The sequence below is a fragment of the Dipodomys merriami genome, unplaced genomic scaffold (genome assembly GCF_024711535.1).
Source record: "Dipodomys merriami isolate MVZ:Mamm:240054 unplaced genomic scaffold, mDipMer1.0.p SCAF_6, whole genome shotgun sequence".
NCBI lineage: Eukaryota > Metazoa > Chordata > Mammalia > Rodentia > Heteromyidae > Dipodomys > Dipodomys merriami.
This window is the reverse complement of record NW_027206179.1, coordinates 34,653,279-34,797,457: the sequence shown is the minus strand read 5'-3', so window position 1 is coordinate 34,797,457 and position 144,179 is coordinate 34,653,279. Positions and strand designations below refer to the sequence as shown.

The window sequence follows — 144,179 nt, the reverse complement described above, 5'->3', positions numbered from 1 at the left end:
TCCCCCTCTCCCCCCCCCCAAGTTGTAAAGTTCATTTCCAGTATACTGCCTTGTGGGTATCATTGTTGCAATGGGTCATCCTGTGTTCTGTTTCAGCATTTTGTTATTCCCCTTTCCCTCCCCAGATTAAACAAATATATATACAAGATGCAGGGCACCAAAATCAAGTACAGTGACAACAGGGGATGATATACTATAGGGGGAAGAACATACAAAGGAAGCACAAAAATCACTCTTTTATGATGCAATTTTTGAGGTCTGTTCTTCAAACTTTTACAAGTCTGCTGCAAAATGAATGGTTTCAAGTGCATAGAAATAGCTGCAATTATTTCAAGAATGAAGATAGAGACGCTCAGAGGCTAATTCTTAAAGAGCAGCAAAATTTGGATATTGAGTAGAAGAGGAAAAGCCAGAGTCTGTGGAGTAAGAAAGTCATCTCAGGGGCTGGGAAGGTGGCTCAGTGGTAGAGTGCTTGCCTTGCATGCATGAGGCCCTGGGTTCGATTCCTCAGCACCACATAAACAAACAGAAAAAAAGCCGTAAGTGGTGCTGTGGCTCAAGGGGTAGAGCGCTAGCCATGAGCTGAAATGCTGAGGGATAGTGCCCAGGCCCAGAATTCAGGCCCCATGAATGGACACCCCCCCCCAAAAAAAAAAAGAAAAAAGAAAAGAAAGTCATCTCAGCAAGTGGGAATTTAGTGTGTGGTGTTAGAAAAACCAGGAGAAGAAGTTGGGGGCATGAGCGGTCAAGAAATTGAAGGCTGCAAAAAGGTCAGAGTGAAGGGTCTGAATGAACTCCTAATTTATTTATTTCTTTATTTTATTTTGTTTGTTGTGGGAGCCTGAACTCTGGGCCTGGGCACTGTCCCTCAGCTCTTCAGTTCAAGGCAAGCACTCTACCACTTGAGCCACAGCGCCACTTCTGGCTTTTTCTGCTTATGTGGTGCTGAGGAATCAAACCCAGGGCCTCATGCATGCGAGGCAAGCACTCTACCACAAAGCCACCTTTCTAGCCTGAACTTCTAATTTTTGATAGGGAAGTTGTCATGGGTTTAGCAGGTGCAGTCTGTAGTAACTGGAAGCCCTTCAAAATGAAATAACAGGAGCATGTTTTTGGACCTTTGAAAAGAAGGGAAGTAAACAGAGAAAGATGAGACAAAATTATTTAAAAGACAGAAGTGTTGAGCAGACATCTCAATACTGATGGGATGATGAACTCATCTTGTGCTCATAAGGAGATGGCTGAAGCTTTCTGGATGAGAAGGAATCCACAGACTCAAGGCTACTACTTATCTTAAATCAAAGTGAAAGGAGCACCCTACACTGTAATCCATTTTAATCCCTGCAACTGCACTGGATGATAAGGAACACAGTGATGACACAGTGCTACATTCCAAAGGGTTTAGGAAGCCCAGCAAGAATAGCCCTAGGCCATCCTTTGGTACATTCACCTGAATGTTCCAAAATAGAAAAAAAAAAAAAAAAAAAAAAAAAAGGTTGGATGGGATGCAGATGGTTCCAAAATAGAAAAAAAAAAAAAAAAAGGTTGGATGGGATGCAGATATTTCAGTTCTACTGTCCTTCTCGCTACTACCAAGTTTCTTCTCAGTAGGGACTCAAAAGAAATCCCTCCTGCCTTGGGTCTCCTTCTCTTCTCATTTCCCCCCTCAGCTTCTCCCGTCAGCCCTCAGTCTTGGTCTCATGGTTCCAGACCTCCTTTTATTTGACTATGGGATTGCCCTGTCTGTGGGAAATATCCCACAAGCCCAATAAAGCATTGCCATTTCTCATAGCATACCTTGGATTTATTTGTTCTCTTCATTCAATTAAGTGATTAGTATGTGCTAGTGATAACCAAACAGAGCAGATTCGGATGCTCATAGGACTTACGTAATATGAGTGTAGGTACAGGAGAGGAGATGTTGACGGTGAACCAATACATTTCTTTTTGAAAGAAGGATAATACAAATGAAGGAAACCATGCAGCCTATGTTCCTTTGGGTCTGGTTTACTTAGCTTAATGTTTTCCAAGTCTCTCCATTTCCTAACAAATGGGGCAATGTCATTCTTTCTGATGGAAGCATAGAATTCCATTGTGTATATATACCACATTTTCTTGATCCATTCATCTACTGAGGCCATTTTGGGTTGATTCTATATCTTAGCTATAGTAAATAATGCTGCAAGAACATGGTTGTGCTGGTAGCTTTAGTGTGGCCTTGTTTGTGGTCATTTGGATAAATTACGCCCAGGAGTGGGATTAGCAGAGAATCACAGTGGCTATGTGCATATGACTATATAAAATGATGCTTATCAAAATAAACTCCAAGAAATAAAAACAAGAGGTTTTTATTTTATTGTACTGTTTGCAGTTATTTCTTTTTTTCTTTTTTCCCCTGGTTTATTCTCTATTGTAACTATTTTTGATTTCTGTACATTTTATCTTGTATATAAGTTTATCTGATTTGGGGAAGGAAAGGGGAATCATAGAAATGGTGGGACAAAGGGTGAACCAATTCAACAATGTTATCACTCATAGACACTGAGTTGGAAATGAACTTTACAACGTGGGGGAGAAGGGTTTGTGGAGGGGAAGTGGGAGAAAATGAGGAAGGGGATAACACTGTTCAAAAAGAAATGTACCCATTACCTTACTTATTTAACAGTAACCCTCTGTGTATCATCTTCACAATAAACTCTGTATATCATCTTCACAATAAAATTTAAAATTAAAAAAATAAATAAAAGAAGGATAATACAGGTAATGAGGAAAGCAGAAAAGAAACCAGGGAGAATTAGAGAATTAATATGAATAGGGAATTAATATTTCCTTTAGATTGGGAGAGCAGGAAGGATCTCACTATTATGTTAGAAGACTCCTCTTAGAAGACTCACTCAGGGTAGAAATAATGAGAATGTGTGTTGGCTGAATAGGTAGGATGAGTCCAAGAGGTAAAGGAGAAGGGAACCTTGTCTAACTATCTTCTAATTACAGATAAGGACCAAAAGTCAGAGCCACCAAGTCTGCTCAGGGTCTCATGACTCAAAAAGATAAAACTATCCTTTGAGCAAAACCCCCAGCTCCTAGCCTCCTTTAGTCTCTGAGAAGCCTTGGACAACGTGGTTTACCTGGGTGAATGAGGCCTGAAGCAAACTCAGTATCTCAGGGTTAAATGACACAGGCGCAAAGGAGCTGGGGATCTTTTGGAGACTGTGGGCAATGTCAAATCAAAATTTTTCACAGCCATCCCATCCCATCATTGTGAAACATTGTTTTCATAGCCAATTAGGTCCAAAAATTCTGCCAAAGGCCACTTAGTCTTTCCCTGCTCTGCTAGGAAGGAATGTGCCCCAACTTTCCCAGAAAAATGGGAGTTCCTTTCAGAGAAATTGATTGCTCAATCTTGCTTGGTGGCAGCCAATTCCAGAGAATTGCAAAAAGTGAGGCTAAGATTTATTTTAATTTATTTTCAAAGCTGAACGAAAGTACTGGATAGAAACCTGAGGGAGTCCATGATGGCTGATGTTTACAATGATCCAAAAGTTGCTTGGCTGGTGTGCCAGTCTCCTTAAGACTCTGACAAGATACCTCAGGGGGACCCTGGGGCCCGAGCAAGGCAACAGGGTCTGGAGAAAACTGTGGAAGTGTGGAAGTACTTCCCTAATCAGTTTGTTTGCTTGGGTCTAGTTTAACAGACTTTACTTCAAATTATTTATGCAAAAAATTCAGGAAATAATCTAGCTTTTTTTTTTTTTGGTCGGTCGTGCGGCTTGAACTCTGGGCCTGGGCCCTGTCCCTGAACTCTTCAGCTCAAGGCTAGAGCTGTACCACTTGAGCCACAGTGCCACTTCCGGCCTTTTATGTTTCTGTGGTTCTGAGGAATCGAACCCAGGGCCTCATTCATGAGAGACAAGCACTCTACCACGGAGCTACCTTCCCAGGCCCTCTAGCTATTTTTAAATAGAGCTCAGGAAACAAAAGATAAAAGGTAGGACTTGCGAAGAAGTGAAAGGAAGATGAGAAAAGATAAATAGAAGACTGCAGGGTCAGATTCAAGATAGGTGTGTTCCTATTTTCTTCACATCCCTGGGGAGGACCTCAAGATCTCTGTGGGGTTCCTTAAGGGATTTCGGCTAGCCCTGCTTCCTGCCCTCCTTCTCACCTTCATCTTCTCATGTTCCGCCTCCATTTCCTCATGCATACCTGGCTTCCCTCTACCCATCTTATTAGCTGTCTGATAAGGCTGTGTCCTTTCCTGGATTTCTCTCACTGACTCCTTCCTATCAGGAAGACCTTCCTTGTTGATTTCTGACACATGGTTTGTGTGTACTAAGGATATTGAACAGAATATCCACAGTTCACCATGTCTTGGGCTCCATGGATAACAGGCGGGGAAAAACGCACGTCCCCATGTCCCTATCCATTTGCAGAAGCTTGGTTTCAAAGATCTTCAAAGAGCTCTGGTTTTGTGTCGAGCTTCAAGCCAAAATTAGTTGGGAATGAAAGTTAACTTACCTTTCTAGAAAAATTTAGGTACATTCCTTCCTATGAAAGAAAGGAAAGTCTGTGTGGCCTTTGAAAGAATTTAAAGAAATTTAACACAGAACTTTGACATTTCAAAGTTTAAAATTTGAATCCCCTGGGCTGAGAAGTGGTAAAGTGCTTGCCTTGCATGCATGAGGCCCGGGTTCGATTCCTCAGCACCACATAAGCAAAAAGAAAAAAGCCGGAAGTGGTGCTGTGGCTCACGTGGTAGAGTGCTAGCCTTGAGCTCAAGAGCTGAGGGACAGCACCCAGGCCCAGAGTTGAGGCACCACGACCAACAACAACAAAAAAATTGAGTTCCCAAATCCCAATAGACGTTTATGATTTATGCAAGCACTCTAGATGGCTGGCTATGAGGACAAAGCAACTTTCTTCCACACTGTGATTTACATGCTAGAAAGTTCTCTTGATCTTTAGAATGAGGTTAGGGCAAAGGGAAAGGTGAGATGAAGTATTGTAGCTGAGAGGGTATGGATGCCTTTCAATCACATTTCATTCCCGGCACTCTGTCACCAGTCTGGATCCAACTGGAAAGACAGGAAAATGATTGGTGAACAGGTCAATCATGTCTGGCACAGATATCAGGAGTGAACCTCCTTCCATCCCTCCTCCCCCCACTCTGTTTTATTAATCAAATGATCCTAACTAAGACATGAATGTGGAGGCTTTAAAGAGCCTATTTGGTGTCTTCAATGATCTTACATGGGAAAGCATGACGTTTTGCTCTACTGAGTTTTGTGAATGAACTTACATATATAAGAGTATATTGAAGTTTAAAATATACACTGGCAATATGCCAGAATTATGACTCAGTATTTTTAATAGCAAAGCAGTCGAAAATATTATAGTGTAAAAAAATATTATAGTGTATACTAAACACAGTCCCACTACACTTTTGCTGTTATTTTTGTAGAATTTTTTGCCTCTTCCTGTTTCCCTTCTTATTTCTTCAAAAGAAGAAACACTTCTTTGTTCTGTTTATACAGAGTCATGAGAAAAACTGAATAAATGAAAGAAAGAGGAGTAGTAAGGAGGAGTAAAGGAGAAAGGAAGGGAAGGAGGAAGGAAAAGAGGGAGAAAGGGAAAACTTTGGAGGGAGTAAGTAGAAACAGAGCTAAAACTTGCTGGTAAATCAAAGAATCCAGTATTTTTTTTTTTTTTTTTTTTAAGGGGAGTTGGTACTAAGGTTTGAACTCAGGGTCTTGCATTTGCTAGACAGATTGGTTCTTGCTTTTACCTTAGCTGGCCTAAACGTCATCCTGCTGTGTAGCTGTAATGACAAGCATATGACACTATACCCAGGTTTTCTTGTTCAGGATACTGATCTTGTGAACTTTCTGTCTGGGCTAGCCTCAAACTGTAATTCTCCTGATCTCAGCTCAGCTGATTATAGAATCAGCTGAATCAGCTCAGTGGATTACAGAATCCACTTTATAGAGTCTGCTACAGTGGAGCCCACTCTTTTTTTTTTTTTTTTTTGCCAGTCCTGGGACTTGAACTGAGGGCCTGGGCACTGTCCCTGAGCTTCTTTTGGTCAAGGCTAGTACTCTACCACTTGAGCCACTGCTCTATTTTCTGTTTATGTGGAAACCAACCCAGAGCTTCATGCATGCTAGGCAAGCACTCTACCATTAAGCCACATTCCCAGCCTTGGAATCTCACTTCTTCTTCTCCTTCTTCTCCTTCTTCTCCTTCTTCTTCTTCCTTCTTCTTCCTCTTCCTTCTTCTTCTTCCTCCTCCTCCTCCTCCTCCTCCTCCTCCTCCTCCTTCTTCTTTTTGTCAGTCTTGGGGCTTGAACTCTGGGCATGGGCACTGTCCCTCAGCTCTTCAGCTCACTGTTGTACTGCTTGAGCCACAGTGCCACTTTCAGTTTTCTGATGGTTTATTGGAGATATGAGTCTCACGGACTTTCCTGCCTGGACTGTCTTTGAACCGCGATCCTCAGATCTCAGCCTCCTGAGGAGCTAGGATGACAAGCGTGAGACTCCCACTTCTTAAAGCATTTATCTTTAAGGAAATCTTCCTCCTGAAGCTATGCAGCCCACAGAAATAGCATTGTAGATGGGGAAGACAAAAAAGACAGGAAGGGCTCAGAATAGAACAAACCTGCTTGTTTCTGAAATTTACATAACAAATAATGGCAGCTGACGAATTTGAAGATCTTGTCAATAGTCATGAAACTAAGGTGAATGTTTCTCCTTCCTTTCTTGGCCCACCTCCCACGCTAGAGGCGCCCTGGCAGGTATGACCCAGTCCATAATTCTGTTCGCATTGCCCTGTCCTATCCAAGAGCCTAACAACTGGCACAGCTGGTGGGGATAGCCTGCTCTAGGCAGCAAAGTGGAGAGGCTAGCCAGGAGCTCTGCCTCTGGATGATGGGTGGAGGACTGAGTTGCACTGGAAGCTATGTGTGCTCAGGGAAGCGTGCTGAGTGAGTTCCCATCTCTTGCTTCATTTCTATCTTGCAGTCTCCTTCAGTCAAATGAACCGTAAGGTCCTAGGCTATGGAACACTGTGTGAGATGGGAATCTCCAGAATCCACTTCACCGTGTAATGCAGCCTCAGCACATCTCGCACTTGCAGGCACTGTTGGAGCTGAGCCCTTACCCTTGCGTGTGACTAACTTATTTTACAATGGGTCCTGAAATTTACTGGGACAATCTAGCTTCTTCCTTTGTGTGTGCTGGAACCAGGTAAAACCCTTGGGCATCCAGAGCCATGGTAGTGTAGGAAGGCCTTGGGGAATTTTACTAATTCATTCTGTCTCTGTCACTGTCTCTGTCTGTCTCTTCCTTGGCCCCCTTTCTTTGAGCCAGTCCTTGGGCTTGAGCTAAGAGTCCTCCTCTTCTTGCTTGGCTTTTTTGCTCAAGGCTGGCACTTCACCACTTAACCTCTACCACCATTTCTGGCTTTTTCTTGGTTTACTAGAGATGAGAGTCTCATATACTTTCCTGCTCCAGTTTCAGATCTTAGCCTCCTGAGTAGCTGCTACACGCATGAGCCACTAGTACCCAGCTAGTAGTTGCCTGTTATATTAAGTGGGTTGATCATAGTGAATCCACATGACCAAATATTTTAAGTTTGTCTGATTGTACTGATCCTGTGTGACAGACACACATATACATACATACACACATATCTGTACATATACGTATGCACACATACACACACATAATAGAAGGAAAGGAAAAGCCAATCCAAGGGCTGATAGAATCTTCTTTGTTAGAGAAGAAGCTTGAATAAAATGCCTCAGGAAATTCCATATAGGTTGTCTTACATTTGATCACGCAACCACTTCTCTATGTGCTCGTATGAAAAATGTGTACTTACTGACAGAAATATATGAAATACTTGTGGCTATGATTCAGACGTGGTTGGGGAATTGTCCCTTCACATCACTCTTATTCTTGTTTATTGCCAACAAGTAAGGCCAGTCAAGTTTACCAAGAACCAGGGCACAGGTATTTTTCAAAGCATAAGACACTTTTTCTCCAAGGAGGCAGGATGCCATATATCTGCTTCAGGAATCAAAATGTGCTGTCCCGACATCTGTCTTTATTCTTTTCTGGTATGTCTAGCTCTCCTAAGGTTCTTTGGTGCCTGTTAACATTGGCAAACTATATCTATTGTCGCATTTCTGTGATCAAGTCAGCAGCTGCTGATTGGAAGAACCTTTTTTTGATATATTATCTTACTGATCTTACTGCCTTCAAATGGCTAAGAGCCAATTCTAGACTGGAACTCCCTGACAAGTCAGCTGTAAGCGCTGGTATTCTTCCTACCTCATGTTTAGGATTAATTCTCCATGGTGCTCACCCCGCCCATAGCCTGGCTCTCTGTAGGGAATGATTTTTGAAAGCATCAGTGCTCAGTGCCTGGATGTCTGTCACCATTTTATCTACATTTTCACCCGCATCTTAGCATCCTGTGAGTCATTTCTCCCTCACCTCCCACAAAAAGCGTGGGTCACACAGAGCTGTAGGGACTTTTTTTTTTAAGTAATAATGTGGACTTCACAATTTAATAAGAAATCACACACACACACACACACACACACACACACACACACACACACACACACACACACACACACACACACACACACACACACAGCCCCAGCAACCTACCAATGCAGCTTCCTTAGAATGTTCTAGAAGGCATAGGACAGTGACTTGTGTTTTGTCGTGGTGCACTTGTTCTAGGCAGGGTTAAATCACAGAACGGATGGGGGGGAGGGGTTAACTGACCTCAGTGTCACGTGCTCCCAGTCCAGGGGAATGTGTGCCAAGGCAAACCCGCATGGACTTGGTAGAAATGGTTTTTATTCATGTTTCTCATTGATATTGCATGAATATGATTAGGAAAATATCTTACCTCCCCCACCCCCCCATGCCTTTTCTTACATGATAAACAATCAAATGCTTCAAAAAAATAAAACAAAACCCCTGCAGACCAGTTTTCATTTTAAGGTTCTGATCTCAGCTCTTGCCTTGCGCTGACAGGCTCAATGTCACTGCTGCCCTCTAGGGACCACTTTCAATCACTTCAGCCTTCAAAAAGATTTTATCTTTGTTTCTTTATCATGTTGTGCCTCCAATGAAAACCTGGGTGTCTACGAGTCATCTTTGAAAAAAAAAAAAGTGATGCTTTGGGCTGTGGCAAAGAACAAGAGAAGGATGGATTTTTAATCTCTGTTCTGCTTTGTTTTATGTCAGTTTGAGGCCCCCAAACCTTCAAGAGTTAAGTGAAATAACCCACTTCTGTTCGGACTACATGCACATATGCAATAGCTGAGAAATACTTAATTCTTTGGCCATCAGACTGCTTTTGTCTGCATTACTCAATTCGAAGGGAAAGCACTTCTGGAATCCTATCCAACCTTTTGGTGTTCTGCATGATTTCCCCACCACTCTAATTATCAGCCGGGAGACTTATTTGTAATCACTAGCTTTCAATAATTTAAATAGGGGGGTGGTTCTGTCAACCATTTTTATTCAAAATACACACAAAGCTCAAATTACATGTTGAATTTTATCCAGATGCTGTCCTTTTTTAGGACAGACCAGCTGATCCTCTAGTTCAATTTCCTATAACATGTCAGAAGCATGTTTCCACTTCATGAATCTAACTGACAATCTATAATGAAGCCTACAATTTCTGTATCAATTCAGTCCTTTTCCAGAGCCCAGCAGACAGGACATTTGAAGAATTAATCCTCTGTGTGTATATTAACACACAAGCACACATATACCATGCCCAAACACGTGAGTTATTCCTCAGAGATTTGGAGATAAGCTTTCTATTGTCTATTGGAATTCAAACAAAGACTGTTTTAGTGGTTACACTTTTTAAACCAGTAATAAAGCAAATTCATCGATATGAATATTACTGATTAATACTCTTGTAATTCTCTTTGTGTGTGGAGTTGATTAACATCTTTATCTCAAAAATTAAAAAAATCCATAAAAAATTCTAGATTCCATGAAGAACAAATTGTTATTGTGTCAAGTTTTTTTTTTTTTGTCCAATAATTACTGAGGTCTCAACCAGGAAGCCGAGCTCACTCTGAACAGCCCCAAAGCTGTAAAATTACAAAACTGAAAAGCTAGGTGAAAGGCTTTTCTGTCCTGTGAAATTGGCTTGAATTCACAAGTCCCTGATTTGGTACTGGAAAGTACCAAAGGTTTGCCTTCCCCTTTGTCTGGGTCTTTCTGTAAAAATTGTCTATGGAGTGGTGGTTAATTGCTATTAGCAAATGCAAATAGAAACAGTTGCCTCAGTGTGGATAAATGGTTCTTTCCCCAGTTCCCAGTGGCTGTTCTCTTGCTTCTCCTTGGGGCATTTCCAAGTCTTCCCTCATCTCTGTAAATCCTCCCCAAACTCCTTACACTCCCTGTCAGCTGATGACCTTGGTCTCCTATTACCGGGGAGACAGAATCTACCTGCAGAAGTCTTTCACGTCCCTCCTGCTCACTAAATGTGCTTGCCTTTGCAATCTCACCCTTATGTTTCTTCTCAGAGGAGCCTAAGGTGATTCCTCTTATTTTCAAGACCAATGCCTCCCCCTACATCCATTTCCCTAGTGTCCTAGCTCCATTGTCTCTTCCCTCTCACATATCTTCAGGTTTTCCCTGGTCATTGTCTCAGTGTATAAGCCAAGGACAGCATAAACATGTGATATAAAAACTCCCAAACAAACCCTAGCTCCTTGCAGAATACCCAGGCCACAAATGGCTCAGCATGTAAGAGCTGCCATCTGAAGCATGGCCTTATCTCCCTTTGCCTCAGTAGATAAGGGCATACATAGCCAACGGCAGCAGATGTAAAGGCCATAGTCAAAAGGAGGTCAGATGTCAGGCCAAAGTTCTGTGGTACCCAAGCTCTGCCTAATTTAACTTTGTTGAGAAATTTGCTGGATAGCTGTCTGTGACACATGTGTCTACAGAAGCCTGGATCCAATTCCCTAGATGGGAGGAGCATGGGCCGAAGCATATAGCAAAGGTTCTACCCTTTGCTACATGAGCAACATGTTTGGCTTACTGCTTCTTCTATTGCTTTTTAGATGGTGTGTGTGTGTGTGTGTGTGTGTGTGTGTGTGTGTGTGTGTGTGTGTGTGTGTGTGTGTGTGTGTGTGTGTGTGTGTGAGATCTGCTTTGGTTGCCTATATTTGTCTGACTGTTCAAAGCTTAGTGACTTGTTTGTTCCACAATCAGACTAGATATAAGATAAGGCATTGGCATATTGGGTAGGGTGTGGAAGGTGAACATCATTATCTCATTAGAATACAGCAGGACATTCTCAAAGAGATTGGTGTGTCAGTTAGAGGTAGAACTGCTCACATTTACAAATAGTATCTACAGATGGCTACACATTGCACAGTGAGATGTTCTCCTGGAGAGGATGCATGTGAGACACCCAGAAAAAAGAGGACAAAGTACTAGGGAAAAAAACCCAAACATGTGTTAGACACCAAGAGCTGATGGCAGGTAGAAAAGGAGTGGAGTCAAAGCAGAGGGACAGATAAGCTCCCCTCTGAGAAGCAGTGAGGCCCGAGGCCTCCGTGTCCTAGGAGTGGAGTGGGTTGGACACTGGGACTACCTCAGTTCTGGATGAATGGTCAGTGTTTGGCAGCAGATGATTATTGTGGCCCTAGAGTACAAAGTCCAGTATCATTTGCCGTGTGACCTTGTGCATGTGGTTTACCTTCTATGTGTCTCCTCTTCTGTGTCAAATTTTGTCTATATCTTATGCTTGATAGGATAGTGAAACTTAGAAAAGTTCCTGGCGTATTAAGCGATGGCTGTTCTTATTGCTACGGTTACTGGTTTCCCAAGATTTTACAAATCCTGTTCCATTCTTGAATGGAGATTCTTGAATCTTCTTGGTAAAATCCTCACTCTTTTTTTCTTTAGAGATCTGGTTCCACAGTTACCACATTTACAGATCCATCTGTGAAACTCCCTTCTTCCTTGGAATAACTTGTGACAGTTCAAATCGAGATGTTTGAGTGACTACTGCATGCAAGGTACAATATTTTCTTAGTTGTGGAAATTTCAGAGACTTAGGTTCCTCAGACACCTATAATCGACCTGCAGTTACAAACCAAGGCAGAGACACCCAATTTTAATCCCTTCTGGAATGGGAACAGACAGAGTAACACCTTGTTCTGTTCTTCTCCCACCTGAATTGTGCCTGTTCCCCAGTAGCTCTGCCTTCGTCATTCCATTGTTTGCATACCACTTCTCCTAAGTTAAAAAATATGACAATCTTTTTACCCTTAGGACATATGAGACAGTACACATCTTTCTGGGACAAAATATTATTTCATTATATTTCCATTCAAAAAGCTAATAATTAATTTTTAGGAATGTTATTTCTGGGGCTTGAACTCAAGGCCTGAGTTTAGCGTTCTACTGCGTAAGCTACAACTCCACTTCTGGCTTTTTGGTAGTTTATTGGAAATAATGTTTATTTGGTAGTTTACTTATTCAACATATTGGAGATAAGTTACTTATGAAATGTATTGGAAATACATTTATTGGGTAGTTTATTGGAATTTCACAAACTTTCCTGTCCCTGCTGGCTTGGAACTGTGATCCTCAGATCTCAGCCTCCTGAGAAGTTAGGATTATAAGCCTGGGCCTCTAGCGAGTGGTCATTCTTCATGGTTATTATTATATAAAAGGAAACATTTTTATTCTGAAATCCACAAATTATTTCCTTACCCCAAATTAAGACTGAGTCACTCATCAATGTTGTCATCCCCCAATCTGGTTAAACTTGGAACAAAGGCAGGGAGATGGGGTTGGGGAGTATAGGCCAAAGATGTTGCTGTGAGGTCCCAAGGGAGTCCAACTCATCCAAGATAGAGAACAATGTTTGGGGAAGGCCAACCCATGAAGGTTGAAAATAGGACTAGAGAGAACAGAGACAGACATGGAATTGGACAGGCCTCTGAGGGGCGGGCATAGTCCAACATGGAGGAAAAGAGGGAAAAGAGGACGCTTGGAGCACCTCCATGTGTGTGTGGGGGGGGGGAAAGAGGCATCATGGCTAGCAAAACAAATGAGAACAGAGGTGACCTAGGCGATAGGGGCGGATGGAAATGAGGGATGGATTTCACTTATTGATTTATTTGAAGGTCAGTGAAACCTTGACACGTATAACAAATGCTTAAGGATTCTTAAAAGAACTGCCTCATTGTAGGGAGGATGTATGCAAGGGTTAGATTAGTCCATTGGACAAGCCAGGCCTACTAGGTTGAAATAGACCCTCCAGCTTCAGGCAGACTAGGGTGAATGGAACATGGAGGGTACCAGGGTTTAAGAAATAAGCTCTAATCCAGAATCCAACCCGGATTTTATATAATCTCCTACCTGAAGGTTATGTTATATAACCCTTCATCGAAAATACATGTGACTCACATAATATAGTTATTCACTTGTTTCTACTTTGGTCCTGGTTGATAGATTTTGACATTGTCAGTCTCCTTATGTCTCTGTCTCTTCTTTCATCGTTCACGATTAAGGTTTGTCTTGATTGATGGCCAGACATAGTCTGAAAACATAATACTGCATTATGTAAATGCTGAGTAACAAGATTATTTTTTGCTTACATGACTCAGAACTGGCAGCTTTTCAATTTTTATTTTATCTCCTTTGGCCAGTTCTTTTGATCAGTGGAGCTAAATGGAAATAGAACTCATTTTGCAGGGGGGTGGGTAGGGAACTTGGGCAAGGGGCCTTGTATGGAAGGGTCAGACTGAGTGATATAGAATTTACAGTTGTTCAGAGCTGGAAAGCTTTAGGTCCTATTTCTTCATTGTGCAAAATTCCAAGCTGAATTTAGATAAGGATTTTACAGAGTAATAGTGGGAGGAAAAATGTTCTCCTTTCATCTATGGGTAGAATCTTTAATATTTTATAAAGATAATAGGAAACCTACTTCTCTCTAGCACAGTAAGAGGGAAAAGAAATCGCTAATCATTTAAGTTTTGCTTACCTGTTCTCCATGTAAAAATCTCTGTTTCCCTAGATTTAGGATCTATTTTGAGAATAAGCAAGAAATTTGAGGGACAGAGTAAAAGGATATGATTTATACTTTAGGAAGTCGATCTAAGAAACTAGACATTAATGAGAGCATGTTACCACTACTTCTGATTCTGCTAGATTCTAAATCACTGTTTCTTCAAGGTATAATAGAAATCATGAAGTCTCAGTTTACCTCTTACCAGTCCATCTCTTTCATGATATTTTTGCCTATTTGACCCCATCATCTCCCAAAATGTCCACCTCCTAATACTGTCACATTTTGGATTATCTTCTCTTTTGTTTTTTCTTATCTATCTATCTATCTATCTATCTATCTATCTATCTATCTATCTATCCATCCATCTGTTTATCTGTCATCTATCTACCTACCTATCTCCTTTTTCTTTCTTGTTTTATGGTATGAGGAATTGAATCTAGGGTCTCATGTTTACTAGGCAAGCTCTCTGCTTTTCTACTGCTGAGCTATATCCTTAGCTGGAGGGTATAAGGTTTCAAGATACTAATCTCAAACCTTCAGTCTGCATCAGCAGTCATTCTTGAAGGCTGGAATGAAACCTGCTCCAACATTGCAGTGGGACATACCGGTCTTCACATGTCCTTTGATTCACTGCTATGGAATGGAACATGGCACTCTCTCATTTGGTGTATCTGTCCATCACAACATGCTCAGGTAGCCGTGGGAACTGGACTCTGTTGCAGTACCCAGGAGCACTGTTGCCTTTGGGAGATGGTTGCCGCCTCTACTCCCAAATGTCCAAATATCCCGGAGGCTCCTGCTTCTCTGTGTCCTAGTTCCTTGTGTGTACTTGTTGAGCATGTTGGTCAGCAGAACTGAGCCCCAGGGCCTAATGGTAAGGACCTGGAAAAGCGAGCTGGAAAAGGTAAGCCATGAGCACAGGAAGTAGGTTCTGATGCTTGGATACCAAGAAAGAAAACAAAATAAAACTGAGCTATCTCATTCTGCAGGTTAATGAGGAATAGCCAGTGCCAAGTATGCAGACAGACTGAAGGTCTGATTATTGTACATCTTTCACTTCCTATTTCACTTTGAGCCGTTTTCCCCTCAGAATTCATCCCCCCTCCCCTTAGAAGCAAGAATGAATGTGAGACCTCTTCTGCAGGAATTAGAAAGTAAATTGTGTGGGCCTGATGGTCCACTGCTGAAAGCTATTACTTGAAAAATTTGTCAAAATATATTATTATTTTGTGAGGTGTTCTCTTAGCAAGAATCTCTTTCAGCCACAGTGTGGAGACAGTTATAATCGGGATCAAAGATTTGCTCTGCAGGTCATATCCTTACATCAGTTTATGAACTTCCCTAGTCTCTTAGGTAAAAGTTTGAACTCTTTCTAACATCTTCTATTAGGAAGTTTCCAATAGCCACATATTGATGGCTCATACCTGTAATCCTAACTATGAAGGAGACTAATATCTGAGGATCACAGTTTAACGCCTGTCTGGGAAGATAAATGTGAGATATTCCTAACTTCAATTAACCAGCAAAAATCCAGAAGTGGAAGTATGGATCAAATGATAGAGTGTCACCCTTGAGCAAAAAAGCTAAGTGCCAGTGCTCAGGCTTTGAGTTCAAGCCCTAGTAGTGGCTTAAAAAGAAGTTCTCAACACAGTATATGAATGCAGGGGTGAATTTGGGTTGATCAGTGTTTAAACCTTCAAATATGAATATACCCTCTTACCCATTTAAAAATGCCCTCAAGTCAGTTACAAAGTCAACCTCAAAGACTCACAAGTTTTTGTTTTGTTTTGTTTTGTAACCTAAAGTTACAAAAATCTGGCTGATATGTGTGATAATGAATACTGAGGATGTTGGTTAAACAGGGAGAAATGTGATGAGATCAAGCGTAATATGTGAATATGCATTCCTCCACCTATTCACCATTCTAAATTCAATGTGAGGGGATTTAGTTACTCCTGCAGTCCACTGTTGAAACCTGGACTCAACATTGGCCTACCTGTTTTTGTTATGTGAGACGTGAAAAGATTTAAAGATGTAAGGATATGGGCATGCGTTTTCTACATGCGATCCATTCCCTGAACTCCCCAAGACCAAGACCCTGTGATATCTGCATGGAGGAATTCCTTTGTGTAGAGTGCTAGGACTAAAACAATAACAACAAAAATCACAATGGAGGCTGTACTTTGTGGAGTTACAGTACTGTATTGAGAGGAGACACCATTGAAATGAGTGGTGCGATTTCACCAGAGCATTAGATTCCTCATTAGAGTGGCAGAAGCTGTGAGCAGCACTCACATAGGAGGCAACTGGGAGTTGGGTGGGTGATTTTCAGGGGTAGGTTGAGTTTTTGCAGTAATCAAAGGGTCCAATCCTCAAAGATGTTTGATATTGATTGAGTCATGGCATTCGTGTCAGTCCGCTTTCCATTTTTGTAACAGCACCTGAGATAAAACAACTTATAAAGTAAAGAGGATTTGTTCTGGCAAATGGTTTCATGGGTTTTAGTTCGTGATTGGTTGGCCCTGTTGTTTTGGGGCCTGTGCTAAGGTTATGTCATGATGGGGAGCACTTGAAAGATGAAATTGTGAATTGATGGTGGACATGAAGCAAGTGAGCAAGTGAGAGAGTGAGAGAAAGAAAGAGACAGAGACAGAGACAGGAAGAGGTTTGTTTATAAAACAGTATCAACACTCACTATAACCCCCAAACTTTAAGCCATTAGAGGCCTAACTTGAACCTCCACATAAGAAAGTATTGAACTTCCAAACTTAACTTCCTTATTAGAGTGAAAATTTTAGAGGAAAAAGACACCTTGGTTAGCAGAGAGCATGATAAATCAGGTAAGATGGGTGGGGTATGGTGATCCTCATAGATCCAACTGGGATTAAAATTGAGGGAATTGAACTGATACGGGCGATCTCGTGACGATCTATAAATATGAACAAACCTTGAGGGGAGAAGGGAGTATAAAACAACAAATGCTCAAGCTAATAAATGGTATTTCAGCTGCTTCATTCACAATGGCTCTTCATGTACAGAGTGGCTGAAATGGACATGTATCTGTGTCTAGATCAGTGTCTAGATAATCAGCTGTTTGCCATTCAATTGTTTACCATTCATTTAATAAAACATAGTTGAGTGAAGACATTAACATTCTCAAATAAGGCTGTTTGCTTCCACCATTGTTTCCTCAAGACATCTTTTTTAGTCACCAGAATTTCTTACATAGATATAACACAGACATTGAAAAATCTTGGTAACTTCTAATAAATAATTGTGTTAAATAAATGGACTGAATGTGGATTCAGGTGTGATTTCTTCCTCTCGGATCTCCACTTAATTTGCCCACGTTGCAAGAGGCAGTTGAGGCAGATGGGCATTAGAGAAAGATATTTGTGCTTCTATATTAGGATCAAAGTGAAGTACATATCAGAGAAACTCAGTCTCTGGATGTGGGTGATCAGAAAATACCATATTGCATCTTTGAGTTCTTGCGTGATGTACTATGAATTTTTGCACATAGTTCTTTCCATATTACTTTTAAAAGTGTTTTGCTGCTCAGCAGATTTCCATGAAGTGATACTACAGAGTCAAGTACTAAAGCATATTTGAATATTATCCACCCCAACCTTGACTGAGAGTTGAATTGTTTGTTTCACGAATGGCTTTTCTTTTCCTGCTCAGTTGTTATCACCATAAATCAATGGGGGTTGCCGGGTGGGTGTGGGTGTCTAAACTGAAATTCAGATCTGTTGGTTTGAGATGGTCTTGATGGATCAATAGAGCAAGAGGAATGATTCATACAGCAGTTTATCTTTTAGCACATTTGTTTCAGAACCCACTCAGTTGCACACAGTGTATTAGCTTTTGTCCTGCCCTGGATGATTTTGAAGCTGATCCAGAACATTAATATACAAAGACATTTCCTCCTATTTAATGTAGCTCCTTGTTAACAACAGTTCTCTTTCCTGGAAAATAGAGCTTGAATTATCCACAATAGTTTTAAAAAATTGTAACAAATAACCTTTTCTCCTGTTAAAAAAATAAACATGTTTAATTATGTGTTGAGAAAAATGGCCAGGAAATGTATTCATTTTATCAATGCATGACAATACACCAAAGAGTTCGGAGCTTAAAATCATGGAACTAGGCACTGATGGCTCACACCTGTAATTCAAGCTACTCAGGAGTCTGAGATCTGAAGATCACAGTTTAGAGCCAGCCCAGGCAGAAAAGTCTGTGAGCTTTATCTCCAATTAACCACCAAAAAGCTGAAGTGGTAGAATGCTAGGCTTGAGCTAAAAGGTCTAAAGACAGTGCCTAGGCCCTGAGTTCAAGCCCCAGAACTGGTACAAGAAAATATTAAATTTATCATTGTTTTAAGAATTAGCCAAAAGATGTCAGATTTTAAGAAAATCATAGAAATTCATCATTTTGCCTTGGGTTTTTGTAGAATTGTACAATATATAACTTTATTTAAATTTTCTTCTCTATAGTTTTTCCCTTTCTGTACATTTTAGTTGCTGGTACATGTGTGCATGTACACACATATGTGCATACACAAGTACACACATGCCTGCATGTATGTACAAATACATTCTATTATTCAACACTCCTCATTTACCCGGATTCAAGCAGTCTGTAAGCAAACATTTCCCACTTTCCATCCTTTCTATATCTCAATTCATGCTTTCTTTCTTCAGGAAGTTTTCATGATCTGGGCCATTTTTCAGCTCATTTACTGAAACAATCTATATAATAACCTCATTGCATTCTTTTTTTTTTTTAAATCTGTTGTGGAGCCTAAACTCTGGGTCTGGGCTCTGTCCCTCAGCTCTTCAGCTCAAGGCTAGTGCTCTACCACTTGAGCCACAGTACCACTTCTGGCTTTTTCTGCTTATGTGGTGCTGAGGAATCGAACCCAGAGACCTCATGCATGCAAGGCAAGCACTCTACCACTGAGCCACCTTCCCAACCCCTCATGGTATTCTTGAAATTATAACTATTTCTCGTATATGGACATCTGTCTACCTTATCTGTGCTATCAGATCATAAACCCAGCAAGATGTTTTCAGTGCTATCACTTTAGCCTCATTGGGTATTATATATAAAATATTCCGTTACAAAATATTGAAAGGAAACATTTGATTTTGGGATCTCCCATCTGCAAGGAGGAGATGCTTAAATAATTAAGAAAGCCTTAAATACTCAAGCTGCCCTAGGCAAGGAAGTAGTGAAGGATTTCAAGTAGCTACAGGATAGCAGGGAACTGGAGGTGTACTGTCTGTCTGTTTGTCCTCTGGCAAACCACTTTTAAATAAACAAGAGCCACATAGGATAAATCACAGAAAGGACTCCACTCTTGGTACCATTCTCTGAATTTGTCACTTTTTCCCATTGCTCTGACAAACAACAATGATAGAACAAGTTAGAGGAGGAAAGTTTTATTTTTGGCTCATGGTTCCAGAAATTTCAGTCCACAGTCCTTGGCTCCACTGATTCTGGGCCCTTTAGTATCATGGGAGTGGGAGCCTTTGGAGGAGACTCTGCACCTGCAGACAGACTGGAATGGAATGCAAGGGAGTGCTTAGCATCAGGTGTAATCTTCAGAGAAAAGTCCCCAGGACCTATTTCCTCTGACCAGGCCCTACCTCCTGAAGTTTCTAGGACCTCTAAGCTAAATAGCACCACCTGATGGAGAATAAACATTTAACATGTGAGCCTGTGGAGGATTTCATAGGCAAACAGTAACACTAAGTTATTTATTTTCCATTTTCAGTCCATTTATTTAACGCAACTATTTATTTTTAACTATGAAATAGGAGTTACCAAAGTTTTTCAATTTCTGTGTTATATCTATGTAAGAAATTTTGGTGACTGAAAAATATGTCTCAAGAGGGCTGGGAAGTAGTAGAGCGCTTGGCTTGCATGCATGAGGCCCTGGGTTCGATTCCTTAACACCCCATAAGCAGAAAAAGCCAGAAGTGGTGCTGTGGCTCAAGTGGTAGAGTGCTAGCCTTGAGCTGAAGAATTAAGGGACAGTGCCCAGGCCCAGAGTTCAGGCCCCATGACCGACGGAAAAAAAAAAAAGTTTCAAGGAAACAATGATGGAAGCAAACAAGCTTTATTAGAGAAAGTTGATGTCTTCACTCAGCTCTGTTTACTTACATGAATGGTGAGCAGTTGATTATTGGACACTGATCTCCTGCAGATTCATGTCCACTTCAGCCACTCTGTACATCAAGGGTCATTGTGAATACTTAGTCAATGAAGCCGCTGAAGAGCCATTAGTTTTCTTTTACAAACGTGAATTACTTTGAATTGAGTATGGTTGTCACCATCAATCAATATAAAATGATAGCAATTTAACCAAGGAAGAGCTCAGCTATAGCTCCCATTAGAACCCAAATTTGAGTATTTCATCTCCCTCCAATGACAAGAAGACCTGATTAATGAGGTACGCAAGGACTGAGACATTTTTCTGGGTGCTGCTTCGTTCAAGCTCTCTGCTTCCTTCATTGTACTTCAAGATTCCCTTCCAGACCCCGAGAAGAGAAGTATTAGTACTAATTGTACTAAGCACCTCGTTGTTAAATTCTCCATAGTGGATTCCTTCCAGGACCAGATGAATGCTTGAGTGGAGGATTGATTCCTTCCTGAGGCTCAGTATGGTGACAATTGTGGATTTCCTTCTCAGACCCTTTACTTAATTTTAAGTATTTATTTATTTATTGTTAAAGACCCCCGGCACTGCCTGGAGCTTCCTGAAATCTGTGTCCCACTAAGATGTCTTTATCCTCTGGGTTTCTATTGTCCTATTCCAGCACATTCCAGAAAGCCTCAAATGATATGTCTACATGTTTGTAATGCTTAATCATCCAGAGGAAACAAGAGAGGTGTGGTGACATATTCTAAGTCCTAGATGTAAAAGACAATAAAAATAACCTCATTGTTGTGGAGACAATGTTCAAGGTGGAGGAGTGGCAGGGGCATGGGACTGCATTTTAACTACAAGCTAAAGTGTGCGCGGATGGAAGCACAGAGTAAACCGCTTCCCACAGGAGTGTTCATGTACATGGTCAATTTAAATTATAGTCAGAAATATCTTCATTAATGGTGATCCAGACAAGGAAGGGTAGCAATACTTTCCATAGCAAGCCACAGTATCTCAGACACAGGTTCCTTAAACTTGCTTTTTGTAAATATTCAAATAAAACTTTAAATTTATTTCCTGTCCAAGAAGAAGAAGAAGAAGGAAGAGGAGGAGGAGGAGGAGGAGGAGGAGAAGGACGAGGAAGAGGAGGAGGAGGAGGAGGAGGAGGAGGAGGAGGAGGAGGAGGTAGAGAAGATGAAGAATAAGACAAAGAAGAATAAGACGACAATGAAGAAGAATAAGACGACAACGAAGAATAAGAATAAGAAGAAGAAGAAGAAGAAGAAGAAGAAGAAGAAGAAGAAGAAGAAGAGGAGGAGGAGGAGGAGGAGGAGGAGGAGGAGGAGGAGGAGGAGGAGGAGGAGGAGGAGGAGGAGGAGGAGGAGGAGGAGGAGGAGGAGGAGGAGGAGGAGGAGGAGGAGGAGGAAGCAGCAGCAGCTGCTCAGGAAGTCCTCAAAGAACCCTGGTTTATCAGCTGTCACATCTTAAATCTCAGTTTTCTTTCTTTAAAATAGTATTTATCTCATAGGACTGTTGGAGGAATTAAAGGAACAATTTATGCACATGCTGCATACTCACAGTAAATACCAGCTTAAAACCATATGGAAGATAAAATGTAACTACAACTTCACTGCTCTCTTTAAAATTAAGCAGGTACAGACTCACATATGAGGTTAAATATATGTATAGCATGCTCTTCCTCCACAGTACCCAACATGAAATAGAAAACCAGTAATTCTCCACATTTTCTACCATAGACTGTAATAAATTCCATTACTCTAGTGTTTATGTTTTAGTTTTGTGAGTGGCAAGAAGTTGAGGCAATATGCTAGGCTCACTAAAGAAATCAAAAGGGAGGTGTTGGAATGTTTACATAATTACAACTCCACCTAACCACCAAATCTAATCTCGAAAATCTCTCTGTAAGCCTGCTGTGATAAATTTGATTTCTAATACAACTGGCTATTACCAAGCTGGTGTAACCTGAAAATGCTGGGTGTCAAATCAGAAGAGATCCATCTCTTACCCGAGATTTCACACAAGCACCCAGCAAAGCTTTGCCACTTACAGATGGCTGTATAGGTCAGTTTGCTTGAAATGCAGAAAAAAATGGTCTCCCCTTCTTTCTAAGTGACTCAGACTTTGTTTTGTAACAAGAGAAGCATTGAAATGAAAAACATTTGACATTATTTGCATTTTAGAAATGGTTGTGTCCTGGTGATGTTCCCTTCTATTGTGAATTTTGCTGCTGGCTTTGCAGTTGTCAGTTTCAGTTATTAAAGCTCAGGTCTTATGCCACACCTTGGCTTAAATGCTGTTGTACTAGAAGACTTGTTATGATTATAAGCTTGGGTTCATTGAGACAGGGGTCCATTTCCATCTCTTCCAGGTACTTCTGTGAGAATTAGAGCAAATAAGCTTTCTCATTCATCGTGTGAGAAAACTAATGGTGTTTTCTTTCTTAATACTTCAATAGCCCCCCACAACCTTTGGGTTTTCATATCTGTCCTTGGTAGTCAGTCCATTTTCTTCTTTTAGGGTCTTATCAACAAAACAACAAAACACATTTTCTTTTTGGTGAATAGCAATGAAATGTATGCATGGAATCACAATACTTGCTCCATATCTGGGAGTGACCACCTCATTGCTATACCCCCCCCCCCAAAAAAAAAAAAGAAGAAGAAGGTTCGGTCACATTCTGTGCTTAATACCATTGAAAATTGTATGCTTACATGTATTTGGGAAAAAGCAATTTCCTAAACAGAATTTAAATAAGCCTTGAATGACAGGCTTGTGTAACCCGAGCCTTTCTGCAACCTGAATGACTGCTTTACTGTTTTTTCTGACTCCACCACAGATAATGGATCACCTGAGGTTCCAGTTGGAAATTTGTTTCTGAAAAGTGAGCTTGAAGTGTTGTGAAATCAAGTGCAAGCCTGTATACTTTGAAACTAAGCTACCATTTAAACACTACTCATTTCCCAACAAGATAACAAAAGAACACACTTGAATGAACAGCATTTTATTAACAGCTTAATATCCAGTAACCATCTCACTTTGTTTCCCTCTAGTGTCCTAAACTAAAAAGTGCATGGATATTTTACATGAGGACATGTCCAACTCAATGAATTTGTTCATTAAAAGAAGTTGCAAAAGCTGGTGAGCTGGTGGCTCATACCTATAATCCTAGCTAACCAGGAGGCTGAGATCTAAGGATTTCTATTCAAAGCCAGCCTGGGCTGGAAGATCTGTAAGACACTTATCTGCAAATAACCACCTGAGAACTTGAAGTGGAGCTGTGGCTCAGTTGGGAGAACATTAGCCTTGAGCAAAAAAAAGCTCAGGGACAGTGCCCAGTCCCTGAGTTCAAGCCCCATTACTGAGAAAAAAAAAGTTCTGCCCCTTTCAGAATACAAATGCCCTTCTACCTTCCTTCCTACCACCAACTCTGGACTCTTTATGAAAATATTTGGATTTCCAGGGATGAAGCCCATAATCACATGTGTTGTCAGATCTTATGTCTGGTCCTATGTTTTTATTTTTCTGAATTTGATGACCCTACAAATCACAGGGATGTGCAGGTATTATGCTCAAATTGGACCTATTTTTAAATGGTTTCATAGAATCAATTTCAGTTTATTATATAATAGCATAGTAATTTTTGAAATGAGAAAATGGATGGATATTTGTATCTAGGGGATTAAGCACTTCATTTTTGTCCTGAAGGCAGCATCCTTGTCATATTTCTGGTTACTCTTGGGTATCTGCCCTTCTCTTAGTCTTGAAACAGAGAATAGTCAGGGCTTGTACCACTGAAGAATTATTACGGGGGATTTCTACCTGGCTCATATTCTAAATGAGACTTAATATGCATTGTGGTCACTGTGAACTACCACTGTGGAACCACCAGTGATTCAGAACCACTAAGGTTTCTTTTGGCAGGAGGCGGGGTATATATTACCAAAGAATCTTTTTTAATGAAGTTTCTATGGTTTGATGGGCTTACATTTCAGGCTGGACAGCTTCCCACAGGACTGCTTTATTAACCAGAGAATGTTGGTGTGATAACCAGGAAGGAAGGCTTTCTTTCTCTTTTCAAAGAAAGTGTGGGGTAAGCCAGCAAGGGAGCACAGGGATGCTGTGAGCTTGTACCACCTCAGAGACTCTGGTTTCAAATATATGGCCACAGAGCCCCTGTGTCCTCTCTGCTCATTCTCTATCAGGTAATACTCAGACGATACATCAAACAAGATCACGTTGATTTCAGTCAGGTGGATCCCTAATAGGGTTCTTTTTTTGGGTGTAGGGGGGTGGTTGTGGGGCCTTGGGGCTGTCCCTGAGCTCTTTGTGCTTAAGGCTAGCACTCTACCACTTTGAGCCACAACACCACTTCCATTTGGGGAAAGGGAGTTAATTGTAGATAAGAGTGTCACAGACTTTCCTACCCCTTCTGGCTTTGAACTATGATCCTTAGATCTCAGCCTCCTGGGTAACTATATAGGCATGAGCCATCACCTCCCACCCTCCACATATACCATTCCTAATAGTTTTTTTTTACACTCAAGGTAGAACTGGTGGGTTGTGACTAATATCCTAGGTATTTAGAATTAGAATAAGGAAGGCTGAGATGAAGTAAACCTACCAGATGCTGTCTTTGGCATAATTTTAAAGACACTTGGAAATAATCTTTGAAGAAGGGTGTGTATTTATCTTTCTTGGCATGACTTTTGTTTTACTCATCCTGGAGCCCCACCTTTTATTTTGGGTAGTATTTTCTTCAATATGCCAGGCAGCTCTGCTGAAACTTTCCACAAACTTTCTAATACAGTTAAGGAAAATAAGGGAATTTTATTTTATTTTTTGCTATCTAGTAGAAAAATAATATCCAAGTTATTGCTTTGCAGTAGAGGATTGCTTGTTTACAAACAATGAATGATCTGAGCACTCCAAAATTGTGATAAGCCATTTCTATAGAATTCAGTGAGGTGAGCCTGTAAAAATAGAATATCAATCAACATTTTGTGTTATCAAAAAAATTTCACTTTCACTCGCCACAATCAGCCACTTCACTTTTTAATAGTCCTCACAAGGAGACATATGGCATCTGTTTAAATCCTTCAGCTATCATTTTCTGGTTGTAGACCCGAATGTGAAGATGGACATGTTTGAGAATGGATAATTACTAATGTCAAATACAATTGTCAAGTGTGTGGTTGGAGGCAGACAACCTTGAGGCTGTCTAGCCGGGAGAGCTCTGAGAATAGACTCATTAAGGTTCTTTCCTTTGTTTCATGCTCTTCTTCCTCTAACAACTAGAAAACTCCACTACAGAAATGTTATTATTCAATTAATTAATTAATTATTATTTGGGGGCCAGTCCTGGGACTAGAACTCAGGAACGTTTTTTTTGGTGCAAGTCTAGTGCTCTACCACTTGAGCTACAGATCTACTTCCAGCTTTTGATGGTTAATTAGGAATAAGAGTCTCATGGATTTTTCTGCCTGGGCTGGCTTTCAACTACAAATCTCAGATCCCAGCCTCCTGAGTAGCTAGGATTACAGGCCTGGGCCTGTAATCATCTTTGACCCCCTTGACTAATACTTTTGTATAGAGTAACCAATGCAGACCCAGGGTGCTAAGGCTCTTTCTCAATACTGTCTCAGCCATGTCTCACATTCAAATTTGTCACCATCCACTCTACCAGATCCTCTGCATTTCACCTCCCTCTATATCTTTTCAAATCATTTCTTACTCTTCATCTTCTCTGACATCACTTCCCTTCAGGCCAATATCATCTGTTGCCTAAAATCATACGCTGCCTAGTTACAGCTCTGGCCAAACGCAGGCTTCTGTAACTAGGTTAGTCCTTGGGGAGGAAAAAATTTACTTTGATGGAGGTAAAACGTGAATGAAATGGTCAGATTGCAACTGTACAGCTCAGTCAAATTTTAAATGGATATACTCTGCTACAGACTATTTATCTCATAGATCGTAGAGAAAACTTCCAAGAACCAGGTATCTCCTGTGTGGTCCTGTTGCAATAACCTGCCTCCAGCCAATGGGAAGAGAAAGTGCGTGGTAACACAGGCAGCATTGTCTCCTTCTGTGGGAGGGAAGTTAATTACACAGGCACACCTAGCTAAAAGGGCCTGGGAAATGTAGTTCTAGCTGGAGATCCATGTGTCCAATCATAACTCTATTACCTTAGAAGAAAGGGAAAAAAGATGGTAATGAACAGCTAGCAGTCTATGCTACAATATATTATAATACTGATTTCTCCTCAATTCACAAAATAGTTTGCCTCTTACCTCTTACCATATAGTTATCAGTTATTCATTTGATCCCAATATAATTGGATAATTTTCCCCATGGAATTCTTGCACATCTTCTGTTAGATTTTTCTCTTGGTATTTGGTATGTTTAATGCATTCATATTTAAAGTATTACTTCTGCCTCCTTTTATGTCATTTGTTTTTGTACATTTCTGTTATGCATTTAAAAAAATTGTTATTATAAAGGTGATGTAAGAGAGGGGTTATAGTTACACAAGTCAGGTAAAGAGTACATTTATTTTTGGACAATGCTACCCCTTCCCTGGCTGTCTCCCAGTTTTTCTCTTCTGTCCCTACCCACAAGTTGTATAGTTCATTTTCAACATAATGTCTAGTGAGTACCAATGCTACATGCCACTCTTTATCCCTCCATTTCTTTTTTTTTTTTTTTGTCCCTCCATTTCTATGCCTCTCCTGTGCCTTTTTTTTTTTTTTTTTGTCAGTTGTGGGGCTTGAACTCTGGGTGCTGTCCCTGAGCTCTTCAGCTCAAAGCTAGCACTCTCCCACTTTGAGCCACAGGGACACTTCCGGCTTTCTGGTCATTTATTGGCGATAAGAGTCTCATGGACTTTCCTGCCCAGGATTGGCTTTGAACTTTGACCTCAGATCTCAACCTCCTGAGTAGCTAGGATTACAGGTTTGAGCCACTGGTTTAGCAACCTTGGATGGCTGCTGGATCCAAATAGTCATGTGATCGATTTGGTGTGTTAGGTGCGCTAGTGCAGCAACCTCTCTTTTCACTAACTTTCAGCCCTTTAGCCTCGTCTTCCAACATCAAGTTACCTCCTCCTACTATGACAGTGAGGAAGACTTTATTCAAGGAGCAGGGAAAGGAAAACAGAGGCAGCAGACAGAGAGAGACAGAGACAGAGATAGAAAGAGATCAGGTTTAACGACCAATAAATTAAGGAAAAGTGAGAATTTGTAGCCAAAATAAGGTGGAAGAGGTCAGTGGATAGAGAGTGATTAAGATGAAATTGTGTGGTGAAGTTGACTGTGAGTGATTACATATCCCCTGGGGGAGGGTGAAGGGTAAGAATTTTCTTAAAAATTATCTTATTGTTGTTTTGGAGGTGATAGACAACTGGGTTACTTTGACATACATCAGGTAATAAGTACATTTCCTTTCTTTTGCCCATGAGTTACCCCAGAAGGGCAAGAATTTTGACCAGATATTGAAAATAGATGGTTCTGGCAAGTTAACCTACTAGTATTTGTGCTGTGATTGAACAATGCAGGGTTGATTACAGACAGCTAGAAGTCTAGCTGAGAGGAGAGTTCAGGGGCGCTGTAATAGAGCTTGATCAAGGAATCTGACCAAAACCTAACTAGAGTTTGTTTGTTCATGGATTGTGTAAGTCTACTACAAAAATCCCTCACATGATTAATTTTAAAACAGGAAAGATTTATGTGATAGTTAAGGGTGGTATTTAAGGATGGAGGACCTTTTTCCTGCCAAGGGCCATTTGGATATTTATAACATCATTAGAGGGCTATACAAAATTATCAATACAGGAAGACAACTGTGGTCAGCTGATGAGAAGCATATGTTGTCTATCTTGTCATGTACTAAGTAATTGCTCAGGCCTTATATGGCCAACAGACGATTCATTGCCCAGCCCTGAATGGATGGAGAAGAGATATATTTTTACTTGTGGTTTCAGAGTTTTCAGTCTATGGTTGCTTAATCCTGTTGCTTGGTGCCTTTGGCATCACTTCCAAAGCTGGAAGATGCTGGTTGACTTTAGGTTGGCGGGGTAGCAAAGGAACTCGGGAAGGCCTTAAGGTTCCATTCTTTCCTTCCAGGGCAACCACTAAGACCCACCTATGAAAACTGCCAAAAATGCCAGAGGCTGGGATGCCAAGTCTTCCACACATGAACTTTTAGTGGGACATTTCAGATCTGAGCCATAACAAAGGGAAAAATCTTTGTCATTAAGAGATGCACCTTCTATTTTAATCTACATGTGTGTGAGATGTCCTTTTAAAATATCTTATAGCTATTTAAATATTAAAATTAAGTTTAGTGGAGTATCTTTCCAGTTATATGCCAAATCATTTTTTACAATTATAAAATAGTATGTTTTTGAGACAAGTTTTTATACTATTTAAAAGGTGATTAAACTGTCCTGTCTCAGTTGTATTTTCCACATTTCTATGACATATATTATGCTTTGTGTCAATAAGCCATGGGCCAAGGAAGCAGCAAGGCTGGAGGAATACAGAGGTGATGATAGCTTTAGGAAATAGAACGTTTCAAGAATTACAGGAAATAGTTGACCATGATCCAGCTGCATGCTCACCACTGAGGTAAAATAATTCATGAGAGGATGTGAAGTAGCTTCAGAAAACACTGTAATCTATTGCCTGCCAAAACATACTATTTGCCCACGAGTGTCTGAAGAACAGTAGTGTCTGCTTCTCTCCTTCTTTCCTGGCAGATTATAACACAAGCCCCACTGTCAGGCCTTCTGAGACATGTATGTAGTTGCTAATCTGTTACCTGTTGTAACTCAAAGATCTTGGAAGGCAGATGTTGCTCAGAACATTTATGCAATAGAAAACACACAACAATACGGATCTTGATTGTCAAATTAAGCAAATAGACCTGCCTAGAAGTGCTCAGAATATTTTTGTGTTGGTAGAAATTTACAATAAAAAAGTTGGGGTAGTGCTTCTGCGTGTGTGTGTGTGTGTGTGTGTGTGTGTGTGTGTGTGTGTGTGTGTGTGTGTGTGTGTGTGTGTGTGCGTGCGTGCGTGCGCTTCTGTCTGTCTGGGATTAATTGGAGATAAGTATCTCACGGACTTTCCTGCATAGGCTGGCTTTGAACTGCGATCTTCAGGTCTAAGCCTCCTGAGTAGCTAGGATAACAAGTGCGAGCCACTGGCAGTCAGCCTGCGTAGTAATTCTTCAGTGTCCAGCAATGCGGGGGAGACTTTTACTATATGCCATAATCCTTCTCCCTGCCATCATGCCAGGCTTCCTTTTGCACTATTCAATAGAATTTTCAGACACACCAACTTCCTCCTCCCCACATCTTTGTCAATAAGTACATTCTTGAATATTGGGCTGGTAAAGAGACCACGAGGGGTGAACTGAAAGGTTCCAGTGCACGTCAGTGGGCGGGGGAGAGGGAAAGGCTGCAAGCCACATTCGCTAATAACTTGTGGTCTAGCACACAATAAGTGAAGTAAGCCAGGCCCAAAGAAGCATAGGTCCCATGGTTTCCCTTATTTGCAATATCTAGTATAGGTATGAGTCAAGCGGAAAAGGTCAGATAATGTGATGTTAGGAAAATGAACCCTTAAATATGTATTTTAATGTTTTCGTTTCTTTCATGCATGTGTTTCTAACGCATTTATAAGATTATTTCTTTGTTGCTTTGTATGTCCCTCCCCCACAGTGTAACCCCCGCGTTCACTATATTTGATGTCAGTATAACATGTGGAGGAGATGGGGACAAAAAGTCGTTTAAGGATTCAGGTGGACCTGTTGCAACAATGAGAAGTACAAAATGTCATGTCAAAACCAGCTTTACAATGTCGGTGTGTGGGGGGGAGGGGGGTATAATTGGGTGGGGGGAGGGGGGTAAAATTGGGTGGGGGGAGGGGGGAGGCGGGGAAGGGAAGTGAAGGGTAAACAAAGGAGGAGGCTGCAATGCTTGGTAAGAAATGTATGCATTATCCTGCCCATGTAATTGTAGCCCCCCTGTACAGTATGTTCTCAAATAAAATAAAATACAATTAAAAAAAAAAAAAAAAAAAAGAAATGTTCATGGACAGTGAAAGGTTTTGTCAATGAGGTTACTATAATGTAGTTTCAGAGTCTCACACGTATTTTGTATCACTTCTCTCTTCAGCACCCTTCTTATTTTTTGAAGCTGGTCTTTTGGCCCTCAGGAGCTGGCCTATTATTTCATTTGCCTCTTTCCATGGACAACTCAGTCTTCCTCATTAAAAAAATTAACAATAACCAAAAAATACCCTTCAATGTTCTACATACTCCATTCTGGCTTTCAGATGGGTCATGCCTGGTTCACAAGTGATTCACAGGGCCACGACAGCTGACATCCTTTGAGGTGCCCAACACTCAGCCTTCAGCCCAGGGTGACAGCACAGCTCACTTCTGCAGGCTCCAGGTCTTACTCACCCCACAGGACACACCTTATTTCCAGTAGTGAGGGCATCAGAGGAATGGTACCTTCAGCATCCAATACCATGTTTGGTACAAAGTAAGCAGACCATATGTCAAATACAGGATGGAGTAACCTGAGCTTTTGTCTAGTAAGAATTCTAGTGGTTAAAAAAAAAAAGATGAGTCAGGAAGCAAATTCCTCTGACATATTCTTGAACTTTTGCTGTATAGCGGTGGAGGGTCAATAGCATCTCTGCATACCCTACCCTGTAGGACTGAAAAAGAATCCTATCTAGTCCTGTCATCCCTCCAGGCATGTGATGGATACTTGAATAGCTCCTGCCATTCACAGTCCAGGAAGAACTCAAGTATCTCTTGATGAAGTCCTAAGTTAGTTCCATCCTGTCCTTGGCTTGGTACAGGAAGCATTTGCAAAGATCTTTCTTTTATACTTTTCTCTTTTTTTTCCTCACCTTCCTCTACTCCCCCTCACCTTCTCTCTTCTAAGTTTCCTTTCCCTTCTCTTCTCTTCTTCCATTTTCCCTTTCATTTAAACAGTTTTTATTTAAATAATTATTACCTTTACATAGTTGCACAAAGGAGTTGCCATCTAACAAAGCAGTTAATAAATACTATGTATATCTGGATCAATGCCACCCCTTTCAACATTCTCATCCCTTTCTCTCCTCTCTACTCCTTCCCTTACTGTTTTTAATTTTGAAGAATATACATTAGGTTCTAGCCAGCATTTCCCCCCTCTTCTCCTCTTCAGCCTCAAAGATATCAGTCCCTGGAAGTCTGCAGGCATTTTAATGTACAAGGGGACTTCTGGGTAAATACAATTTAATAATTATTTCTTTCTAGAGATTCTAATAATCCTGTGCCCCTGGCTGAGGAACTTGGTTTTGGCCACACCTCATGGGGAAGGCACAGCTGCCAATTTCCCTCCCACAAATCCTCAAAGAATGTCTTCCCCTTTCAGTGTGTTTGCTGGGCCTGGTCAGATTTGGCTGTGGAAGGTGGGTCAGCCTGCTGGGCGGGCTGCATTCCTTTCTGGGGAGACCCAGGAAGCTGCTGGTAAAGCTAAGGCAGGGATGTTTAGGTGGATGGAAAACATTTTTCTGTGTTTAAGAATTTGCCTAGAGGAATTGGAACAACTTTACTTGTTTTGCACATGATTTTACAAATGATCTTTCAGTGGTTATACAAAGGGGTTTCAAGTCAACAAATCAATTAGTAAGTGCATTGCATCTTGGTCAACGTTACCCCTTTTATCAGTCTCCCCCATTAGTTGTTATTTTTAAATAAATTCTTTTACTTTCAAAAATGAATTCTTTGGCACCCCCGCATCCAATCTTCGTATTTTTATGGATTTTTTTTACTGTGTTATCTTTTATTTTTTTAATCAATGTAGGCATAATTAACATATAAAGCATACATATAAGTACTCGTATTTATGAGGTATAGGGTACTATTTCAACCCATGTAACAATGTGTAATAATGAAGTAATTGGCATTTCTATCACTTGAAATGTGTATCACTTTTTATGCTGGGACTCTAAAGTCTTCTCAACTAACTGTTTTGAAAAACAGAATTAACAGATAAATACTATCAACAAGAGTTGTCCTATAGTGCTATGGAACATGGGAAGTTGTTTCTACTACGTAACTCAGCCTCAGAGCAATTAGCCCTCTTCTGTCGCCCTGATCCTTCCCAGTCTGGTACCCACTCTTCTACTATTTCTATGATAACTTTTCAGGCAATATCACCTTTTCAGTGACAATGTGTCATAGTAGCTTTCTGAGCCTGACTTCTTTCATTTATCACAATTGCCCATCGTTTGGCATTGCTTGGTTTGCTTCTGCCATCTTTCAGGTCAGAGTTCTGGGAACAATATTGCACTCTTACCTTCTAATCTGCACAGCTAACTCTGGTGGCTCTGGAAGTCATCTACCTTTCTTACTGCTGTTATCTCCACCAAGGGAATCATGGGAAAGGAGCCTCCTGAGTAGCTAGAATTACAAGCACCAGCCATCAGCACCTGCTCAGAGTTTTTTCTTTTACTGTTGAAGAAAAGATTTGAAAGGAAGAGCAAGGATAATAGGCCTCATAAAATAGCTTAATTACAACCTACTGAGGATGAATCTTGTTACAAGACAATTCTCTGTCATTTGACTTTTTCAATTGAATGAATTTTAACATGGAAAATGTGATTTGGTGGTAAAGAATAATTGGTAGGGGGTGATATATGCTGCTGGTTGCTAGCAATCTGTGGCTAACACATATTAAGATGGTGACTAGCGTGTATAGGTTACATGTCTTCTTTTTTTTAAACAATAGAAAAATATTGTTCATTGGTTTATTTCTCCAAATGAAACAGAAATACCTTCATGTCTCCTTAAATAAGTATACAAGTAATCGAACAAGTGGCTTGTATTAATGGCACAGTATTTGAGTCAGTCACACAAATGCATCACATATCAATTTCTTTTTTATTTATTATGTTTATTTTTTGGCAGATTAAACTCAGGGTCTCATGCTTGGCAGTCTGAGTCAAGCCTCTAGCCTGTCTTGCTTTTAGTTTATTTTCTCAGCTGGACCTAGTACTAACTGCTTGGTCTAGCCTTCCACTGCAATACTATCTTTACCTCCCTAATAGCTGGGATCACAGTAGTATGCCACCATGCTCAACCCTAAAAAATTTTATTTTAAAGTTAAAGCTGAGGGTTTGCCATTTAGCCTGTAATGGCTTTTTCATTTTATTGGTGGAGGATTTAGGTATGACGCTTGCCAAAGCGCATGAAGAAATACATTTATTTACTGGAAAAAGTGCCACTGAATATCTCTTTATTTCTTTCTCCATGTCTGTGTACCTATTTGTTGGACAGGACTGGATAGGAAACAGTGAATGGACTGGGCAGATGGGCATCTAGTACAATATTGGGATGTCAATGAAAGTTTGCTCTTCATACATTTTGGCTCTGAAATCAAAAGTTTTTCTGGGGATCTGGTGTTTCCTTAGTGTCTGTAGGCCTTGGAAGGAGCAATTGAGCTGCTCCCAGAGTGTCCCAGTAGATGATGGAGTATGCAGTTAACTGTCCTTCCTCGTTCCCCAAGGACCAGAGTGTCTTGGGATTTCTGTGGTTGCTTAGCAACATCAAACACATACCTTCCCAGCCTTTCTAGGTGGGGTATGAAGTCAAGTCCACTCCCTGTTTCTGTGTTACAGAAGTATCACTAGACTGGATGGGCAAGTCAGGCAGTGTGGCTACATCTGAGGAAGAAGGTTCGAAGTGGTGGTGGGAGCCCAGGCTGGGCTTCCAAGCACAGACAGTAGGCATGGCGCATGAGAAAGGCTGGGGTCATGGCATGCAAGGGGAAGTGGTATGGTGGAGGGACTAGAGCAGGAGAAGCAGGGGGTAAAGTGCTGCCTCTTCCCTACATGCTTTGAGTGCTGTGAAACTCTGGCTGAATTGCTTAATCTCTCTGAATCTGTTTCTTCTTCTGAAATGAAGATGATGATCAGATTTTAGCAAGTTGTTGTAAGGTGGCAGAAACTCGACCTTGGGAGGCTAAGGCAAGAAGATTGAATGCTTGAGGCCAGCTCATCTACATAGTGAGAGTCAATCCGTGTGTGTGTGTGTGTGTGTGTGTGTGTGTGTGTGTGTGTGTGTGTGTGTTTAATTCTAGCGGGGTTTGACCTCAAGGCCTTGTGCTTGCTAGACAAGCACTTTAGCACTGAAGCCATGATTCCAGCTCATTTTGCTTTAGGTTGTTTTTTAGATAGGTCTCACACAGTTTTGCCTAAGCTGGCCTTATGGTCACAATCCTTCTACATGTTCCTCCTTAATGTCTGGGAACCATACAGACATACCACCTTACTCAGCCTTACCCGGCTTATTTGTTGAGATGGCATCTCATTATCTTTGTACCTGGGCTAACCTTGAACCAAGATCCTCTTGATATTCTCCTAAGCAGTTGGAATTACAGGTGTAAGTCACCATGCCCAGTCACAAAGCTCTGTCTTTAAAACAAAACAATAGGAAATAAAACACGAAAGCAAACTACCAAAGAGACATGATCATGTATACTTATAATCCAAGCCCTTTGGTGGTTGAGGCAGAAGGATTAAAATTTCAGTCATCCTGGGCAATTTAGGAAGATGCTGTCTCAGAATAAAATATAGGGATATAGTTCCATGTTAAAGTACGTCCTTAGCATTTATAAGGTCCTGAGTTTAACATCTATCATTGGAAAGGGAGAGACAGACAGAGACAGAGAAAGACAGAGAGAGACAGAGAGAGAAGGAGGAGGAGGTGAGGGAGGGAGAGTGAGAGGGAGTAGGCTTGAGGATGAAATCAGATAAGGTGAATCGCTTAGAGGTCAAGAAGAATCCCATAATTTTGAACAGATTCTAATCTTCCAACTAAGCTACTGAAGCTTTTCCAAGTGATTTGGGCCACAAGGAACTGGAAGATGAATTTCTGGCTATGAATTTTCGATGCTCTTTTACTTACTGAGCTTCTCCTGTACAAGAAGGATGAGAAGGAGAAGAGATGTGTTCGTCCATGAACACTCAAGGTCGCATAGAACAGAGCCTGGCCAGCCCTCTCAGCTACTCTAAGCCACCTGCCTCTGTCTACTCCCTTGGCCATATTGTTCACGGATGGTTTCGGCTACTGTGGCAGAGTTGAGTGTTTTGCAGATGACTGATCTAACCTCAAATAAAATATTTACTGTCTAGTTCTTTAAGGAAATGAGAATCGACTCTGGGCAACAGACCAAGGGATTGATGCTGGGTTATATCAGTTCCATTGAGAGAGACAGCTGTCATAACAGTTTTCCCGTTGGATACTTTCCTAGCAACCTTTGTCTGCATATGTGTTCAAAGTGAAGAGGTGACGTATTTTATTTGCTAATGTTGATTTCAGGGTGACTTGGGAATTTCTCTGGATTGGGAGGAAGTCATCTATATAAAGGTATACTTCTTCTACAAGATGTAGCTGTCATGTGTCAAGTAGATAATGGCTTTGGAATTACAGGTTGTTTTTGTGCCTCTTTAGCCTATAAATAAATTCAATTAAGGCTTTACATATTTCAAATCTGTTCTTGGGAGTTTGAGCTATCAGTTTAAATTTTCTTCACCTTGTCTATATTATTTACCCCTAGTAAAACTTGTAAAAGTCAGATGTTTTTTTGTTTGTTTGTTTTGAGGTGAGGTCTCATGCTATAGCCTACACTGACCTTGTCCTGAACATGTAGCCCAGGCCCATCTCAAACTTACACTTCCTCTGTGTCAGCTTCCCAGTGCTGGGATTACAGATGTGCACTGTCATGCTAAGTGAATCAAAATTAGTGTTTTTTTTTTTTTTTTAAATATCAGACATACGAGCTCTACGTTGTCTTTTGAAGGATTTTTTCCTTTGATTATATAATGACTTAGAAGATGGTCTGAAGATGAACTGGATGAGTTGTGAGGAGAAGCATGAGAAGGGGAGGAAGAGCAGGTATGACAAGTAGGAGGGATTAAATTCTGAGTGTGGCAAGGAAGCAGAGTGGTAGTCTGGGAACTCTTAGGTAGTTTGAGACTCAGCGTGTAAAAAGTAAAGAACCAAGCAACAGAAACATAAAGTGAAGAGGATGGACAGAGAGCCACATTTCTCTAGTATATGTCTAGAGACACTAAGAAAGAGAGGAGAGGGGATGGGAGGGTGGTTCAGTGGTAGAGCGCTTGCCTTGCATGCATGAGGCCCTGGGTTTGATTCCTCAGCACCACATAAGCAGAAAAAGCTGGAAGTGGTGCACTGTGGCTCAAGTGGTAGAGCACTAGCCTTGAGCTGAAGAGCTCAGAGACAGCGCCCAGGCCCAGACTTCAGGCCCCCACAACCCACAAAAAAAAAAGAAAGGAAGAAAGAAAAGAAAAGAAAAAGAAAAGAAAGAAAGAAAGAAAGAAAGAAAGAAAGAAAGGAAGAAAGAAAGAAAGAGAAAGAAAGAAAGGAGAAAGACTAGTGATTTCCTATCGCTATCTGTGGGCTTCTAATTGTCCCATGCCATGTGGTAATACAAGAGCATTTCTTTGGGAAACAATCTCTGGCAACTTGAGCTCACTTCTCAGAAAATTCAAGGCTTATTTTAAACCCTGTGGTGCTATTTCTGATTGAGTCATGGTAGGTCACTAATCTAAACTGTTCTTCCTTGCTAACCCGAGGCCCACTCTACTCTCAGGAATCCAGTATGCAATGACGGCTGAACAACCTAAACTGATCTTCCTTGGAAGAATTAAACTGAGATAGATTGATAGCATGACAAAGAAGAGAAGATCCAGTGAGAGAATTGCGTTGTGAACATGGATCTCCAAAGTTATGTTGGACAATTAATCTTGTTTTTACAAAGCAGCTGACTGAGTTTATATATTCCCTAGTACTGGGGCTTGAATTCAGGACCTGGTTGCTGTTCCTTAGCATTTTTACTCAAGGCTAACACTCTACCACTTAAGCCACAGCTCCCTTTCCAGCTTTTAAGTGGTTAATTGGAGATAAGAGTCTCATGGACTTTCCTGCCTGGACTGGCTTCAAATCACAATCCTAGATTTCGGCCTCCTGAGTAGCTAGGATTACAGGCGTGAGCCACTGGCATCTGGCTGGAAATATTCTTAGCATCTAAGAAAAGCTACTAAGACTGTATCCTTCTTTTTGTTCTTGTCTCTCAAATCTTCATATTTAACCCTGTGCTAAGAAAGTTAATTCCAACAGATCTGGAGTTAGCTTCAGTTGTACTAACCGAAGAAAGGAGCTTTTCCAGTATGTTCTGAAACACACTGATTGACAGCATTATTTTGTAACCAAGTGCTCTACAAGTTTTGTGATGCTTTGCACCAGCTAGTCAGCATTGTTTATTGATAACAGGGAGATTGATTATTCGTGTCTGGTGAAACCTGTGCCAACGTGACCAGCAGACATGAAACTCCAGCGGAGGCTCCTGAGGGGTGTGTTCTGCTGGTAGACTAGTGCTTCTTGACCTGAGAGAGAAAGTGGATCCTGAGAAGAACCTTAGAGAAGGAGGATAATTGGAGCTTGCATATGGCCTCTCTGACCTTTTATAACGATACAGCTTTTGGTGGTAATGCTTGCTTATCTATACTGCAATGGGATTTCTACCTTGCCTCTTAACTGTAGATTTAAAACTGCAGGTTTCTTTTCTTTCTTTCGTTTTTTTTTTTTTTTTTTTGGTTGGTCGTGGGGCTTCAACTCTGGGCCTGGGCGCTGTCCCTCAGCTCTTCAGATCAAGATGAACAGTCTACCACTTGAGCCACAGTGCCACTTCTGGTTTTCTTGTGGTTTATTGGAGATAAGAGTCTCATGGACTTTCCTGTTGGGGCTGGCTTTGAACCGTGATCCTCAGATCTCAGCCTCCTTAGCAGCGAGGATTACAGGTGTGAGTCACTGGTGCCCGGCAAAACTGCAGGTTTCTAAGTGTCATCATTTTAGGTTCTGTGGGTCTTCTCTGCAAGACTGCTACTGTGAGTGTGTTCCCATGATCCACTGAGCTTTGCAGAGCCTTAAAACCTGAAAGCATCTGTGAAGATCAACTAGACTTTTAGTGAACAATGACTGCCCCTTGTATATAAACACGCATTTTTCATAATTATCATTCTTCTATTCAGCCAACAAACTAAGTGCTTTCATGATTCAAGAATCACAAGTATGACAAACACGAAGGCCTCTCATCTCAAGGGGCGTATTATGGAATACTCAGATAGTTGGTAGTGGAGAGACTGGTGTAAAGTGGAAGAATTGACAGTGGGTTGATGAGAATCAGAAGTGAAGACAATGAAGTTCCAAGGTGATAATCTTGTAAGATTTTTAACTGTAAACACATTAATTTGCCATTCTAAGTTTTTCAGTGGGATCAAGACCAATTCTTCCAATCCATATGGAACTATTTGTTTCATCAGGAAGCCTGAAGGGTGCATTTGCCAACCAGCTCATGATTGCCGACAGAAGTTCAGGAGACCAGGAAACCAGGGCCATGAACACACTGAAGAATTGGGATTTTGGGGACTGCACATTGCTGTTTTGGGTGGACATAAGAAAGGCGTAAAGAGTAAAGTGGCAAAGCTTTCAAGCAGCATCTCTCTACTTCAGTACCGTTGGAGACACATATGTCTTGCTCACCCAATTGTATCTCTGCTCCTCCTTCTCTCATTAACTAGACCAGTTTTGCCTTGTCTTATCTGATTTCCAAAACCAGGATGCAGAAATCTATTATTGGTTTGGAGCCAGAAGAAAAGTCAGAAAGAACTGAGTTCTCATTCCTCCTGGTGATTTCTACAGCATCAGTTTGATGTCTTGATCTAAGAAACTCTGATATTATCATTTTGACCTGTCTAAGTGGTAAGAGACAGTTATCACCAATCTTACCACGAAGGACATGGCATAGGGTTGAGTGATTTGCAATGAGTCTTCACAGCAGGCTGCTACAGGGTCTGTGATGTGTTCTGCACCACTCAGCATCATTCTAGTATTAAGCTATGTACCAGCTTCTGTAGATTTGCAGTCATTCATTAATTGTGGTATCTAGCTACATTCGAACAAGGATAAATTGGCTCTGAAATTATTATTCTAATGAGATGTCTTTTATTTTAAGAGGTACATAATATTTATTTCTCGGATCTGGGAGAAAAATGGTGGGGGGCACTGTTTTGTTTTGTTTTTTCAAATTCCCTAAGGTTCAGGAATAATACTGGAGAACATTTCCAAGATGCTAATTTGTTTTTTATTATTTGCACTTTTAATATCAGTTTTGATATTCTTCTTGGATAAGGAGGTAATAGTCATTTAATAGCAATTATTCATAAAGACATGAAAATGAAGGCATGAAAATTTCCTACATCCATGCTGGCCACATTAAAAGAGTAATGAGTATTTTCTTTTATATACAGAATAGATGTTCATTTTGACTAGTTGTTCCATTGGATACAAGACATAGACAGAGCAATGTGGCATCACAGTGTCTGTCTTATTTGTTGAGTCAGGGTCAGGAAACATTTCCTAATTTGAGATTTATGATGGACATGGCCAAGGAAACATGACATAGGTAAGTTCAAACTTAACCTATGACTCAATCCTATGTCTCTATGAAGCAATCAATTGCCAGAAAACTATTTGCCCTGCCAGTTTCTGTTCTGACATTCTAAAGAGACCTCAAGAACTGTGGTGGTCACAGTGAAATGAATGTTATAAAAACATGTTTCTGCACATGCTCCAAGCTTCTCAGTTTAAAGCCAGAATGAAACCAAGGCCACACCCATTTGGCCACCTCCATATTCATTGTGTGTTTGAGATGTGGTGTTTTCTTTGTTTTTAATTTTCAGGATTTTCATTAGAAATTTGTTACCAATTTTATTGACCTGCCATAACTGCAGAGGAAACATTAGTAATTGTTGACACATACATATTAGATCGCATTGCAACAGTTGAATTAATACAAAACCAAACCAGAAACCTCATAGTCTGAAAATTGTGAGCATATCTGTTCTACAGGATAGGAAGCCATGTGTACAGCTCTATAACACGGGCTTCAAATAATACCTTAAGTAGAATTTCCTTTGTCTTTTCTTAAACTACACAGTAGTTTGAGCACTAGGATGATAATAAGTTCATAACAACAAAAACACATTTTCCATCGGATTCCACCTCTTTGCATTTTGAATTTCTTGGTTTAGGCAGTGTTTTTTTGGTAAATGTCTGTTTAGTATAAGAAAAGCTGAATTTGGGGGGGGGGAGGCCAATAATTAGACCTTTTCTGAATCAGAGATTTGCTTATAAATGAAATGACTCTGGTTTGGCTTAGTGGAAAGTATGTTATGGTATATAAAGGAAGAGAAACTTAATTACATGCAGAAATCATTGCTTAGAAGCTCCTGCCTTAAATATATCTTGGACAGCAAATATTTACTTCATTACAGTGTAAGAATACATTATAGTATATCTTATGAGGGACAACAACATCCATTTTAGCATTCTATAATATGAGTAACTACTTGTCCCAACCAGGTGGCTTTTAAAATGGGTAGCTCTAAAATGTTTAACTAAGTTCAAATGCTGAATATGACTTTTAGTTTATTATTGAGATTGAGCCATGTCATGTCTTTGTTCTTCAACTTTCTCACTTGTAATAGTAACACCCAACCTCAATCCAATCAACACTTATGGCATCACAGAAATGAAAACATTGTTTTGGTGATGTCACTGAGGCTTCGACTCCAGAGCTGGCGCTCATTCTGCTTTTCTGCTCCTCGTTGGTGCTTTACCAGTTAAGCCACCTCCACTTCCAGCTTTTTGCTGAGTAATTGGAGCTAAGAATCTTGAAGATCTGTCTGCCTGGGCTGGCTTTGAACCGTAATTCTAAGATATTAGCCTCTCCAGTAGCTACATTATAGGTGTGAGTCACTGGCCCTTAGACAAAAACATATATATATATATATATATATATATATATACATACATATACATATACATACATATATATACATGTATATATATGTATACACACACATACACACACACACACACACACACACACACACACACACACACATATATATTGCATATAACCAGGTATATGTGTTTTACTACAAGAACACAACCTTCTTTTACACTTTCAAATTTTTCAGCTCAGAATGAGGGAATATTTAGGAAAGGACCTTTTGGCTGCAATTTGTATTGCAATCGCCTTGCCCACCCATCCAGACCTTTCTACTTCTGTGATCATTCCACAGGCATAGCTCAGCTTCCCTGTAGGTTTCTGGAGCAGTCTTCAGGAAGATTTTGTGAATTGTTGATGTGGATGATGAATAAAGATGACCCAGGAAATAATAATGACCTGGCTCCTCTGCTATGTTCCAGATTTGTTAAGCTTTTAAAAATCTCCTTCAGCTATTATGAAAGGTACATTTCAGAGCCTGTAAGAGAAGCATCCACCCAGCGTGTCTCTTCCTTGTTGACTCCTCCTTCTACAAAAGAAATATCAACCATCCTCTTCACTTTTTTTTTAACATCTTGAAATAAGGATGAGAATTCTTGCATTTCAGGATAACTTTTTCTTCTGGTCCTATGTGCAGAACCATGCAACAGATTCCTTCTGTGTGTTTAGATTCCAGAGCTCTGGGGACTTTTCTTTCCTAATCAAGCAGTGTACATTGTGTGTGTGTGTGTGTGTGTGTGTGTGTGTGTGAGAGAGAGAGAGAGAGAGAGAGAGAGAGAGAGAGAGAGAGAGAGAGCTTTAGATAGAGAGAAAAAGAGAAAAAGGAGAAGGAGAAGAAGGAGAAGAAGAAGAAGGAGGAGAAGGAGAAGAAGGAGAAGGAGAAGAAGAAGAAGAAGAAGAAGAAGAAGAAGAAGAAGAAGAAGAAGAAGAAGAAGAAGAAGAAGAAGAAGAAGAAGAAGAAGAAGAAGAAGAAGAAGAGGAAGAGGAAGAGGAAGAGGAAGAGGAAGAAAGGATAAGGAGAGGGGATATTTCTTCTATCCAGAGTGCTTTTTTTGATTTTAAAAAAAGAATTCAGAATAGGTTGGTGGGGCTGCCATCTTGTCACTAATCGTTGTGTATCTTGTTGATATCAGTTCAAAGGGTGATAGCAGAAACATTTGTGGCATAACAAGAGCACAAATTATATGAAGAGCTCAGTAAACAAAGACAGGAGACCCATGAGTGAGACTGCTTTAGTGGAGTTGGTATTTGCACAGGGTGACACCCTCTTTCATACCGCCCACCTCCTCCCTGGGTGACTCAGCGCTGAGGGAGAAGCTTCTAAGCTGTTCATTAACACGGCAGGTGGAGGTGGGGGCCGCTCTGAGGAAACTCCTGCTTCTCATTTGTTTCAGCCCCATCCACTTGGGGAATCACTGCAGGCTGGTTTAGTGAAGAGTTCTGGGTTTCTGTCCAAGAGGGGTAAGTTGATTTATATTTGCAACTGTAAAGAAATCTGCTCTACTTTACATGCATAACTTTCTTTGCCCTCCTTCCAAATGATTAAAATCAGAGCCGTCTGTATTATGTCTTTCTCTGAGTTGAATTTTGGCACCTTCCAATGAGTATTCTGCATGTCCAATACTCTGCTTTTTGGGATCGTGTTTTTAGTTCGCATTGCTATTCACTTGGCAATTACCTCCATCATGAGCATCACAGAAATGAGTCCTCTGAGTTTCCTTGCAAGGGGCTGTTTGCAGAAGATGACTTTCTCACGTAAGGGTAACAAATCCTTCAACTCAAGCAATCTTGAGATGATCTCTTGCAGATCTGTTTTTTCAAGTGATATTTTAATAAAAGACCTCCCTGTTGTCACAAGTGATGCTTTTACTGGAATAGTGAGCTCCATTGTTTTATTTTTGTAAATATTTTAAACTCTGTTGTTTTATAGCAACAAGGCCTATTTGTTCTTTTCTTAACTGCTGAGAACCCTGAGCTAACCTGTTAAGAGACATGCCTAACCCATGCCCATGCACTCTATTTTCCCCAAATCAGAAATTCACCCTCTCTTATATGAATGTACTCAGTAAAAAGGCAGAGCAGAGTGGCACAGAGTTGTGTGGTCCTCCCCAGGCACCTGTGTTCATGTGGCTTGCTTCTTTATGTTACATTCTGAATTCTAATCGAAGAACCTCTATAGATATCTAGAACCAACTTTCAACCTCTATTCATGTTCTAGTCCTGAAATGCCAGTGTAGCAGACTTTTGATAAAAATAAAAAGTTATTTTAAGCAATTTTAATCTCCTCTAATTAGTATTTAAGCTGACTTGTCAAACTTGTGTTTTGTTTTTGTTTTTTGATCAGTCATGGGGCTTGGATTCTGGGCCTGGGAGCTGTCCCTGAGCTCTTCAGCTCTTCAGCTCCAGGCTAGTGCTCTACCACTTGACTTACAGCGCCACTTCTGGATTTTTCTGGTTATGTGGTGCTGAGGAATCGAACCCAGGGCCTCATGTATGGAAAGCAAGCACTCTACCAACTGAGCCACCTTCCCAGATCGAACTTGTCTTTTCATCCTTACCATTTCCATTTATGAGATGATAATATAGGAACCACACGTCACTTGCTCAAGCAGCCCTGGCTCTCCAGGGATGGCTCCCCTCCCCTACCTGGCTCCATTGGAAGGCGAGGGTTTTCATTGCTTCTTATGGCTGCTGACCACCTGAATGAAGTTCCAGAGCAGTTTGGATATGTCAGCGCTTAATCATCACACATTTACCCAAAAGTTTCATTTTTTGACTTTCCAACATGTAATCAGAAAGCTAAAGTATAGCATTTGTTCAGTATAGTTTTATTTTTCATGACATCTAATCAAATTGAAAGCCATCTTTCACTTCCATGACTAATTTTGCAGATGTGGCCTTTTTAATATTTGCTGTACTTGAGGTGTTTAAAATACTGGGGGGGGGGACTATGTGGAAAAACTAAAGACATGACAACTGTTAAAATCTCACCAAAATATTGGGATGATTCTATATGTTAGGATATACAGAACATGCACAGAGTCAAGCCAACACTTTCACTGAAATTTTAGCTTCCTGCTAATCTTAGGTTTAATTGATATAATTTTACCATTGGAATGGAGGGCTTTGTGCTAGTCTAACTCTGGAATTTTCAAGATAAGGAAAATAAAGCCTAAACATTAGGCAACTTGCCAGGTATGGAGTGAGAGAATCAGAATGTAAAGTCAGCTGTCTTTACTGTCTTACTGGATAATGTCAGTGACTTTTCAAATTGCTTTCACATAAAGTAGTAGCAATAAATAAATACATAAATACATCAAAAGCCAGACTCATCTTTATAAAAGAGCCACACATGTTATGGGAATGAGAATGTTTTTACCCTGCTACATGTGTGTGATGGTGTGTGTGGTTTGACTGTGGTGTAATGGGGTACATTTCTAACTTGCAAAACTTAGCCTTTCAGCCTATTATTCTGTCCTTGGTATGAAATCTTGAGTCCAGGCCCATTGGTAGGAGGGTGATCTGCTGGGTGTGGATAGATAGATTGTGGTCTACACCATCAGAACCAGCCTCCCCTCAGCTAGCATTCTCTACATTCTGTTTACCTGGCTGCCTTCTCTGTCAGAATTAACAGGGACTGATCTGAGAGATTTTTATTCCTGGGGACGCTGGAAAGAAAACAAAAGAAGTGTGTTTTGAATGATTGAATTCACTGTGGAATGAATGGTGTACACTTTACCAAGTGCCAACTTGAGAAAACATGACTTCAGAGATAACATCTGGTTAAGGCTGGGCCATTAACTCCAAGCATTCCTTAAGAGCAAGAAGACAAAGTCTCTGGCCCAGCTGTGTTGGTCCCACACAGCTTTTCCTGGCCATTATCTGGTTTCTAGGCCATTTGTGTGTCCTTTTCCATTTTCTCTTCCTGAGAACATTGATATAAGGGCTTTGTGTATTAATTGCTGCACACCTGTCCACAGCTGCTCAGTGTTTCTAGTTTATCCTGGTACAAATCCATGTAACTTTAAGGTGCTCCTCAGCCAAATAACAGCCTCATTTATTAGGCTTGCATTTATGTCAGTTGTTAAATTCTTTAAAGATATGAATCATCTTATTATTGTGATAATTAATTGGAAGAGTGAATTTTATAGCAATCCATTACATGCCAACTGGCTTTCTTCTAGACATGAAAAGTAGTAGGCCTGAATACTCATTGTAATTATATATTCGAGAGCTCTAAGAATTTAAATAATTTATTCGTTGTGTCTCGTTTCCAGTGTCCCTTCTCTGAAATGTTAGTGAGTCTTCTTTATATGAGGCGCCTTAGGAGTAAGTCAACTATATAAACAAAGCTTTGAAAATGGAGGTACATACACCCATATTTTAGAAAAGTACACAAAAGTTGCAGAAGAAGCAAGGTATATATCTACTTGGACTGCTAAGTTTAGTTTAAAGGTCTGGAGAAAACTCTCTAGAGCTCTGCTCTCTTCTGTTTTCTCATTAAGTATGTTGGTGCATAAAAATTTTAAAAGCCTCTGTATACCAAATACAAGGTACTGGACTCCCGACGGGCTTGACCTTGAATTTGCAGGGAGTAGATATAGTCCGGGCTTAAGTGATTGATAGTTATCACTGGAGAGCGTTTTTACTGATGAATGCTACATTCCACATATAAGGGAAAATATGTATGATATTTGTCTTTCTAAATCTAGCTTACTTCACTTAACATGATGATTCCATGTCCTATCCTATTTCCTGCAGATGTCACAATTTCATTCTTCTTCATGGCTGAATTGTGTGCATGTGGATATGTGTATAAAATTGTATTTTTATGAGCATATATTAATTATACAAAGGAATTTCATAGATGCCAATAATGCTCTTTGATCAAATTTTTCCCCTCTATTACACTTTTTTATCTGTCTTTGGGCCCATTTGAAACAATTATATATGGATTTCATTATTCTATTTTCACAAATGTGAATGAAGTATTTTGTTCATATCACACTCCCTTCATTCCTTTCTCTCTGACTCTTCCTTCTGGTTTCCCAAATTCCCTGTGTTTTATACTTGGATCCTATTATTTATTCATTTATTGATGGATTGATTCTGCATATGTGAAAGAACATGCAATATTTGTTTCTCTAAGTTGGACTAACTTTGCTTAACATGAGATTTCTAGTTCCATGTACTTTTTTGAAAAAGCAAGAAACATGATTTTATTCTTTTTTGTGGCTGAATTTATACTCTATTATATTTCTGTACCAGATTTTCATGGTCTTATTTGTCAGTTGCTGTTCAGTGTGGCTGATTCGACAGTTTTACAATTGTGAGGAGCGCTGTAATAAACATGGGTGTCCAGAGATCTCCATTTCTTGCTGACTTGCATTTCTTCACATATATATCCAGGCATGGTATAGCAGAATTATGTGGTAGCTCTAATTTGAGCTGTGTGAGGAACCTCCATTCTGATTCCTTTAGTGGCTGCACTGATTTACATTCCCACCAACAATGCATGGAGGGCTCTTTTATGTCTCCTGCATACTTGTTTGTTGTTTGTTTTCTTGATGATAGACTTTCTGACTGGGGTGAGATAGAAATCTCAGTGTTGTTTTAATTTGAATTTCCTTTATGGCTGAAGTTGTTGAAAATTTCTTCAAGAACTTATTATTTATTGGCCACTTGTACTTCTTTTGAGAATTGTCCAATTTATTTGTCTATTAATTTTTTTCCTTTTGGAGTTTACATTTTGGAAGTTTTTAGTGTCCTGAATATTTTTTTTATCTGATGAACAACTAGAAAATATTTTCTTCCATTCTGTAGGCTATCTCCTGATTCTGATTCACTATTTCCTTTGATGTACAGAGAGAAGCCTTATAATTTGATGTAATTTATCATCTTTTTTTTTTATCACCTCAGCAACTGGAGTCTAATTTAGAAAGGCATGGCCTATGCTTATGTTTCTTGGTTTTTCTCTATGCTTTCTTCAAGTAGTTGCAAAGTTTTGGGCCTCATAGTTAGATCTTTGATCCAGTTTGAATTAATTTTTATACAGAATCAAAGATAAGAATGTAGTTTCAGATACTCAGTTTTCTCAAACAACAGTTGTTGAAGACATTCTTCTTCCCCTCCCCCAACATGTATTTTTGGCATCTTTGTTGAAAATCAGATGGGTGAAGCTATGTGGACTGGTTTCTGGATCTTCTTTTCTGTTTCATTGGTTTAGGTGCCTGTTTTTGTATCGGTACCATGCTGTTTTTGTTACTATGACTGTAGTATGATTTGAAGTCAAGCATTGTAATACCTCCAATATATATATTTTGCTTAGACTTGCTTTGGCTATTTTTTTTCTTTTCTGTCTGCTTATATTTGAATTTTAGGATAGAGTTTGTTCTGTGATAGGTGATATTGGAATTTTTAATGGGGATTGTATAGTATATCCATATTCTCAATATTAATTCTGTTAATCCATAAGCAGATTCTTTTCATAAGCAGAGGTGAGGAACCTTTTTCTGCCATGGGGCACTTAAGTATGTATAACATCATTTGAAGATTATCCAAAATTATCAATAAAGATAGGTAACCACAGGCTGCTGATGAGAATCATAGATGTTCATTCCCTTATGTACTGAGTGACTTCTTGGGCCTTATAGAGCCTGAAGACCAGACATTCTCATTTCTGTCATTGTCTTCTTCAATTTCTTCCTCCAGTAGTTTATATTTTTCTTTTTGGAAGCCTTTAACCTCATTAGTTAGGTATGTTTCTAAGTATTTAATTTTTTTAGGTTATTCTGAACAGAATCGTTTTCCTGATTTCATTTTCTGCATGCTCATTATTGGTATACAGAAATTTTACTAAGTGTGTATGTTGATTTTCTGTCCTCTTTGTTTAAAGTTTTCATCAGATGTAAGTTTTCTAGTGGAGTCTTTTAGGTTTGTAAAGTATAAAGGCCATGTTGTCTGAAAATGGAGTTGCTCAACTTCTTCGTTTCCTGTTTATCTCCCCTTTACTTCTTATTGCTCTGGACAAAACTCCAAGCACTATATTGAATAAGAGTGTCTCATTTTATATTGTTTCATTTCTGACTTTCGAGGAAATGGTTTAGTATTTCCCACTTGATATAATGTGCGCTATATGGGTTGTTGTCTGTAGCCTTTATTGTGATGAAGTAGGATCCTTCTATTCTTAGATAAGTCAGAGGGTCTGGGAAGGTAGCTCAGTGGTAGAGTGCTTGCCTTGTATGCATGAGGCCCTGGGTTCGATTCCTCAGCCCCACATAAACAGAAAAAGCCGGAAGTGGCACTGTGGCTCAAGTGGTAGAGCGCTAGCCTTGAGCTGAAGAGCTGAGGGACAGCGCCTAGGCCCAGAGTTCAGGCCCCATGACCGGAAAAATAAAAAAAATGATCTAGGTAAGTCAGAGCTTTCATTGTGAAGACATATTGAATTGTATCAAAGGCTTTCCCTGCAATGATTGAAATGAATGATCTTAAGACCACGAGGGTCAGATAATCTGAGGATCTGAGGGAGATGGAAAGTTTGGGGGAGCATCAAAAGAAACTAAAGATGGAATCTGTTGGAAAGAAGAGTGGGGCTGAGGCAGTAAAAGAGTGACTTTTATATAGGAACATCTTCAAGCCTCAAGAAGAAGAAGATAGGGTAAATGGCCACATGCAGAAGAAAACCTTGCTTTTGGAAGGTACCATAAGTAGTATGAATAGAAGAATACAGTATGTGTAAGACAAATGTAAGTTTTTTAATGACTTCACATTAAAATTCCAACATATGCATTCAGCACATTGCAGGTAAAGGAAGATTTTACAATATTAAAACAAACACACATGTCTTTTGCTAAATAGTCCATGTGTAGAACACAGTTACTTGCCTGTAATCCTCATACTCAGAGGCTTAGGGGGGAGATGGGGCATTTGAGGTCAGCCCCAGCTACATAGTGAGGCCATGATTCCATCAACCAATCCACAGTGCTGCTGTCATTGTTTAGACAAAGGTACAGGAAATGGCTCTTATGAACCAAGATAAGGTTTTATCTTTCTCATGAGACGCTAAACCTTTGATGGAATCTAGAAGGCAAGAGAAGTAAACCCGATTAGCCCACCTGAGGCTACTGAAGTACCTGACCTGGGTGTTGAATAGGTGATTTTTTGTTTTTTGTTTTTTGGTTTTTTTTTGCCAGTCCTGGGGCTTGAACTAAGGGCCTGGGCACTGTCCATGAGATTCTTTTGTTCAAGGCTAGCATTCTATCACTTGAACCACAGCTCCACTTCCAGCATTTTCTGTTTATGTGGTACTGAGGAATTGAACCCAGGGTTTCATGCATGCTAGGTGAGCACTCTACCACTAAGCCACAGTCCCAGCCCCTGAGTAGCGTTTTAAATTTAAAAAATTCTTTTTATTATCATTAAGAGGTTGTACAAAGGAGCTGCTAGTTAACAAAACAGTTCAAGAATACCCCTTTTTGAGTAGGTTTATAACAGGATAACCTCTGACACGCATGTTGTTGATCCATCTTTAATAAGAACACAATTGATAACCATACATTTAAAAATACTGTCTTCTGTTCTGGCCAGGATGGAAAGAACTCTATTGCTGTAAAATGTCTGTGAAAATAGAATTTGGTGAGACACAGATTTGTGCCTCTGAAGTTGTAGCTTAGAACTTTTAGGATGGCTTTGGGACCAGAAAACGGACTGAACACTAGGAGATGGTCAGAGAACTGTGACAAAGGAGTCCTCAGAGAAACAGAAGCAGTGGCCAATGGGTCTATACAGAAATGGGCAGGCAGAGCTGAGAAAGGTGTGTAGGACATTAGGGAGTCACCAAGAGAATACAAGAGCAGACCTCATCCACCTTGGACCATCTGACATGGAACCCTCATGCTTTGGCAACACGTAACTATGATAAAAATGTAATTTTCCTCGTTATCAGCCATATTTTTGTTTCAGAGGGAAAACCCCTCCAGCATTCTTATTGAAATATTGCCCTCTGAAAATAGCAGACAATATTCTGTCTTTTCTCATTTAGCTGTGTCAGTGGACCCTATCAGTCTGGGGAATGAATGTGAAGTACTGTCACATACCTGGTAGGGAGAAATATCACGAGACGGTCAAGGTCACTGTGTCAGGCTGCGAATAGCTTCAGTGTGGGGACAGGAGGGTGAGGCTCTAGGCAGAGTGTCAGGAGATGTTAGAGCCACCATCCATTACCTCCACCATCCTTACCACCACATTCATGACTCCTCCCAGCCACTCCTCCCTTATCCCCCATCTTGGGACCCACCAGAGCATCTCTCCACATGCCTGCTACTGGCCATTCACATGACAGTTTGAGTTCGATGTAAGATCACTTACGGAAAAGAACCCTCCCATTGGAATCATATAGATCTAATTACAGTGCTGGATTCTGTCACTTCCTGTGTGATTGGTGCATATTAAGTTCGGAGCTCCTATAATTAGAGATAATAGTCCTCATTTGGAAGGATATTAAATAAGATCATGTGCTTAAGGCACCTGAGGCAGTGAGCAACACACAGGGGGAACTCCACAAGTGACTTGCGACAAACATTGATCACATAGACATTTTGAGATATATAATATTTTACCAGTGAAAAAGTCACACATACCTTTCATAAACCTCCTTCAGCTTTTAAATAAGCTTCTCCATGAATGGCATTGGAACACAGAGGAAAAAGCATTAGGCTTGAGAATTTAAAAAGAAAACAAAAAACAATATACACTCTCGTCGTATACCTTTAGTGTACCTCGAGGACTAGTGCCCAGTGACCCATTTGCTCTGTGACACTTCAGATTTTCTATCTTTTCTTTTTTAAAACAGTGTTCAAGGCTGGCCTTGAATTCACTGGGAAAGCCAGGTGGGCCTGTAACTTATGATTCTTCCGTGTTAACTGTCCTCTAAGCACCAGGATTACAAATGTGCCACCACGCTGGTTTGGAGATACATGTTTGTCTTCAGGTTGCTCTTTCTTCCTCCTCCTGCCACAGTCTTATCAACCTTCAAAGCCCTCCAGAGGCTGCCCCACATACGTTGCCTATCAGCTAGCCCAGCTTCATCTGTTCCAGTCCTTCCCCATATAAAACCCTATGTCTCATATGCCTTTGCTTTCTGAGGTGATCGAGGCATGATTACTGAGTACCTACTGTATGATGGGCAATTATTTTAGACAGGATGTGTGTGTGTGTGTGTGTGTGTGTGTGTGTGTGTGTGTATGTGTATCTTCACTTGATTCTCATATAGCTTTTTATTTTTATTTATTTATTTTATCAGTAGTGGAACTTGAACTCAGGGCCTTGGTGCTGTCCCTGAACTTTTTTTTTGTTCAAGGCTAGCACTCTACCACTTGAGCCACAGCTCTATTTCTGGTTTTTAGGTGATTAATTGATAGGCTTCCTGCCTGGGCTGGCTTTGAACCACAATCCTCAGACCTCAGCTTGCTGACCAGTACTCAGCTTAGATGACAGTTGTTTTTTTTTTTAGTCCCATTTGATGGGGGGAAAATTAAGTGGTTCAGGTACAGGATTTGAATGTGGTAAGCTTAGACCAAGAACTTGTTTCTGGCTTGATGTTTGAAAGGCCTCTACTGTTTAGTTCTCTGGTTGAATGAACAATGTAAAGGAGACATGCATACTCTTTGTCTAGGAAATCCTACTTTCACAAGTCCTGGGACAGACTAGACATAGAAATTAATGCTCACAATACTTGTAAGACCCACTTAAAAACATTCTGATTTTATTACCTTTTCTCAGATGAAAAGTACAAATTGTGTCATATAACTAAGTGCTGTATAACTAATGAACAATGAACATAATGCAGCATGAATTATATTCATTCTTGCAGAGTCATAAGGTCTAAGTTTTTTTTGTTGTTGTTGTTGGCTGAACTTTAGGCCTGGGCATTGTCCCTCTGCTCTTCAGCTGAAGGCTAGCGCTCTACCACTTGGGCCACAGTGCCACTTCCGGTTTTCTGTGTTGTTGTTGTTGTTTTTTAATTGGAGCTAAGAGTCTCATGGACTTTCCTGCCAGGGCTGGCTTTGAACCACGATCCTCAGATCTCAGCCTCCTGGGTAGCTAGGATTAAAGGCATGCGCTGCTGGCACTCTGAAAGTTCTAAGTTTTAGTATGTGTGTGTATATATATGTTAGACAGGGTTATGAAGGATATAGTGGTAAGAATACAAAGAGGCATATTTCGGCTCTGAGGAACAAAATCAGTCTCAGGAAAATCAGGATGGTGGCTCATCTTAACCCCTTAACACTTCAAGAGAAGTGGTTGGAGCCAGATGAAGGTGGCTCATACCTGTAATCCCAACTCCTTGGGAAGTATAGACACACTAAACTGGACAAAAACATTGAACTCTATCTGAAAATAAGTAGAAGCTAGGCACCAGTGGTTCATGCCTGTAATACTAGCTACTCAGGAGGCTGAGCTGAGGATTGCAGTTTGAAGCTAGTCCAGGCAGAAAAGCCTGTGAAACTCTTATCTCCAATTAAACATCAAAAAGATGAAAAATGGAACTGTGGCTTAGGTGAATGAGTGCTAGTGTTGAGAAAAAAAAAAGTTCAGAGTCAGAACTTAGGTCCTGAGTTCAAGTCCCAGAACTGGTACATTACACCACACACAGACCACATACACACAGAGCTAGGAGGATGGCTTAAGTAGTAAAGTGCTGGTTTCCAGATGGAGTTCAGACTTCAGTACCACCTAAAGACTGGCATTGTGGCTAAAGAATATTCAGCTTTCTTATATGGTAATTACCAACAGTTGCCAGTGTTTCCCTACAACTGTGATTCTATGCACATGACAGCTTCCTTTCTAATGCCATATATATTGCTGGGGTTTCCTTTGGCTCCTGCGTAGTTACTGCTTTGACCTTATTCACACTGTACTGAGTTCCAATACAACTTCTCTTTCTCTAGGTGGACTGTAATCCAACACTTATAACTTATCTTCTCACCCTCTGCCCCTGGCACTTTGGTACCAGGAACAATATAAGCACCCAATAATTGGTTGGATTCAATAATTGAATTCAATAATTGGTTAAATAAATGTATTAATTGCTTGTTATATAATATTGGGGATACTAACTTGTTTTCTCCATCTAAAAACAAAATGTTCTGGAGTAGCTGAACTCCCAGGTTGTTTGACAGAACTTTTTATTTTTTTTTTTGTCAGTCATGGGGCCTGAATTCTGAGCCTGGACACTGTTCCTCAGCTCTCCAGCTCAAGGATAGCGCTCTACCACTTGAGCCACAGCACCACTTCTGGCCTTTTTTTTTTTTTTTTTTTTTTGCTTATGTGATGCTGAGGAATTGAACCCAGGGCCTCATGCATGCAAGGCAAGCACTCTACCACTGAGCCACCTTCCCAGACCCAGTTTGACAGAACTTTATGTAATGTATTTGTTATACTATATTATGAGGCTTTGTCATGACATTGAAAAATGTATGCTGGCATTGAAAAATGTGTCTTGGCAGTGAAATAGTCACTTTCAGATGTTTGTTGACATTTTTGAGCTTTCTGTCATCCCCTATTTTCTTTTAGATCCTTACTGGAAGGCAGTATGTCTACTTTTCCCTTGAGCAAGAAGTCTCCTGCAGGAAATGGTAATGTGGATAATGTTTCCTTTCCTCAAAGCACTTTAAAACCTGCTGAGTACAGTGGTTCATGCCTATAATTCTAGCACTTGGGAGGCTGAGGAAGTAGAAGGATGGAGATTTTTTTTTTTTGTTGGTTGTGGGGCTTGAACTTTGGTCTTGGGCGCTGTCCCTGTGCTCTTCAGCTCAAGGTGAGCGCTCTACTGCTTGAGCCACAGTGCCACTTTCAGTTTTCTAGTGGTTTATTGGAGATAAGAGTCTCACGGACTTTCCTGCCCAGGCTGGCTTTGAACTGTGATCCTCAGATCTCAGCCTCCTGAGTAGCTAGGATTACAGGTGTGAGTCACCAGCACCCGGCTAGGGTGAAGAATTTGAGACTAGCCTGGGCTGTACAGCCAGACCTTGTCTCAATATATGTAAGAGAGACAGAAGGAGGGAGGGAGGGGGGAGGGAAATAAAGAGAGAGAAAGTGAAGGATACAGAAAGATCTTAAAATCTAAGAAAAGAGAAAAAAGAGTATTCGAAAGTAACAGTCAAATTTAATCACCATTGCTTAAATTAAATCTAAGAAAAAGTACGAGTGTTTTTCTTCATGCAATTGTAAAGTTTCTTTTAAAAAAAAAACCCCAACAAAACAACAAAGCAGAAAAAAATGACCTTATTTGAGGATGACCTACTGTGCTTCTGACTCCCAAGGGGTCAAAGAACTAGATCCATTGACTACTACTTACTACTAGGTATAATAAAACCAGTCCTGTGTGTGTTTCTGAAGCAAATTTCCTCTTAAGCAGAAGGGCCAGCTATCTGAAGCCTGGCTTGGTTTAGTCCAGGCTGGTGGTTGTATATTCCCCAGAGCCAGATGGGCTTTATGAGCTATACCCACAGTTTCAGTTGGCACCTGAGCAGTTTTCTATTTTATCTTTGATGATGGGTTGTAGGGTTTGTTCTTTCTAGCTGGTACATCCTGCTTTAAAACAGTACTGGACTTGCCAGCAGAGATGATACTAGCCAATCAGTGTGCCTCATAAGATTTTCAGGTTAATAAATCCCCACTGAGCCCCGCTGTCCTGCATCTCTTGGCTTTCTGGTTTCTGTTGATAGATATGAAGCACTCCTCTCAGGGGACTGCACAGAAGCAACGATGTTTCCATGAAGCAAACAAAAGAAGGGCATTTTTGCAGGATAACAGCTGGATAAAGAAACGTCCTGAAGAGGAAAAGTAAGTATGGAGGGGGATGAATATGGGTGGATGAGTAGAAAGGGATATTCGTCTTTTTGGAAAACTAAGGACAATTAGAAGCCCAAGACTTTTCCCTCCAAAGCGGCTTACTTCTTGGTCTGATTTTGGGTAGGATTTATTACGCATAAATTGGCTTTGTCAGATACTCAAAAATATCTCTATCTTAATACCTATATAACACAAGAGAATACTACTAAGAGAGAGCATGGTTGCTACTAGAGCAAATGTTTGTGGTGTGTGTGTGTGCCAGTACTGAGACTTGAACTTAGAGCCTTAAGCTCTTACTTCGCTATTTCTGCTTAAGGCTAGTGCTCTACCACTTGTGTTACTGCTCCACTTCAGGCTTTTTGCTGGTTAAGTGGAGAAAAGAGTTTCAGGGATGTTTCTGCCCTGGCTGCTTTTGAACTGCAAACTTCTGATCTTAACCTTCTGAGTAAACAGGATTACAGATGTGAGACATCAGTGCCCAGTCTATTTGTGTTTTCTTGACAAACTGAAAAGAAAACAGACATGTTTCAATTTCTCAACAGGCATTGTTTAGTCCACAGGGTGATTCCTGGTGTGTGTTGATCCTGTCAAGCGAAACAAACACATAATAGTATGCTTCCAGATTTATAAATCTAATCATAATTTATTTAAATTTCTACATGCACTAGTGAAAATCCTAAATTCCTCACTTATTTTAGTCCCATCTAAAGATTAGACATGAAAATGTGACTGTACTTGGAATGGGAAATCACTGGCAGTAAAGTCTCACCTGTTTCAAAAATTGCTTCTGCCAAGGTATTTGTTTAAAAGTCTACAAACAATGATGGTAGACAGCCACATTCAAATATAGATTTTAAACAGCTATTTGTCCATCCTATATGCTTTCTTGTTCCATATTATAAAACATTCATCCATCATATATAACTTTTCTTATCTTTTATGATGCATGAAAATAATATCATATATATGCATAATAAAAATCTTTACACTCATGTTAGATACATGGTATATGAAACATCACTAAACCTCACAGCAAATACAGAAAGGTAGGTATTATGTTCTAATTTTATAGGAGAGAAATCTGTGGCTCAGAGAAGTGAAATAATTGTCCATTGGCGTACAGCTATTACGTGATGGAGATGAGATTTGAACATGGCCATTGTCTTTGCTCTGTACCACTCTTTTGCAATCAGGGATGACTTTACCCTCCAGGGGACATTTGGCAATGTTTGTAGATATTTGTCATTTATCAAAATTGGGACATGCCCCTGATATTTAATGAGTAGAGGCTTAAAAAGCTGTGGAAGCATCCTTCAAGATACAGGGTAGCCCAACAATAACCTCTTGTTAACCTCAGATGATAACAGACTTGAAGTCCAGGTTTCCTATGTTACAAGAGACTTACTTTAAACTTTCTATAAACTGTCCAAATATATCAAAATGTATCTTAATTTCTGGTACTGCCTTTTATTTAAGAACTTATTAGGGTTTGTACAAACTCATCGCATGTAGAAGCCCACTATTAGAATTAGCACTCTCGGACACCCGGGTTCACGAATGAACGTATTTCTGTCAGCAGTTAAAAAGGTATTTATACTTTTCTGCAAGATACTGAGTGTGTGGATAGGAAATTTTAGATCAGAAATATTTTCTCAGACAGGTGGAGGTAGTGACAGCTCAGAAGATCACAGCTGGAAGGTATGTTGGTGTGATTCTGGTTAAGCCTCCCTCCTGAGGACAGGAAGCTGGTTTGGATGGCCAGGCAGCTGCTGAGGGAAGGGGAAACTCGCTGGTGTTCTCTAACCCCCACTGCCTGATTCTGGGCTGTGTGTTTTGATTTGTATTCATGTGCGACACACCCAGTGTCTGCTACATCCTTATGAGTTTTTGGAGGGATACTGAGGAAGATAGAATACATTCTCTGGGAGTCCTTTGAGGAAGTAGGTTGCTAGGGATTGTTTCAGTTTCAGTGTTCATCTTTCTTTTTAATTGTCTACTCCAGTGCTTTTATAGCTTTATTAAACATGGTTCCAGAGTGTTGAGTAATGTTAGTAGAGCCAAACCAGCAAGTATGTTGTGTTTCAGGTTTGGTTGGTTTGACATGAAGGTTTAGGTATTTACTCTTGGCTTTGGCTCAGGTCCAAAAGCTTCACTACATGTTTTGACATTTCCTAAAACTGCCTGTACTTTCAAGTTCACTGTCCAAAGGAAGACAGACATAGCTTTGTGACTTTTGTGTGTAAAGATCTAGTGCAGGGTTGATTACAAGAAAAAGCAAAAAGGGTTGGAATGCAAAGATCTAGATCCTTACGTCATCTATGACATCTGCTACCCTGGGTCTTAGGACAGCCACAAAATCCGTCATCCATTTCCTCTTCTGAAAAATGAATGGGACATGGTTATTTTACGTTGGAGGCAGAATAATGTATCTATTCTCGTGATTTAAAAATGGGCTACCGTGCCTAAGAAAATCAACCTCTTTAACCACAAATATCAATACTTATTTGCCTACATTTTGTCAAGGAAAACAGTTAAATCCATCAAAATATCCAAACCTAATGGACTTAATTGAATTTGAATGGTATTCATAGGAGGCTTTTGTACTTGCTTTCCCATAAGAAAGACCTCCTCCAATAAAAATAGATGGCTTCATGCCCTCTACTCCCCTTAGAAAAGCAACAACAAAAACAAGTAATGTTCCTTGTTGAATCATGAGGAAATCCTCACAGGATGAATGATCATTTGTCTTGACAGACTTGTTTTCTTTTCAACTGTGCTTGCAAGTGGTGACTGGTTAAAATAGGTTCCTCACTATGTTCTTAGGCCTGAAGTAAAAATGAATTCACCTGGCCAGAAATGGCGCCCCATACCTCTGTCTCTCTTATTGGGTGCTTTCCAAACATTATGGTGGCTTTTGATGTGATAAAATTTTGTTCTTGCTTTTCAGAGATGAAAATTACGGTCGGGTGGTGCTCAGCCGGCATAACTCCCATGATGCTTTGGACAGGTAGGTATTTTCAACAAGCTACATCATTAGTGGGATAACAACAAAAGGAGTTTTGAAAGACATGCTCAAGCCTGGTATGTATTTGGGGCTAGACATAGGCTGTCTCTGACCATCTTTTCTGGGCATGAAAAGCAGAATCTGGCATAGTATCAGGGGTTGTTATGGGGAAAACTGCTCCTTCAGCTCCCAGAACTATGGCTCAGAGGAGGAACAGAATCCCTGAGGTGGTCTTACTGGACTTTAGAGAAATGAAAGCTACAATACAGAAATAGCAACTCCAGAGTTCACTTGCTGTATGTGATACCACATTTAGTTTTGGAAACACTTGGGTTTGTGAAGAAATGCGGATTTATACTCAGTGGTGAAAAGCCAGACACATGCAAATTAGTAAGAAAAGTCAGACACAACATGTGATCCAAAGATGCCACTAATCTCAGATTGATCAGGTAAATAGAGAATACCCTCATTAACACATATCTGTGAATATAGGCATACAATCAACCACACCTCTCAGAAGAAACTAAAGAATTATTAATATTGAGCTTCATTCTGATCCAGTAGCTAGTATTAGTTTGATACTGAGAAGCAAGAGAGGATGGATTTTTTAAAGATAAACAGATACCTTGAATATGTTTGTTTTCACATTTTTTATCTATGAATTTCAACTGTTTTAAACCTTTTCATAGTTTTTGGCCTTTTCTCAAACTGCTTAAAATCCTCTACACAAAGTAGCATGCTTGTGTTCCTGATACCAGCTTCAGTTTTGCAGTCTGCAGACTCCCTGTGCACTCGCCTACGTCTTCATGCATCTAACTCAAGGCAGGCCGGCGAGCTCAGCAATGGAAATGCTCCCTCCGTACTATTTACCTTTTCCTAGAACTTTAAAGAACACATCCATTTATTTTGAAGTGAGACATTAAACATCAGATTCTTAGTGTATATGCAGTCTCTTTTAGGGTAATAGGAGTACGAGGCCTGCTGTGTTATTTACTTATTTATTTTTGTCGGTCCTGAGGCTCAAACTCTGGGCCTGGGCACTGTCCTAAGTTCCTTTTGCTCAAGGATAGCGCCCTACTACTTGAGCCCCAGTGCCACTTCTTGCTTTTTCTATGGTGTCATTTGAGATAAGAGTTTCATGACTTTCCTGCCTAGGGTGACTTCAAACAACAATCTTCAGAGTTCAACTCCTAAGTAGCTAAGATTACAAGCATGAGCCACCAGCGCCAGCTTGCTGTGCTTATTTTATTCAATTGATTATACCATAACCAACATGAAGAAGCTCTTGCATTCATGGGAAAAGGTCCATAAGCTTCAATATTAAAATTGACCAGGAAGAGGTATGGCAATACTATGGAAACAGAGGGAGGAGAGATTACTTCTGTCTGAATAATGAAGCCTCCCAACAAGGATGTGGTCCTGGTATAGGCATTGCTGTTTAAAGGATAAAGAAGGGTTTCCCAAGTGAACAGGGGTGGGCTGATAGGCCTGGAGCAGGGAAAGAGGAACTTCCTTCCAGCAGAGGTGGCAATGTATGCAAAGGTGACATAAACAGAGACTAGAATGATACATCATCATCTTAGATCACAGCAGCACAAGGTCTGTATATTAGGGAATATTATTACAGTGTGCATCCTTGGAGCAGTTATTTAACCCTGTCAGCTAAGACTTACAGCATGAAGAGTGGCTGGAATGCCAAAACGAAGTCCTTGCTTCCATACAACCCACAGTTGAAGGGAGGGAGAAGGAGAAAGACAACAGATGAACACAGTGTAGTGTGTCTTGTTGTGATACCTGATAGAAAGGATAAAGTCCGACAAAGACAGATAAAGTGATGGTCTCTGTTTGTAGAAGGGGTTAGATGCCCTCTCGTGCATATTTGTACTCACACAATACACACCAGCATTCCACTTTGAGGGCTGCTTTAATACTGAAGAGCTGTGTTAGGTAACTTTCCCCTTCACTGACACTGTTGCTGTTTGAAAATGTTCCGATCAATTTATTCTCAAAAGCTTAGGCCAAATTGCATCTCATCTATAATAAAGCTCCTCTGGTTCTTGCACTTGAAGGTAATCTTTCTTAACTTAAAACTATCTTAAATTTTGCCTGAACTCTTTCATGACATTAACTGCTTTCTGGGTTTTACTATGTGTGTCTAGCTTGTCTTTCTAATTCTGTGTGGGTAAAACTACAGACATTTCATTCTAGACTTCATTATAAGCATCAGCAGAGTACTTTGTATTGCTTATCTCTAAACTCGTGCAATGAAAATGAATATGTGCATGAGTACAAGCATTTAAAATTAAATCAAGAGTCTAATCTTAATACAATAGCTTTGATGTGTCAGCTTCACATGATGGTTTGTGAAACTATTATGGAAAAGAGTAGGGGAAATAGTAGGGGTACATGGACAGTTGGACAGGTAGAAACTTTCTGAATAAAGATTCAGAAGCATAACGAATCAAAGGAAGACTTGATAAATGGGATTGCATCAATCTAAAAAGTTTCTGCATGGCACTGGACATAGCCAACAAACTAAAAAGACAGCCTACAGAAGGGGACAGACAGCTACATATCAGACAATGGCCTAATATCCAGAATATACAGAGAACGTTAGCCAACAACCCAATTAATAAATGGGCTAATGAGCTAAAGCAAATATTCTCAGAAGAAACAAGAATGGTCAATAGGTGCATGAAGAAATGATCAATATCTCTGGCCATAAAGGAAATGAAAATCAAAACAACTTTGAGATTCCATCTCACCCCAGTTAGAATGGTTACAATCAAGCAAGCAATTAGAGATGCTGGTAAGAATGCTGCCAAAGGGAACCCTAATACACTGTTGGTAGGAATGTAGACTATCTAACAACTCTGGAAAACAGTATGGAGGTTCCTCAAAAAATTAAACATAAAACTCCCCTATGATCCAGCAATTCCACTCCTGGGCATTTACCCAAAAGATTACATGTCAGAATACAGTAAAGCCACCAGCACAACCATGTATATTGCAGCATTATTCACCATAGCCAATGTATGCAATCAGCCCAGATGCCCTTCAATGGATGAATGAATCAAGAAAATGTAGTATACATACATAATGGAATTTTACTTACCCATTAGAAAGAATGATATTGTACCATATGTAAAGAAATGGAAAGTCCTGGAAAAAAATTAAGTCAGTCTCAGAAACAAAGGATGCATGTTTTTCCTTATATGTGGAAGCTTGATTTAAACTATGAACTTATAAGCAAATATGTTGAGTGGTATGCAAGTGTATGCAGATTATTAAGTGAAAAACACTAGATTGAAGGAAGATCTCAAATAGCGTAATTTCATAGAAAAGCAAAATCAAAGTTCAGAAAAATAAAATACCAGGAAGTGGGTACTTGAAAGGGGTGGGATTGGGTCAAAGGGAAAGGGGTATATGAATGAAGAAGAGAAGAGGGGGGAATGCAGACAAGAATTCAATATATAACCTACAAAATTAAGAGGTGTGGAGGGGAGGGGTGGGTGAGAATGTGGAAAGGAATGACATTGATCAAGATATATTATGTTCATAAACTGCCTTATTAAATGGCAACTCCTTTGTACTACTACTTAAAGATAATAAAAATAGACCTTGACTAAAAAACAAACAAAACACAAAACAAAAAACAACAACAAATGATGGTTTTAAATGCAAAGCATCATGGGACAATTCCTCAAAAAGCTTTTTTCATTGTATCATAGGTGGCATGAGGCATTAATTGTTTTTATATTGGACCAGTTTGATCCAAATTTCTTTTCTTTTCTTTTCCATTTCTGTGACTGTGATTCCTACTGTTGAACTTATTTTTGTCTTCACTCTCCTTATCTTTCCTGCTCATCCTTTTTCTCTATAATTATTCCTTCCTCTTCCAGCTTCTCTCTGTCATTTGCTTCCCTCTCCCTCTCTCTTTTTCTCTTTCTCTCCTTCTACTTTTTCCTCTTCTCCCTTGCCCTCACCCTCTCTTTATCCTTCTTCCTCCTTTCTATATCTGTCCTCTCTCTCATTGCTCACATTTTTCTTTCTATTGCTTTCTGGCTCTTCCTGTTTCCTTCTTTTTCCCCCCTTCCCCCTTCCCTTCTTTTCTTCTCCCAGTGACTGATTTTCTTTCAATCCTGTCCATGGTGCTGAATGTTAATGTGGTTTAGGATTTCACCCATCATTTGGGCTTCTGGCCCTGCTAAAACTACAAACAAAACATGATGGTAAGTCAGTGAGTGAGTTTCTATTATGCAAAAATCTACAGTGCTGACAAGCATACATATTAGTTATTAACTTTTTTACATGTTGTGCTGATTGTGTTCCAAAACATTGTTCTTAATTTGAATATGTTAACAGTGTAGTTAAAATAATTGGTGACAAGAAGAATCCTTAAGTAGCATTGGGAATTGGATCTGGCATAATTTATTCTATTCAAGTCACAACCATGGAAGATCTGGCTACTCCAAATTTTCCTATCTGTGGTAACACGTACTTTTCCTTCCTAAATAGTTTGCAGATTTGCCAAATGTGATAGGTTTTATACATTGTGTTATTGTTAGCTATTTAATACTTCACGACTATTTATTAAATATAATTTTATTATCATTATTAAAGTGTGGTATTGAGGACTTCCAATTTCCTAAGTCAGGAAATGACTTGTGACTATTTTTGTTACAGGAAAATAACTGAGAGAGATGTGCCCCAAATCACCATTAGTCGGTACAGATCTGATGACACTTTGGACAGGTGAGGTACCTTTGAACTCTGAAGTGGAAGTCACATGCACTCTGTGTTCAGTATGTGTCAACATACCAAGTCCCATTTCTTATAAAGCTATCGGGTCTTTAACTGTTTACTAAAATAAACTTTTTAAACCAGTTATATTGTATCTCAAGGGAAAGCTGGCCTCATCGAATTGGATTATCTTGAAGATACCTTAGATTATCTTTTTTTTTTTTTTTTTTACCTTGGATTATCTTGAAGATCCTAGATGTTCAGAATTAGTAGAGAGAGCTCAAAACTACTGTGATCTCAACTTAAGGAAAAATAGAGAGGGCACTACATGGAACCTGCCAGTTCCATTGAAAATGAAGAATCAAATTATTTGTGGCTATGAAGCTGTGTTCTTCCATGCTGATGGTGGAGAAACATCGGCTTTAGTGCAACTACTTATAGAGAGGCTGTGGATTTTTAATAGTGGGATAGCTTTGGTTCCCTTCAGGGTAAAGACATTGCTTTTCCCTTTAGACAGTCAGGGTTTTGTCTGGCCTCCGAGTCATAGAGCTGATAGAATGAGAACATTATATTGCATCTGTGGTTAGTTCCTTGCTACATAGAAAGAAAAGGGCTCATCCATGCTAAAGAGGACCGAGAAACTTATATCAAGTTGAACGTTAGTCTCACCAATCACCTTTCTCACCTAGCTTCGGTAGAGATGCTTGGTAAACATAAGTAAAAGGTAAAGGTAACATCTTTAACCAGAGTTAGGCATATCTAAGGCTGGTGAAAATCGATCTCATTCCCTGTAACAAAATGTTGCTGCTATTTGTACACCAAAATGACACCAATGGGTTGTAGACAGATGTCTTGAAATGTATAACATTTTTGAGCCTTGGTGTTTTCACTACCTCAGTGCTGATTAATTCAGTAAGTATATATGCTTCTCACTATTCTTGGCTTTCAAGTCAATTGCCCTAATTGAAGAGAATCAGAGTTGGCGTCTCTCTTCTTTTAATTATTATCCTTGTCAAAATTGAGCTTGTAGAAGGATTACATCTGCACAGCAGTGCCTGGGGAGGAAGTAGAGAAGATATCTTTGTTCCTTCAGCCTGCTTAAGCAGGTTTTCTATTGCACAGTTAATTAAAGAAGGAAACAATATGATGATTAAGAAAAGTAGCGATGTGGAAGACCCAGGATTTTTGTAGGAACTGTTCCTAAAAGTTGAGATCAAGATCTAGCCTTGGGATCTTAGGAGTGAAATAGACCTACTGGGCAAACTAGTCAAGCTGAAAATCAGTCATCACAGCAGCTCAGAATGCTGAAGAACTTTTAAACTTTGCTGATGCCATAGTCTTACTGTGCCTTACTCTTCAAATCCTGATTTGGTTAACTAGAGGTAGTACTTGTTATTGCTTTCAAGCTATGAAAGGATTTTAGGGTGCATCCAGGACTCAGAATCACAGTAAAGCCAAAATTTATTTTTTTCCACTAAAAAATGGGTCTTGAGATGATGATGTGTTTATACAGACATTTCAAATAAATTAACTATGAAAATAAATGTGAGAAAGAGAACAGAAGGGTCAATAAAGACATCCTCTTAGCAGGAGTAAGTAAGACTTCTAAAACTCAGGCCATTTCAAAATGCCAGGCAGATAATTCTCTCAGGAGGAAAATGATGAAATATAGCTGTGTGTCTGTCTGCCTGTGCATTTTAATAAGAATGCATTTATTTTTGAATACAAGGAAAGTACATTGTTTATACTTGAAGAATTCCGTGTGTGTGCGTGTGTGTGTGTGAGAGAGAGAGAGCGAGAGAGAGAGAGCATGCGTGCATGCGCATGCCTAGAGAAATGAAACTTAAGTAGTAACACAAAGATGTGCAAATACTCAAGGTAGTTAAATGACTATTTTGGAAAAGCTAGCTCAGGGAGCCCCCTAGTGTTCTATTCTGCAAGTGCAATTTCTTTGATTTCTTTTGACCATATTACTAATTGTATTATGTCCTATCTCCAAGAGCAACTCCTTTCAAAACAATTTATTTCAAATAACAAGTCAGCTGAAACTTATTTTCTACAAGGTTAACCTCCCTCAGAAAAAGGACATTAACAAATGTGTTAGAATGTTAGTTTCGATGGAAGAATTTGGTAGCAAGGCACAATGAAGGCAGATATGTTACCTTATTATATTATATTCAGGGACAATCAGATGATAAAATCAGATGCATGACACTGGTATCAAGTGAAAATATTTTAAGACAGACTACTTCCTACTTGTGTGGGCAGGAGAAAGTCACTTGACTTCTCTGAGACCCCCATTTCTTTATCTGTAAAACAAAAATAAGTATCCTTACATTGTAAATGTGCTCTGAAGAATAGGAAAAAATTCATAACAACCATCAGAAAAAATTATGTAGCTATTGCTATTATTTTATGCTGTGTTTTTCTTATTAATGCCATTTAAGTTTACTGTCAGAATGTTGCTGAAGTGCACTTAACTTTTAAGGTTTAATATTTCTGATTACTTGACATCTTACTTGTGGCATTTATTGTCATTTCCTGAAATCTAAACATCTCAGAGGTTCAGAGGCTTCGATTTGGGCAGGGATGTGATCACAATCTTTGGCCTGATGATCAGCTTAGACATGATTTTCCTGTATATGATTCAAAGATTCTGTACTGGTTGCTGCCTATCTTGTAAAAAAAAAAATCTGTAAAGACTGTGGGAGCTCTGGAATGTTACAGCCAATTATTCATCCTTCTTTTATGTATGGAAGAGTAAGAAGTTTGTAACGTTATGTACCATAAATAGGAACTATGTTTGGGATGCTGGCTCATGCCTAGCTTCTCAGGAGGCTGAAATCTGAGGATCAGATTTTGAAACCAGCCCAGGCAGAAAAATCTGGGAGATGTTAATCTTCAATTAAATAGGAAAATGTGGCTTAACTGGTAGAGTGCAAAAAAGTTCAGGGAAAATGCCTGGGCCCTGAGTTCAAGCCCTAGGACTATCAAGAAAGAAGGAAAGATAGAAAGAAAGAAAGAAAGAAAGAAAGAAAGAAAGAAAGAAAGAAAGAAAGAAAGAAAGAAAGAAAGAAAGAAAGAAAGAAAGAAAGGAAGGAAGGAAGGAAGGAAGGAAGGAAGGAAGAAAGGAAGAAAGGAAGAAAGGAAGAAAGGAAGAAAGAGAAAAAGCAAAAGGAAGAAAAGAAGAAAACTATGTTTGCAGTTGACCCAGAAATTTAATATGTCAGAGTTATCACTCAATATTTTCATTACACATGTTCAGGGTGACATGTAGAAACTGCATTTTAGTATTTGGCTTATAGCAATGAAGTCATATTTCTCCCACATGGCCTTTTTCCCCCCAGAGGGACAAGATTAGGATCCATCGTAGCAGGAATGGTTATATAAGTCCTGTCCTAAAGTGGGTAGTGAAGGCAAGAGTGTAGGGAAAGTGGAACTCTAGTATAGGGTCCGCATATCAGTCTTGCTGACCTTTTATGGTCCAGAGACTTACTTTGCTATATCCTAAGATTTAAAAAAAAATCTTCAGAGTAGCAGAGAGGTATTCCTCATAGCCCAGCACTATGAGAAACTTTTCTAGATGATGTGAGGTAAGGAAAGAAGGAAGGAATAGGGCTACTTTCCGGAGATCTCATCATTGCATGGAATGACAACATTCTTAATTTGAGGGAGAGACAAACACATTCTTTCTAGATCTACTTTCTGTGAAGAAACCTTATATAAGAGAGGTTAAACCTTCTGGTCACAATTGAGGCCCATTATCTAAGTATGTTAGTCAAAGTAAGTAGTTCATCAAGGTAGAATAACTATTTTTGCGCTATCTCTCCTGAATCTATATAGTATAACATGATACAAGTTATTATTGCCTGCCTCCCCAGAATTTCATGTAGTTGTTGGCAGTGACTCAGGGACCTAAGCACTTTCCATGTTTTCATGCTGCTAGCCATTTTATGCTCTTAGACACCAGAGCCATGTTGGAAAAGGAATGAAGAACATGAAATATTATATAGGAGGGTTTATGATAGAAGTGGTAAATAAATAACACGTTTGCCCACATTCTTTAGTTTAGAACTTAGTCAAGTGGTTCCAATCATAATTTTGTCTTTCCATGTGCTCAGGAGGAGAAGGTAATTACTTGGGCAAACACAGAATTGGCAGTGCCACAACATTTTTCTTTTAAGTATTTCAGTACTTCACTGATGTCTTTTACTGACATATGAAGCATTATCGTTAGGTAAACAATGAAGAATATATGAGCAATGAATGGCTCTGGTGCTCAATGAGGCAAAAAAGACACTGGGGTAAAAGCCACCCTACTTTTAACATTGAGATTATTCAAAATAGCCTCATAAATAGTTTTTAATGTAAGATTTCCTGACATATGACACTGAAAAATAGTTTGCTTATAAGAGAAGTATTATGTGGTGAACTTGTTCAATCATGAAAGAAGTCTAAAAGGAGATGAATATTACCTTCATGCTTACCCAGATTTTTGTACTATTTCTTTACAAAGGATCTCAGACAGAAATGGTATTGCTAACACATGTATCAATAACTTGGGTAACTGAATAACCAATAGGTATACCTGTGTCTGCTACCTTTACTAGGCTCATGTATAATCATTTTCAAAATGTTACTTGTTTACTCACAATTCCTCAATCCTACTTACTATCTTTCTGTCAATTCTTACCCTCTATATTCTTAACACAAAATTTCTGCAGTGAAGTCTTTACTTCAGCTCATGGCTAGAACATAACGCTGTGTGGCTTAAAAATGTGAAGAGTTATTTGTTATTCAGATACACTGAACATCTGACGGAGAGTTTGAAAGGACAAATATCAAGTGAAAACGTGTGTAATTTTAAAACATTTGCAAAAGCCTTAACATATTCTTAGTCAGATTTATCAGTTGTGTGTTTATCTATTTTTCCATATAGTAATGCCCTTCCATGCCATCATATTAAAACTTGCAATATGTGTCACAAAATGTGGAAGGTCCATTGCTTGAGGTCATAGTTCTTACCAGTTTTATATGTCTGTGCAGTGTCCTGGTGGCAAGATTATAAGACAGATGCAAAGTCAAATGTTAATTTCTGATGGAACCCAACAAATTAAACATCATTAGGCTTAGACACCATACCCCGAATTATCTGAAGAAAAAAAATATATCCTTGGGATTCTAGTACAAGAGATTTTTTAAAAAATCATAAAATCACCTAACCAAATGTATTCAAATTTGAATCCTTTTTTTTTCTTTCTCTCAAATAATATCTAACCTCTCATAGTAATAGTTCTAAATTCATGGGCAAGTACAAATAATTGCATTATTAATTCTTCACTGTGTCTCATACTGTTTTTTCCCTTCTCTCTTTTACCAGAACTCTGTCCACGTTTAGACCACCGGAAACAGCCAAGTCGTACGTACTTTTTTAATTGATGTGTCTTTCTTTATACACATTCACAAAAGACCCCTGCCCCTACCCCAGCATCCAGGATTTACTGTTCTTAGGTCAAGTTAGTAGGAAGGGACATATTAAAAAAAAATCATCTCCCAAGGTTTACATATTTACCGCCTAGGATTCCACCAACCAAGTCTCCTGAGTATGGCTTTTACCATGTACCAAAAGTTAAGTCAATCCTTCTGTCTCCTTAAAAACAACAAAGGAAAACTCAAACAAACAAAAACACCTCTAGACTGTGTTTTTGCTTCTCCTTCTTTGGTACCCAACTCTTTTCCTCTTCTACAATTCATTCCTCCCCAACTTCTCTTAAATCTACAGCTTCTCCTTCAGAGCACACTGAGTTGTGATATCACAAATGTGCTCGAAGTGTATCAGTTGAAAAGTATTTTCCCTGACATGCATTCCTGGCATTTACAAGTAACCTAAATCAGGTAGATTTCATATCCTTTTTTCTTTTCTTTTTCCTAGTCCCAGAGCTTGAACTCTTGGCCTAAGTACTGTCCCTGAGCTTTTGTGCTCAAGGCTAGCCCTCTTCTGCTTGAGGCCACTTCTGGCTTTTTTGGTTAATTGGAGATAAAACCTCTCATGGACTTTCCAGCTCAGGCTGGCTTCAAACCACTATCCTCAGAGCTCAGCTTTGAGTAGTTAGGATTACAGGTGTGAGCCACTGGTGCCTGGCTTTGAATCCAAGTTTTAATGTGTATTTATATAGAAATCAGTTATGTCATGCTGGACCATAGCTATGGATACAGGTACAAACCTGGCTAGGACGAAGTGGAAAGTGAACCCTTAAATATGTGTGATTTATCTATTTTTCTTACACTCACAACTGTTAAGGCAAGCAATCACAGTATAATTGTGTTAGCCACCATGTAATTCAAGCGATTCAGAAGAGTTGTAGCACACCAGAATTCATTGGCCTGAATTTTTAGATCGTTAACATTACATGACGAATAGCTGCTACATTCACTTCCTGCAGTTTTTAACTAGTTATGAAATGACAGTTTTCAAAATAGGTTAAGGAAGGAAGAACTAGTTTTGGTTGTTTTTCTGTCCTCCAATGAAATTCTTCCTGGAGAGTAGAGATCAGGAGTAGATGACAAAGTTTTTGTTTTTGCTTTTTTTGTTTTATAAGGTGGAGGTGGTGATGATTTGTTATTCTTACCTTTAAATAGGCAACCTGGGAGCTTGCTGGATGTGAACACCACCAATCGCACGGCTTTTACCACTGTTGCAACCCCTGTGAAGAAAAAGAGGTATGCTGGGCTTCTTGACCTGCCTCTTGCTTACGTCTGCAAAGGACTCTCCTTTTTCATCCTGTATACCAACTCCTGCTGTAGACCAACTCATGTAGGCGACACACAGGTGCATCCTCCTCTTCCTCTCCTCCAGTACCTGCATGCTGCTGTCTTCAAACCCCAGTCTCCTTTTCAAATACTCCACTTATCCAAAGGTCAAAGTTTTACCACTGGTCTAGAGCCTAAGCCCTCTATGTACTTTGTATGTGTGGGGGAGGGGTATGTGTGCGAGCATGCATATGTGCATGTGCGCAGTACTGGGCTTTGAACTCAGGGACTTGCAGTTGCTAAATAGGCATGCTAGCACCTGAGTATACATCCCCCAGCCTTCTCTGTAGGTAATTGTTTGAATGGGAAGCCCAGATGTTAAAGGATGGTCTGTCTCAGGCACCTGTTTTATAGACTCTTTCTACGATGACAGTCTTAACCTAAATAATGGTCACCTGTGACGGCTCTGAAACCCAGCCTTATGCATTCCTTCCGCCTTGGTTTTGCTGGCTAGGATGGACCAACTTCCAAAGGCAGAGCCAGAGGTGGTCTCTGGGGACCCCTGTGTGCCTTTGTGTGACTGTCACCTTTTCCAGCTTGTCCTGGGCAGCCTCTTACATGCAGCTTGGGTTGAGCTCCATGCTTCTACCTCTAGGCCTGGAGGAAGAGACCCTCCAGGGGGTATGAGTCTCTTCACAGGACAGAGCACGATATGGGTAGAGATTTTTCATGTTAAAGAAAACACGGTGCTTGGGAATCATGATGTACCTGGCAAGTCAGCACACTTATGCCTTGGTGCTTGAGCATTGTCCTGTTTTCTTTGTGTGAACAGCTAGAGTAGAGTACATGGTTAGGGTTTTTGATGGATGGGGTGTCTTCTCTCTCTCTCTCTCTCTCTCTCTCTCTCTCTCTCTCTCTTTCTCTCTCTCTCTCTCTCTCTCTCTTTTTCTCTCTCTCTCTCTCTTTAAGGATGTCATAGATTGTTAATTTGGTTTATTTTTAGTGTTCATTAAGATGAATTAATTGTGAAAAGTTTTCTTATGCTATTTACATACCTGCATTTAACATACTTAGATCAAATTCATCCCTGGCTATATTATTCTTTCTTAACCTTCCTCCCTGATTTTAGCAGGTTTTAGTAGGTTTTATTATAATATTTCTCAGTATATTCACCCTCCATCACTGTCTTTTTTTTTCTCCTAGTCTCACCTACTGACACCCACCAAACAGTCTCTTTTACATGAAGGATTTCTTTTTCATTAAGCTTAGAGCTGAGATTAGCTTTGTTGTGATGGTCACTTATGTTTTCATGATTTCCATCAGAGTTTTCTGTCATAAGCTTTAAAAAAACCTATTTTGATTGAGCATAAGATTTTTATTTCAGCCAGGCACCAGGTGGCTCACGCCTGTAATTCTAGCTACTCAGGAGACTGAGATCTGAGGATCACCATTCAAAGCCAACCCAGGCAGGAAAGCCCCTAAGAACTCTTATCTTCAATTAATCACTCAAAAAACCAGAAGTGGAGCAGTAGCTCAAAGTGGTAGAACAGTAGCCTTGAGTAAAAGAGCTCAGGGTCAGCTCCCAGGCCCTGAGTTCAAGCTTCACAACCAACAAAAAAACACAAAAGAGGGGCAGGAACAGTGTCCAGGACCCAGAACTGGCAAAAAAATAGTTATTTCTATTATGATATAGTTCAGGTAGAAAACTAGGGAGTACACCTACTTGTAGATTGACTAGTTTTTATCCTTTTCTAATTTCTTCAGCTTTCTTTTGAAAGAAAACTTCTGCATTGCTTAGTGCTAAAGGAAATTAAAAAATAATAAAAATAAGATTTTACTCTGGGGAGTGAATAGCCTTAAATGGAGGGTAGTTACTTCCTATTTTATTTATGATGTAATGCTCATTTATATTTCCAAGGACTTCTATAAAAGTAATTCCATTGTCTTTTTGGCGGTCAAATTATTTCCAGCTTTGCCTGACAGCACTGAGGGCGGAGCAGCCTTTCAAGTGCGCTGTTTATAACTAATGTCATCTCTTTCCAGACAGTCCTGGTTCCCGCCACCACCTCCGGGTTACAGTGCCACCCCTAGCACGGGAGCCAGCAGAAGGTAAGGGGAAAGTGTCACAGTTAATTGCTATGCCACTAAATGGAAGAACATGCTAGGCCTTGACAACGTATAATTGTTGACGCTTTGGAATAAATTGGAAGCAATTTTGTGAGCTCCGAGCTATGAAGGAAAACAGTGCATGGTGAGACTGAGGTCAAGGCTGACATCCTTGGTAGGACATCAAACAACAAGGGCGAAGCAGGTGGCTAGACTCATTTGCAGTGCTTGCTTGGCGGAGTACCACACAATGGAAGTGTCATGGTCTCCCAATGCTGGAGGCTGGAACTGCCAGGTCAAGGTATGGGCAGGGTTGGCTTATTCTGAGGGCTGGAGGGAGATACTGTTCCAAGCCCTTCCTGGCGGTGGGTGGATACCTGGCGCTCTCTGCCATTCTCTGCTCTGAACAAACATTCCTCATGCCAGTCTTCATCGTCACACCATCTTCTGCCAGTGTGTGTGTTTGAATCCAAATTAATTTTTCTTTAAGACCACCAGTCATATTGAATTAGGGGCCATTCTATTCCAGTATCTCATCCTAGCTTAACTAATTGCATTCACATAACCCCTGACAGTGGCGATGGAAGTCACACACCATCCGGGGAGTCCAGTGTCCTTAGCTAGATGACAGGCTGCATTGAGTTTTGATGGCTATGGGGTGAGACATGGGACACATTCCTTATTAGTGACATGGAGTTGTATTTGTTATTGGTGGGAGCAGTTAGTTTAACCAAAATGTTTATAGAGAGCCAGGCACAGTGGCTTCCACCTGTAATCCTAGATACTCAGGAAGTTGAGATCTGAGGATAGCAGTTCCAAGCCAGCCTGCAGGAAAGTCGGTGAGATTCTTATCTCCAATAAATTACTCAGAAGACATTGGAAGTGGCACTGTGGCTCAAGTGCTAGCCTGGAGCACAAAGAGGCTTAGGGACAGCGCCCAGACCATGAGTGCAAGCCCCAGGACTGGAAAAAATAATGTTTCTAGAGATAAATATATAAATACACAGATCAAATTATAGAATATGTAGGACAGTCACGATGTGGAGTTGTCTTCTTTTAAATTTTTTTACTCTTAAACTTGTTCACCTACAGGTGACTCCCATAATATGAGCTGTCAGCTTTGGGTTATAGTTCCATTTTATTTCCCCTCTGCCTGTTAATTAGGTATTTCTCTATGAGCAATTCCTTTCACAGAGGAAAAGAGAGGAAAACGTGTACCAAGATTTCTACAGCTTACAATTTTCTTTTTCTGGGAACATTATAGATCTATCCAATTTAGTTTTTTTCAATGTGTGTATATGTGGGCACCAGTATTGGGGTTTAAACTCAAGTCCTGAGTTCCCTCCCTCCCTCCCTCTTTTCCTTCCTTCCTTCCTTCCTTCCTTCCTTCCTTCCTTCCTTCCTTCCTTCCTTCCTTCCTTCCTTCCTTTTCTCTTTTCTCTTTTCTCTTCTTTCCTTTCTTTCTTTCTTTCTTTCTTTCTTTCTTTCTTTCTTTCTTTCTTTCTTTTTTTCTTTCTTTCTTTCTTTCTTTTCTTTCTTTCTTTCTTTCTTTCTCTTTCTTTCTTTCATACTTTCTTTCTCTCTCTCTCTTTCTTTCTTTTTTCATTTTTTTTTCTCAAGCCCAGAGATCTACCACTTGAGCCATAGCCCCTCTTCTGGCTTTTAGGTGGTTAATTAGAGATAGTCTTATGGATTTTTCTTCCCAGGCTGGCTTCAGACCACAATCCTGAGATCTCAGCCTCTTGAGTAGCTAATATTGCAGGAGTGAGCCACCAGCACCCAGCTCAATTTTGTTTTGGTAGACAATAACAAGTGCTTATCTTAGAAATATTTGTTTCCTTTTAAAATAACTTATCTTGATCTTTCCCTCATTGGCCTGATATTAATACAAGCAATCATTTTAGTAAGCCACTGGGTAAAAACTGTGTAAAAACCGATGCCAGGATTCTTCATGAGTCAACGTCTCCCACTTCTACTGCCTTTGCGCCTGTGGATAGCTGTTTGCCCAGAATGAGGAGTGCCTGGCTCTATGCCCTTACAATGTGTGCATTGCTGGATGTGATTTACATGGAAGATGAAATGAGTTACAATGCTCCTATTTTTTGATTCCTGGCTCACATCCATAGCTAAGGAAAAGAGGAGATTGTTAGGTTTCATGATCAATTTAGATCTCTATTTCCCTTTTGAGTCGCAGATTATTAATATAATGACTAAACTGAAAGACATCTCTTTGAGCATCAGGGATAATGTCTTGCCAAGTTTTGGGGAGAAGGAGAAAATAATAGCAGTACAGCAATGGCTTTGATTGTAAAGTGTTCTTTCCTTGAAGCTCTCAGAGCACTGCTCATATTTCTTACCTTCATGCCAGTACATTCTCAAAGCTGATAAATAGGCTTTTTAAAAATTAAATTCTGAAACACAGAAGAAATCATTAAATGATGAAAGGGAATAAAAGCTTCGAAAAGAGATCTTTGCCTCCAGAGAAGCCCAATGAAAATGAAAATAGGTCAAAAAAAGATAAAAATGAGACTCTGATTCTTACCACTAGATAATAGCCCAAGCTTATTTCTTTTATCTATCAGGAGTACCCAGCTCTCCTGCTTCCCTGCCTTCCCTCTTATTGCTCCAAAAGAATTTCCCCTTAATCCCAACATCCTGACTCTCATCTCTGCTTGTTTTGCAAATATGTTTTCCCTACCTAAGCTTTCTCTGAAACTTCATTTTCTTTTTTCTTTCATTTTTCATTAGCATTCATTAATAGTATAACAAGGCTTCATTGTGACAATTTCTTAGATACGCGTAGTGCTTTTTGAACACTGTCTCTGAAATTTCATGTTCATCTGTTTATTTTCTTTTAGAACACTTGGAAAAATACACAGATTTCCTTTTTATTTCAGGAATGAATTTTCTGCCTGACCTTTCTTCCCATGCTCCTTTTAAACCAACGATCATTTCCTCCTTTGTTAGCTAATATATTTTGGAAGAAATGGAATGTGTTGTTGGCACAGCATATGAATATCACCCAAAGAGATTCAAGCAAACTTACTATCAATATAACTCATAACATCATCTATCTATCTATCTATCTATCTATCTATCTATCTATCTATCTATCTATCTATCTATCTATCTATCTATCTTCATCATCATCATCATCATTATTTCTTTTTTTTTATTTGGTCGGTTGTGGGGGCTGAACTCTGAGCCTGGGCATTATCCCTCAGCTCAAGGCTAGCATTCTACCACTTGAGCCACAGTGCCATTTCTGGATTTTTTTGTTTACGTGGCGCTGAGGAATTGAACCCAGGGCCCAATGCATATGAGGCAAGCACTCTACCACTGAGCCACCTTCCCAGCCCTCATTATCTATCTTTATATACATATATATACTTGTGACTATATAAGTCTGCATTTAAGTCTATACTTATTTCTATATCTACATCAATAACTATCCACTTAACAAGAGGCAAGTGAGGTCAATCTGAATTTAAATAACCATGTGCCAGATTTAAAATAATTTTTGTTTTTGTCGGTTGTGGGACTTGAACTCTGGGCCTGGGTGCTGTCCCTCAGCTCTTCAGCTCAAGGCTAGCACTCTACTACTTGAGCCACAGAGCCACTTCCAGTTTTCGGAGTGGTTTATTGGAGATTAGAGTCTCAAGGACTTTCTTGCCTGGGCTGGCGTTGAACCACAATCTTCAGATTTCAGTCTCCTGAGTAGCTAGGATTACAGGCATAAGCCACTGCACCCGGCCAGTTTTAAAATAATTTAAGACAGAAAAATCACATTCTATTTCCTATGAAATGTATCATTTTATGTGTGAGGTACCTTAATCTCAAAATGAAAGAGTTAAACAGCTGATTAAACAAATTTGAGGGGTTAAGAGTTGGCTAATTTTGAAAGTCTCTTACCCCATTTTTTGGTAGCTATTAAAGAGATATGCCTAACTCAGACAGCAAGACATGGCATGTAAAGATTCAAATGTAAGTAGCTTCTTATCCTTACCAGCTGATTTCTAAGGTTGCTTTTGGGTTATCTTGCTTTTGGCCCTTGGGCTGGAAATGTTCTCTGAGAACAGAAATGACCAACGTAGCCTTTTGAATTATCCACAATATGCCAATAAGATTGAATCTTCTGAAATCTTACCAAAAGCCTTTATAACATGTATTTCCTTTCCCTGTTAACCAAGAGAGAATATATTATTCCTTGTGGTCTTCAATTGTTTCTTCTCCCACCTCCCTGGGTCCAATGCCTACCCTACTGAATTTTATTTTAACTACATTTGAATCTTACGAAGTAGCCTCCTCAGAATTTTCTAGCCCTACTGGCAATCCATTAGGTCCAGCCCAGGCTTTCCATGCCCATTTTCCACTCTTGCCAGTGGCTCTTGTAAACTGTTCCACCCAAGGTGGAGGACTCTTGCTGAAGACTCTTCACTGATCCTGCAGTCCTTGTGACTAGTTGAGCTATTCACACCTCTACTATAATCTTAGTCAATGACCTGAGAACTAGTCCCCCACCACACTCTTCTTTATCTTTTCTTTCTTATGTAGTTTCTTCCTTTCTCTCTCTCCCCTCCTCCCTCTCTTTCTCTCTTTATTTATTTACTTATTTATTTTTTCAGTTGTGGAGCTTGAACTCTGAGCCTGGGCGCTGTCCTTCAGCTCTTCAGCTCAAGGTGAATGTTGTACCACTTGAGCTACAGTGCCACTTCCAGTTTTCTGGTGGTTTATTGGAGATAAGAGTCTCATAGACTTTCTTGTCCAGGCCGGCTTTGAACTGTGATTTTCAGATCTCAGCCTCCTGAGTAGCTAGGATTACAGGCATGAGCCACAAGTGCCCGGCCTCCCTCTCTTTTTAATGCCAGTGCTGGGGCTTGAATTCAGCTATTTCTCACTGTCCCTCTTCATGTTTTCATGAAAGGCTGGTGCTCTACCACTTGAACCATGCCCCCACTTATGGCTTTTTGATGGTTAATTAGACATAAAAGTCTCTCCGTTTTGTCTCTTTGGGCTGACTGTGAACCTTGGTTCTCAGATTAAAGCCTCCTGAGTAGTTAGGATAACAGGCCTGAGCCACCAGTTCCTGAATTGATTTTTTTTCTTTTCATTTGTAAGCCAATTTTCCTTTGTCTCTTTCCTACTTCCTCATCTTCTACCAACCATTGATGCCACTAAGACTCAGAGGATCAGAGTTCCTCTTCCTGTCTTCTGCGTACTTTCCAGCCATGTCTACACCAGTCAGCAGTCACTTGTATTGTCTGCTCTCATTTATATCCACTTCAGATCCCTGGGCCTACTTAACGCTTTCAAAAGCACTGTAAACTCAACATATTCATAGTGCAATCCAGAATTCTCCATCCTAACCTGGTCTTTTATCTCAGTAAATAACTCTGTCCTCCAGGCACTTGACACTATGCAGACCTGAACCTATTTTTGTTCATATTTTTCTCCTTAACCACGTATATCCAACCCCTTGGCAAATTCTGTCAGTTATCTCCTTCATGCTTCTTGAATCCATATGCCTCTTTCCATTTCCATCATCTTCATCATAGCTTCCCTGGATTAACAAGATAAACAATGCCTTCTCTAGATACAGTTGATAAAGTGATGTATACAAAAGAATAATTGCAATGTGTAACAAGTGTATAAAGCTAACAATGAGAATGATTTTTTTTATATCATCTTAGAATAAAGATCCAAGTCCTTAGCACTGACTATTGGCACTTACCTCCAGCCCTCATAAATTTCCTTTGCTCTTTGGTTAACACTTACTTACTTTTTTTTTTGTCAGTCTTGGGCTTGAACTTTGGGTCTGAACGCTGTCCTTCAGCTCTTCATCTCAAGCCTAGCACTCTACCACTAGAGCCACTGCGCCACTTCCAGTTTGAGTGGTTTATTGGAGTTAAGAGTCTCACAGATTTTCCTACCCAGGCTGGCTTTGAACTGTAATTCTCAGATCTCAACCTCCTGAGTAGTTAGGATTACAGGTGTGAGCCTGGCCACTTCCTCTGTTTTAAATGCACTATTCTTCCAAAATCTGTAGACCATGAACACACACATCTCGTTCTATGTGCAATGCTATCTTTCCTTCAAAAGTTCTTGTGGCCGTATTTGTTTTTCATCTGAGTTCTATTTAGGATTTTACTTCGAATTGATCTCTGTTCTGTTCTCTCAGTTTGACACTAACCTGTAGTTTTTGATTTGTGTAAGTGCTGCTTGGGTAAGGATTTATTTACTTAGTGCCAGTATGGGGGCTTGAACTGAGGGCCTGGGCTTTGTCCTTTGGCTTTTTCACTCAAAGCTAAAGCTCTACCACTTATGTATATCTCCTGGCTTTTTAAATAGGAGGTGAGAGTCTCATGGTTTTTCCTTCTGGGACTGTCAGATCTCAGCTTCCTACAGTATGAGCCATCAGCACCCATCTATGTATAAAGTTTTGATAAAGATTTAGAGTAGTGGCCACATATTGGACAAGCCTAGACTAAGGGTCAAAAAACAGAATCTCAGACATCCCTGTTTGTAAGTTCTTTTTTTGGGGAGGGGAGGGGGAGTCCGGTCGTGGGCCTGAACTCTGGGCCTGGCACTGTCCCTCAGCTCTTCAGCTCAAGGCTAGCGCTCTACCACTTGAGCCACAGTGCCACTTCCGGCTTTTTTTCTTTTTGCTTATGTGGTGCTGAGGAATTGAACCCAGGGCCTCATGCATGCAAGGCAAGCGCTCTACCACTGAGCCACCTTCCCAGCCCTGTTTGTAAGTTTTCTCATCATCTCATTTGATATTTCTCTACAGAAATGTTGCTGCCACTTCCCGTTTTCTCCTTTTCCACTCAAATTCCTGATCAATACCAATGCCAGGTGGTTTTGTTCTTTGCTGTACCTAGAACAACAACCAAATATGATACATGCTTACAATCAAACAAGATACATTCACTCTTTGAGAGGAAGCCTAGACTACAGTTTTCTTTTTTCATGTTATTTCACATCAACATGTGTTCCTGTCCACACTTAAAGCCTCAAACTGTCATTGACCTCCCTGTCTTCCTTAACACCCCTTTATTCAATCATTATTGTAATAAATTAAAGAGATCAGGGTGCTGAACCCAGAAAATGTATTACCACTAGGTGGCAGTAGCTTGCCATAAGCATAATTTGGTTGGTGCTTTGACCAGTCAGTCACCTGCTTAGGGAGTCAACTTGTAACAGGGAGGATTCTCAAGGACAACTGCAAGGGCGGTGGAGGCCCACCATCTAGATGTGTAGGAGGACACGGGCCCTCTGAGCGGAAGAAGAGTCAGAGAGGGAGCTCCCATGTGTAAGTTCATGCCACTCTTTAGCATAAAGTTGTTGCCTGTGGAGAAGATAATAAAGAACAAGTGTGGAACCTTAATGTATGTCAATTGTCAGTGGAGAACTAGAAAACTGATACCAGACTATTACTGTTAGCTGGTGAATATAAGGTGAAATGAGAGGCAGGTAGGGTGGACGTAGAGTGGGTTGAGGGATTCCACCATCTAATTAATACCACTACACCATCCCTTAAGCCTGGCATGAATCCCATTTCCTCTCATAGCTCCTGCAGCTCTTGATATAAGTGTGTGTGTGTGTGTGTGTGTGTGTGTGTGTGTGTGTGTGAGAGAGAGAGAGAGAGAGAGAGAGAGAGAGAGAGAGAGAGAGAGAGAGAGAGAGAGAGAGAGAGAGAGAGAGAGAGAGATTCCTGAGCCTTGAACTCCAGGCCTGGCGCAGTGTCCCTGAGCTTTTTTGCTCAAGGCTAGTGCTCTACTACTGGAGTTGCAGCTCCATTTCCAGCTTTTTGGTGGTTAATTGGAGATGAGAGTCTCAGGGAATTTCCTGCCGGGACTGGCTTCAAACTAAGATCTGCAGAACTCAGCCTCCTGAGTAAGTAGGATTACAAGCGTGAGCCATGGGAACCCAGCCCCATGAGGTTCTTTTTGCTATCTAGAATCAGAAATCTTATTGTCGATGATCCCCTTGTGATAAAGAATAGTGTGCCAGCTTGAAACATCATTTAACTTTTATTCAGCTAAATGTCATCATTTTTCAACTTTAATAATTATCTTTAAAAGTATTTGTACAAAGGGGTTTTAATTCATCATGTCAGTTTATGAATATAGTGCATCTCGATCTACGTTACCCCTTTCATCCTGCTTTCCCATCTCTTCCAACCCCACCCCACCCTTCAATTGGCATCGGTATATAAGCCTTTGCAAGATTACATAAACATATTCACAGCATTTTATCAATATGTACATCTCAATTCATTGATTTTAAGTATCCACAAGATAATTTCTTTCAAGTTGTTATCCTGTTTGTGTAGTTGGGCCTTATTTCTGTGTACTTAAATACTTTTCTTTTCCCTCTCTCCTTTCTACACACCCTAAACCAAAAAAAAAATTTTTTTTGATCTCTGGCTATGAGCTAAGAAAATAGTTTGCTAGCTGTCTGGCACTTGGATATGTGAAACACCCAGTCCTGGCTTCAGGAGTCTCAACATCTATCCGGGTACCATTTTGAGTCAGGATCACTACACAGGCTTGGGCCTGACTGAGAGTGTGGCTCTTGGAAAGATCATGACTGCAAAAGGTAGGAACAGATACAACATATGGTGTGTGTGTGTGTGTGTGTGTGTGTGTGTGTGTGTGTGTGTGTGTGTGTAAAAAGAGGCAAACGAGGATGCATCTGGAGTCCATTGGCTCAAAAGACAGTGCTTAAGAAACACATCAGAGAATGAGTAAGAGTGAGCCAGGAGCAGGGGTAGAACAGAGCTGAGGTTGTAATGCTGGTGAGCATTGCATGAGCACTAGTATGTGATTGTGGGTGTGCACAAATGTATGTGTGTGTGCATCTATGTAGGTGGAGCAATGATCTCTTCTTCCAAGGGAATTTTCTGCATTTGTAACCAAGAAAGCCAATGTTTGTCAACGGACAAACATCTGTTAGCATGGGACATGCTGGGTAGATATCGATTGTTTGTGGTAAGATTAAATAACTTTTCAGTCTCCTATTTCTAGTTTAATAGCTAGTGCTGTGTTGTTCTGCAGTTTGCACTCTGACCATGTGCTAGAGACTGTGACACATATGTGAAAGTTTACCTGTCATCCATGTGGAAAATGATGGGAAGGTCATTTTAAAAAGTGTCAGACAGCCTGACACAAAGAAGTTTATCTGCCATCAGTAGTGCATGCGCTAATATTTCAAACTCTTAAACTCTTTCCCATGGTCTCTGAGCCCTTTCAGAGTAATCACATTTGCTAGACTCAAGCCAGAGGTGAAGTGGACAAGAATGCCACTTAGGAGACATAGAATCTGGGAATATCAGTCTAGAAACTTGGCATTAAACTGCTTTCTGCCTTCCAAACCCACTGGTAAAACTTGATAAATTCAAATGCTTCTGGCTCTGTATTTAGATGGTTTGAAGGTTCAGTGATTAAAGGTCATTGTAGGTCCACTTGAGAAATCCATTCATTAAAGCAAACAGACAGTATAGACAGTGAGTGCCATCCAGAATATTGATTTAAGAAGCACAATATAACCACTACCAACAAAACCTATTTGTCAATTACAGAGACAAAAAGAAATAGTGGATGAAATATGATATTTCTTACCTGTTACCATTGTTTCTCATCCTTACTTTTTTAAACCTCTTCTTTTGTTTGAATTTTTTTTATTATCATTAAGTAATTGTACAAAGGCATTGCTAATTTACAAAGCAGTTTATGAATATAGTGCATCAGAATAAACCTCTTCTTTGTTAGTGTTTTTCACTTACAGTTAGCTGACTGGTGTGGTTAGAGGAGAAAAAGAAATCCTGATTGAGAAGGGAAGTTTCCATGACAACCTTGCACTATAGTTATATTTTTCTGTCTGTAACTATAAATGGTAAAATGTAACCTTTCTAATTATGCTTCAAAAAATTTTTAACTCTATTGGTACTGAATCCTCTATAAAATTCAATTCCTTGCTGCACAAAAATATTAGATTTGATTTTTATCCCAATCCAAAAAAATCTTTAAATTAACTAGCATATTTTTTTTGTGAAAATTAAGACTGTCTGACACTCAATAAAGCATTACAGTGACATGTGAAAGGCGGCTGGGGAGGTGGCTCAGTGGTAGAGTGCTTGCCTTGTGTACGCATGAGGCCTCAGCACCACATAAGCAGAAAAAGCTGGAAGTGGCACTGTGGCTCAAGTGCTAGAGCACTAGCCTTGAGTTCAAGCCCCATGACCAACAACAGCAACAAAGAAACATGTGAAAACAATTAAAGTATTAGCTAGAGATAAAGTTTATTGTTTCTAAAGTGTTGCTTGATAGCTAGCCATCAGAGGCATGCAAATCAAAAGTACACTGAGATCCCATCTCCCCTGAGTTGGTCAGAATGGTCAACATGAAGGAAGCAATGTAGGGATGTAGGGGTTGTGGGGAGGAATTCCTATCCATGACTGGTGAAAATGTGAATTAGTCCTGCTACTGTGGGAATCAGTACAAAGGTTCCTCAAAAAATGAAAACCACCCTGCTATACCTTTCCTGGACATTTACTTGATGGAATCTTCCTGTATACCCATGTTTACAGTAACACTCTTCACAATAGCCAGGTCAGGAAATCTCCTAGATGCCAATAAACAGACGAAAGAAAAAGAAAATGTGGAAATTTACTCAATTTTCTGAGCCTTAGTGAAAATAAAATAAAATCATACCCCCAAGTTATACGTATGGATGAAACCAAAGACTGTATGTGAGAACTTAGTAAAGATGGAGGATTAATGAGACTCCATCAGTCATAAATTCCAGCTCAGATTAAAATTCTGAAACAAAAGCAAGACACAATGAAATGTGGAAAAGAAATACATAAATATGAGGAGGTAGAACCTAGCTGTTCTGTTACAGTAACAGAAATGTTCACAAAGTCAGTTGGAACCAAAGTCTCAGAACCAAAAGGGTTGTTGAAAAATACCAGGATGGAATGAAATGATCTTCCCAACAGCTTGTGGAGTAACATAAACAGCCTTCCTTGCAGCGATTGCTTTTAACTCCGGCCTTTGTCATACAATCTGCAAGTTTTCATGAAAACTGCCTTTTCATTCCTCAAACTCTTCCTTGCATTATTTGCTACCAGACCCTGTGCAGGACTTGCAGAGTGAGGGAAGGGCACGGGGGATGGGGGATGGGCGGTCAAGCTTCAACTTTGTGTCTTAAAAGAGAATTTAATGGGGGTCATTCCAATAAATGTCTCTTGTTTCCTCCTCTTTACAACACAGCTTCCTGCCTGGCTCTTGCATTCTAATCCCCTTGCTTGGCTCCTGTGGTGCTCTCTGGCATGGCATAAATGACTTTTCTCATCTTCCCCTGACCCCACCCCCTACACACACACACATACACACACACACACACAGGTTCTCATCTGTGACTAGCCTTGTAGAGATGCAAATGAAACCCCCCTCCAGCTGAGTAAAGTCCTATTGAATTGCACAACTCCTGCTCTAGCAAGGAAGAATCATTTATCATCTAAGTAGTATTCTCAGCTATTCTTGCCAGTTCAGTTCTTCTTGACTCCTTCCTTTTCTTTCCTGAGCAATCCGCAAACTAGATCTCACTTTTCTCTACTCATGTCTTTCTCCCATACCTACCCAATCAATACTGGTGGAGGACTTAGGCATTCTACCATAGTCTGGCATAAACAAAGCCTGGCATCATACCATTTCTCCTATCTTGCCTGTCTTCAGGCATCCAGTGCCCTATGCAACCCTGTTATTATCCAGGACAGATTCTTTCCTTCTGCCTTTTCTCTGTGTTTGCGAGGAAACATTCAATCAGCTACTCGACACAGATATGCTATAGAATATTACTGGATGTGTATGCCCAACATCGGGACACTTTGGGAGAAAAAAAAAAAGATGGTATCATTACAGGTGAAATAAGCTCCATATATTGACATTAAACTAGGACAGAGATACTACTTCTCTGAATATTATTATCGTGCCCTCCGTCTCTGCCCTGCTGCTTCAGAAGCCACCATCAGTACAGGAGCCAGGAGATACTGCGCTGTACTGCTCCCATTGCCTGTCACCCAGAGTCTTCACCGCTCCCTCACCATACACTGCCAAGCAGCCTTCAGACTAAGTGTGTGAGTACCACACACCAGCATGCATGGCATTAGCACCTACAGTCGGGATTGTTCTCACCACTGGGACCAGCACTCACCCCAAACCGAACGACATCCCTATGTCCAGCCTTCCATCCATGATTAGCAAAGACACCTTATGCCCCCCACTGAATGGTCATGAACCTTTCTTTGGATTCTCCCTTACTGGAACTTCCACTGAGGGGTGCTTTTTCCTTAATCACACATATCAGAAGGGCTTGTTTGGGGCTCAAAGGGGGTCTTGTTTGTTCCCATTGCCATTTCCTGTCCATTTACCCCCCCCCCCCCATTCCCCTCTCCTTTGAAGCCTTGTTGTCAGGAGCTTCTCCTCCTCACCTCTGCAGCCTCTGAAGGTCTGTGAGTCACTCCACCTCATTCTTTGGAGACTTTGGCCTCAGACATTCTGTCTTTCACAAACACCTCTTGCCTTTGCTACTGCATTAGGAATGTCAGTATCCCAATGGAAAACCCTTTCCCACTCTGGCCTACATGCAAGACAGCCATTCCAGGAATCCCTCACCTCAGCCACAGCTTTTGGCTCTTCCTACAATCCTTCTCTCCTCATTTCCTATTTCATATATTATTTTTTCTCTCTCTCTCTCCTTATCTCCAACACCTGCTCATCCTTCTCACTTTAATTAATGTCTGCCATTCATTTTGTGTTGAGAAAACAAAAGTAAACAACAGAGAACTTTCTGTACCCAAGGGGGTCCCTGGAGTGTCAGCCTTAAACCAAAAAACAACAGGACAGTGCCCAGCCCCTGATTTTAAAACCCAGTAGTGACTTGGAGTCCACCATTTATCAAGAATATCCATCTAGCAATTCCCCTTACTCTGCATCAATGATTCGCTGGATCATTCTTCGCATCACATCTATATGCAGCAATGATCTGCCGTAGACCATCTAACTCCAGCTAGCTAACCGTTCTTCTCTTCCCTCTTCATTACAAAACTCCTACTCCAATCTTTCTGGTGTTTTGTCTTCCATTTTCTTCTAAATCCATTCCTATAATGTCACCTCCCCAACAGTCTATCAATTCTATCAAGGATTACCAATGACCCCCTTGCTGCCAAAGTTATGCTAATTTCCCAGTCCTTGCTTAACATGGTCTATTGGTAGCATTCATTCTGCAGAGCCAGTGACCTTCTTGAAAGGTTTTGCTTGATTGGCTTGGAGGTTACCACACTCTCCTGTTCCTCATCTTTTCTCCTTGGCCACTCCTCCTCAGGCTCATCCACTGTTCCCTTCTATTCTTGATCTCCAGACAAATACTGTGGTATATACACATCCTCCCCTCCCTGCTCCCCCCCCCCCACCTTCCCTCCCTCTCTAGCTATGATAACTTCCTTGTTGATCACATCCCATCAAATACCATTTTCAAGTGGGTGAAAACAGTATCTAGACATTCTTCTGCAGGTAACCTCAGGGTTTATTCTGTCAGGTCCTGTGGGTCTTAGCTCAGATTTCACCTTCCTAAGAGACCTTCCAGGCCATTCTAAATAAAACAGTGTGCCCAGCCTTCACTCTGTCTCCTTACTCTGTTTTACTTTTCTATATGGACTCTTTCCCTCTGACATATACTAATTTGTATATTGAAAACCTTTTGAGAGCCAGGGGGCATTATCTAGCTCATAGAGTGCATTGCACATAGAAAGCTACCAAAGAGTGTTGGAGAAAAGCCTGATCTCATTCAGTCCTGACAATCCCCCAACAACCCTATTACAGAAGGATTATGACAGATGAAGAAATGGAATCAGGGTATCCCACTGTCACCCAGCTGGCGACTCATGCGGCCTGACTCAGTGCATACAGAGAGGCCAGGAGGAGCCATGCACTCACATTGCAGGGCTGTTCTCACTAGGTACAAATCCACTGGAGAGCTGGGTGCCCGTGGCTCAGGCCTGTAATCCTAACAACTCAAGAGCCTGAGATCTGAGGATCACAGCTTAAAGCCAGCCCAGGCAGAAAAGTCCCTATGAGACTCTTATCTCCAATAAACCACTCAAAAACCAGAAGTGGAACAGTGGCTCAAAGTGGTAGAATGCTAGCCTTGAGCAAAAGAGCTCAGGGACAGTGCCCAGGCCTTGAGTTCAAGCCCCACAACTGACCAAACAAACAGAAAAAAAACCTTACTGGAGTAGCAGTAGAAGGTGAGGCATGCCAAGCCTTCCGGAACAGCTGACTCCTTCCAAAATGTACTTGTAACTGGCCATCTCTATTCCTCCATCATAGAATTAAGGTAACCCAGAGGCTACGTGGTACTTTATCGGAAAGTTTCAGCTAATGATGTATCTTATACTTTGCTAGTGTCAAAATAGCCTATGTGACAATATGTATCAGATTTGGCTAAATGCTTCAAACCAACTTTACCTTGAGGTCTGTGAAATTTAAAGCTGTTTCCATAGCAGCCTGCTAGCTGACATAATTCCTAAAGAAGCTTATACGTTAATGCTCAAGAGCCATTTACTACGCTCATGTGCGGCCGACTGAAAATGCCATGATTTGATTGAGCTTAACATACTAGCAAATACTAAGCTATTTAAAGAAATTCATAGTGCAAGCATTAGTCCAAGAGTGCAGGGTTTCCAGTTTGGTTGCATGAACTTTTCAAATACCACATTTTAACTATTTGATCTCTAGAAAGTTTGTCCTCCTTGGCTTCTCAACTATGGTGCCTCTCACATATGGGAGTATAGAATGTAAGAGCTATTCTCATGTAGGCGATGAGTGCATTTAATGAACAGATCCCACATCCACCATCATTCCATGGTGAAATGAATTGCTGTTTTTCTGTTTCGAAGGGACTCAGCGGTTCACCCTCCAATACCTCCAAAACCCAGTTCTGCTGTTTCTTCTCCTGACCAGTTGAGACGGGATAATAGGTAAGATCGAGGACCTGGAGAATTTCTTGTCAAATTGAAGTTCCAGAGAAATAAGAAGTAGATTTGTGACCTGCTTTGTGCAAAGCCAGGATATGTTTTCTGTGCACATTCACCTGTGAAACACTCACAGGACTTTCCCTCATTTGACTTATCAACTCTTGATTTTGAATACTATTGTCTTATGGAAATACAGTTTCAAGACAGAAAATAAACCAATATTTGTGTTCAGGAAGTGTCCATCACACGGTTCCATAATCTTGAACCATTTTGCAAGACATACATTCCACATTTCCATGATCATTATTATGAGATTAAGAAATGGTATCTCACTGAAGACTGCATATATTAGATATGCTCGATTGCCTGCCTTTGGTTCTTTTGTATTTTTGCTTTTTTGATGGTGATTTTTTTGACACCATGTAAGACACAATTTGTCAAGCTATTCTTCAACAAGTCACAATTATGGAACTGTTCTTTAGTAAGAGGGTAACCAGCTAGAAAGTGCTGACCAACAAGCAGTACTGTGGCCCATCAAGCTTTCTTCTGGTGATGAAAACTGGCTATAAACTTCTATTCAGTAAAACTTCACAGAATCTTTGAAATTTTGTCCTTAGGATGAGAGCATAATTTTTTAATGAGGCAAGAGAATATTCTATCACAGAACTAATTAATAATATGGATTAGACTTATAACTTTTCATTTGTACAATACTTATAATTATCTCATAAAAATAACTTCTTAAGGTTTTATCTTACCTGATTTATCTTCTCGTAGTATTGAGCAATTAAGTCGTAATTTGAATAAGATTTCTTTAAAAAGCTGAGATAAATTGGCCTTTTATCACCTAAATTTTATTCTAAAATCAGTAGCACTAGAGCAATGAGCTTGTTTAGATTCAAAAGAAGCTAAATTTCACAGGAATTGGTCTTATCCAGTTTTACTACTCTCTTTTCTTTCTTCCACCAATGATCTGAAAAATAAAATTAGGACAACTTGCATGTGTTTTCAACCCTGATTACTTTAATCACAGCTAGATGATTTTAATGAAAGAATATGAAAGGGAAAGTTTTTTTAAATTTAATTAACACATGTCCTCCGGAGAACAAAAACTAGTTGAATGTAACTTCTTGAGAACAAGCAAAAGTGGATAAGTAGGTCACCCATGTTCTAAGAAAGAGAACAGAGGAAAAAAATCATATCACAAATTGATCAAGAGATATTGTATTCATAAACTACTTTGTTAAATGGCAATTCCCTTGTACAACTACTTAAAGATAATAAAAATAAAAGTTTTTAAAAAAGTGTAACAGAACCTTGCATAATTGAATGCTCTCTCTTCATTGTGGCCATTCTTAATGTGGTAGATGTATTAGTAATACAGATTTATTACCTTCTATGAGCAATAGCTTGCTTGATGGTATTCAGATGGGATAAGTCTTTAAGAAAAAAGTCATCCCTATGATATATGACAACAAAAAAGATTGTTACTATTGTAAAATACCATATCATTATTTATTATTTTATTATCATATATTATGTAATATATTATACATAGTATATAGTATACTCCACATATATAGTATATACTATATATACTATATACAGTACATGGTATATATATGGTATAGATAGTATATACTGTAGTGTATATTGTTATATTCTATTGTTTAATAGTTAAGTATGAAAATGTTCTGAGGAAACAAAAAAATGAACATAAACATATGTAGAACAGGTATTTCTATATGTATTCTGTGAATTAAAGAGTACAGGAGAAGAAGATAAAATGATTATATTAGCATATTGTAATCCAGACTTTCAAACAGGAAATTGTTGAATGTTAGCTAAGCTAAAGACCAAAAGTAACATTTTCCCCACCAGGCCATACTTCTTCCTATCCCTGCTCTACATAAATCCTTGGGGGTGGGGATGGGGGGTCATTGTGCTTCTCCGCCATGCAGTTCAGTAAATAAAGTTCTCTTCCTGCCTGAAAAAAAAAAAAAAAAAAAAAGACCAAAAGTAAACTTTGTTATGTCAAGTGGTGATATTGTTCTGAAGTATATTTAAAGTTTTCAATATAAATATCTTCTAATAATTTAAATTTAACTGAGAAGTGTCTTTTTATCTCACATGTTATCTTTAATAATTTAGGCAGATTCGTCAACCTAAACCAGATTTACAAGCAGAAACCAACAGACCCACTGAAAGAAAGATAAGGTACAGTGACTCTTGTGTACACAAATGCAATTGTAGAAATGATAAGGATGCTTTGCTAGGACAAAGCATTTTAAGAGTACAAAGTAACAGCAAATTATAAATCATTTTTTAGCTGACTTCAGTGTAGTGAGTAATAAGATAAATATTTTATAGCTACTTAAATAATTTTTCTTTTTCTTTGTATCTTAAGCCTTTTATTTTATTTTTGATTTAATTTGTAGACATTTCATAGACATTTTAAGGTCACAGACAGTGATTCATTCATTCATTTATTCTTTCTTTCTTTCTTTTTGTCGGTCATGGGGCTTGAACTCTGGGCTTGAGAGCTATCCCTCAGCTCTTCAGCTCAAGGCAAGGGTTCCACTCCTTGAGCCACAATGCCCCTTCCGGTTTTCTAGTGGTTTATTGGAGATAAGAGTCTCACAGACTTTCCTGCCTGGGCTGGCTTTGAATTGTGATCCTCAGATCTCAGCCTCCTGAGTAGCTAGGATGACAGGTGTGAGCCACTGGCGCCCAGCTTGACAGTGATTATTTCTATGCAATTTTGTTAGATCTTATTCTGAGAATTGATGTCCATTGTGCCATTCCCCACAGACCTGCTTTTTATTTGTCAATTTTTTTATTCTTCCCATTAAGCAGATTAAGAAATTGGAGCACAGTACAGCATACTGAGACTTCCTAGCTAGGCCTTCTAGCCAGGAATTTCAGCTTCTATATAATACATCTACTCCATGCTGGGTAGTTTTTGCAAAGTTCCTTTAGTTACTCCATTGATGTAAGTGGATCTGATAGCTCAAATGCTAGACATGTTTTTATTCTATTATAAGCACTATGTATATTAGCAATATATTCATAATACATTAAATAAGATATATGTTATTATTTTGTACCCATGTTTATGTGAAATTAATAAATATCTGGATATTTATTATTGAATATGGAAACTCTAGAATAAATAGTAGTTTGAGCTTTGTGGAATATGGGAAAAAGCATTCCAAGCACAGTGAAAAATATAACCATGTACATAAATACATAGGTGTGTATTTAATGCTTGCTTTGAGGAAGAAAAGCATTTATGTCTTCTTAGGTATGTTTTGGATATCCAAAAGGTGCGAGATTAGAAAATATGACTGATTCTAAAGGTTGATGTCACATGATGAAAAAATATATATCATGTCGAAAAGAACTTACATGAATCATAGTGAGAAATTAAGTAAGGACAGGCTGTGATACTATTGCATTTTAGAACCATAATTTTGAGGGCAGTATGAAGAATAAGCAAAGTTGAAAGGAGAGACATTTTAGAAAGCTTACATTTACCTAGAAAAGCCCATCCTCAAATAGAGAAAAATTATTTATAACAAATAAGACTAAACGTTTTACATCTGTTATATGTTTTAGTCATCTTCTATCCTCTCTTCAAATTTTGATCATTCTTCTGACTCATAAGATTGTTTGCTTCAGTATTTTTTTCCCTTTTTATTTAATTGCCATCAATTTTGTAAAGTTTGGACGCTTGTCTGAGGCCACTATAGTGATCTCTATCCCTTAGAGGATCTGTGAAGACAATGACACATTATCTCTTGATAAATGACCTTGATCATAGCGCTGAGTGAATGCTGTCTAAATTCAAGACCATCCAGGGGGCTACCACTGCAGTAGGGAAATCCTAAGCAAATCACAGGACCTGTGGACACAGTTGTATGTTATTTTTAAAAATTATATTGTCAAGGTGATGTACAGAGGGGTTACAGTTACATAAATAAGGTAGTGATTACATTTCTTATCTAACTTGTTACCCCCCCTCAGTTTTTTCTCTCTTTCCCTACTCCCAATGGTCTCCCCAAGTTGTTCAGATCATTTCCAACATAGTGTCTTGTGACTATTGCTGTTGCATAGGTTCCCCCTTTGTCCTTTGTCTCACTGTTTTGTTGTTCCCCTTCCCTTCCCTAGTTCAGATAAACATATGTACAATACCTAGGACACTCCAAAAAAGCCAAAATTGGATGAATGAACATAGTTACAGAATAAGATCAAGCTCCTAGAAAGAAGGAAAGACTTGTTCACCTCAGATTCCTACCACTTGCTCCAGTTTGAGGCCACATTGTGAGTGTGTGTACATGAATAGCAGGATATAGTCATTTCTAGTTGAACTGCAAAAAACTGCTGCAAAATCTTTACCCTGTGATGGCTCTAGATGTGATCTCCAGCCTGTCCTGCAGTATCAGTACCGGCTCCACCCAGTGCTGATTCTTGGCATTTCCCAAATGTCTCTTTTCCTCACAACAGTATAGATTTATACCTGTTGTCCAGCACTTCCTGTGTGCTTCAGCATCTGGTCTGGTTGTATCTTACTTAATGCTCTTTCTCCTTCATTTGGAGAAATATACTCTTTTTTGGAAGTATTTTCACAGTGTCATTTTAAAGGTTTGTCGACAGGATAAATCAATGTTCAAAATATTTTGATTGAAAAGTCTTCAAAGTTCAGAAGAGTCCCAGTTTGAAACATAAAATGTTTGAAATGAATCCTTTCCTTTTCCCTAAAAATGTATTGTACAACCTGCAGCATTCCTCAGATTTCTCTTATATGCCACACACTGGCATACATAATCTGTGAAAGAAGAACCATAGAATTGTCTTTGCAGTGGGAGTTTTCAGAACCTTTAGCCAATCACCAAAAGTAGATGTTGTTTTCCAACTCACCTGACAACAAATTCTTCTCTTCATTCAACCTTACTAACCATTGATGACACACGTCTTGACTACAGATAAACCTAGAAAATTTTTCCTTGTTATTCCTTTCCATGGTCTACAGAAATCAATGTGGATTCAAGCCCTTTGACCCTTAGACACTTCCATTGATCCTACCATTTAAAATATATTCTTCCTTTGAGATGCCTAATAAAATATATTTTCATCGCATTTGAGGATTAATTATTGTCTGGCATCCATTGCTTAATGTTCCTTGGACACAGGAGCTAAACTCCTAAAGTCATTCCCGCTCACTTCTGTATGTGTATGTGAATGTGTATGTGTATATGTATCTGTATGTATATGTGTATGTGTACAGCTAGTGCACTGTTTCCTTCTTCCCTTCCTCCATTTCCTTTCTTGTAAAGTAACATTTATAATGTTAGTTACAAATTTTAATGTGTTTTACTGTGCGGTTATCAAATATATATATATATGATATACTTCAATATTTCTTTTTAAAGTACAGAACTTGAAATATTGAAACTCCAATATTTTAGGAGAAAAATGTAGTTCCTCCAGTGGGTTCTAGAGATGGTAGAGCCAACACCAAGGCAGAGTGATGAAGAATAGGTAGGGTGTGGGCAATGTATGTATGTGTCAGAGGGAGATGGCTGGTCTGTGTGGGCCGTGAGCTTCTATGATAGGACCACTTTGTTATTCTATTGAAGTCCTCAATACTTGGGTTCATGTGGACTATCCATTGCTTTACTAGTAACAGGTGAAAACCTTCAACTCCTTCAATCCTAGCTCCACTGACATTGATCTTTTTTTTTTTTCCATTGCTTGAAGGAGTCAGGACCTCGACAACATTGTCAAGGTGGCCACTTCACTTCAGAAAGCTGACAAGGGGTGAGGTCTCAGGCTCTCAAGCTTGATTTTCTTTTTCTCTTGCTGTTTCATCCTAGTTAGTATCTTTAAAAATCCAAATATGAGCCACACTCCCATGATGTTTACTACATATAACTTAAGAAGAAAAAGCATGCCTCTCTCTAAGTACCCTCTAATAAATAATGGGTGTGCTCTTCCTCTGCTGCCTCTGCCAGTGATTTTTTTTTCTCCTCCTAGTGACCTCAGCTGTCCAACCTTATGCCAAGTCTCCAGCCCTGAATTTGTGTTGCTGGCCTAAATCTCCATCTCTGTTTCATACCTTCATTGAGGATGTCCTAGGCCATGTTCAATTTTCTTCCCAAAGTGCTCACCTTTCTGGAACCATTATAACTTGGTTTGTTTTATGATTGCTGGAGACAGGATGCAGGGCCTCATACCTGTGAGACCAGTCCTCTGTCACGGAGCTACATTCAGAGCCCTTGAACTCAGTGTTGATTCTTCATCCTGTCCCCATCTCTGTGTAAAAGAGGCATGTATGGCTTGAACATCTGAAACACCTCTCTTGCCCATGTGACCTCACCCAGTTAAAAAACTCACAGTCCAATATAAATGTGGCCATTCATATTTGCTTATATCTCCTCAGTCTTACCTTCTAAACCGTTGCTCCCCATCAATGCTAGTTTTATTTTTCTGCCCAAAGATCCATTGTTTCTGTCTTTACTGTCCACTTAATTATTTATAACTTTCTTGAAGGCTTTGGCTAAGCTGTTTCTAGTGTAATGTTCCAATTATTTCTGCCTTCATGCATATATTTATTCTATGTTCAGTACCAGATTAGACTTTTCTATAATCGCCAAATACTCTGCCTTTGTTTCTTCCATTTTGTCTACACAGCAATCTTGCCCATCCTCAGGGTCGTCATATCAACCTGTGCAAATCCTTCCATTTCGGAAGGTCCTGATCACATATCAGGCCCTCTGTGAAGTGACCTCTAAGCGATTCAGTGAAATGTGATTTCTGCCTCTTTATGAAATTAGAACCCCATTGTTTATACCTCATACCTAATTGTGTTTGCCTTTGTCCCATGTTATTGGTGTAAAGCCATGATCTTCCCTATCATCTCAACAATGCTCAGTGTAGATATTTTGCCTGATCACCAGATATGATTGCATGTCAGGTATTCTACTAGCTCAAAAGAGCTATTTATACTGCAGGCTATGGTAAAATCATGATGAGCAATGAGAAAATCCTGGGTATAAATATTTCATTGTTTACATCCCAAACCTGCAAACCTTTTCATTGTTTAATATAGTGTAATGACTGGAAGAGAAGAAAACAGAAGAGGGCCATTTGGCTTTCTGTACAAATTTGTAAGCTAATAAGAGCCATGAATTAGGAGCTTTCAAGATATCTGGAATGTTTTGTTCCCATTTTCCCTCTTTCATTTAAATGTCTAGATCTCTAATTCTATTCATTTACTTTTGTTTGAGGGAATATTTTGTTTTCAATGGAGATTGGACAATATTTTTTGGCATGTTTGAAGGGGGGATAAGTGAGTGAGATGGACCGGAATTTGTAGTTCTGCATAAATCAAACAAAAGCAATGAGAATAGCCGTTGGATTGAATTTCCCATTCCCATTCCCAATCCACAATGCCCAAATCCCAGCCACAGATAATGTATGATGGGCTGTCTACAGGAACAGAGATAGCTTTATTTATCTGAGCTGTTCTTTGAGCAAGAAGGCGTTACTGCTATCTGATTAGGAACATTTAATTTGTTGCAAATGCAATGGTGAAAGAATATCCAAACCTTTCATCAATTTACAGTCATTTTTGAAAGCTTAGGTTCTTTATTTAGAACATAGTCTCCATGTGCTTTATTTACCACCGAGTATCTATTCATGATTTATGCTATTTTTCTTGTCACAAACACAGGCCATCCCAGATCCCGAGAGTCTTGTTCTGTGACTCTCATGTCAGTCAGAAAGGTCTGGCACTGAATTTACAGTATTCTTCGGTTTGTTCTTTCCCTTTGAATGCACCTCAGAGTTAGTAGAAAGAATTTTAACCAATGGGGCTGGAGGTGTGGTTCAAGTAGTTGAGCACCTTCCCAGCAAGTGTGATGCCCTGAGTTCAAACCCCAGCACCACCCAAAACAAACAATGGAGAACCATGTTAGGTCACTAAGTAGTATTTGTTTGTTTGTTTTTGGATGGGGTATCATCTTAAAAAATATGTTACCATTCATTTTGAACTTGAAATTCTATCCTTAAATATGTAAGATTATGTGAGACAATTAATCTATGTGGTGGCAGTTAACTAAACTTGTTCAGGGAATCTAAGAGGCCTACCCTCACAGCCATTCTGATACTAGCATTATGCCAGCTGTCTTCATTCTGAGTAAGTGATTCAGCCAATTCTTCCTAAGCTTGAGACAGTGTCTTGATGTCTCTACATTCAATTAGTGTATATCTATCTATCTATCTATATAGATATATAAATATATCTAGATCTATCTATCTATATATATAGATATATATATCAAGCATGTCTTCAATGTAAAGTTTATTATTGACCAGGTCCTATTTATTAAGTTGGCCACAATCAATGACTTGCCAGGCATCATGCCAGGTGCTCTATATTCCTAGATAACTAAGATGGATATTCTCATTTTACAGATGGGGAAATTGAGTCCACACAACAAAGGCAACTCATTAAGAGCCAAGGCAACTGCCCAATGAGAAGTGGTGTCCCCTAGATTGGGATGGATCCAAGCTTCCTGATAAATGACTTGGAAGCCTGGATGTGTAACTGCTGACTTTCCAGGTTTTATGGCTTTCTGGTCAACACCAGAGATGACTCAGCTCAGGGACATTCTTTGAGTGAGCTCTGAAACTGTGATTCTAGAGCAGCAAGAACTGAGATTTGTGAATGGAAAAAACTAAAGGAGGCAGGCAGGAAAAATGGAGATGAGGTGGGTGGGAGAGAAAAGAAAGTTCGGAAGACACTGTGGGTAGCAAACTGAAGGAAGCAGCCAAAAGCCTTGGGGAACACGTCACTCGCCTGGCTGCCTATGTGGGGGAGAGAGCTGAGTCCATGTAGCTTAAGAGAAATTCCCCAACTCAGAAGCTTGGCTTAAATAGATTTACTCCAGAACAAACAGCCAAAAAGTGCTTGGGGTTCCCAAATATGGAAACAGGCTAGCCAATTTAGCTGACCTAGAATAAAGTAGTAGTAGAATTTAAGAAAGAAGCCAGATTTACAGATAAGCCAATGTCTTCCAATTTCTATTTTCTATACAAGGACATTGTTCAAAGACTGAATCTATAATTAATCAATGTACCCTATATTTGTTGATTCAATTTAAAAATGTGTACTAAGCAGGGTACTGGTAGATTTGTAATTCTAGCTACTCAGGAAGCTCAGGCAAGGAAGACCAGAGTTGGAGAACAGCCTAGGCAGGAAAGTTTGCAAGACTCCATCTGCAAGATAACTAGTTAAAAGCCAGAGGCATGGCTTAAGTGGTAGAGTGCCACCTAGCAAGCGTGGGGCCCTGAGTTTCAGAATCACAAAAACTAATTCAAGCATCTATTTAAAGATATCATATTACAGACTGGAGAGGGTGTGATATAAAATACAGTCCTAAATTTTAAGTGGTGTGTGTCTGTGGGACAACAAAACATTTGACAAGTATGAAATTGCTATAATTCATAGGATAATGACGATATCCCTTATATTCATAATGTAATATAATTATAATATGTTATAATATACTATATATATAATACATATATGAATATAAGGAATAAACTCCCCCTACAGTGCTGCATATTTTCCAAATATAAGAAGTCATAAGGAAAGGGGACTCTCCCTTGTTTGAGGATTATCTTGAAGGATACATAAGCTTTGTACAGATAGTCAAAGTGGGATGTGCTAGCTTTCAGAGCACTTATTTTAGGGTGACTCTGTCTTTGGACTCTGGGCCAACCTTTACTAACATGAGATTATTTTCTTTCAAAAGCGAAGAATTGGATAATCTCATCAAAATGAACAAAAGCTTAAATAGGTAAGATTTCAAAATGTCTATTTTTCTCTTACTACTTAATTCTATGTTAGGAAATAGCTTTTCCATCATAGAACGCGGAGATATATATGCCAATCTAGTAAAAAAATATCTTTCTAATCTTGCAGGGTGGGGTGGAAATAACTGTTGTACCATTAGTGTGAATATTTATTGAAATGTAATGATACAAAGGTGTCTTTGATTTTCATACTCTATTATGGTAGTTACATATAAATAATGATTGTTCTTGAGATATTATTACTACAGTATATACACAGAGTTCTGTTTGATTATTGAATACTTTATTTTAAAACCCACTGAAATCTTAGGAAACATTATGTTCTAATTTTGAACCATTTATACTTGCAAAAGTTAAAATATGCTAAGAAATGTGAATAATGGCAGCAGAGGGGGTGTTAGGGAATTTTAGCTATCTCTCTGTAGTTGGTACACTCTTACTATTAGTATACTTTGCATACTAACAAGCTATCAGTCTGGGACCAAGTAGGAGGAGGAAATTTTTTAAAATGTCAAATGAATTCATTAATCTGAGATTCATGAGATGTTTTTCATATCCTGTTCTGACAATAGTGATTAGCCCGACTGACTACTGACAGGTCACTTAAATCTGTAGCTTTTCCAGGAGAGAAAGTTTTAAATCAAGAGTCACTGACGATCCTTAATGTGGGTGGATCACACCTGTCATCCCAGCTACTCAGGAGGCTGAGATTGGAGAATTGGTGGTTCAAAGCTAGCCTGGCTAGAGAAGTCCACAAGACTCTTACTGCTAATTAACTAGCAAAAAGTCAGAAGTGGAGGTGTGGCTCAAGTGGTAGAATACCAACGTTGGACAGAACAAGCCAAGTGTGTTTGGAATCAAGTAATATTTTAGAACTTTGGGTTGTCTTTCTCAGTTTCTGCTTACTATGTTAGGTGTAAAAGTGATCTGTTTATATGGCATCTTTTATTATTACTGATGAAAATTATAATCAATGTATTTAAAGAAATCAAGGTCTTGATGGTCTCTTCAGAGCAAGCGCAAAGGCAGAGCAAACAGCAAAAAGGTAAGTGCACTTGAAAATTGTTTGTCTTACTCCTTCAGCTGTTAGCTACTGGGTGCTGCTGCATTCTTTCCCACTCAAATGCACTAGCACTAGCAGATGGTCGAGTGCTCCCGGCATTGTACATTTAGTTCTGACATAATTTCCTGGAAGGACGTCTGGTCTCCCATTCAGTAAGAGTAAATGAGCAATTCATAGAGAATGTTTATTGTATCTGACCTTTCAAGAGACCACACAATTTTATTTCAATATGCATTTTTACTGGCTTTTCTTCCCCTGTGTTTACAGAGCCCAAAGTCTTGAAAGTCTCATTTATGTGAATACCAGAAGGGACAAAGATGGCAAAAGGTAAGATTTGCTAAAGAGAGCCCACTCTGCTTCAGCCCAAGACTGTCTATTACTGTTTTCTGGGGTAGACTTATTCAGGGCCAGGTTTAGGCAGGCTGGTGTAAAGGGCTTTGAGCCAGGGTCAGGAGAGGCCAGGTGATCACAGTGCTGGCTCTCAGTGATACTAGCCAAGTGGCTTAACTTTGGTTTCTTTATTCCATAAAGTGAGCCTTCACTTTATGGACATTAGGCTTGTTCATGAACTAAATTGATTAATTATTAGACACCAGTCTATTAACATAGCCACTCACCACTGAAGACTTCAGAACACAGAAGATACTTAGCAGTTGGAATTTGTAATATTTCTAGTATACATTTTTACCTTGTATTTATAAACACTTTGCAATCAATAGCCATGCTATCATTTATTTTTATCATAAAGTGGGTTAGTTAATGAAATATTAGCATTGAAGAGATAAACATAGAAAAATACTTAAAACTGACTTTTCATTACTGATAACATTTTTTCATGTTGATTAAACCAAACTCTTGACAATTTCATTAAAAATAATTCCCAGAATCCTCAAGAATAGTGAAGGGTTAGGATTTATGAGGTCTCTACTATTTTTCCCTGTATTGGCCGCTTCCTTTGTATTTGGTTAGTCATTAAATTTATCTTTCTAAAGTGATCATTATTTTTATTGTCACAGCTATTTAAAAAAAATCATTTATTGGTGCCCAGAATGCTAATCTAGCTTTTCAAGTCCATCCTGACACAGATCTGTTCTCAACTTAACAATGCCTTTATGATAAAAAGTATTGGCAATCAAATGCAGGATGCTAGTTAAAACAATGATATTATAATGTGAACCTGCCAAGTAGCGCAGATGATTTTTTAAAGAGAACAATCAATTCTCTTTATGTAGTTCTGTGTATTTTACATATATTTAGAAACAGTTTGGAGAGCTCCACCGATGTGTTAGAAAAATAGGAAAAGTCAGATAAACGCCACAACTAAATCTGTCTGTCTGTCTGTCTGTCTGTCTCTCTCTCTTTTCTTCCCCTGCTCAATGTCATAAAGAAACAAAAGCTTTGGAAGTCTTAATAAAGTTAATCAATGGACTGATGAAAATGAGAAAGGGTAAGTAAACTTTCAGATTAGCTCCTCTCATCTTGTTAAATCGGAGTGTTAGACTTTTTTTTTTTTTTTTTTTTGCCACAGATAAAGGAAGTTTTTCCCAAAGGACTACATATTTGAAATGTAGAGAAGCCGGTGCAGGAAAACTAGCTAGATTTTTTTTTCTTAAAATTTCAAACATGAACCATTTTTAATGTGAATTAGAAGTATAAGACATATAACTGCAAAGTGAGAGGACTGTTGGGAAACTTCTGTAAGTGCCCTTAGATCAGTTTAAATCAAGTACTGCTTTGGAAATTAGTAAAGATAAGAATAATAATATTAAAGGTCTTTGGGGGTCATTTGGCCCTGAAGACTTCCTCTTTTTTTTTTTTTGTCGGTCGTGGGGCTTGAACTCTGGGCCTGAACACTGTCCCTCAGCTCTTCAGCTCAAGGCTAGTGCTCTACCACTTGAGCTACAGCGCCACTTCCGGTTTTCTGGTGGTTTATAGGAGATTAGAGTTTAACAGACTTTCCTGTCTGGGCTGGCTTTGAACTTTGATCCTCAGATCTCAGCCTCCTGAGTAGCTAGGATTACAGGTGTGAACCACCAGTGCCCGGGGGCCCTGAAGACTGCTGATACCACATTTAAGGATATTCTTTTTTAGACAGCTATCAGAGAAAGTTGTCCAGAACTTGCCTGACTTAAAGCTCTGATTTTTTTTTTTTCCCTAAAGAAGCCGAGATCTTGAATCTGTTGTCAAAGTGAATGCCAGGACTGATAAGAGCAGTAGAAGGTGAGAAATGCTTGCTTGTGTCTGAATCTTGATTATTTCTCCCTGATGTGTTGGTGATCTTCTCAGTAGTGTCTAGGGCATCACATCCTTAAGTTGGCCTCTCCTTTGCCACACTAGTCTCTGATGCCCTGATATTCACTTTGAATCATACAGATATTCTATGTAAATTTATACTCACATATATATAGCTCAATAAACTCCTAGAGTTTAACTATATTGTTGTTAGGCAATTTTTATTTATAAGGTCGATTTTTTAATTTATAAAGTCGATTTAACATCAATCTCCAATAAAATATAGACTATGAAGGAGGCATCTAATAGTATGAGAATATTTTGAAACTTATGTGAACTTTTTTTTAAAGAGGTGAATACCTTGACAATATTATCAGAATCACTCCTAAAGGAAATGGAAATACCACTGGGTAAGTTTTCTTTTTTCTAATTTTTTAAATTGTTCTTATAAAGTTGATGTGCAGAGAAGTTACAGTTTAAAAAGTTAGGTAAAGAGTACATTTCCCTCACTCTCTCTCCCAGTTTTCCCCTCCTAGCATCACCCACAATTTTGATAGTTCATCTTTGACATAGTGTCCAGTGAGTACCGTTGCTTCATTTGTTCACCCTTTGTTCCTCTGTGCTTTCTCTTTGGATAAGTCTTAATAATATACTTAATTCTGCTTTTTTTGGTAAGTGATCATGAGAATAGGAAATTTGGCTTTTTAGCTTCATAATGTCATTTTACTAGCATGGAGGTGGACAGTTACCATGCCTTCTTATTCCCCATAAAAACCACATTTTTTTTCAATTGTCTAAACATTTGCAAGTGAGTTGACTTTTCTCTTAGATTTGGGGTTTTGATTTATTTTTAGAATGAGTTACTGAGTTCCATTTCCTGGTCTAAGGAACATAATCAATAGCATTTTCAGAGAAAATTTCCAGAATGTCAAAGATAACTATGAGTGAAAGAAAGCAAGAGCCTTGATCAAGGCTCTCATAAGTCACCTGTCTAAAGATGGTGGTCTCAGCAGGCAGCTCGGGTGTAGGTAGGTCCTTGGGGGAAGAGTGGAGGGGGCTGTAAGGAGACTACATTGTCTCTTGAATTCTTGTATGGAATTACATTGCCATGGGAGCAACTCCTTTTGTCCCCCTTCGGTGTCACTCAGCTTATGTGACCTTGGGTCCCTCAGTGAATTTTATCAAAATGGCATGTGTTCCCCCTTCCCCTCAAGAAATGAATTATTTGGTTTCCTATTGTATGTGGTAGATTTGTATTGCTTTTTATTATTTACCATGACTTTATTCTGAGGGAAATTACTATTACAAAGATTTGGGCTCAAGGGATATTTGAGTTTATATGAAGGCATGCTTTCTTCTTATCCTTATTTTTAATATTGGTAAATTATTGTTAATTTTTTCTTATTTTCAACCCAACTAGCCAATTATAAGTAAAAAAATTATATTTAGTTTGTGTTCAGTGTGACACTTCACCTAACATTATTTTCATGTTTAGGGTGTTCTAACAGGATGTTTATCAGAGTAAGGTTGATTTGCACAGAAGATTAGTCTCTGGTTAACAAATAAAGAACCTTAAGTGGTTGTCAGCTCAAGATAGAAGAATTTCCAATTGCACTTGGAACTTCAAATATTTGCAGTGTCATAGAAAACTTGGCTATTTACCACTTCTTATTTTTTCATTTCATTATTCTTTTGATTAATGCTTTAATTAGTTCATTAAAATTTGTTTCCTTATTCATAGAAAACAAGACCTCACTGGACTTATAAAAGTGAACTCTGAAACAAAAACATCTAGAGATAAGGCATTGAAAATTCTCTTCTGCCTTTTGTCAGACATTTATAAACACATTAGAATTCTGAGCACTTATATTTAGGATAGTAAATTGAGATGTGAGCCAAAACCATTCTCCTTTCTCCAAACACATTGTATGAAGCAATTCTATATAAGTGATGCCCAATGGTCTCTTCCATTATAATCTTGGATGGAATTTGTGGTTCAGAAATATTAAGAAATTAAATGGGATTTCTTTTTACTAACCTCTAATGAGCTGAAATAATTTCTCTCCATGTATGTGCGAGTGAAATGTGTTTATGCCTATGTATGAAGTATGAGTCTTATATTGATAGGTTGTTTATCTGGGTATGCATAAGCAGTATGTGTCTCTATAAGTATATGTGTAAAAGTAATGTGTGTAAGTGCATGTGTGTGAATAGGTGCATGTGTGTATAACAAATACTGTGTGCCTTTGTAAGTACATGTATGTGAACTATATGTATGTGGTATATTTATGTGTAGTGTTTATATATTTAAAGATATAACAACAAAGCATACTTGATTCAAACAGTTCCCTAACCCATGGATTGTCAAGCCAGTCTGGAGAGCTTATGTCTTCTTGCTTTTAAAACAGATGGAAAAAAGTTTTGAAACTGAACTTGTTGGCTTGCTGCTGAAAACAGTGCACCAAATCATTCCATGTGGCTTCCCTTGAACTCTTTTCCATTCAGCTAACTTTGTATGGGATATTATTTGTTGATTCTAGAATGTGTCACCAGTGCCTGTAGGCTCTGCTGGCAGAGCAAGGGCTCAGCTAGCTAAAAGTAGATGTGTGCAGTGCCATGCTGTCCTGCACTTGGCTGTGGAGCATGGCTGGGACACAACTACCCAATGAACTAGAGGCCTGAGCAGTCTTATGAATAGGCAGAGGACAAAGTGTGATCCCATTGACTACTGGGTGATTCTGGATGGTAACCGGAAATTCTGAATGTCAGTAGGGGGTCTGAAAGACCTGGGTGCAAATTGTAGTTCTTGCTAACTATGTGCTTAACCCTCAGTTTACTCTTGGCAAAGAAGGATCAGAATACTCTCAGGGTTGGCACGTGTTACCCACAAGTCATCACAATAACAATTCAAGTGAATTATATTTTCCTAGTAGCTCAGTGCACTAATTTTTAGTTTACCTTGACTTTCTGGGGAAAAACATCCTTGTTTTCCTTTCCAATTTATAATTCATAAATTATGACCTATTGTTTTTTTTTTTTTGTTGCTGTTTGTTTTGCCCATCTTGGGCTTGGGCACTGTCCTTGAGCTCCCTTTTGCCCAAAGCTAGTGCTCTACCAGTTGAACCACAGCATCACTTCTGGCTTTTTCTGTGATATTCAAGATAGGAGTCACAGGGACTTTCCTGGCTTCAAACTGCAATCCTCATATTTTAGCCTCTTGAGTGGCTGGGATTATAGGCATGAGACACTGGTTTTATATGTATTATAGATTTGAGTGTATACCTGTGTGTGCATGTGCAGAATTGCTTTTATGTGTACAGTATGTGCACATATGTCTAAGCATGCATGTGTTCACGTCTAGATGTGTGCTTGTGTGTACATGAACGTAATGTTCAACTGTACATATGCATGTGATGTGCATGTGCATAATTGCATATGTAAGTGCTGCTTTGTGTTTGATAGTATATAGTGTAGTTTTGTGTGTGTATGAGTGGGAACTTACATGTGATGTGTGTGTATTTATATTTGTATGAATAAACTTTCTGGGGACTTTTCAAAATAGTAGTTGCGATTTCTCTTTTTCTATTCATAATAAAGTTCTGTATCTCTTTTAAAAATAAAGTCAGATCATGTTTCTTTCCTTATAAATAAGCATCAGTGTTTTTCCACCTGAGATAGAATAACATTCTAATGTTTGGTGATTTTCCCAAGAAAGTCCTACCACTGGTATCTCCCCTATTTTATGTCATCTTTGGGGCTTCTGCATATGCTGTTCCCTCCTCCTGGAAAACTCTGTCTTCATGTTGTCCCCTTTCAAACAGGTTATATATGACTCCTGAATATAATTAAGTCACAACCCTTTCCTTGTCCCCAGAGCAGAGGCACCAAGCACTATTTTTGTTTAAATTTACAGCATATATTGTTATCTGAAAGTGTGGCATTTGCTTATGTTTAGTCATCTGTTTATTTCTCCCCATGCAGGCTAATCCTGGGAATGTATTGCTGCCATCTATCCCAGCATGTGAGGCAGAACTTAGTTTATAGTCCACTGGGCTTTCCAACTTGGGGATTGAAAGAATGTAGAAGTACTGAAAAATGTATACACCGTGAGGTGACTCTTCACACAGTTAAACTCAAATATTCTATTACACCATTACATTACTTAGATTACCACACTAATTACCTCACTTTAACTTGCTAACTTATGAACTAAGAAATGTAAAGAACCTTCTAGGGCTGGGATGTAGCTCAGTGGCACTCTCCTAGCAAGTGCCTAGCAAGTCCTAGGTTCCATCCCAAGAACCTAAAAAGAAAAGATCCTCACCCCCCAAATACAGTTAAAGAAACTTCTCCATTGTAAGCCTCAATTAAGGTTTAAAGAAACCACAATCATGATAATAATATAATGAAAGCATATTCTACAACCACTACCAATGAAGGAAGAGATTCTTACTACTCTTATTTATTTGAACACTTAAATCTGGAAGTAGTAACCTGAGATTTTTTTTTTCTGGGGTCCAGTCGTGGGGCCTGAACTCTGGGCCTGGGTGCTGTCCCTGAGCTCTTCAGCTCAAGGCTAGCACTCTACCACTTGAGCCACAGCGCCACTTCTGGCTTTTTTCTTTTTGCTTATGTGGTGCTGAGGAATCGAACCCAGGGCCTCATGCATGCAAGGCAAGTGCTCTACCACTGAGCCACCTTCCCAGCCCCTGAGATTTTTTTTCTGAGTTCCTGCTATTCAAATTCTTTAGACTTCATTTAGACAAAACTCCAGTGCCACACTGGAGTAGCAGCTGGGTTGTCTGTATGGGGTTGATTGTTTCATTATTTACATGGCAAAAATGCTGCACATTTGTTGCTTGTAGCCCGGGTATCATGTCCTCAGACATCTGGATATGAGCAAAAGAACTTGGGTCAACATCTGGTTGCCTACAAATATCTGTAGCTTTGATGTTGTATAGATGAAACCTCCATGGCTTTCTTGATCTGTTCTTGGTCAGGTCACGAGTGTGGAACAAGTGTAAATGTCCCTTCTTGTGGAGACTCCTTTTGCCATGTGGCATCCTCTGTAGTTCAGAGAAATAGTTGTTGTGTATGTGGAAAACAACATGCACATGAAGAAAGTAGAGCAAAATCCCTGAAGATCAGAAGCAGACAGGGGTAACAGAGCAATATCCATGAAGATCAGAAGCAGACAGGCTAACAGTAAAGTACTGAAGTGTTTGCAGTGGTGGCATGGACTTTTATATTATAGTCAATATGTTTCACATGAGCTCTGAAGATTCTAATCTTCCCATTGGTTGTTGCCCAAACAGTTAGTTAGGATGTTTTCTAATACACAGGTAGATATATTAGGATTAGATAGATAATCAGATTTCATATCATGGAGTGTGTGTGTGTGTGTGTGTGTGTGTGTGTGTGTGTGTGTGTGTGTGTGTGTGTGTGTGTGTGTGTTTGTATGTGTAAGGTGGTGTTACTGAGGACTGAACTTGTGGCCACATGTTTGCTGGGCACATACTCTGACACTTGAGCCCCACCTCCCATATCATGGATTTTTAACAAACATTAATTTATATAAATGTAGTTTTGAAAGAAAACTTGCCAAAAAAGCCAAAAAAATATGGATTTTCCAAAGTTGGTTTTAAAGTTCTACATTTATTGGAGTATACATTCTAGAATGTTTCACAAGGCCAGTATGTAGACCAATTAAAAATGATTTGTGCATCTGGCAAAGGCTTACCTTTAAAGGCATCAAAACATAGAGTAAAATTTGTTCATGGCTGCTGACTCCAAGATTATTGTGTCTCTGAGTCTCAATAAGTTCAGATATGTATAAGTTTCTATATACTTTCACAGTCACCTTTAACAATCTTCAATTCTTTGTCATGATTTCAATGAGTGCTTAAAGTGTTTCTGAATTTTAACAGATATTTTACTTATTGAGATTCTGCCATTAACCTTACCATTTCATTAATGTTTTAAAGAGGTCAGAGCCTCGAAAATCTGATCAAAGTGGCCCCTAAAATAAATAGAAACAACCAAGAGTAAGGACTGTGTATTTTCTCTCTTCTATCATGTTCTTCCCAATTTATGGCACTCATACAAAAGGATGAGTTGAAAAACCTTTGGATTGGAACCAGAAAGACTGAATCTCATTACTTGGCAGTGGGGAGTCTTTGAGCAAGTTCCTTGAACTAGAAGCAGAAGCAGCTTCTTTAGTTACAAAATGAGGACCATAATGTTTATTCTGTGTTTGGGATAGATGTAAAATCTCTTTAAAACAAAAAGGTACTACAAATGGAAATGATTAACAAAGCATACTTTTGTTTTATCTGCAGAATTAGAATACATAGGAAGATTCTTTTAATTCACGGTATTTTACTAACAAAACTTAAGAGGAAAATTCACCTTGAGAGCATATATCTTTTGATCAAAATGGCCAAATGACTATTTATTTATTTATTTGTTTGTTTGTTTATTTATTTATGTTTAAAGTTCAAAAGACCGTAATAACCTCATCAAAGTGAGCCCAACAACAGGAAAAAGAATGCAAGGGTAAGATTTTATAAACTCTTCTCTTTCATTTCTTGGTGTGGATGCTTAATATAACTGAATAACCACTTTCCAATTCCTGCTGCTGAACTGAGCTATCTAGCATCAAGGAAAAGCTATATACCCTGACTATCCCATATCTGAAATGTTTTGGTTAACTGATTTCTGACATAAACATAATGAAGGTGCCATTTCACCACTTAAGTCCACAGTTGTCTTTCCAGGATGAAGAGAATATTTTATTCTTTCTCTCTCTCTCCTTCTCTCTCTCTTTCTTTCTCACAGAATGACATGGTACAAGAGAAAGAGCACTAGAATGGAGCCCGTGGATGTGGGCCTCGGCCTGGCTCTGTCCCTGGTTCTTGTGTGATCTTGGGACTAGCCACTTCTGTTTTGTTCTGCTTTTCCTCTTCAGAATGAGAAAATGAAGCTGGCTAATATCAGAATACTTCTGATGCCAATGCAGTTTCTAAATTCCAATAAAATCGTTGGTGTCATGGTAAAGCACAACTTTTTAGAACTAGATTGACTTGCTTTAAAGTCTACCCCTGCCACTGTACCACTTAGAAGAATGTTTACTCCTTCTGTGTCTTCATTTTTCCTTCCATGAAGTTGGGACTGTGATGCTTCTTATATCAAAGGATTTCATGGTGATTCAATGAGATAAATCTCATCAACAATTTATAACTGTGCCTAGCACATTTAAAGTGAAAAGTATTCTAAAACATTAGTTATTATTCATTATCCCAACACAATTTTGATTTATATCATATACATATAAGTGTATATGTTGTGTGGAAATATGTATGTGTGTATATACAAATATAGACACATAAGGAATATGTACACACACATATATATACATATACATATATAAATAAGAAAATTTCAACTTTTATAGATAACCTCTGTTTTAGTAAACATTTTATGAAAATATTTGTCAGTGTCCACTTGTATTTTCCAGCATTTGATGTAAATGTACCATTGACTTGGTCATTGCTTCCATACTTTTAAGGTGCCAAAGTCTTGAAAACCTCATCAGAGTGGCTCCTGAAACAAATACAACTGATCAAGGGTAAGATTTATGAGATACTTCTTTCCCTTCTTTTGTATTCACCTTTAAAAATATGATGAGATGTGTAACCCAACAGAAACTCAGTGTTAAGGCCCTTTCTTGGGTCTCTCTGGCTGTGCCATTATGGAAGAGAGATGATAGAGTTTGTGTGTGTGTGTGTTTATGTGTGTGTGTGTGTGTGTGTGTGCACGTGCACATGCACATGTATATGTGTGCACGCACAGTAAGGGCTTATATTTAGGACTTCACATCTTTTTTATGGCTGGCACTCTACCACTTGAGTGATGCTACTAGTTTTGACTTTTTGCTGGTTAATTAAAGATAAGAGTTTTGAGGATTTGTCTGTCTGGGCTGGCTTCAAACTGAGATCTCTGACTGCAGCCTCCAGAGTAGCTAGGATTGCAAGCACAAACTATTGATAGAAGGCTTGATGATGGACTTTTAAATTAGCAACAGTTGTATGATTCAATCTAGTATGAAAAATAGAAATAATGATTGATTTTAATTGCTTTTGTCAGCTATTGAAACTTAAAACATTATTTTTAGGAACCAAGACCAGGACAATTATATCAAAGCAACTCCTTCAGCAAATGAAAGGTATGTTTGTTGAGATTGCTGTTGATCTTGAACAATTCTCCAATTTATATATAAAGCATAAGATTATTTTGCTTAGGGCACTTTGAAAGGGGACATAAAAATGAGAACATGTTGACTTATTGATCTATAATAACAAGAGATAGATTTTATTATTGCTCCTATTTATTTCATTATATTGTTTTAAAGTGATATTTTTGAAGCTAAGTCTATGTAATTACTACTTCAGAATATTCTTTTGACACATTAAAAATGTAGTTAATAAGCTAAAGGTGTAAAACGAGATTTTTTTTTCTTGGTTGTTGTTTTTGTTTTCCTTTTTTTTTTTTTTGTCAGTCGTGGGGTTTGAACTCTAGGCCTGGGCACTTCAGCTCAAGGCTAGCTCTCTACCACTTGAGCCACAGAGCCACTTTCATGTTTTTGTTTTCTTTTTGTCTTGTTTATTCATTTAGCTGTCTTTGGGAAGGCAAGTAGTGGGGCACAGAAATGGAGGGACAAGGGCTGGGAAGGTGGCTCAGTTTTAGAGTGCTTGTCTCGCATGCATGAGGCCCTGGGTTTGATTCCTCAGCACCACATAAGCAAAAAAGAAAAAAGCCCCAAGTGGCGCTGTGGCTCAAGTGGTAGAGCACTAGCTTTGAGCTGAAGAGCTGAGGGACAGCGCCCAGGCCCAGAGTTCAGGCCCCAAGACCAGATCCCCCCCCCAAAAAAAAGAAAAAAAGAAATGGAGGGACAGGATGAACAAATGCAGCTGTGATACTCACTAGATATTATGTTGAAAATGAACTACACAACTTGTGGGTAGAGACAGGAGGAAAAAATTGGGAGAGAATTGGGGAAGTGATGACATTGTCCAAAAAGAAATGTACTTTTTCCCTGACTTAGGTAACTGTAACACCTCTGTACACCTTTATAATAACAACTAAAATATTAAAAATTTACATGTGTATAAAACTAAATGAACCAAAGAATATTTGCTCATTTCTCTGTCATAAACTTTGGGGTTCATTTTGAAATGACTTGCGAGAAAACCAGCCACATAACATTTTTATACCTGACTAGAATATTTTTTGCAAGCTATTGATTTGTTTCTGTTCTTGAGACATTATGGTGTATTACATACTAGAGCAAGAATCACTAAAGGCATGGCAAAGAAACTCTGTTATCTCAAAAATGATTATGACGATTTATGGTGAAAAGTAGTGTGCAGGGAAGGAATTATTGTGAACTTAAGACAGCAGAAGTACGTGAAAGAGAAGAGGCGTGGGATTTGCAGGACAGGTGTTCTGGTTTTAATCTTGGTTCACTCTCAGTCACTTCTTAGGTATCTTGCTGCTGGAAGTGTTTTAATTTTTCTGAAGCTCAATGTCTTTCAATGAAATGGTAATAATCTACCTCAGTGGTTTTGAAGGTTAACAATATTATTTAAGCTGGGCAAGCCTGTATCTCTAGCCCTCTGGAAACTGATGCAGGAGGGTTACAAATTCATGGCCAGCCTAGGACACATAATGAGAACTTGTCTCAAAAAGAAAACAAAACAAAAGGCAATTAATGGATATAAAGTAGAAATACAGTAGTCTTACTCATTTTTATTCTAGCTCCTATTCAGTAATTTGTAACTGTCAAAATTAGGCCAGTCTTGAAAACTGGCAATTCCTGTTGATTTTGACTGGGTTTTATTTTATTTTATCAGAGACCAGAAGCTTGGTGAACTTCTTAATGTAAGCCCCAAAGCTGTCAAGAACACTGCTCGGTAAGAGAAGAATATTATTTATTTGCTTGTTTTTCCTTCTCCCTAACTAAACATAGCATGCATATGAATGTAGAACTTGAATGATCATCATAGTTTTTATATGTCCCTAGAAACCTAGATGTTAACTACACTATTTGTTAACAGTAAGTAAAAGTGAGAAATAGTGGAAAACCTTCACTTTTCTTAGCCCAAGCAAAACCGCTGAAGGAAGGGACTAGAGAAGGGGGCAGAAGGGACATGTCTGTGCACAAGTTGTTCATGCTTGCTTTGTTTGTGTGACATTGATATGAATGCTTTTGTATCTGGAATTAATATTTATTAATGTTTTAAAATAGACTTATATCCATTAGACTCATTAGCATTGCATTCACTTGCTTGTAAAAGAGTATTTTCAGACAGAGAGAACTTCATGAGGTCCATTGTATAAAGAATTTGTGCTCCCACAAAAGAATATGGTCCTAAAATTTGAAAAAAATTTGAAGTAGTATTCTTACAGAAATGAAATTCACTTTTTGTCTCTGGGCTGTATAAAACAATTTATATCCTTATGTATTACTGTATCTACCATTTCTATATTTTTTTAAAAATAAAATCTTGGTAATGTTTTCATTATTTCCATTTTTATGTTTTCTTGGTGCCAATAAAGATAATAAAGCTTATGCCAGGTGCCAGTGGCTCATGGCTGTATATCCTAGCTACTCAAGAAGCTGAGATCTGAGAATCACGGTTTGAAGCCAGGAAATGTCAGGAGACTCTTATCTTTAATTAACTACCAAAAAGCCAAAAGTGGAGCTGTGGTTCAAGTGGTAGAGCACCTCCTTTGAGGGAAAAAGCCAAGGGATAGTGCTTAGACCCTGAGGTCAAGGCCCAGTATAGGCAAAAACAAAATAAAATGAAATAAAGTACAATTCTCACTAACACTCCTGAATAAAAACCATTGCCGAATCTTCAATGAATAAAAAAAAAGATCATAAGGCTTTAGAGATGGAAGAAAGATGGATTGGGACCATTTTACAAACCACTGTTCTAGTTGAACCTCTTCCTTTGGTAGAAGAGAACATTAGGACTCAGAAAGGTTAAGTGATTTGACCAGGGTCACAGAGATAATTAGTGGAAGACTGACCGGAGCTCTGTGATCTCTTAGGCAGTGAGTAATTACTGAGCACCTACTGAGTTTCCAGCTTATGACTAGGTATCATTAGTTGCACATTAGGTATAATTATAGTCTGTGAACGCCAAAAAGAGAATTCAGTAGTCATTCTGAATCTTATTAACAGCAGGCAATTAACATAGATTAAAGCTAATTATGTACCAAGGGCACAAAGATATTACTCCAAGACAATAATAGGTTGTCAATTTAATATATTACATTTTGGAACACTCATATACTGCTTGCTGAATATAGGATGTATTGCCAGTATGTTGCATCTAAAAAGAAATAAAAGACACTAAAGGCAATAAAATTCATTTGATAATGTCCTGGGTAGATATTAGAGATAGACAGACTCCTAAAGATGATCTGCTCCAAGTTCTTCATTTGCGCACTGAGAATCTCAGGCTTATGTGAGGTCTTCCAGCTCACAATCCCACTCTGGTCTTTACATCGGCACTCATATGTTTATTAATCTTCCAAGACATGAAAGTTAATGAAATATCTGAAAACATTGGAGTCTCTAAGAGAGCATCACAGCTAGTGTGGGACAGTGCGGGTGTGTCCTGTAATATTCTCACAGAGTCACTTAAAGAATTCCTCAGCGGAAGATGATGCACCAATGTGACTTTGTAGCCTCCGTGGAAATAAGACTGAACTATTCTAATGAAGTCCCAAGGAATCATTTGAGTAGGAAAAGATGTTGCATTTTTCCCTACATAAAATTTAAATATCATATTCATGTGCTTTTAAACACCAAACTCAATGTATTTGCTTTGACTCCATGGAGACAAATTACATAGCCTACACATTCTGGAGAGGATACAGGAGAAAAGGAACCCTGATACACTGTTAGTGGGAATGTAAATTAGTACAGCCGCTATAGAAATCTGTATGAAAGTTCTTTAAAAAAAAAAAAGTGACAGAGCACCATACAAAAAGTATCACTATCATGTGATCCTACTGTATCACCCACTTGTGAATATAGTTCCAAGGAAATCAAGCTCAGCTTACAGTTGAGATATCTGCACACTCATGTTTGTTACTGCTTTGTTCACAATAGCCCAATCATGGAACAGCCTAGATGTTCATTTACAGAAGAGTAGATGAAGGAGAAATGGTCTGTATACAATGGGCTATTATTTAGCCACAAAGAAGAATGAAAAGTCAAGCACTATACTTGACACAGGAAAGACAACCACATATTTTCTTTCATATGGGGAAACAAAAAAATATGACTTGAAAGTAGAAGAATCTTATTAGGGAAGGGAAAGGGGATTGGAGGAAAAGGGGAGAGGAAAGAGGGTATGAGATGGAAGCAGAGGAGTAGACATGATTAAGTTAGGATATATGCATTTATGAAATGTCACCGTGAAACATATTGATTGTGCCAATGTGTTAATAATAACCATAAACTAGCTGGGCATGGTAATTCAAGCCTTTCATCTAGCTGCTTGGGAGGTGGGTATGAGACGATTGTAGTCTGAGGCCAACCTGGGCCAAATAGTTCAGCAGACTTTATCTGGACAAATGGCCGGGCAGAGCGGTACGTACCTTCCATCCCAGCTTCAGGAGACTTTATCTGGGCAAATGGCCGGGCAGAGCGGTACATACCTTCCATCCCAGCTTCACATTATCCAGCCAGATGGGAAAGCAGTCTACGGCGGCCCAGGCAAAAAGCAAGACCTTGTCTCAAAAATAACCTACGCAAGAAAAGGATGTTGAAATGGCTTGGTGGTAGAGGGTAGAGCAGCTACTTAGCAAATGTAAGATAAGGCACTGAGTTTAAACACCAGTACTACTTAATAGCAACAACAACAGTAGTAGTAGTAAATAACAATAGTATAGTAATAGTAATAGTAAATGGGCAACTCAGAAGGCTACTTTAAAAAAAATCACCACCTTCTAGTCCTTAAAACCTGAGTTATACTGAGGCAGTAAATGAGAACAACGATATGGGTAAACACACTATTCTGTTACTAGAAAAGAAACTGGTAGGGCTTTGCATGGAAGAACACACTTTTGGGAGTATATGTCTATCTTGCCCTCTGTGTTAAATTCAGCTATCGGGTGTCGTAAAGGAACGTCACAACTTTGGTGAAATACAACTCCTTTTATTAAGAATAATTCCAGATTTAGAACTTTAAAAAATATAATCAGTGAGGCTGGGAAGGTGGCTCAGTGGTAGAGCGCTTGCCTTGCTTGCCTGAGGACCTGGGTTCGATTCCTCAGCACCACATGAGCAAAAAGAAAAAAAGCCGGAAATGGTGCTGTGGCTCAAGTGGTAGAGTGCTAGCCTTCAGCTGAAGAGCTGAGGGACAGTGCCCAGGCCCAGAATTCAGGCCCCATGACCGGACCCCCCCAAAAAAATATATAATTAGTATTTTATAAATATATAACAATATAATCAGTACACAATTTGGGAAAGTGTTAAGGACTCGAAAATCAGTTTCTATCTTCATAATATTTGGACAATCCAGAGGGAAAAACTGTTAATTACTCTTTGTAATGAATAAGTTGAGCACTAACCCCCATGCCATTGTAGATGGTTTTAGTAATAAAATGTGTGAAATCAGAATAAATTTTCTTTGCTTACAGTATATTTTCTTCCCTTCTAAATTAGTTAGAAACGTATATTATGGCTATTCTGTAGCAAAACAATGTCTCACAGTTTAATCTTGTTTTCCTATTTATAATGAACTCAAACCTATTATCTTTAACCCCAGCTACTTTAATATGTGTTTCCCCTTAAAGAGACCAAGATCTTGATAAGCTCATCAAAGTGAATCATGAAATTCTCACAAACAACCAAAGGTAATAACACTATTTTTTAATGTGCTTTGGTCAGGAAGGATATGTTGCTTTATTATTATTTCATGCAGATTTATAACTCAAATCTTTTTTTAAAAAATTTAAAATAGAAACCAAGATCTGGATAACCTCATCAAAGTGAATCCTGAAGCAATTAAAAGCAATCAGAGGTAATAAAATGAAAGCAGTGAGTTAATATTTTCATCTGTACATTGCCCCTGGATGAATAAAATTTACACTGTTGGTTTATTGACTTAGCACAATACCCCTAAACATGACTAATCCAAACTTTCCGCTTTTCTTTTAAACAGTCAAGATTTGGACGTTGTTAACGTGAAGCCATCGGCTCTCAGAAACACAAATCGGTAAATGACTTCCCTGATTAATTTGGACATATTCCCAAGGCTCTAGGGTAGGATTTTTTTTCTCCTTTCTTTTTTGAAGAAAGCTTCTATTTTTCTTTAGTGTTTGAAGTGAGGACACATTTATAATCTGTGTGTCTCTTGTCAACAAGGAAACATGTTATCCTCTTTTGGAGTCAGTTTGGGGCTTATTTGCACATCACAACTTAGGAGTGTATGTTCCATCTAGGAACTATATGCCCAGAGATAATCTTTGTTCTATTACTTATATGCCATAGTCAGTCACTTTGGATGTCTATTTTACATAGATATAGTTCATTGCACAAAAGCACATTGCACATTTTAGGTGTTTAACAATAGTCGTGAATTAAAGGTGAAAGATCACTCACTGCTTTTTGCTAGTTGACCTAGAATAATACCTATGACATTCTAGCTTTAACATCCTGAGAGCTATCGTCAAAATTAGATGGAAGAAATCTATTTTATCTCCTTGAGCTATGGACTATATTTTACTCAAGAGAAACTTAATAAATCACAGTGAATTAGGGCCACTGAAATGATTAGTTATATCTTGTATTGAAAATATCATAAACTACTTTGTTGATTGGCAACTCCTATGTACAACTACTTTAACGACAGTTTAAAAAAATTGAAATGACTAAATTCCCTATAGACTTGCTGGTTTATTTAATATAAAATCTTTAAGAGCTGGGCACTGCTGACTCATACTTATAATTGTAGCTACTCAAGAGATGAGATCTGAGGATCATGGTTATAGCCAGCCCAGGCAGGAAAGTCTATGAGATTCTTATCTCCAGTGTACCACCAGAAAACCAGAAATGACCCTGTGGCTCAAAGTGGTAGAGAATTAACCTTGAGCAGAAAAGCTCAGGGACAGCACCCAGACCCTGAGTTCAAGCTCCATCTCTGACAAAAAAAAGATCTTTAAGATATCCTCAATGAAAAGAATTATAAAAATACATAAATTTGTTCCCATCTCTCTATATCAACAAGTTGAAGAATTATGACAGTTACTTCACTATATTCAATATCCCTTTCATAGAAACAAATATTTCTTTTAGGATTTTTGTTTTCTGGTACAAGGATTGGAACCCAAGGCCTCAGGCAGGTCCTCTATTACTTGAGAATCTCATGCAGCTGTAAAGTCTTAATACCTAAGATTTAGTTTCTGACATAAAAGACCTGTCATAGTAAAGTTTGATTTGAAGTCCCTTAATTTTGTAAATCTGTTTCATGCTTTACAAAAGTAGATCAACTTAGCAGTATAGACAGAAATATTGCTGCCTGTTAATAGATACCTGGGCCACAAGATGGAGTAAAAGCAATTCAGGTTGAGCTAATAACTTTTTATTATCAGAGTTTATCTTAAGACAAGTTGTAGCCAGGTACCAGTGGTTCATGTCTGTAATCCTAGCCCCTCTGGAGGTTGAGGTTTGAAGATTGTGGTTCAAAGCTAGCCTATGCAGAAAAGTTCATTATACCCAAAAGCTGAATGTGGAGGTGTGACTCAAGTGGTAGAGTGCCAGCCTTGAGCAAACAAACAAACATGTGAGAGGACAAGGTTCTGGGTTCAAACTCCAGTATGCACGTGCATGCACACACACACACACACACACACACACACACACACACACACACACACACACACACACACACACACACACACACACACACACACACACACACACACACACACACACACACACACACACACACACACACACACACACACACACACACACACACACACACACACACACACACACACGGAAGGAAAGAAAAGTTGAATAATAAATGACATAACTTCTTGGTCCCCAGAATGTCCACTTGCTTTCCTTAGCCTTCTCTCTAAGCAAGTGTTATATTTGTTAACATGGCTGTGGAAAGTTAAGTTACACTATTATACTCCAAAATTGTCTTGTTGCTTCACCTCTAGATAACTCGTGTCTTTTTCCACACATTTTGAAAACTACACTGAAAAGTATTACCATTGTGGTAGTAAATAACAATGTCTCTGGAGCAGTTCTCTGAAGCTATGGAGAAATCGGTGGGCTTGGTGGGATTAATTCCAGTTGCTCATAAAAACAACAAGAAAATAACAAATCTCAAAGTGTTCCTTTCATTGCCACAGAGAGAGTTTAGAATCCAGTCTTTGCTGCACTCTGCAACATTTTAGTATGGATTCCTATAAAAGTCTATTTTTCACACTGTGACTCACAGTTATTCATCTTGTGCCACAGTGTAAAAGGCACCATGCAGTGGATGTGGTTTTAATTAAGTAACAAAATATTTTCGCATCTTTTAACTTGAGGAGTTTGTGAGAAGTCCATACTTCTTTTCTTGTATCTTTCCATCTAGCCAGTAATACCAAACTGTGCAAAGAACCAAAGCAAATATACATTCCATTCTTCGCATTGCCTGGGACTCTCTAGTTTAAACATTATTAGTATAGATTGTTTGGGAGAAAATATTATATGTCTCCCAATCAGTGATATGTGGTATTATTTATTAAAATACAATAAACTCTGTAAAGCCACGAATTAAATGGCTTACTTGATGGTTCATACCCCTTGGAAGGCATACAAAGGCTCTGCTTTTCCACAATTTAAGTAAAAAAGTATAAGGGAGTTTTATTTTGATGTGTTCATCTATGCATACAATCTTCTTTGATACCCATTTATCTTCCACATTAGGAATAGTTTACTCCAGTGCTGGGTTACTTTTGTGTGTCTGTGAATGAAGTCTAAACATAAACATCCAAGAGTTGATTTTAGATGTGCAGATGGTTTGGTCTGAGACTTTGTCTAGCAATAATTATTATTTTTTTTCTGGTACTGGGGCTTGAACTCAGGTCTTGGGCTCCGTTCCTGAGCCTTTTAGTGCTTAGTGCTCTACCACTTGAGCCACTGTTCCACTTCCATTTTTTTTTCTGCTTATATGGTACTGAGGAATCTAACCCAGGGCTTTGTGCCTGCTAAGCAAGCACTCTGCCACTAAGCCACTTCCCAGCCCGAAAAGTTTTGTTTTTTGTTTTTTTGTTTTTTTTTGGTCGGTCATGGGGCTTGAACTCTGGGCCTGGGTGCTGTCCCTCAGCTCTTCAGCTCAATGCTAGTGCTCTACCACTTGAACTACAATGCCACTTCTGGTTTTCTAGTGGTTAATTGGAGATAAGAGTCTCACAGACTTTCCTGCACGGTCTGGCTTTGAACCGTGATCCTCAGATCTCAGCCTCCTGCATAGCTAGGATTACAGGTGTGAGCCACTGGCGCCCACTCCAACAGTTATTTTTAAGTGGCCCCAGAGACCTCATTTTTTACTCTTTTCCTGCCCCAAATGCTATGTCACAGGACTTTGAGAGACAAACCATGTAAAAATACAGAGTTAGTACTTTGTGATACTAGGTTAGTACTCATTAAATGTTAGCTAAATGTGAATATAAGTAAGTGATATCTTTTCAGACTACCCAAATCTTCCAATAAATTCGTTTTAACATTTTTTTTCTCAGATAATATAATCTATACTTTGTATGCTGGGGATCAAACACATATTAAGCAAGCACTGTATCTCCCATATCTCTATTGACCTCAAATGACTATGTCTAGATACGTGCTGATTTCTAATTTATTATTATTATATTTGTTTATGTCCTAAAATTGTGATATATGTTTGTTTCTTTAGAGGCCAGAACCTAGAAAATTTAATTGAAGTAAATTCTTGTGTGTCTGAAAATAAGAATGGAAGGTAAGGCTCATTATGATTTATTTTCTTTCTTATGAATTCCATATTCACCTGTATACATTTTAAAATCTTGTACTATTTTCCGGGGAGTTGAATTGTGGTATAGAGTTTAAATAAAAACAAGAGCTAGAGATGGAGGAATGGCTGAAGTGATGGAGCTGGTGCTTGTGTGGTGCTTTTGTGACAGCCCATGTCAAAAAAGAAAGCAAAGCAAAGCAAAACAAAACAAAACAAAATAATCTATTTAAATTCAAAATGTTATAGATTCTGGTGCTTAGCAGGTGATAAGAGGAAAAGAAATAATCAAATATTAATTTTTAGGACTTCTTTCTCAGGCCTATCTGATTACTTAGTGAAAAGGAGTCATGGAAACTCAAAGTTCTTTACTTAGGCTGTGAGAATTTATTTTTACTTACTGTTGCTTGGTAGGTTTTTTTTTTTTTTTTTTTTTTTTTTTTTTTTTTAGCGGTGTAGCAATTACTCAGAGAATGTTTTCCTTGGGGATCTTGTGCTACAAAAATGAGCAAATTCCCACAGCCATCCATACACACATACCTAATTTTCAAATTTTTAATAGCATGAAGTATAATAGCTTTAAAATAACTGCAAGATATTTGTCATCACAAGGAAGATTAAGATAAAAGCTATGTTTCACTGTTGTTACAACTTATTTACTTTTAGAGAGGATTTAATAACATTTCTTTTTTTCTCTCTCTTTTTTTCTTTTTTTTATTGTGAAAATACTGAACAGAGAGGTTACAATTACATGGGCAAGATAATAAGTACATTTCTTATCAAGCATTGTAGCCTCCTCCTTTGTTTCCCCTTCCCATCCCTTCCCGTCCTCCCCCCACCCTCCTTTAATAACATTTCTATGTTTAGTAGTTCTACTTATATATAAAGGAACTCTAAAAACACTAAGTTTAGCCAGGCGCTGGTGGCTCATGCCTTTAATCCTAGCTACTCAGAAGGCTAAGATCTGAGGACTGCTGTTCAAAGCCAGCCCAGGCAGGAGAGTGTGTGAGAAAACCACTCAGAAAGCCGGAAGTGGTTCTGTGGCTCAAGTGGTAGAGTGTTAGGGACAGCGCCCATGCCCACAGATCAAGCCCCACAACTGACAAAAAAGTAAACAAACAAAACAGTAAGTTTACATTTTTCATATATTTCTATTAATTGTGTGTAAGACATAATGTTGAGGTTTTTTTTTTTTTTTTTTTTTTTTTTCCTGTAGAGTGTGTAAAAGCTCAGGAAAGAGGAACTAGCTTAGTTTTCTTCCACAATGCTTACAAAAATCTCCTGAATCCAATAGTAAGGTAGTTTCTTTCTGTAGATCTCCAAACCATCTTCTGCCTTCTTCGGCATACTGAGAAAGACTGCAACAGAATGATAAGGATAACATTTCTGGAGGGATCTACTTGTCCTGGAAGCATGCTCACTATTTGGGGGAATAGGCTGGATTAGAGAAATTATTAGCAAATCACATTCAAATATTATTTGACAGGGCCAACGTTAAAAATTATGAGTGAACAATTTAGCATAGTAAAGAACTTGCCATTTAATTTGATTTGATAGTGACTCCAATTTGCATTGAACTTGTTCATGAAGGTATTAATAAGGAAATAATATACAATAGTTACATTAAGGCTTGGGGCTTCATCATAAGAATTTTGAGAAACCCAATTCAGTTTATGTCTTTACTGTTTTGCTAGTTATTTTTGTCTTCTGTTTGTGATTTTTGCAAACTAGCATTTTGTTTTATTTTTTATTGTTGACTCCAGTGCAAATTTGCTGATCATCTTTGTTCTTTAATGCTACCTATTTTTAACAGGTGGATTTTACCTTATATATAATATAATTTGAATATCTACCTACCTACCTACCTACATATTTACCTACCTACCTATTTACCTACTTATCTATCTAAGATCAAAATTAGGGTCTTATCCATCCTAGGCAAGCACTTGAATTAAGTATTTTTCAACAATTCCTAGTTGGATTTATTATTCTTAGGATGACATTTTAATAATTATGTTAGAAAATATAATAACAATAATTCTACTTTTTCACTACTTGATATCCTTTGAACTCAAACATATGCTTGTCAATCATCTATCTTAAAACAGATTATTCTTTTAGTATATTTGCTTCTTCTCTCTCTTTTTCTTTCTCTCTGTCTCTCAAGTTTTGTTGTTGGTTTGTTCTGCATTGCTGGGGATTAGACATAAGACCTCATGCCTGATAGTTCTACAATTAAGGTGTTAGTTCTACAACTAACTAAGGTGCTTTATCTCTAGCCATGTTTCCTCTTCTTTAAGAGTTCTCTGGAAATGGAAAGCAGGTTTGAGAATTATAAAGCTTGATTAATATCTGAACTCTCCTATAATTTCATCCCTCCTATGTTAGAATTTACCAATGTGAATGAAGAAGGAAAAGGAGCCTTTTTTTCCTTTCAATTGAAAATGTCCTCAATTCCACTTGTAAAAAATGAATATGCCTCCAGTCTGAAACATGCTATCATTTTTAGATGAGCTTTGCCTTTCATTAAAAAAAAAAAGATGGGAACAGAAATGCTCAAAGCAATTCCTGGATCATTTTCATGAGATTGATAAATTCTCAGATATGTTGTACCTAGCAAGCATTCTAAAATGACATGCTTGTGTGAAAAGGTTATGGGAACCAACTTCTGATGGTTTTGATACTCCATGCAAAGCTGTCCTTTTCTGGCAATAAGTAACATGGCACATGCCAATGTGTGATTCATACAGATATCAGTGGTTTCCATGGAGGTAATAAAATAGTCCCTGTGTTCAGTGTGCTTTTGTGCAGAAGCCAGTCATAAAGAGGTTCACTGTATGTTAATAATGTAAATTGAATAGAATTTTCATAAAACAAAAAGCCTCTAAGTGGCTTTGATTGTAAGTGCTAACTATGTATATTTGCTCTCTCAGTCTAGATGGCCAAGTGAATGGCTTCTCCAGTGCTCTTCTGCACAAGGAATCCACAAGCCCCCCTGTCTCTTCTTATGAAACCAGGAACACTGCCAGGTATGACAACAAGAAGATAAGATAGGATTATTCTGCATTTGTTAGTTTATTTGTTTTAAATCTCACATGGGAGCTGCTTCTTCCTCTGAAATGCAACAATTTCTAATTTTACACGGGATTAGAGGTGAACAGCCATAGACCATAGTGTTGAGTAACAATCTACTATTGTTGGGACATCAGTGTAGGATTTTCCTTAGGACCTACAGTTTCAAAAAGCATACTTGTGACATAGCTGTTTACATCCCTTCTCAAATTCTCTAAATGTTTCATTTGATCAATTGTCATGGTGGTCAGTTCAATTCCCCTTTGTATTTGAAATTTAGGGAGATTTATGGGAGAGAAGTAAACACTAACACATGGTACACAGAGTGAGTACCATGTGTACTGAGTGATCAGTTTTCATAATTATACTCTGGAAATGGAATGGGAATGAGATACAAGGAAATGTTGCAGCATTGATTAGCAGCACTTTAACATTTATATTTCAACAATTAGAGTTTAAAAGGAATACAAGCTTTGCTTTTTATATTGAACTGGATAACAGCCTAGTTATTTTTTATTATCCTTATAAGGAAACTTTCAACATGAAAGAAAATGGTTTGTATTACAGCTCCAGTGCTGGAACCAGGCCCCAAGGACCTAGGGACACCATTGTGTACACAAGGACATACATGGAGAATAGGTATTGGGAATGTGTTTCAATCACCTTTCCTTATTTTGTAATTATGTAATTGTCTATCTTAAAAAGAGATACCAGTTGTTTAGGGTATACTTCCTACCAAGAGAAGGCCAAAGTGATGAGTACAATGAGCTCTAGTCATAATATCATACTTGGTATTGTTTCCAATGTTAAGTTCATAATCATAGCCAGTAGCTGGGACTAAACAGTTTAAATCATACATGTATACACAACAGGGCTGCCATTTGAAAGCTCTCATGTGTATGTGTGCGTGTGTGTGTGTGTGTGTGTGTGTGTGTGTGTGTGTGTGTATGACTACTTGGTTATACGATTATAAGATTTTTGAAATTCCATAAATATTTTTATATTAATATGGTGCTCCCCTCTGAATTTGCTGTCTCTACTGTTGTTTTCTGCCAGTCTGAAAGAGAAGGTGTAGCTTTGAGTAGATGTAACCTGGGCTCAAATAACAGGTACTGGATACCCATGAAAGCTGCTGTTGGAGTGATAGATGAGGAAAATGGTAAACAAGATCAATGATTCATAACCCACTTGCTTTTTTATTTTATTTTTTTGTTGCTCATGGGACTTGAACACAGGGCCTGGATGCTGTCCTTGAGCTCTTTTTGCTCAAGGCTAGTACTCTACAACTTTGAACCAGAGTGCCACTCCCAGGTTTTTTTTTTTTTTTTTTTTGATTGGTTAATTGGAGATAAGAGTCTCATGGGGACTTTTCTGCCTGTAGTGGCTCTGAACCTCCATGCTTAGATCTTACTTACTTTTTTTTTTATTTTGGTCGGTCGTGGGGCTAGAACTCTGGGTCTGGGTACTGTCCCTTAGCTCAAGGCTAGCGCCCTACCACTTGAGCCACAGTGCCACTCCTGGTTTTCTGGTGGTTTATTGGAGATAAGAGTCTCTCAGATGTTCCTGCCCAGGCTGGCTTTGAACCATGATCCTCAGATCTCAGCCTCCTGAGTAGCTAGGATTATAGGCGTGAACCAATGGCACCCCGCTTTACTTACTTTTTAAGGTATAAAAAACAAGGCTCAGTAGTAGGGTAATGTAATGGAGGTGTGCTTTGGGAAATTATAGGTGTCAGGAAGTAAGCAATCCTCTAAGAAGGCTCTTTAAGCCTATGCATAATTTACCTTTTAGAATGCAACTTCCAAATTGCCTTTTCTCTTAATCCAATTGTCACTGTGTAGAGAATGTACTTCAGTGATTTCTGCTGTTTTCAAATTAAACCAGAAGATAAAACATTTCAGAGTAAATTTGAAGGTAGCTAGAAGCTACTAAACCTGAAAGAAATTGATAAATAGGTAAAGAGTATTAAATATAGTGACAACAAGACACCAAGTATTGGAATATAGAATAAAAAGGAGATAGGCTTTTATTTTATATTAATGTAATAATCTTTTTCATGCATTTTAACCCCAATGGAATATTTCATACAAATATTTTACTTTCTAAAGAAATATCTCATGGGAACTAATGGCAAACAACTATAATACTGATTTTTTAAAAAAAGGAAATGATGATTTTTCAGGAAGTAAGCATATTCTACTAAACATCATTTTTAATTTATTGAATAGAAAAATAATAGAATTTAACTTGGTTCATAGAAGTACATAATCTAAAAAAATCATGCTGAATTGCTTAACTAAATGACTATAGTCAATTTTTGACTACTATTAGTATTATTGCTATATTCAATAGAAGGATATTTTATATATATGTGTATATATACACATATTTTTAATATATGTAAGTATATATGTATAAGTATGTTATACATGTATATATATATACCTAGCTATACATATATATACTATTTATATATACTATATGCAGTATATATATATATATATATATATACACACACACACAATATTGTATCATTTGTATACCTGTAGAACAGTAATCACCACATATGGTCTCTGGGTCATTCATCAACATCACTTCTTAAAAATGGAAATAATTTGAGAGCCAGGTGCTGGCAGCTCACACCTATAATCCTAGCTACTCAAGAGGCTGAGATCTGAGGATCATGGTTCAAAGTCAGCCCAGGCAGGAAAGTCTGTGAGGCTCTTATCTGCAATAAACCACCAGAAAACCGGAAGTGGTGCTGTGGCTCAAGTGGTAGAACGGTAACCTTGAGCTGAAGAGCTGAGGGACATCACCGAGGCCCCACGACTGACAAAATAATAATAATGATAATAATGATAATAATAATAATAATAATAATAATAATAATAATAATTTGAAACTACTTGAGACTTGTTGAATCAGAAACTGCAGGCCCAAAGTCTCTGGTCTAGTAATCTGTGTTTTAATATACTTATCCTGTGTTTCTGATTCCATTCAAGTTTGGGAAAAATCATTGTAAAAGGTAATGTTGTAACATATCTGGATAACATTGTTTGAGGGCAGAATGTTCTGGAGGGACTCTTTTTTTCTATATAACCTAACAAGATTAGTGATACACTTCAAACATCTCAAACTTTCCTCAGATCTACCCTGACAGGCAGTACAGGATTGCACAGTCACTAAAATCAGGGTGGGGTTAAGTCACATTAGTCACGTGGTCTTGGCAAGGTTACTCTGCAAGTCTCAGTTTCCTCATCAATAAAATACGAGTAGTGACATATGATCATGCCTACACATCTATAAACTCCTACATGTAAGACATGCTGTGGCATAATGTGTTTTATGAAGTACACTGTAGTTCTGGTAACCGTCTGCCTATGAGAAGTACAGAGTGAATGAGGAAGCATAAGAGAGAAAGAGAAAGAGAGAGATTTCTTGTTATAAAGTATTTCAGGTGAGCTTTGTAAATTATCACTTTCTCTGTGAAACTGAACATCATTGTTCCTGTTCCCAGGTAGCAGGAGACTCAGGAAGCAATTGTGAGAAGTCAGCTGGCTAGAATTTATTGCAGATTTCACTTGTCTCCAGCAAAGAATGATGATTAATTACTGATTGGGCTGATCTACAGAATAGAAAAGAGAGGACTTTAAAAGATTATACTTCCTTTGCTTACATTCCATAAGACTCAAATGCTTTCAACATTCAATATTTAGGAATTTTCTCTAAAAGTTTGAGTCTCTTTATATGAGAATGCTGTGCATGTGTATGTGCATGTGTATGTGTGTGTATGTGTGTCTTTCCTTTATGTTAAACTACAATATAACTTTATCAGAACAAATAAGTGTATATACAAATTTCATGAAAAGTGATTCTTCTTTACCTTCTTACACTTTTGCCTATATTCCTCACCTTCTCTGTTTACCTTTGTAATATGTCAGCTTGGAGGTGTGTCATGAATAAGTATTTAATATGAATCTTAAAAAAGTATATCACAAAGAATAATAATTATAAGTCTATAGGCTTTAGGAGGGAAGTGAGAGTTTTTTTTTAATGTTACTTGTATATGGAAATGTACATCAATTTCTGGGAAAATAGCCTGAATCTTGTGTGTCTCTATATATTTATTTTTAGCAAATCACCAAAGGATGGATATCAGGAAAACATTTCTGGAAGATATATACAAACTGTTTATTCAACTTCAGATAGGTGAGTAAGTTTATATTTCCAATCACAAATGAATATATGCAAACACACATGGACACAAAGCATATATACAGAGTGTATTAGTTATCTGTGCATCTTTGTGACAAAATACCTAACATAAAAAAACTTAAAGAAAAATTTAACTTGGCTTCCTGTTTAGAGAGTTCAGCCCATGGTTTCCTGTCCCCATGCACTTGGACAGAATATCATGGTGGTGGTAATGTGTGATGGAAGAGAATCTTACCTCATGGCAGACAGGAAACAGAATGAGAGGAAAACAATGGGGGATTGGTATAATTTTCAAAGGTGTTTCCTAGTGACCAGATTCCTCTGGCTAGACTTTACTCCCACCACCCAGAGTTTCCATAGCCTCTCAGCTGGGGACCTAGGGCTTAAAACATGGACTCTGAGCGAACATTTCATACTCAAACTATACCATACCCTTACAGATGCATGTATTTAGATATTCTCATTGTCTTATATTCTAGAGCTAGTTCTCGTAATGATGGTTGGTATACACATGCATGAAAAGAACAGAACACAATTCTACATCTCAGATTTTGTTTTTGATTTCCTGGCGCTGCTTTTCTCTGATTTTGATGCTACTGCAGTAGCCCTTTCTGTGCCTTACAAACTGTCTCCTAGGTGAGCTCTTTTGCTGTTGTTGATTTCAGGTGTCTTGCAGGCTATATTCTTGGGTTTTATTGCATCACTACACTGCCCCTAGCCTTCCTTCCATGTGGTTTTCCAAAGCCGGCTCATCTTACAAACATTTGTGTGGTTATACTACTGGGTCATTTCTGCACCCAACTCAGCTCTCTGAGGGTGTACTGATTTAGTGCTGACAAACCAACTGACCTCACTCTAGGCTTGCATTTCTGGGGATCCTCTTTACTACTTAATGTTCAGTGAGGCCCCCAGGGGACACTTAGGAGAGTGTGGCCTGCAGATTTCTAGTGGGGTAAATGAAACTAATCAGCATTTCAACTCAACCACCAAAAATAAGCTATACTGCAAATAGCTGTTATTCCACCAATGATGGTTCTTTATTACAAGGACTGAAAGTATTACTCACTGAGAGAAAGACCATATCTCAAAACAAAACTTTTTTTTGTCCTCATTGGCAACATTGTAACAGGGTTATATCTTTCTATAGGATATAAGTTTTGTAATAATAGATATTCCTCTGTTTTTCTCTTACCATAATAGTAAGAAGGATGTTCTTGTGACTCTAAAATTTAGAGTCCAGTATACAACAGACCCGTCTATTTTTGGCCTATTGAATGTCTTTTTTTTTTTTTTGTCGGTCATGGGGCTTGAACTCTGGACCTGGGCACTGTCCCTCAGCTCTTCAGCTCAAGGCGAGCACTCTACCACTTGAGCCACAGTGCCACTTCCAGTTTTCTGGTAGTTTATTGGAGATAAGACTCTCATGGACTTTCCTGCCCGGGCTGGCTTTGAATTGTGATATTCAGATCTCAGCCTCCTGAGTAGCTAGGATTACAGGCATGAGCCACTGGCGTCCAGCTTCTATTGAATGTCTGAGAATTAAAAATTTACATTATCTGCAACATAATTTTCTCATGCAATCCATAAAACGATCTATGTAAATTAATAATTAACAACCCTCATCTAGCTTCAAGGGATACGTATGTCCTAGTTCAAGCATATTTGTCTAGCTGCACTCTTGATTGTTGATAAATTAATAATTTGAGCATTTCCCTGATGTTAATTCTTTAACATCATTTTGGGGTAATGAAAGAATCAATTTTATTATTAAAATAAATTAACTCTGAGCTTTCCTGGAATTTAGTGTAATTTCCTGAAGTATCCTCAAAATTAATGTTATCATTTTCACATGACTTTATAAAGAATATATCTGCCTTTTACCATGATAGTAAATTCATTTTCAATTGTCTATGTCTTTATAGGTCTGTCATTGAAAGGGACATGTGTACTTATTGCCGCAAACCCTTGGGTGTAGAAACTAAAATGATTTTAGATGAATTACAAATTTGCTGCCATTCCACTTGCTTTAAGGTAAGCAGGTTTTTATTTTGTTTAACTAAATGTGAAATTGCATAAGGACATGTAAAAATATCTATTGAAACATGTAGAGTGAAGTTAAATCTTTAAAACATAATCCTTATTAAAAATACACTACTTAACCATCCAAGGTGAGTAATTATTATCCTGGCTTAGAGTTGATTACGGATACATCTATTCACTCTTCCACTAGAAATTCACATCTGTGAGAAACATAAACACTTGTTCTTTTTAAAAAAGGTGAAATATTTTAATATATCATGCTTTATATATGTATAGATTATGAAATTATGACTCATAGGTTTTAAAATGGGTAAAGTTTAGTCTGCTTTTGAAATTAATTAATTGTAATGAATTGTTGCTTAATCACAAATAATAAATTTTCATTAGCAGAATACTTCACTGCTTAATTTTCATCAGTCACTATTTTTCATTATCACACTAACATTGGGTGGGGTCAATATTATAGCTTTTAATATAATTGTAGGAGTATTGAAAGGAGAAGCTGAAGACCTGAGTTCTTATTTTACCATAACTATGGCTATGTGATGTTGGAAAATCACTTAAAGTACATTGGCCTCAGTTTCATTACCTGTAAAATGTGGTAGTTGAGGAGACACAGACTATAATCATCTGAGAAGACTAAGTTAAGGGGGTGGGGCAGAATGTTTGAGACCTTTCTGATTAAACCACAAATCCCAAAGATGATTTTCAGGTATTAGTTTTGGTGGGTGTTTTTTGTTTTGTTTTTTATGTTTGTTAGTCATAGGGCTTGAACTCAGGGTCTGTGCTGTCTCTGAGCTTTTTTGCTCTAGGCTAGCACTCTACCACTTTGAGCCACAGCATCATTTAAGGTTTTCTGGTAGTTAATTGGAAATAAGAGTCTCACAGCCCTTCCTTCCTGGGCTGGCTTTACGCTGCGATCCTTAGATGTCAGCCGCCTGAGTAGCTAGGATTATAGGCATGAGCCACCAGTTTCCATGCATTAGTATTTTTAGTATATTTTAGTATATATTTGTATATTTAGTATATTTTTAGTATATATTAGTTTTCTTAGGTAGATATAATGAGCAGACAATTTTAGAGCCATTTGTCCAAATCTGGACCCTTTCTAGTGTTGACATTCTGTGCTTGATGTAAATCATCTCACCTGAATAGAAAATTCTCTTGTTTATTGTGCTTTGTGAATAGAAATAATTTTCATCTATTATATTTAAAGTGAAGAATTTCATTTTCAATATGGCTCTGGTATGTAAAAAGCAAAATGTCCCACTCTCATGAAAAAGTAATATTTTTCTAGACATGATGATGAATAGTTATGTGAAATGGTCTAAATACAAAATATTGGCCAATGATTTTTTGCTTTAGTGAGCCCAAGTTTGAAAGCTAAGCCACTGACGACCTCTTGTTTGGAAATCAGTTGATCAGCAGTGGTCTCATCTAATCCACAGGTCAACACTTTCTCTTTTTTTAAATTACATTTTTATTATCTTTAAGTAGTTATATAAGAAGATTATAATTTAACTTGTCTGTTTATGAGCATAATGTATCTTGATCAACATCATCACTTTAATTGTTCTCTCTCTCCCAACCTTACCCATCCCCTCAATATTTCTAGCTTCACAATATGTGTGTGTGTGTGTGTGTGTGTGTGTGTGTGTGTGTGTGTGTGTGTGTGTGTTGAACATTTATCTACATTGTCTCCCTCTCCTCTTCATTAGTTTACCCCCTTCTCCTTAATGGAGAATCTGTGTGTACTTGCCCCTCCCCCACCCCAACCTCACTACCAGCTTCCTGGTATTGAATTTGTCAGAGTATGAATTAGTTCTAAGGAATTACACCATTTGAATTTTCTCCTGCATATCCCATATTTTGGTTAATGTGGTTGTATACAAGTTCATATAGTCCTGTATGTTTATTACTTATATATTTATGAATTAGATCTTATTTCTAGATTGATACAACTCATCATAAGAAAAATATCCCCTAAATCCTGTAAGATTAACAGTTTGTTTTGTTTGTTGGGGTTGTATCTAGATGGCATAGCTGTCCCTTACATAAGCAAATGATAAAGGCAAGTTTGCATCCGTGAAATAACAAATTACAAGTATTATAGCTACTCCATTACTTCACTAGTAGATACTACCCACCCATTAGAGAGATGATATGAGAATTCATTTGAAAAGTATGGTATGTCAATTAGACACAGAGACTCTTGGTTTTCCCCTGGTTTGTCTTGAGACTCTGAGGTCACTAAAGAATATGGTCTAAAATGAAGGATTTTCTATCTTGATTTCTCTGGAGCCCTAGACTTAGTTTGTAATAAGTGTTATATTTATATATGCACGTGTGTTCTTCTTAGTGTGAGATATGCAAATGCCCTTTGGAAAATCTACAAGCAGGTGACAGTATTTGGATTTATAAACAGACAATACACTGTGAACCTTGCTACTCAAAAGTTATAGGTAAGTAGTGAGCTCTCTGAGGAGCAGTCACTTTCACTAACACGGATGAACATTAAGTGTTGTTAGAAATTATGTAGTTCAATAAATTTAAGACATTTTATGAAATTTAGTTAAGAATTCAGCAACAGATAGTTATACCTTGGTGGTATTTTTCAGTAGCTATGGTAATAATCACTTCAGCAAATATAAATATGTAATTATGGTATAAACAACAAACAATAATCAAAATGTCATTATAGTATAAATGTTATAAACTACATAATATATCAAAATAATATAATTTTTTGTCTTCTGATATCAGACAGGACAAAGATTAACTAAGAAAAGACATTGGTTTAGAAAAATTTTCCAGCTTTTTAAGCCAGGTGCTGGTGGCTCACGCTGTAATCCTAGCTACTCAGAAGGCTGAGATCTGAGGATTGCCAACCTGGTCAGGAAAGACCATGAGACTCTTGTCTCCAATAAACCACTAGGAAACCAGAAGTGATGCTGTAGCTCAAGCGGTTGAGTGCTTACCTTGAGCTGAAGAGCTGAGGGACAGTGCCCAGGCCCAGAGTTCAAGCCCCACAACTGACAAAAAAAATTCAGCTTTTTAAATGAAAATAGGTCTCTGATAAAATGATTTTTAAATTGAAGTACCTCTCTGTCAATAATTTTTTACACTTGCATTTGAATGCATTCTTTTTTTTTTTTTTCAGTTATTGGGCTTGAACTCAGGGCCTGGGTGCTGTCTCTGAGCTCTTTCACTCAAGGCTAATGCTCTACCTTTTGAGCCACAGTGCCACTTCTGGTTTTCTGGTAGTTAATTGGAGATAAGGGTCTTGGACTGAGATTGGCTTTGAACTGAGATCCTCAGATCTCAGCCTCTTGAGTGGCTAGGATTACAGGTGTGAGCCACCAGCATCTGGCAGCTTTTCACTTTTTAAATGGAGATCACTATCTCCAACTATTCTCAGATCTCAGCCTCCTGAATAGCTAGGGTCATAGAAGTGAGTCACTGGCATCTGACTTCAATGTTACTTTTCAATGACACACACACACACACACACACACACACACACACACACACACACACACACAGAGAACGAATTCTATATTAAATTTGGCATGTAAGATTTTTTTTAAGCAAGGTTAGAACAAATGTTACTGAAATTTGGACTTTATGTAAAAAAGGTGAGAAGAAAATATTAAAGACATGTGTTTTTAAATAACAGCTTTTATAAATTGAACATGAAAATTAAAAGTGACTTAAAAGATGTGCAATGACTACGTTAACAAAATAAAATGCTTTGTCTTTTTTAAAGTAAGTTCTACATTTTACTTTTAGAAAGACAGTTGTCCTGGGTGAAAAGCCTTCTCCTGCCTCCACAGCCACTCCAGTGTCGTGGTGTGGAAGGAGGGAACTTTTGGCATTGCTACATGGGGTCTGAAGTATGGAACTTAGTGAGAAATGAGTGAACTTAATGAGCTCCTGGGAAGCTACATCTGGAAAAAAAATTGAGAAACCCACATTCCATCAGGCTTCAGAGTCAATAATTATAAGATTAAATCTAATTATATTCATACTTTGCCTCCTATATTCTACTTTTTCCAGACAGTTCCTATATTCACTTTTCTTTTTAATTTTACAGTGTTATTACAATCCAATATTATATCATGGTTCTTCATGTGAATGACGGTTAGTCCAATGCTTTCAATTTCCCTGAATCCATGGCATGGCCTAGGGGCTTGGTAAACAAAAGAGTTAGCAGTTGCCCTGTTCCTTCTGTAAACTCCATGAAGCTTGCATTTTTTTTTCAATGCACATAAGCTACCAGGATATGATTCTCAGTAATTTAGAACAATGTACTGCTGTCTGGAACTTCATACAGGACCAAAAGCCACAGGTGATATATGTATGTATTCAAAAATAAAACCAGAAATCTTAATCTCTACCACTCTGCCCAATGGTCCATTTTTTAAAATTTAATTTTATTGTCAAGGTGATATACAGAGGGATTACAATTACATAGGTAAGGTAGTGAGTTCATTTCTTGTTAAACATTGTTACTCCTTCCCTCATTTTGCCCCCAATTCCTGCTCCCCCACAAGTTGTAACGTAAATTTCCAATATGCTGTCTTGTGAGTATCACTGCTGCATGGGTTCACCCTTTGCAGTGGTAGATTTAAACTTCACTTGTGAGCTTATTTTTCAGGCTAAATTTGTCCATCTAACTGATTCTGTTTTTACTTTTCAGCCAAATGGATTCAATAATGCTGGCACATGGAAATCAAGATGAAAAAAATTCATTAAGGAATGGATGATAAATTACAAGATGTACTTTAAAAAGATGTGATATAGAGAAGCTTTATACTGCAAATCAACTTTGTATACAATTAGCAATTCTGCTATTATATAAATAATCTGATTATCTTCAGTAAGGTCATAGACATAGGAAGAACCATCTGGTATCTGTGTAGATTTAATGTTAAAAATTTCACATGATTCTAGTTGTCAATGTCAAAGGCAGGGAGTGTTGTCAGCTCAAATCAAATCCATCCTGCCCTATAATTTGGTTATGATCAGGGTTTCCATTATAATTCAATATCTTACTTGTTCACAATTAATTCCTATAAGAATTTGGATCTGTAAGAGAAATGCTTACAGAAAACTTCTCACAAAGTTTGGCAAAGAGATGGATGTCAACATTAGGAGTCATTTGGGCCTTAGAAAAATTAAACTTTCCAGATTCCTGTGATATTATTTATGACACAAAGAGATTGTAGAAAATGACTTCCAAGATACCTTTATGCTCCTTAAATTATCTGATTCTAAAAGAAGTTTGAGTTTGCTCTTTAGAAATATATTGTTATATGTATCTGTTAAGCTTATTGAAATAGATAGAACATATAAACAGTTTCAACTTAGTGCCACACATAGTTTTTATAAACTTTTTTTTAAGAAAGAAGGAGATTTATGGGTAATAGGTGAAATCATTATGTGTACAATTTATGTATTATAATTTGTTAAATTTTCTTTGCATGCATTTCAAAATCCGGGTGCACAAATTATCTATGTGAAGTAATGGTTACGGATGACAAAGACATGTTACTTAGCACTTTATATGTACAAAACACTTATAAAATAAAATAGTTGCTCAGAATCTTTTCTGTGGAATGTCTATATTCATTAACATTGATTTTGTCAGTTATAGTGATCACAATTTTTTATATTCTATGATATGCTGGTTAACTTATCTTTAACTGCTTAAGTTATAATTTTCATTTTTATTATATTTAATTATTAACTTATTTATTTTTAATAGTCCTGAGGTTTGAACTCATGATTTTGTACTTGTTTGGTTTGCTTCCTTGGCTGGTGTTCTACCACTTGAACCATATCTCCAGCCTCACTTTTTATTATTTATTTTGAGGATGGAGCTTAGCATACTTTTCTACCAGGCCATCTTTGAACCATGATTCTCCAGATCTCAGCCTCCTGAGTTGCTAGGATGCTAGGATTACAGGCATTCAGGTACAGTTTTTAGTATCATTAAAAATTATTTATTGTTATTATAAAGGTGATGTACAGAGGGATCACAATTATATGAGTCAGTTAATGAGTCCATTTCTTTTCATATAGTATCTCAGTCCTTCCCTCCCATCTCTACTCATGAATTGTATCATTCACTTTCTTTCTTATCTGGTGAACTCTACTGCTGCATTTTCAGTTTTTATTTTTAAAGAGATTTTTTTTTTTTTTGTCTGTTATAGGGCTTGAACTCTTGGCCTGGACGCTGTTCCTCAGCTCTTCAGCTCAAGGCTAGCTCAAGCCACAGCACCACTCCTGGTTTTCTGGTGGTTTATTGGAGATAAGAGTCTCACATACTTTCCTGCCCAGGCTGGCTTTGAACCGTGATTCTCAGATCTCAGCCTCCTGAGTAGCTAGGATTACAGGCATGAAACATTGGTGCCCGGCTAAAGAGATATTTTTAAGTGAAAGAATTGCAAAATCAGCAATCACATGAGAAATTAGAATTATTATTAACATTGTGGAATTGAACCTATAAACTATTTTTTTGGGGGGGTCCAGTAGTGGGGCCTGAACTCTGGGCCTGGGCGCTGTCCCTCAGCTCTTCAGCTCAAGGCTAGCATTCTACCACTTGAGCCACAGCGCCACTTCTGGCTTTTTTCTTTTTGCTTATGTGGTGCTGAGGAATCGAACCCAGGGCCTCAGGCATGCAAGTCAAGTGCTCTACCACTGAGCCACCTTCCCAGCCCCCTATAAACTATTTTATGGACACATAACTATTTTTTGAAGGGGGACTTGCTGAGGAAGGTTTTAAGCAGCTGTGGGAAACTGACAGACCAGGGAGATCAAAAGATGATCTTACAATTTGCAAGTGTTGACAAATTCAAAGAACTATTCTGATAATTTCATGCATCTGTGTCTCATAGAATCTGGTCCACAAAGAGTTAAACACAAAGTACTTATCAAAATACAGTGATGTATAATTGTCTTATGGAGAAAGAGCCAGAAAAAACAATTAATAATAATTTGATATTCATTAATTCATGCTTGATGAGAAGCAGTGATAATTGAGCCATATGTTTTATTGTTCTTTTATTACATGCTATCAAAGTGACTCAAAAGAAATAATTTTCTTCAAGTTAAAATGCACTGCAGAAAAGGGTGGATGAAATAGCAGCCCTCCCTTTTCTATAAAGACTATTAGCATCTCAATGCTTCTGTAGTAATTAAAAATTATGGAAATGTCATTTTTTAAAGTATAAAAACCTCAAGGAAACACAGTTCTCACTCTTCTATAGTTGTTTAATGGATGTTTCCTTGTATAATGTTGCATTAAATGCAGCTGTAAAAATGGAATAAATATGGAATGAGAGAGAAAGGTTTCTGATTCAAGACCACTTCATTATGTCTGAATTTATTCCCACTATCAGCATGACAGATTCCAATAACAATTTGTTGGAAGATATCAATTCTTTGAGCCAATTAATTCTATCATGACTGGCATAGATTTCCTGGATATAATTACCTAAATCTAAGAATATGGTATCCTGAATTATCTTACTAATTAAAAGATATATTTTTAAGAGCAATAATGGTGCCATCATGACAATACCTTTTTAGAGAGCAAAATAAATATAATAATTTCAGAAATAGAATTTGTTAAAATAGTACTTATTTATTTCTTGGTGATACTGAGGTTTGAATTCATTTGCACCATACACCCAGCCTTTTTTGCTTTAGGGTTTTTGTTTTGTTTGTTTTGTTATGTTTTGTTTTTAGATAGGGTCTTGCACTTTTGTCAAGGGCTGGCCTGGGACCACCATCCTGCCTCCACCTCCTCCTGGGTAGTTAGAATTACAAGTGTGCACTCTTACATCCAGCCATCCAGTTCACTTTATGTGGTGCTAAGGAATTGAACCCAGGGCCTCAGGTATGCAAGGCAAGCGCTCTACCACTGAGCCACCTTCCCAGCCCCAGTTCACTTTATGAACAAGGATCACACTAACATTATTTTTCTATCTGTCAATAAAGTAACTGGGATCATAGGCATGTACTCCCACACCTAGGTCTAGAATGCACTTTTAATATAAGGCCAAGAAGCAAGAATTTATTCAAGAAGTATCCTGTGCATCCCTAGATATTTGTTTGCAATCATTTAGCTCATTGGATATGAATGTTGAGATGGCCTGACCGTCACTGCCAGTTGCTCCCTGTCTTCTTTGGCATGCTGAAAAATCATGTTTGAAAAAAAATCCTGCTCAGCATGTTCAGAGCTCTGTGAAAACAGGTGATTGATCTGCGGCATTGGCAGCTAACAATGATACGGTCTTTTGTTTGTGTATTTGTACTGTAGAATTGTTGTTTGGCACAGTGAAAATTAACTTTTCAGCCTATTCTATAATAGTCAGCATTTAGAGTCACCATACATGTCCTCACTAACTTCGATACTTGGATGGGCTCATTTTCTTCTGTTTAAACCCTGGGGTTTAGAATATTGGCTCTACAATGTTGCCACCAGCTCAAACATAGTATTGAATCTATTCTTATCTGTTCATATTTTTATATGGTTTTTTTCTAGATACCTAAAGTCACACCATTTTTATTTTATTTTATTTTACTTTATTGTCATGGGGCTTGAACTCTGGGCCTGGGCGCTGCCCCTGAGCTCTTCTGCTCAAGGCTAGTACTCTACTACCACTTGAGCCACAGCTGCACTCCTGGTTTTCTTGTAGTTAATTGGTGATAAGAATGTCACAGACTTTCCTGCCTGGGCTGACTTTGTACGGCGATCCTCAGATCTTAACCTTCTGATTAGTTAGGATTACAGGGATGAGCTACCGGTGCCTGGCCTAAAACCACCAAACGTGTTATGTGTAAGAATTTCACTTGACATTAACCCAGCTCAAATGTTGGTGCAAGGTAGAAAGTCAGCCCATGCCGATAATCCCTGCATTCAGGAAGACAAGACAGGGTTGAGAGTGTGAGTTCAGCCTGGGGGTCCATAGAGAGAATTTATCTCAAAACCCCATAGGGGAAAAAAGAAGAAGAAAATAAAATTGATGGGCAGCATTTTGACCCCCCCCTTTTTTTTTAAATTGGATCTGCCATTTGTGAAGTACTGCTTCTGAAAGATGAAATGAATGAGGTAGGTAATGAGTTTAGTTTTTTCATTATGAGAGGGAAGTAAACATCTTAGCAATACCATCCATAAAGGACTTTTTAACTCCATTGTCCTTGTGTTCTCTTTGATGTAAATATCTAATCCATACATTTAAATATCCACTTCCTAGTCACTGTATAAACAAATTCTTGGTTTATAACCAACCATCAATCATTCTATTATGAAACATTTTTGGAGGGAACTTGCCATTTTCTAAGTCCTCATGATGAACAAAACAGCTAAAGCTCTTGCCCACTCACACAGACCTTAAATTAAGTTCAGAGCATTTGGAAAACAGAACACAACATAGTCATTCTGACATTATGAAGGTTCATACAGGAAATGAAACAGAGTTACTCTGTGTGATCTGAGTAGTTTTTTTTTTTTTTTTTTTGTCGGTCGTGGGGCTTGAACTCTGGACCTGGGCACTGTCTTTCAGCTCTTCAGCTCAAGGCGAGCGCTCTACCACTTGAGCTACAGCGCCACTTCCCTGAGTAGTTTTAAAAATAGTGTAGTGTCTGGGCTGGGAAGGTGGCTCACTGGTAGAGCGCTTGCCTTGCATGCCTGAGGCCTTGGGTTTGATTCCTCAGCACCACATAAGCAAAAAGAAAAAAGCCAGAAGTGGTGCTGTGGCTCAATTGGTAGAGCACTAGCCTTGAGCTGAAGAGCTGAGGGACAGTGCCCTGACCCAGAGTTCAGGCCCCATGACCGGATCCCCCCCCCCCAAAAATAGTGTAGTATGATATAGAGAAAGTATTTTTTTTTTTTTTTTTGTCGGTCGTGGGGCTTGAACTCTGGGCCTGGGCGCTGTCCCTCAGCTCTTCAGCTCAAGGCGAGCACGCTACCACTTGAGCTACAGCACCACTTCCGGTTTTCTAGTGCTTTATTGGAGATAGGAGTCTCACGGTCTCTCCTGCCCGGGCTGGCTTTGAACCGCGATCCTCAGATCTCAGCCTCCTGAGTAGCTAGGATTACAGGCGTGAGCCACCAGCGCCCGGCTTTAGAGAAAGTATTTTAAATAGTATCCGAATAAACAGAAGGTCCTAGAATGGAAAAAGACTTCTAAGAGATGCTGTATTAAAACGGCTCTTGGTATGACGGTTTATGCTTATAATCCCAGCTATTCTGTAGGTAGAGGTTGGGAACATAGCAGTTTGAGGCTAGCCTAAAAGACCCTATCTCAATAAATATTCTGGGCACGTAATTCTAATCCCACCGGCTTGGGAGGCATAGATAGGAGGATCACTGTCTAAGGCTGGCCTTAGGCAAAATGTGTGAGACCTTGTCGGAAAAAAAGAAACAAAAAAAAGATGGGTGCATAGCTCAAGCACAGGGCACTTGATTGGCAAACATGTGGATTCAAGTTCAAAGTATAGCAAGCAAATAAATAAATAAATAAGGGTGCTGTCTTAGATTTGGTGGAAATTGAACTAGTTTTGAGTAAACCAGAATTGCTTCTTTTAAATATAATGAGTATAATTTAAGTATAATGAGATGAGAATGAAAATACTCGGAGGCAGAACAATCAAAAGACTACTAAGTTTCAAAGTTTCACCTATTCCTTTGTAAAACAATGTTCAGATTTTATTCCTTCTGCTTTATGCTCTCTGTTGAGTCCTGCTTAGGCCTGGACCCAAGGCTGAAGTCACTCATCTGGGCAAAGTAGGCCACAAGCTTATTCTTGGTGGACATGCTATTAGGTGGTCCCTTAATAGTTTTTCCTTGTGAATTTTACTTCCATTCCTAAGAGATAAAGGAAAGGTAAAGTGTCAAGGATTCTTGAGGCTTTTAATGGCCAACTGGACACATGCTTATATGTCTAGGCCCTAAGTCCAGTGAGACTTTGATGTGATTCAACAATAGAACCACTGCCAGGAGGCTGGACTTAGTGAAGAGATGGTGTGAAAGAAATAGACAAGAACTAAGCCATGGTAGTTTCATTGTGGATCATCAAAAACATACATCATTAATGAAGATTATATTAAATAAAATTTGTAGGAGGCTATTGGTTTGGTCTGAATTTGTCCCAAGAAACCAAGACAAAATGGAATTAGTCTTGCTAAAGTTGGTGGCCATAAGTGGAAACCAACTTGTGTATTTTTTTTTTTTTTTTGTCGGTCGTGGGACTTGAACTCTGGGCCTGGGCGCTGTCCTTCAGCTCTTCAGCTCAAGGCGAGCGCTCTACCACTTGAGCTACAGCGCCACTTCTGGTTTTCTGATGGTTTATTGGAGATAGGAGTCTCACAGTCTCTCCTGCCCGGGCTGGCTTTGAACCGCGATCCTCAGATCTCAGCCTCCTGGGTAGCTAGGATTACAGGCGTGAGCCACCAGCGCCCGGCCCAACTTGTGTATTTGACCTTCAAAAAAATCAGAAAAGAGAGACAACCACCAAATCTCCCAACAAGCCAGTTTTAGAGTTATGATAAGGAGATCCTTTTTTACAAAGATATTTCAAAGAAAGTAACCTCTGGGAAGAAACTGATTTGAAACAACCCATTTCACTTTCTGTTCCCTGTTTCTGCTTTCTCAGTCCTTTCTTACCATAAAACCACCCCCTTTGCTTGGCTCAGAGCAACAATGGGTCAATTTTCTAGAATAGGTGTTACCTAATACTATAAATAAGTTAAGATCTTCAGATTTATTGTAATTGTATCTTCTGACAATTGACATGTAGCTTAATTCACTTAGGCCTTTTGAGATTTGTGTTATTAAAATATTGTATACTAGTACTGATTTTATGAACAGGTTTAAATCCTTGAAACAATTACAGTCAAATAAGCTTTATAAAATATATTTTATGAAGTTTTCAGATTGTCTCAAAATAAACAAAGATCTAAATATAAAAATGCAAGTCTATTAAACTTCTAGAAGAAAGCAGGAGCAATTAACATGCCCTGAAGCTTGGTGAAAGTCTTCTTTCTACTGAAGAAAAAAAACAGTAAGTTGAACTTCAGTAAAAAAAAAAAAAAAAAAAAAAAAAAGCAAAACAAAAAACCACAAAAAAAACTTGTGTTAAAAAGAATAAAAGATAAGTCAGAGTCTACGAGAAAATATTTTCAAGACACTTGTTTTTAATATATACAAACTTTTTTTTGGGGGGGGGTCTGGTCGTGGGGCCTGAACTCTGGGCCTGGGCGCTGTCCCTCAGCTCTTCAGCTCAAGACTAGCGCTCTACCACTTGAACCACAGTGCCACTTCCGGGTTTTTTCTTTTTGCTTATGTGGTGCTGAGGAATCGAACCCAGGGCCTCATGCATGCAAGGCAAGCACTCTACCACTGAGCCACCTTCCCAGCTCCTAAAAACATTTTTTAACACTCGACAATAACAACAACCAATTAGACAATAGTTTGGAACAGATACCTCACCAAAGAAAATGTATAGATGGCAAATAGCCTATGAAAGCTACTCAACCATACTTCTCATTAAAAAATGAAAATTTCAACCATTATGAGAAACTACTACATGGAAAGAAGAAAATCTAGCTGGGTGCATGGTTCAAGTGAAGAACCACCTGCCAAGGAAGTGTAAGGCTCTGAATGGCTCAGAAGTCCTACCCTAGTGTCATGAGAGAAAGCAAGAGAGAAGGGAATAGGAGAAGAGAAAAGAAGAAGTATAAAGCCTACAACATTTAATGGTATGGTATATAGTGTATTTGCTTGCAAAATCTATTCAGCTTATTATAAACAAGCGTCTGTGTTTACCCTGATTTTCTTGGGTGTACTTAATGTCTTCTTTTCTGTTACAGGATCTCACATCACATTTAGACATCATGTCCTCTTAGCACTTCCTGCTTGTGACAGTTTCTTGGACTTTCATGGCTTTATTGACCTCTTCACTCCAAACTTTTTCTGATGTTTTTCTCATGAGTAGATTGGGATTATGTGTTTTGAGGAGGCAGACTATAGAGGAAAAATACCATTCTTAGACTCCCACAGAATTGAAGGTCTGTGCTAACCATATGATTTATTATTGTTGGTGTAATCTTAATTACCTGGGAGAGGCAGAGTTTGTCAGATTTCTCCATGGTAAAGTTACTCTTTTGTTCCCCTGCCTTTCCATTTTGTGTTCCTTGTGTGAAAGAGAATGCACAGTCCATAATGATGAATGGAGATTCACATTTCATCTCCTTAAGGGTGGAGTAGCTACTGAAATTGAAACAGCTTTTCTTCGATGTGAGGTTGTTGTATCTTCTCCATTTGAGAGCCTGGATGGACATTCCTTATATATTTTGCATTATAACTCATTACTTCATTATGTATTGTCTTGCTCAGATCAGGCCAGGTTCGATCACTGGTAACTCTTCCACATTCTCTGACATAGTCACATTGTCATGTGTGTTCTCACTGGGTATTTGGACACTTTCCTGGTTTTTTGGCACTATAAAATATTTTAAGCTCATATACATTCTGCCCTAGTCTGAGAGGAAAAACAACCCCTTTCTCTTTATAAATGGACTTATTTCAGGCACTTGTTATAATGACTTGATATCGTAACTTGACTAACTCTATGATCTTTGTGGATGAGTCCATTCTCCAAGGAAAAACATTGAATGGAAGGCTCCGGTAGAGTTTCTGAGAGACAATGATATCTCTTGTCCTTTGTTGTAAAGTTGCAGCTGGGTTTTCTAGCTCACTAGGCTCTCAGTAACTGGACTCCCAGTCTAGGAGCATCCAACATGGACTATACCACTAACTCTCTTCCTTAGCATGTGAGCCATTACATACAAGTGAGAATGTTACTCAGTGTTTTTGCTGTGGTATAATAGCCACTAGATTTCCAGCCAATAGTACTTATTTCCTCATTGTCCATTATAGCTTCAATTGGCCAGTGCCTTATGCTTTAGGCTTTTGTTTGATTATATCTGATTCCTAATACCACTTTCTGCATAAGTTAGGGCACAATAAATGTCTATATTGAAAAGCCTTTAAAACACAATAGTAGCTCAGACATGGTACGTGTTTTTCTTCTGTTTCTCAGAGCAGAACACAAGTTGATTCTGTCCACAAAATTGTCCAGAGCACAGTAGCTAAGTGCTTCCTGGTCAAAGTTGTCCCACTAGCTCCTTATCTGTGCCCCTGATTGAGAGAAGAGGATGAAAAAGATGTGGCAAAGCTTCCTTCCTTTCACTCACACCCACTGATCACTAACCAACTAACTTTCACCCAATTGGCCACAGCTAACTCCGAGGGAGGCTATGGAATGTAGCTACTAGTGATGTACCTGTTAAAGATAGATGTCCGAAGGGGAGGGGAATCCTGTGAGCCACAGCCCCTGACCTATCCCTATGATAGTTGACCAGTGAATGGGAGCCCAGGGCTTCCTATTATACCATGCTTTGTATACGAAGATATTGCAACTAAAGCTTCATTTTTAGGAGTGTTTCCCTGTTGAGCAAATGATTTTAGACCTGGGTGACCATTTGAGCATCATTCTGATCTGATGCCTCCAAATTTACAGGATCTATAAGTGAAGAATTTAGGGAGCAAGACTGACCAGTTCCATTTGATGATCAATTTGTCAGCAACAAAGCTAAGACTGAGACCTGGCTTGCTGAAGTCTCTTTCTTTCAAATGAATACAATAATCTAAAAATGATCTCACTAGAATGGAATACTGTGACAGATTAAGCTTTACATGCCTTTCTCTAATTTGGATAGTGCAGTATTTTATTAACTTTTAGAATTACACTGACACACTGCTAACTCCTACTTAACTTGTGGTTTGTATTGGTCTACATCAATTTTGCTTTGCTTTATATTTGAAAAATAAGTTTTGTCCTGGCTCACATTTGTATAGGTTACTTTTTTTGAGAGTTGCCTTTTGTTCTTTGCAGGTTTACTACTGAATTGTTCAAATTTATAATTCTTTTAGAGCCTCTTTAATATGAGATGCTGAATAACATCAAGCCATGTAACAAAATTAGAAAATGTACAGAATTTATAATGTGTGTTATCTACATTACATGCACCCACTTTACTTGATTTATATCATTATTGTAAAAACATATAACTAATTAGCATGTTTACTTCCCATGTCTCTTCCTATTTTGGCTATGTTTAGCGTTTACCATCTACATTTGTTCCCTTGTATTGTGCCTCCCATTTTTGCTTTTAGGTTTTCTTCATGAACAATCTCACCTTATATTTTGCAAGCACTTCTGAGAAGTGTGGGTCCAAGACCACTCTCACCTGATACCTCTGATTTCAGAGGAACTATGAAGGCCTTTCTTTTTCCTTCCTTCCTTCCTTCCTTCCTTTCTTCCTTCCTTCCTTCCTTCCTTCCTTCCTTCCTTCCTTCCTTCCTTCCTTCCTTCTTTCTTTCTTTCTTTCTTTCTTTCCTTCTTTCTTTCCTTCTTTCTTTCCTTCTTTCTTTCCTTCTTTCTTTCTTTCTTTCTTTCTTTCTTTCTTTCTTTCTTTCTTTCCTTCCTTCCTTCCTTCCTTCCTTCCTTCTTTCTTTCTTTCTTTCTTTCTTTCTTTCTTTCTTTCTTTCTTTCTTTCTTTCTTTCTTTCTTTCTTTCTTTCTTTCTTTCTTTCTTTCTTTCTGATGCAACCACAATATTGACTAAGATCACTGTAAAATTTTATAGTTCACTGAAGGAATTCATATAACTCAGAAAAGCAATTATACTCAGTTATGTTTTTTTGCTTTTCAGTCTATTTTTTGTGTCAGTCCTGGGGCTTGAACTCAGGGCCTGTGTGCTGAGCTTTTTCATTCCAGGCTAGCACTATACCACCTGAGCTACAGTTCCACTGATGGCTTTTTTTGCTTGTTAATGTGAGATAGTCTCATGTACTTTCCTCCTCCAAGTTGGCTTTATACTGTGATCTTCAAAGCTCAGCCTCCTGAGTAGCTACGATTACATGATTGCACATCAGAGCCTGCAGTGTCCTGCTACAGTCCTGCTACATGGTACACTATCAGCCAAGGGAAGAGGGCTGTGGGGCTATTTTCAGGAGATGCTAAATGCTGAGCTTGAGTTTTTGTTCCCCAGCACCTATTTTCCCAGTAGTGATACATGCATATACCTACTGAATATGGACAGCCAGGTAAGCCACTGAGCCTTAGTGTCCAGAGGTTTTACTGGGGTCCAGTTTAGAGACATGGCAGATCACTTGAATGGCTGGCCTTCATTTCCAGACTATCTAGAGGTAAAGCTGTTTCATTATAGTTCAAAGTCCCCACTATAAATCACACTGTTAGTATAGAGTAGGTGACATGGCCAAATATGTCATCAGGTGACATATTCCAAGGGCATACACGTTACTTCCCAGGAGTGTACAACAGAAACCTCCATCTCTATTAGAGTAGGGTTAATCCTTTTCAATATAATCTTCATGTCAAGCCTTGTAAATCCAGGGGTGCTCAGGTTTCAGTCTCTTAACTCACAACAGTGCTACTTTCAAGAAGGCAAGTTCAACTCTTGAAATGTAATTTTTAAAAATTCCATCTTTTGTTAGTACCTCTCAAAGAACTGTTGAGAGGATCCAAATACCACAGTCCACTTTTATTTAAGTCCTCTCTGCTCTTCTGCTTTCCTTTTCCTCAATTCTAGCCATATCCCCAAACTCTTAAATCCACATTGCTTTTCTTTCTGCTCTGGTCTCTCTAATCATGTTGTTCAGTAGACTGAATTTCAACACAAAATGATCCTTCCCCATTTTGAAATGTAAAAAGAGGTAGAAAATTAGTTCATCAACACAGGTTTTCTTTGATAGGCAAGCACATGAGGGAAAAAAAATCAAAGACTATGCCCCTACGAGTAATCATTGACACAATAATAACTTCCATTCCCTGGGT

The 144,179-nt window shown here is 38.8% G+C and overlaps 1 protein-coding gene across 2 annotated transcripts; it reads left to right on the top strand.

The window, feature by feature from the left end:
• The first annotated feature begins 42,529 nt into the window (after positions 1–42,529).
• Positions 42,530–132,858, top strand: Scel (sciellin). 2 transcript variants are annotated; one of them, XM_070001946.1, is made up of 31 exons: positions 42,530–42,641; positions 53,754–53,815; positions 54,908–55,025; positions 57,982–58,041; positions 62,725–62,793; positions 68,162–68,200; positions 69,421–69,501; positions 71,575–71,640; positions 86,600–86,680; positions 88,829–88,894; positions 92,438–92,497; positions 96,499–96,543; positions 97,545–97,604; positions 97,890–97,949; positions 99,010–99,069; positions 99,783–99,842; positions 100,205–100,264; positions 106,350–106,409; positions 107,422–107,481; positions 108,028–108,078; positions 109,766–109,825; positions 113,730–113,789; positions 113,897–113,956; positions 114,098–114,151; positions 117,848–117,910; positions 120,856–120,951; positions 121,562–121,633; positions 125,129–125,203; positions 127,132–127,240; positions 129,609–129,711; positions 131,949–132,858. In XM_070001946.1, the coding sequence occupies exons 2-31, from the start codon at positions 53,773–53,775 to the stop codon at positions 131,963–131,965; spliced, it is 1,968 nt and encodes a 655-aa protein (XP_069858047.1). In that variant the 5' UTR covers positions 42,530–42,641; positions 53,754–53,772; the 3' UTR covers positions 131,966–132,858. The 2 variants fall into 2 exon arrangements, with proteins under 2 accessions (XP_069858047.1, XP_069858049.1); XM_070001948.1 differs by lacking the exon at positions 92,438–92,497.
• Positions 132,859–144,179: the final 11,321 nt, after the last annotated feature.

What these genes read in the sequence shown, in the direction of transcription:
- Scel (XM_070001946.1), top strand. Translation starts at nt 53,773, where the DNA reads ATGTCTACTTTTCCCTTGAGCAAGAAGTCTCCTGCAGGAAATG. An exon ending in ACAGGAAAAAGAATGCAAGG is followed by an intron (nt 106,410 to 107,421) that starts GTAAGATTTTAT and finishes CATACTTTTAAG; the next exon opens with GTGCCAAAGTCTTGAAAACC. An exon ending in GCAATTAAAAGCAATCAGAG is followed by an intron (nt 113,957 to 114,097) that starts GTAATAAAATGA and finishes TCTTTTAAACAG; the next exon opens with TCAAGATTTGGACGTTGTTA.